Here is a 125,993-nt window from a genome sequence, read left to right on the forward strand (position 1 = left end):
AATAGTTGTATCATTGCGCCTTGGGAATGCGACGGAAGATTAAAATGGAAATAGCCTCCATGAACGCTGGGCTTGTCGATTTCCTTTGACATTTTAGTAGTCGTGAATGCATAGCTAAAATGCGCTCCAGCCAGAAGTGTATTCAGCAAATGAGTAGTTTTTATAGGAGGATTGAAAACAAACAAATGGTAGGAAATAAAACATAATAATAAGAACTTTGCAAAACGAAAATCCGGGTATCGGAACTTGGCTGTTTTGAAAACGCCTTCAAATGCGGCGTGATACCTCACGCATTCCAAAGAGTTCAAATAGTTGTACCATTGCGCCTTAGAAATGTGACGGAAGATTACAATTCAGGACACCGCGCCAAGAACAGCCTATAGGCGTATAGGTCGTTATTACGCCCACCTGCTTTTCGGATTCTACGTACCCTGGACTATGCTGTGGAAGCGATAGAATATAGATAGGTAACTGCTCGAGGTCGAAAAACCTTTTTTTTCCGAGTTAAGTCAGGCCTCTGGATCGATGTGTGCAAGAACGACCTATAAACGGGCCTATATGGTGCTAGTTACCCCTTCCTTTACTCACTATCGATATTCTTTCATTTTGCGTTAATTTATGCGTGATTAAAATGATTCATACTTTATATTGCCACCAAAATGACTGTTGGGCGTAATAATGGCCTATAAACCGCTTTTTTAAATTAAATATATGAGAGTATAAACCCAAAATGTATCGCAAAATCTACCCGGCATCTTTCAATAGAAGGGTTAGGTAACCCAAAAACACCAAAACAGGGTACCTGCATAGAAAAGTCTGCGCAGTACATCAAAAACAAAACTTTAAATGCGTTTCTCTCAAAACGCGGTTTCCAGTTATAGGCTGTTCTTGGTGCGGTGTCCTCAATTTTACATTGGAAAAGCACGCGACGACATTTCGTGGAAACCTTTCTGATTTTTCCCTGTTGTATATGAAGAATATTCTGAGAGGAATTTAAAGGCCGATGTTGATACTCTCCTTAGAAAACCAATAAAAAGGGAAAGGAGGTTTTGACACACCGTAATGGAGATAAGTGGTTTGGGAATTTCACCGTTGAAAATTGGAGCGTTTATCAGGTTTATCATCAGCGACAAAACAATGAATACACAGGAAACTTCTTTTTTAAGAATTCTTTGATATGTCATATCTCTGAAACGATATAAAAGACTTCATCGTTCAGACTTCATTAATAAGGAAAAAACAGATTATTTTCCGTTAAAATGTAGAAATACGGCTCATGCACCCTACTGCTGGACAAAGATCACTTTACTGCACATTTCGTCGCCTACCTGACATAAGGGCGTAACTACAATCTGCGATGAACCCTGGGCTCCATACAATTCAATGCTTTTCCAGGCTCATCTCAATGTGTAGTTACGCCCTTATGTCAGCCAAGCGACGATTTAACCCTCGCGATCTACGGCCCTTATCCCCGTGCATAGTCACATTAGCCTGCAACGTATGCAATCTCACGTACATAAACTAAGCAGTGGTCTCACCCCTACCGAAGCTAGACACTAAACGATGGTCTAATATTTTCAAAAAGGTTAAAATAAACAAAATCGCTAATAAATAAGAGCACGGCGAAAGGTAACGTCAACAGTTAATCAAGATAATTAGGAGCTCTCTCCCCTGACACCGGGATGTGGCTCTCCCCGCAACATTTGAGGTGTCAGCGACAACGCCCCTTTTGTTATAACTCAACTTGGGTCACTCGAGGCGCGCGCCAACAGCTAACGAATTACCCGAAGATGCCGCTTCGCACAAAATGCCAAAACCGTGATAAATGAGCACCAAAATGTGATCCCATGGGTTTCCAGGAATACAGTGTGGCAACACGAACTTCCGAATACTGAAAATAATTCACATCCACTAACTTGTTCGCACCGCTGGCTCTCATTCCTTTTTCTGGCTCGCAGATCGTTCGCCCTCTTTTCTTTGCTAATAGGAGTCCTCTTAGTCTCCTAATCGGTGCAGTCGAACCTTTATAACTCGAGTCTCGATATCTCGAAAATCTTGGTAACTCGACTCGAAGAAAATTCTCGTTCCACTCTACAGACGGGCCAGAAAAATTTTATCTGGATAGCTCAACATTTGTTTCTCTTATTTTTACGTCAGTAACTCAAGATTTTCCCTCGGTAACTCGGAGAAAGCAGAAGCCTTGTTATTTTGGAGAAATTCTCTGATAACCTGAACAAGTAACACTATCGATAATTGAAGTATAGCAGGAAATTACGACTTACAACTAAAAAAACGACTTTTCTCGTTAATAATTACTTGGGGAAAAAAATTCTCGTTGAAAATGTAAAATCCATTCATGAACAATCATCATAAAGATTAAATGTATATTCTTTTTATACATACCAGGGTCCGACCCCGCTATAACGTTGGGTCAAGTATTTGTTTCAAGCCTCACGTATCCAATATGTAGGTAAATGGTTCGATGCCTTACAGTCAGTCCATATTCCATATACAGTGTATCTGAGAGTTAAACTACCAGGCTGCAGGATTGTTTTCTATGCATGAGTTTAGAACTAGAGGAATCTGCTCTGTAATTGACAATCCACAATCTGTTAAATTTTATCTAACAATATTTAAATATCGCTGTTAAATATAAGAATTTTGTTCAATACAAAATTTTTCCAAATGTATCCTAGGACGATGATACGACTCCCTCTTTTTAGGAAAATTCTCGTTTTTCCTGAATTTTGGCGACGATTGTTGACATAGGATTCATGAAAATGTTCATGATTGACAATTTTTGGCGCTGACTACATTTATGGCTTCAAAAATATTGAGTCTCCAAGTAAAAGAGACATTTCAGGGGGTCCGAGGGGCAACCAAAGTTTTTATCTTGGAAGATTCAAGTTCTCGTGAAATTACTCCAGAGTCAAAGATGTCGATATTTTTGAGACAATGAAAAACTTCTGTGCTGAAAATTATATAGGCTATTTCTCGTGAGATTTTGTTCAAAATCGTCGCCAAAATTCAGGAAAAATGATGACTTTTCCGAATTTCCAAAAACGATCGGGGGTTCTTCTGGAAAAAAAAACTTTATGCAAAAAAAAACGTATGAATTTCACCAATAGATTACGCTTCTCCAGTTTGATACTTTATATCTGGAACACTGCGTTTATATTTGTAACACATTCGCGTGGTTGAAATATTTTACAGTAGACATACGATTTACACACTAAGAAAAATGTTCCGATACATAATTCCCGAATGAAAATCCTTTACTCAACCAGATGTCTCTGTGAAAAGACAGAACGTCTACTGAATAAAAAAAAAAAAAAAAAACCGTTTGAGAGAAGGAACTTTTCCGTTGACTCCACGAGAAATTTCGTCCAGGCATTATATTAATTTGAATCTCTCTTAATTTAACAGCAAATTTTTCCCCGTGCTAAGTAAACTTTAATGGAATTGTCATTTGTACAAATTTTGGATACCAGTGTGATCGACTAGTGCGTGAACTTCTAGATCTAGAGCTTTTTAATGCTCCCGGCTCGATGTTTTCGTTTGTTCACTGCAGGGCCATCGATTTCACGTTTATCAACATGGGAAAAGGAAAACTTCCGACAAGAGTTTGCTTATCACCTACATTTAAATAATAATGCGCAGCGAGGTTGCTGTTGCGCAGCAATTAACCGCCTGAACATGAAACATCGTTATCGTGGAACGTTCGGAGGTAATCGCGACTCCCCCAGGTAAAATGGAGTAAGCGTTATCAACAGGATGGCAGGGAAATGTGCCCATCATCAATTTCAGAACTAACATGCAGGGAACGGACGATAAAGCTTCAAAGAAAAGTCGAAATAAATATTCCTCTTTACATTTGTGCTGCATACAACTCTCGTTTTTTAAGTTGTAACAAAAAATTCAGTATTGATAATTAATACAATTCATGTGTGTCTTTTTGTGCAGGTCGTCCACTGTTGCATTCAAATATTGCAATTTCCTCCATGATCAATGTCAAGAAAAAAACCAGCTGAGGAGAGCTGTGTTGTATAATGTACCATTCCGCACCTTCAAGTGCGCCCACTGGAGGATATTCTGATGTTTCAACCTCAGGTGAGTTAATTTTGCCTATCATCCCACCATTAGAAATCATCATTTTCAAGAAATCAGGCTTCAACAATAACTTTATCTTTTCACGAGGTGCAGCATTTTGAGCCTTTCGTGAAAATATACAGATTTTAGGAGACACTTCTTCGGGCCAAAGTAACTTTATGGTTGGATGTTACAACATTTTCCCCCAAAATCGCTTATTTGCGGCTACTCGTGCTTCCCATACGTATACCTTGCTTACACCTTCTCACAGTTCATGACTATGGCTCAGGTCATGTTACATTATTATGTAATACATCGCAATCATTACATACATTACAATGCATATCTCGAGGAATACTTTTTGTTGATATGAAACAGCTCAGCACTAAACTTTCAGGAATTCATTTAGGCTATAAAAAGCCTTTTCACTCCTCACACAATGGCTTCTCATTGCAAAATATACAGCTTTGAGCAGAAAAGGACCAAGCTATATCAGCTTTTGCCAAATTTAATTGGACAATTTAATTTCTTACATGAAAACGCTTGTGCGTTTTTTCGTACTAATTACAATGAATGTTCTGTATAGTACGAAGCCAAATCTTTAAAACTTTCAAAGGATTCCGCATAAACGTTCTCATGTAAAAAATTAAAATGCCCAGTTAAAGACGGTAACTTATGTGGCTTGGTTCCTTTCTACTAAACGCGGTCCAAATGGATTACATTATGCAAAAAAGAACCAACAGCATTCCAATGTTACTAGGGTTGTGCAACTTACATTCTATGCAAAAATTTACTGACATCATGCAAAAAATGAAATTTACGAAGGTAATTTTTGTCCTGAATTTATATGTCGTTGAGAGTAAAGATAAAACTTGTTTAGATGATCAGTTAATATTTGCAAGGTTTAAAAAGTTGCATAGTCTTGGCGATACTGGAGAGCTCTTGGTTCCTTTTTGCAAAATGCAATTCACATTACATTCAAATACATACAGCGAGTATACTTTTTTGGTGATATGAAATTTCAGTTTAGCACTAAACTTCCAGGAATTCATTTTGGCTTTAAAAAACCTTTTTACTCCTCACACAATCAATTTTCATTGCAAAATGGATCGCATTTGATGGATTCGCATATGAATATAACTCCAATTATCTTAAATCATGCAAAAAATCAATTTTACTAGGGCAATCTCCATCTTGAATTCGTAGTTTATTGAGAGCAGAGATACATATTGTTTCAAAGCTCAGTTTGTACTTACAAGGTATAAAAAATGCACAATCTTAGCGACATTGGAATGCTTTTGGTCCCTTTTTGTAAAAGACAAGCCTAACAAAGGGCTTGGAGGACAAGGCGCATAAGTGCAGTTTTTGCTATTCCGAGAAATACGTGTTTGAAGTTTAGAAATCACATTAATCCTGTACAGCACTGGAAAAAAAACACACATTGGATCTAGAGTCCAGACTCTTGAAAACATTGACAAGAAAAAATACTCTTGATTCAATCAGAATTAAGCTTAAATCAAAAGGAAATTCGCTCAAATTAAGAGGCTTGGTTCTTGATTTAAGCAAAAATCCGATTGAATCAAGAGTATTTTTTCTTGTCGATGTTTTTAAGAGTCTGGACTCTAGATCCAATGTGGTTTTTTTTTCCAGTGAGCTGAAAAAAATTTCGAACTCAATTTTTGATGCTTAAAAATTGGAATTTGGGAGGGAATTTTTCACAGGATAAGTATGCATTACGGCCAGTTATACTTGAAATCATTAAAATCTCAATTTTTTCGAAAACTGCTCTTTGGCGCCTTATCCTCCAAGCCCCTCAAATGGACGTATTTATGCGAAAAGGCGCTAAACGCCATTTCCAAACTTCTCAGTAAAGCAAGTTTGACTAAAACAATTGGCGTTTCCGTACTAATGGACCGATTTTGGTTTACTTTAGCTTGTTTGAAAGCTGAAGAGTTCCTCTAATTACGTACGTTGCCAAAATTAGGAAAAAATGCATATTAAGCGAGATATAGGGGATTTTTGCACGTAGGTCCATTTGATTTAATGCGCTAACCCGGATTCCGAATTAAATCAAAAGGCGCTATCTCCACTTGAATCACTTGATTGACGCGCGTGCGGCGAAGCTCGGTGGAAACTTGGTGAAATTTGGTACCGGGAGGTATTTTTGGACGGGAAATTCGAATTTCGGGTCAAATTTTGAAAAATCAGAAATCCAAGATGGCGGACATGGCCTAAAATGCTATCTCGGCCCCTATCCAGCCGATCTTGGTGAAACTTGGTATCAGGGGGTATTTTCGGACGGGAAATTCGAATTTCGGGTCAAATTTTGAAAATTCAGAAATCCAAGATGGCGGACATGGCCTAAAATGCTATCTCGGCCCCTGTCCAGCCGATCTTGGTGAAACTTGGTACCAGGGGGTACTTTCGCATAGGAAATTCGAATTTCGGGTCAAATTTTGAAAATTCAGAAATCCAAGATGGCGGACATGGCCTAAAATGCTATCTCGGCCCCTATCCAGCTGATCTTGGTGAAACTTGGTATCAGGGGGTATTTTCGGACGGAAAACTCGAATTTTGGGTCAAATTTTGAACATTCAGAAATTCAAGATGGCGGACATGGCCTAAAATGCTATCTCGGCCCCTATCCAGCCGATCTTGGTGAAACTTGGAATCAGGGGGTATTTTCGGACGGGAAACTCGAATTTCGGGTCAAATTTTGAAAATTCAGAAATCCAAGATGGCGGACATGGCCTAAAATGCTATCTCGGCTCCTGTCCAGCCGATCTTGGTGAAACTTGGCATCGGGGAGTATTTTCGGACGGGAAACTCGAATTTCGGGTCAAATTTTGAAAATTCAGAAATCCAAGATGGCGGATGTGGCTTAAAATGATATCTATTTCTTAAACAAACGCACTACACGTCTAGAATGGCCGCCAATGAACCTGCGTAAAGCGCACGGGCCGGGTTGTGAAGGCCGGAGGTGGTGGGAGCCCAAATATACCTACCTAACCTCAATCTGCTTTCCCGCTGCATCTTGCCAATGTGGATGAGATGTGGAAATTTCCACGTTTGTAAACTTTAAATATATGGCACTCTACACGGAGAAAAAACTCGTGCGTGGGACCCGAAGTTTGGGTCATATGGATCTCTGAAGTTTTCGGATTGAGCATCTGAACACTTTAGGTCTAGCTGTCGAGGTTCGGATCACACATCTGAAACTTCAGTTCTTACGTCTGAAGTCTTCAGGTGTGAGAACCGAAGTTTTTCGGATGTGAGAACCGAAATTTTCGGATGTGAAAACCGAAGTACTTTAGATGTAAGAACTGAAGTTTCAGATGTGTGATCAAAACCTCAGCAGCTGGACCGAAAGTGTTCAGATGCTCAATCCGAAAACTTCACAGATCCATATGACCTAAACTTCGGGTCCCACGCACGAAGTTTTTTTCTCCGTGTACGTTCACAATACACCGCCTCGTCGAGGTGCGTGGTTTACCTAGCAGCGTCGGATCGTGAATTCCCTTCATGTGCTGATTACCTATGTTAAAATTTTCGTATCTAAATAAAACAGTTTCTGTTGTCATTTTGAGCCCCTAATACCGAACTTCACACAAACGATTCAGGCATTGAGCTATTGTTGTAGGCCACATCCGCCATATCGGAGTTTAAAATTTTAACAATGAGGTTATTCAGTAATTTTTAATTTTTGCATTTTTTTGGAGGATTGAGTACGCACAGTTCGCTGGAATTTTCTCCGATTTTTTGAAACATTATTAACCCACGGAAAACAAGTTCGAAGTTGCGTATTCTGAGCTCCCATTTAAACTCGCGTCTCCGAGGAAGTCAAGATGGGGCCTGACGAACCCCTAGGTGACGTCACGCTTTTGACCACGTAATCCTTCCAGCGCGCTCTTAATACTCATGAATTTCTAAATACTGTTCCGATTCCAATAAAGTACCTAACAGTGATTTTAATGAAAATTAAGTGATTCCGATGGGTTCGTTAATTTGTTCGCTCGTTAAAAGCCCCTTGTCCATGTCAGTGCACACTGACATCGATCGAGCCAGAGGGAACGCACGGTCGATATGTGACCGTCACTCAGGGGACGACATCTGGGATTTTTTGGCGATGCGCGTTTAAATAGGAGATAACATTTTAGGCCACATCCGCCATCTTGAATTTATGAAATTTTAAAATTTGACCCGAAATTCAAGTTTCCCGTCCGAAAATACCCCCTGATACCAAGTTTCACCAAGATCAGCTGGACAGGGGCCGAGATAGCATTTTAGGCCATGTCCGCCATCTTGGATTTCTGAATTTTCAAAATTTGACCCGAAATTCGAGTTTCCCGTCCGAAAATACCCCCTGATACCAAGTTTCACCAAGATCAGCTGGACAGGGGCCGAGATAGCATTTTAGGCCATGTCCGCCATCTTGGATTTCTGAATTTTCAAAATTTGACTCGAAATTCGAATTTCCCGTCCGAAAGTACCCTCTGATACCAAGTTTCACCAAGATCGGCTGGATAGGGGCCGAGATAGCATTTTAGGCCACATCCGCCATCTTGGATTTCTGAATTTTCAAAATTTGACCCGAAATTCGAGTTTCCCGTCCGAAAATACCCCGTGATACCAAGTTTCACCAAGATCGGCTGGATAGGAGCCGAGATAGCATTTTAGGCCATGTCCGCCATCTTGGATTTCTGAATTTTCAAAATTTGACCCGAAATTCGAGTTTCCCGTCCAAAAATACCCCCCGGTACTAAATTTCACCAAGTTTCCACCAAGCTTCGCCGCGCGCGCGTCAATCAAGTGATTCAAGTGGAGATAGCGCCTTTTGATTTAATTCGGAATCCGGGTTAGCGCATTAAATCAAATGGACCTACGTGCAAAAATCCCCTATATCTCGCTTAATATGCATTTTTTCCTAATTTTGGCAACGTACGTAATTAGAGGAACTCTTCAGCTTTCAAACAAGCTAAAGTAAACCAAAATCGGTCCATTAGTACGGAAACGCCAATTGTTTTAGTCAAACTTGCTTTACTGAGAAGTTTGGAAATGGCGTTTAGCGCCTTTTCGCATAAATACGTCCAAATGTAGTTCACCTCTGTAGACGTATCGTGATTGGAGGAACGCTTTCTGTTCAGGGAACCTGCAACACCCAGTCTACGTCCCCTCGTCGCGAGCTTTGCTGAGTCACCACCACCACCACCCGAACGTCGGCGTCGGTCGTCGGCGTCGGCGCGGGCCTGCCCACCGTCGCGACGCCCTCTGCCGGGAACTGGCACTCGACCCCGCCTACCAGCAACAGCGGCGGCGGGGGAGGGGGCGGGGGAGCGGGAGGGGGCAGCGCCGGGGCGATGCACGAGTCCCCGATGTCGAGCATGTACCACCACCACCATAACCACCACCATCACCACCACCAGCCGGCGGCCGCCTCCTTCTACCAGCACAACTCCTGGATGTGGAAGGCCTACGACTCCACGGCCGCCTTCCAGAGCCCGTCGCCCTACGGTAATTGCGCTCATCATAATATTTAATTCCACGCGGCGGGGAAGATAATCATGCTTTGTCGACCTTGGTAACCTTGCTTGGGAGGGACATCAATTGAATCAGTGAGTTCGAAAACACACCAACTCGGGGTTTTTTTCGATTATCACTTTTTTACGGTTTAGTAACAGTTATGGATAGATGCATCTACACCCAAAGGGAAATTTCGAAATTGCAATCGGAAGTGCTCGAAACAGCGACGGGAAAATGGAAAAATCGAAGTATTTCGTCGGAAATACCAATTTTTGGCCATTTCACGGGAAACGGGTGACCATTCGATTTTGCGTTTTTCTTTTTTCGGTTCAGTATACCTTGTACCAACAAGTTATATAAATATTCAAGCGTTATTCAGATCAAAAATATAAATTTTTCAGGGCAAACTATGAAAAATCAGCATCTGCAAGTCGGTGAGAACGGAAACACCAACTCGGAAATTTTTTAACGCTTAATTCTCTGTCATCAAACATGGTGTATCGATTTCAACTTGGTGCTTTACAAAATCTCTAAGTACTTGTCCTTTGACACTATAAAGGTTTTTTTTTAAACTAACTTCTTCGCCCGTTGCGCAGTTTTAGGTGTTTTCTGAACAATTTTTTTTTCAGAGTTGGTGTGTTTTCGAACTCACTGATTCAATTTGATACGTCGAATATTTTCACGTGAAAATATTTTTAAAAAAACCACGGAAATATCAATAATTGAATGGACCGCGTTAAGCAAAAATACGATAGTAAAACAAATTACACAGTGGTAACAAGGCAACAAGGCTAATTTTCACGAATATAACCAAAACGTTTCGGCAGAGAACTCAGCCCTCTTAAGTTGGATAAACCAGTAAAAAATTGTAAAAACCTAAAAACGTAGTACTTGGCTGTCCCTCTCAAAGAGGGAACAATGTAATGTGTTGAAATGAGCATAAAGACATTGTTCTCCCTTTGACAGTTACAGATTAATTTTCTTAGTTCATTTTCTGTATGGCACGAAGCAAATTCCTTAAAATTTTCTAAGAAATCCGCACAAACGTTCTCTTGTAAAAAATTACATCTGTTGAATTTGGCAATAGCTGATGCGGCTTAGTACCTTTCTGCTAAACGCGGTTGAAACGTAAGGTTTAAGAAAAAGATTAATTTAAGTTATAAATGAACTTCCTTTGCAATTGGGAACTACAATATCCAACTCATCTGTAAAAACCTGTATGCTCATAGGGAAACAGAGAATAACACGTTTCTACGTTACTTCTGAGGCAGTTGTGGCTGCGGCTTTGTAGTTTCTGAACTCTAATTGCAAAATGTAGTCCAAATGTGCAACTCCTCTAACTTGGACTTTTCGGTCGGTTAAATATGAGATCGAATGCAGATAGAGAGATAATTTTTTCAAACTAGATGTGAATCACTAGTCGATTAATTCAACGGTACTATGGATGTATTATATTTTCAAAATGTGTGCCTTATATTATAACAACTCATCAAACATATTACTGCTCCACTCATTGAATCATGAGGTTAATTGATGTTCAGTGATATGAGTATGATAATCAACAACAGACTGTATATACATACAGACTGTATACACATATATTGACTGTGAAACTTCCAAATCACGTATCTCGGTTTGTGACGTTATGGACCTTGTTTTTTAAACACCACAAATGAGATACGTGGTTTGGGAATTTCACCGTCGATCTGCTACATATGTTTGCTCGAAAGCCATTTCTTCTATGCCGCTACTCCTGTAGATTTTGTTGTACGGTCACAATGAACGAGTTTAAGTTTTAAATCACGAACGCAAAATCGTGTGAAATCTATATTTCCTAACGTAGACGATTAAAACACAGTGAAGAACGTGTTTCCGTAATACTTCGTGCCGCAAAATCACGCCGAGCCAAGATCACGAACAAACTTCGGCGAATATGTTCGCTTCCTACAAGGAGAAAGCATTTCTTCATTGATAAATGGAACCAGACCAATATGCTAGATTCACTTCGTGCATGTAGAAGTTGCGCATTCCCCTCATCCTCCTTTTGGCCCCTGCATTAATAACAAAACTCATGATTTGAAACTTGCGAGGTTAACATCAGAGTTAAGAACATTTTTTGTAAACAGTTCGAGACATATATCCAAAAGTATCCCGCGAAAGCTGTGTGAAACGAGGTGGAATTGCACCTCGAAAAATTTAGACAGTAAGTTGGAAGTGTAGCCAACGTGAGTTACATTTCAGAAAACTCAGAATCTCATTACGGAGGGAAAAATCTCATCCAAGCACAATTTTCCCTGAGAACATTTCCCTCTGTATTGATATTTTCAGTTTTCTGAAATGCAACGCAAGTTGGCTACACTTCGAACTTACTATCCATACGACTCGCGTGTCTACCGCAATCAGGGGTCGAGAGGGAATTGAAATTAATTTGATCGCCCTCCGAGTTCGCGAACGACCAAGCGTCGCTTTTCGATCGCGATACTCGATCAAGAGGCCAGAGCAGGTAAAAGAATTTGGGATACCGAATCCCGAACTCAGAGGCGAATGGGGCGATTATTGTTCTCGTTCGAAGAACGAGAGGCAGTAGCGCGGGCAAACTGTTCAGTTCCCGAGATGGGATATGATTTCTGGCCGCATTGGCATCCCCTCGTAAGACAGGAGGGAATTAAAACCCGATCTCGATTGCCCTCCTCGAAAGACGCACACGGGGCTTCCGATCGAATTGATCTGGATCGGCTGAGTTTTTGCCCGCAAAGGCTCTGGACTTTACCCCTGGATTCTTTCCTCCACTGCTAGTCCGCACACGCTGGACCGCGACAGCCGATCACTCCTTCCTTTCACTTTGGCATTGTGCTCATGCGTTCTCCCCTTTTACTTTCGTCCTCTACCCTGGCTATTTTTCGCCTGTCATGATTCGTGCGTAAACTGTGGGCTTGTCGCTTTTTGACTTCTGCACGTCTAAACATCTATTCCTCATAGCTGATCGGTACATGTAATGTCCATATTTCTTCTACTTTTGTCAGGGTACTTTAGAGAAGGCTCTCTTCGAATTTTCGGCTCATTTGAAAAATTTCGGCATAAAGAGCAGGAAATTGGCTTATATTTTTTTTTTCTTAACTAAAGCTTTAGTCCTCTTAGATTTATTGAGCTATTTTATTTGAATTGCATTTTGCAAAAAGGAATCAAGAGCATTCCAATATTGCTGGGATTGTGCAACTTACATTCTTTGATATCAAATCACTGAAATCATGCAAGAAATTAAATTTACAAGCGTAATTTTTGGCTTGAATTTAAAGTTTATTGGGAGTAAAGATAGAACTTATTTAGGCGATCAGTTTATATTTGTAAGGTGAAAATAGTTGCGCAATCTTAGAAACATGGAATGCTCGTGGTTCTCTCTTGCAAAATGTAATCCATTTAAAGCAATATGAACAATTGAACACATCCGAAAAATGAATGAAGAGAAAAACGCACCCCTCTCGGAATGCTAAAATTCGCACCTTATGTTATAGCCCATTTTGCCGTGCTACAGACGAATGCCGTAAGAACCATTGAACCATCAGACGTTGCCAAATTTCCTTTGATGACCCGCAGATTATCGTGAAAATTCAACTATATTTTTTTACTGCTTTTTCAGAGAATTTTATGAGCAATTTGATCTAAAGTTTCGAATAATTTTAAGGCGGTATAGTAGGGCCCACGAAGGATGATCCCTGAAAAATCAGGCGAATAAACGCATGGACCATGTAAATGTCAACGCTGCGAGATCGAGCACGCACATCGACGAAACTGGGTAAAAACGCCGTATGAACATTCGCGAGTTGCCAAATTTCCTCCAATTAAATGCCTTATTTTCAAGCAGAATTGGGCATATTTTCTCTTGAAATAATTTAATATTTCTGAAAATTATTTTCAGATGGCTTGTTGTTGACAAGCCTTTATTTTTATGTTTTGTGGATTTGGAGAAGGCATTCGACCGCGTACGGAGAACAGATGTCTTGAGGATACTTAACGAGCGGAATGTTCCCAGGTGTCTCATCGAGATAGTTGCCGACTTGAACTCGAACACCAAGACACGGATAGTCACCAGGGAGGGAACCTCTGATGTAGTCATTGTAAACAGAGGAGTAAGACAAGGGGACTCCCTCAGCTCTTTTCTATTCAATTTGTTAATGAATAAGCTAATCGATGCAGTTAGATTTAAGAGAGGCTATCGGCTAGGCAATTCGAATATTAATATAATCTGTTATGCAGACGATGCTGTTTTAGTAGCAAGCTCCGAGGATGATCTGCAAAGAATGCTCCATTCCTTCAACCTGGCTGCAGAGGTATTCAACATGAAAGTGTCGGCTAAAAAAACAAAAAGTATGGTCATTAGCAAAAATCCAATACGATGTAAGCTAGTCGTGGACGGTACCGTAGTTGAACAAGTAATGCAGTTTAAGTACTTGGGCGCTTTAATAACGAGTGTGAAGGATTTAGGGACCGAGGTGCGGAGTCAGACAATCAAGGCAACTAGAGTAGCCGGATGCCTAAATGAAATGGTTTGGAGGAATAAGTACATGGCTAAAGAGAGCAAAGTTCGAGTTTATAAAACGGTTGTAAGACCTGTGCTGACTTACGCTGCGGAGACCCGAGCGGACACGAAGCGCACTAAACAACAGTTGCGGACCGTAGAAATGAAAGTCCTGAGGAAAATAGCAGGCTTTACGCTCCGAGATAGGCAGACCAACGAGTCAATTCGCGAAGAGTGCCAAATTCAAGATATTGCCAAATGGACCAAGATGCGCCGGAAAATGTGGTCGGAACATGTTGAGAGGATGGAGGGGGAAAGGCTTGCCAAGATTTGTATGGTAGGACGACCTCATAGCCAAAGGCAACCCGGACGACCGCCCAAGAGATGGGCACAGAGCTGCCTTTCATCCCCGGAGAATTAAGTGATCTCTCTCATCGGCATCATATTACTGTTTTAGAGGCTAGACAAACAGGGTCACGGCCCTAGTCAGAAGGCAGAAGAAGAAGAAGAAGAAGATTTTCAGATGATTTAGAGCTGACAGCGAATAAAATTCTCTGAAAAATTGGAGGGAAAGTATTCACTGATTTCCCTGAAAATTCTTTTTTAGTCAACGGAAGTTTGGCATCGGCTAAAGGCTCATACGGCGTTTCCTTAGCAGGGTAGAATAGGTATTATATGCGAACCGCCGCTATTCCACCCCTATCTTCAGGTCAAAATTCTTAAAAGGAAGCCCTTTCGTAAAAGATCAATTTCCTGTAATTTTGCCCCAATCTCTTCGTTCATTACATGGTTGAATTGCTTGTGAAATTCTGAACTAAATGATGTTTAATTGTAATTTACACTTTTTATTTTTTCCTTTTTTCTCCTTTTTATAGCGAAGTTTAATTTTTATTTATCTCATATAGTATCTCGAACTGTAACTTCTTTGCTATTTGACAGATTTTTATAAATGAGGCCTTTTTTTACTCGTGCTTTAACAGAGAGTGAGGAAACTCTACCTAAAAACTTTTTTAGCAATTTTCAAAAAATTTTGGATCATTCTAGTAGGACGGTGATATTGTTAATTACGCGTAAGTAATTAGGGTTCTATTGTGGCTCGGCTCGGCATTGTCGCGCGAGCTCCAGTCTCGGTCCGGACGGGGGGTGTCTCACTGCTGCCAGTGTTTGCAAGAAATACCCGCGGCTCAGGGATCATCCCTCGTGGGCCCTACTATAATGCAAAACTTTTGGAGGAAATTTGGCATCACTCAAATGATTATGCGGCGTTATTCCTCAGCACGGAATCACCAGCGATGCACTTTGATGTGAATGCTGAAAAGTGTAAGCGTGTTTAGGGTGGGACTTAGTTTTTTCAATCGACCAAAAAAAATGTTGCACGGTCCTAAATGGTTCTATGTAAAAAAAAAAACCACGGTAGCCAAAAATATTTTGAAAGATAAGAAAATTTACCCGACGCGCACACAGCCAATAGATCGTGATTTTTCCGATTGTTTGAGCATTTTAACCGTCTATTTTTGATATTTTAGTGAGTGATAGGGACTGGACGCTAGATGTTCAAAAATGTGTACAAACCGAGCACATACCTTGCACATTAAGAGAATTTTTTTTTTTTTTTCTCCTAAGTCACTCTCATTTCTCTTGGCAATGCCCAGTCCCTCCGCTCGATTGCTCTTAAAATCGAAATTTCACCGTTTTTTAACTTATAATGAGCTTTGTGAGCAACCACTAATGGTGGTAAAAATCCGAAAATTTGTGAAAAACAAATCCATACCGCATCAGTATAGCGTCTAGCCCACATACCAACTACAGGCTTCAAAGAGGTTCATCGTTGCATTTCCTGGCCCGCTCATTGGCCAGCGGTTTAAGTCGGGGCAATCGATGAGTCTCTTTGAAGCCTCTAGTTTGTAACGGGGCTGGACGCTTATGGAAGAAGAAATTTCAGAAAACTCCTGCTTCTTGGTTCGGCCACCAACCACCGGTCCGGGGGCGCTTCTTCGAATAGCACCGCCGATCTTCCCACCGCGCCGCGCCGGTCTGCTGGCCCTCGACCGGCTGCGACGCGCGATTGTTCCCATTGAGCTTACTTTTGGGGTTCTCTCCGTCGGCGGAACCCGTGTTAATGACACCCTCTACCTACTAGCCGCTGAAAATTTGCGGACCACTTTTTTTAAAGTTTAACTAATCTTCATTTATTCAACGGATTCAAATTCAGCTCGCAATCCTGATGAGTAATATATATATAATAATAAGTAATTATATCGGTAAGTTACTGATCAATAACGTGGGCCAAACGTGAAAGCGGTCAGACATGTGTTAATGACACCCTCCTTCTACTGGTAGAGGATAATTTGCCGACCAACTTCTTTACCGTTTCTAAAATGTTCTACTATTTCAACGGATTTGGATTCTGCTTGCAATCCTGGTGAAAAATATATATAATTACAAGTAGGTATATCGGTAAGCTAAACAAGAATTGGAGGAATGTGATAGAAAGTATTTTAAAAGCGCTGAAGACATTCGCGAGTTTTGCGATACCATACTTATTCAATATACCTACTCATAATAATTCAAATTTTTCATCAGACTTCGAGACTTCATAAAGAAATAGCCAGATTTCTCTGAGAAGAAGTGACGTTAATTAATTAAAAAATTTGGAAACGTCCTTTACCACAGTCATTAATTGGAGAATTAAGAGGGAAGGAGAGATCACCCCGAAGTTGCTATGTTCAAGGAATCTGTGGTCATTATGAACAGAAAATTAAGTCTCCGTAGTTTTTCCTTCATATTTTTCATAGAGATTTAATGAATTTACTGTCAAGGAGTTTACCTTCTAATGGTTGCGTTTATGGAACCAATCATTAACTCAGAAATCGTGTACTCCCATTGTCCACCGGAATAGTGTCTCTTCACCAAAGGTGGTCTAGTTTATCCAAAATTTCTTAAAAACCTTTATAGCTCCTAAATTTAGAGACTGTACTTAGGGTTTTCGATTAGAAATTCTGGAAAGTGAAATCTAAGCGCTTAATTACTGAAATTGACTTGAGGTATAATGATTGCTGGAGGTATGAAATTTTATGCCCAATTCCCTAAGTGCAAGGTGAAGTAATGCAGAGAAAATTGATTTCTTGCCTAAACCCGGGTTTTTTTCCCCTTTTTTTTTTGGTTGAGATTAGTAACTTTCGCTTAAGTTAGCCCTGCCCTCCCTTTCCCCACTTGCAGGATTGTAGAATAAAAAGGAATGCATGAAATGCAAAAGAATATTAAAAAATACTCAGTTGGAATAGCAGTGAATAAATGAATTAAAGACTAAGAGAAAAATGAGTAGGTAATAAAAAAGGGAAAAAACAATGAAACATATGAAAAACCGGTGGATAAAACGTATTTTGATACACGGCAAGGACGGAAATTTGAAGAAAGTTTTTGACGTATTCGAATTGCAGTTGCATATTTAGTTGCATTCAATTTTAAGAACATGAATATCATATTTCATAGCCTGATGCGTTTAATATTGGTAACGGGGGAAGGGGGTGGAGAATCAAGCAAAACCCAGAAGAGGGGGGGGATAGTGAAGAAAAATTAATGGAAACGTGTGATAACAATATTTCAGAGGGAGAAATTGCCGCGGCTTAAGTGGACAAATTAACTGAAATGATCGGTTACCGAGCGAAACATGTCAAGAAATTCACAAGACGAAAAAATTAACCGTCCGGTGTTTCGTCGTTTTCACCTCATCTCACTAGCGTGTCAACGAACTGTGCTCGGCTGGTAGTGCATTCAGACGACCTGGTGCAGCCCGCAGGAAGCGCAGGAGCCGAGGGATGGCCAAGGAGGATGACTCAACGGTCAACCATGGGTCAACGTGGACCGTATGCAGGATTCGCAGCCCAGCGGACCGCGGCGCGCCCGACCAGGCGACCATCTGAGCGATGAGAGGGAATAAGGAGGGAATAAACTGGCGTTCTTCATTCGCCTCTCAAGATGGGATATGAATACGAGTGTCATTGGCATCGCCTCTCTGAGGGCAATCGAATTAGACGGCTAATCGATCGCGTTCTGGGATGGTATCGCTTTCGCCGCGATATGCCTCAGGTATCGAGAACTAAGACGGGCGCCGGACAAAAAGATTTGGGTTTGCGAACGGAGAGGCATTCGAAACAAAAGGCCTCTCAACTCGCGAGCGAGGAGCCGATGCATAGAAATCCTGGAAATCGCGTTCGCTCTGAGAACCCTCTCACCCCGTGCCTCTACATCAAGACAAACTCTCCATGCAAAGATAGGGAACAAATACATTAACAGGGTTGCCGTGTTTTCAGTTTTGGAGTCCCCAAATAAAGTGGCAGCCCTGTCAATGTATTTGCTCCCTATCTTTGCATGGAGAGTTTGTCCTGATGTAGAGGTGGACCCTCAGGATAGCGTGGGATATCCCCTCCATTTTGGCCTCAACTTGAGAGCTTTTTTGAGTTTGGGAGTTGATTTCAGATAAAACCAGTGGCACCATCGTGTTTCTCGCGAACTTTTACCGAAGAATCAGCAGTCAAATCGCAAATTCCTCACACATGCAACATCTCCATTGGGATTTCGTTAGAATGGAAACTGGTTGGAGGTACTAGGTACACTGAAAAAAAATTCTCGGCGTTTTTACTAAGGTCCGTTGGTACCTTTACCATCTCACTTTTTTACCAATTATTGGTAATTTTACCAAGACAGACTGGTAAGCTTACCTAAAAACCGGTATTTTTACTGTTTTTTTCAGGTAAGAATACCACTTTTATTAGTAATCAATTCCCGGTAACGTAGCCATTTTATCTCGGTAATTCTACCACAGTCGATAAAAAATATTGGCGTTTTTACCAAGGTCCAGTAAAATTACCGAGAAAGTTCAATAATTTTACCGAGATTTCTCGGTAAAATTACCAATTCCATAAATGGTAATTTTACCAAAAAAAAAAAACTGGGATCAAATAGAACCATGAATTCTTGGTAATTTTACCCTTTTCTTAGTAAGTACACCGAGATTTTTTTCTCATTGTAGTTTCAAGTATAACGACGTGTGGGTAAATTTTTCTGGCGGATTGTTGGTGTGGGAAGTTGAGGACGGCAGCAACATTTCAAGCCATTGATCGGGGGCACTTTCGATTCCCGAGTCAACACTGACCGGCTGACCTACAACGTGCAGTGGATTAACCACGTATTGAGCTCAATTTTCTAATTTCACGCGAGATGAAAAAAATCCGTTCCCCTCCTACAGCCTGAATTATATTGCATTCGCTCCCTCTCAGATGCGTGTTGTATCCGACCTTTTGTCACATTTGGCTTGAAAATGAAATTTTGGAAAAAAACTCAATTCATCGCCAGTTTATTACCTGGCTTCAAAAAGCTTCTTTTTTAATTATTCACTGGAAAAAAAACACATTGGATCTAGAGTCCAGACTTTTAAAAACATCGACAAGAAAAAGGACTCTTGATTCGATCAGAATCGAGCTTAAGTCAAGAACCAAGCCTCTTAATCTAAGCGGATTTCGTTTTGATTCAAGCAAAAATCCGATTGAATCAATGAGTATTTTTTCTTGTTAATATTTTCAAGAGTCTGGATTCTAGATCCAATGTGTTTTTTTTTCCAGTGTTTATTCATTTATTTTTTCCCGTGATCGTCCATGGAAAGAGAAGCGCAGCAACCACAAAATGATTATGATTTTTCGAATGAGTTTGTTGAGAAACATAGTTCCGCGAAAAAGCAGCGTTTGAAATACTAATGAATCATTTTCAAAGCCGGAAACTGCCAGATCATAGTGCAACTCTTGTCAGTGGTGATTCTTAAAAGCTGGCAACACTGGTTTTTCCACCATTTGAATCCATTGAAAATATCGATAGTAGGGGAGGCAAGCTGCCGCATCAAGAATCGATTGTTTACATGCATTTTAAACGGAGGAAAAACAGCGTTGCCAGCTTTCAAGAATCGCCACTGCCTCTTTGTGGCTCAAAAATGAAATGAACCGCTCGTAACCTACTTTGTGACACACCAGGGAGGTGATAAAATCTCAAAATCTCATTTTTTAACCAAACTTGACAAAACCATCACACGTACTGAATAAATTTATCCCTGTGGACACTCATACTTTTTTCTATAGACAATCACAGATAGACTAGAGTCCCTTTATACCCAGAGTTAAGACAACTCACTTTTGGTTCGGCTGAAAGTGGCCTAAAAAAAAATCCAATTCTGATTGGTTCTCGCTCATGGAGGCCGAAACGAGTGCACCAAGATGGCGGTACCTCGAATGTGAACAAGAATAATGAAAATATCACCTAATTGTGGTTTATCAAATGTAAATTGTCATTTCCATCGGTCCAAAATGAAAAGAGAATAAGAAATTATTCACAAAACAATCTCATTTTCTTTTTAATTGATCAATTTGTTGATGTTGTTGTTTTTGTGTGACAGACATCGCAGGATTCCTGATCCTTGTCCCTCAATATCGTTCGTTTGGGTGCACTCGTTTCGGCCTCCATGGCCAGCCAAGGCCGGCTGTCAGTCAGCTGATAATCGAGTTGTCTTAACTCTGGGTATAAAGGGACTCTAAGATAGACGGTGTAATTGCAGGAACGCGCAGATCGTTTGTGCTGTTTTGCTGTCTTCGCTTCTATCTTATTCCTTCCGATAAAAACAAACAAACGACTCTGTTCGAAATTCTCACAGAATATTCTTCACTTAGAGAGGAAAAATTAAGACATTATTCAGGAGATGACGTTGAGTTTATCTCCAGTTAAATAATGAAGTATGACAGTCTGCAGCGTTGTAAACGGAGGTGCGCGTTCCTGCAGTAGGATCCTGACACTCCATAGAGAAAAAAAAGGTGGTGTTTGCATTTCGGGCATCTTGGAATTTTTTTGATGACGTAGGTCGGTACAGCGACTTTTATCATCGATTTTCTTGGAAATGATGTGATTTATGGAAAAAAGTCATTCTATAAAAAGTGCTTAAAATTATATCATGAGTTGATTTAAGCAAAAAATGGGACATTATGGTCCGTTTTTCATACTTCGAATTCTGGATTTCGCTCCCCAGGTTGCACCGACCTACGTCACCGGGTAAACAAACCTCAAGATGCAAACACCTCCTTTTTTTCTCTATGCTGACACTTTGCCGTGCTAGGGGAAAACCCCGTATTTATAATTCGAGGATTGCCACAGTTGATCCACTAAAATGTCTGGGAGAATTATGAATATTTTCTCCTAAGATTTTTACATAATTTACATCTGATTGCTAATAAAATTTCTGAAAAATTGGAGGAAAGATATTCAGAGATTTCCCTAAAAATTCGTTTTGCACCAAAATAACTTTGGCAACGTCTGATGGCTCATACGGCTATCTTGCTTAGCACGGCAGTATTGATATACGTAACAGAGACTACTGCGCGTTACTTAGTGACAGATCCAGGGACAACTCTGCCGTGCTAAGGAAGAACGCCGTATGAACATTGGAAAGTCGCCAAATTTTCTCCGATTAAATTGTTATTTTTGAGGAAAATTGTCGATATTTTTCCTTGGAATTTTCATACTTTTTAGATCAAATTACGAGCAAAATTACCCGAGAAATTGGAAGAAAAATATTTACAAATTTCCATTAAAATTGGTGATTTGTCAACGGAAATTTGGCAACGCCTAAAGGCTCATACGGCGTTTTTCCTTGGCACGGCAGAACTGCCCTCGTCTCTATTTCCCAGCAAACGACGAGAATGGTACCTTAGTACTGTTTATCGACGGTGGAACTGCCAGACTACGTATCTCGTTTGCGGTGTTTAAAAATCTCCGCTCCTATTTTATCTTTTGGAAGAAGTTCAAATCAATATCATTATGTGAAGTTTTTACTGATATTTCTTCGCACAGAGAAGATAAATCAAAGGAGTTTTCAAGAATTGACGTGTAGTAGTTCTCCACTTGAAAAATAAAGTGTAACACACTGAAAAAAAATTCTCGGCGTTTTCACCAAGGTCCGTTGGTGCCTTTACCATCTCAATTTTTTTTACCAATTATTGGTAATTTTACAAAGACAGACTGGTAAACTTACCTAAAAACCGGTATTTTTACTGTTCTTTCAGGTGAGAGTACCACTTTTATTGGTAATCAATTTCCGGTAACTTTGCCATTTTATCTTGGTAATTTTACCACAATCGATAAGAAATATTGGCGTTTTTACCAAGGTCCAGTAAAATTACCGAGAAAGTTCAATAATTTTACCGAGATTTCTTGGTAAAATTACCAATTTCATAAATGGTAATTTTACCAAGAAAAAACTGGGATCAAATAGAACCCTGAATCCTTGGTAATTTTACCCTTTTCTTAGTAATTTTTTTTCAGTGCAGGAGGTCTGCAACGTCGCAAACCGAGTTACGCGGTCTGGAAGTTTCACCGTCTTCATGTCTTTAATGTGGAGGAAGCGATTGATTGAACACCAAAACGCTAATTTGCGAATACCCTCTGTCAATAGTAACACCATGCTGGTTTTGCTTTCAGATACAGGTTCTGATCCAGAGTCCGTGGTGATGGAGCAGATAGCCAAAAGGGCGTTCACCACGATTAGTAGGTGGCAACCGAGCCAGAAAGAAGAGCAACGAATGAGGACCAGGTCACTGGTTTCCCTGATCCCGAGCTTCAACATTTTAGCTTCCATCCAGAGGAAAACGCGGCAAGGGGCTCAAGAAAAGTACCGAAGACCCATAGGACTGCCCCTCAGATGGGGCTGACCCCGGAATAGAAGAGCACACCAGAATCGAAAACTCCGCTGAATTACTTTTCTTATTAGTTTTAGCATCTAGTTTTATCTTCGTAAGAAACTCTGTTTAACTGGATTTGGTACCTCAATTGTTAAACGAATTATTGTGCAATATTACTAACTACAACACAGACATCTGGAAGCTACCTGACATCTCGAAAGTCTATAAATCTAGTCCTTAAACATAATATCATCACTCCGACTGATATGATACATTATTACACCTAATTTTCAATCTAAGAAGAAAACATTCATTGTTGACTGTACCATGTATACTTATTAACAGATCATAGGTAGTAATTGAACCTTATTGATTTATCAGCAATGCAGGCTGAATTTCCCCCAAAAAATCGTAGCATGCATTTTACAAATATAGTACCGTATCATCTAACTATGTTCGTAAAAATTTCAACCATTAATTTTTTTCTTTGCGTCCAATTCCAAATTTTTTCATATTCGGCGATATGCTTACGTTGACTGCTCACAGTCAATTTGTCTAAGTTTACACCATCAAGCAGTAAGACCATGTGTACCTTGTCCTTCGTTGTTTCTGAGGAGCAGGTTTTGTCCGAACACTTTTTTTTTAGAAGAAATAGCAAATTTTAGCCAACTTTTTATGCTTTTTTTTTCCTCCTACATTTTACCTCAGAATTCTCTCCTTAACTTGAAAGCTTACGGAGAGTCTGATACAAGGAGGTTTTAGTCAATATAGCCTAATCAATATAAAATCTGCATTGTGAGATAACTTCTTTGAAAAGTTGAAAGAAACGGAATTATACCTAAAAAATGATATATTATAAAAATTTGAAATCCCTCACTCCTTCAAAAATTTTTGAAAATAAAAAAAAATTGACTTGAATCGCTCGTATTTTATTCATACATTCAATACTTGCCTTAAAGTAAATTCCTCAAACTCAGGATAGATAGCGATATACTCCTATTTTTCAAAACCAGTTCATCGTGACTCATAAACCGAAAAACCTATAACTCCTTCATCCTGATGCGCCCTTTCATAATTATTAATTGAGCCGAACAAGCTTGGAAGAAAAGGTAGTAATAGAAGGAACGTTTGAAGGAAAAGAAGAATAAATAACATGCGGATATTTTCAGCTCCTCCCTCAGTTTGGTGTTTTCTTCTTGTCAAAAATAGCATCTTTTCCACGTGAAATGAATGTTTAAAATATTTCAGAGGCTAGAGTAAAGTTATGATTCTTTTTCGCCCATAAACTAACCGTTATCAAAACCCCACGATCGACCCAACCAGATACCTGGGGATTGGTTGAAAGATGAACAAAATTCCAATTTTAGTCACGTAAACGTAGTCCATATGCGTGAAGTGCAGTATTTGCATGGAGATAGAACCCCTCTCACTGCAATAAGAACTACATGAAATCTCATGCACTGCTTGGCTTGAATAAAAACTCAGAGTGTGAGTTTAATACACGGTAAAAATGAAATGATAATCGCGCGGGCACACTCACAAGTATGAAAGTGAAATGGCGATAACGTAGAAAGGCAAAAATGCAACTTACTTTACCATATGTTTGGTATAAAATATCAGTCGTGAAACTAGATACCATCTGTTATTTATAGAGTGGATTAAGGAGGAATGGATCGAGAAGTTACGCAGCTAACTACTTAATCATATCAAGGAGACGCACAGCTACGGAGGCGGAAAAATTCAAAGTGCCTTCATTTTCCTGCGTATGCAACGCTAATTACCATGTTTTGTGTGCAAACGAGCATTTTCATCAACGAAATTAAAGCAAGTTATTTCGTCAGAAAATTAAATACCACTCCTCTACCAAAATCTATTTATTTAATGCGTATTATAATAATGTACTTAGGTATTGGAAGAATCTTAGTTTTCCGGATTAGGCCGTAATATTTGCAAATCTGAGTTTTCGACCGTTCACTCCGTAGCGAAATCGATAGACGGGAAGTTGAAAGGTACTATATGTAGTATATTGGAGCAATGATTCATTGTCAAACCCTTTAGGCAGAGAGGAATATTCTGTCAAATTTACCACTAAAATGACCCAAAAGGACATAGCGCCCTTTAAGCTTTGTTTATATTCAAAGGCATCTCTCAGGCAAGAATAGTTCCTTCACGTATCATGCCTTGCACATCGTGCTGTCAAAAGTGAACCACGAAAGATCGTGAGATCTTTTGTTGTTCCACGCCTGTGCACTACTATTCGTGCCTCGGAGATATCCTTGCAGAATAAACGAAGAATGGAAAGCGATTTGCCATCTTAGATTCTTGTAGTGAAGCCCGCCTCCGCGCTACGGGTTAAAAGGTGAGTACTCGGACGGTCAAAACGCCTTCACTTCAATGCGTATGCAATACGGACATCCATGGAGACCGAATAGTTGCATCCAAGACTAAAAATGAATGTCCGTCGCATTCTCGCATTGGACACTAACCGACCAGCGTTGTATATAGTGCCGATGAAGTAAACTAACACTGATTTTTATCGCGACTTTGTCAATTTTCCGAATAATGCTTTAATTTTTTAAATATATAACAACGTTCCCGTCGTTAAGCGTGGACTACGGCTATTACTTTCTCTGATCTAAGAACAACAAATGCAGCAAAGTCGCTTCACGGTCACTTCTGAAAAAAATTCCAGCGCGTATATTCATCTTTTGTAATAACATGTCCGATAGAGAATTTGCAGGTGTCTGAAATTCGTGATTTCCATCTTCAAAACGATACTACTGGGAAAACTGAGTACGAATAGGATTGCATTTTGCAAAAAAGAACCACAAGTATTGCTATGATGCGAAGATTGTGCAAATTCATCCCTCGCAGTAAAATTACTGAAAACATGAAAAAATATGAAACTTACGTGATAATTTTTGTCTTTAATTTACAGTTTTTAGCGAGTAAAATAGAAACTGTTAATGGATGATCAGGTTTTTCTTCCAAGACAAGAGAAGTTGCACAATCTTAGCAACATTGCAATGCTCGTAATTCCTTTTTGCAAAATGCAATCCAATGTATCCTTGGTTTCTAAATTGAACGATTGTTGGAGAAAATATGACAAAATAACCTGATCTGCTAAATTGCATGTGTTTAAATGGAAAATTCCGGCAGATTACGTCATAACGTCGCTTGGCTGACATAAGGGCGTAACTACACATTGAGATGATCCCGGAAAAGCGTTGAAATGTATGGTAGACAGGGTTCATCGCAGAGTGTAGTTACGCCCTTCTGTCAGGTAGGCGACGATAAGGCGGCACATTTTCTCACTTTTAAATCTACTTTTCTTCAATTTCTCATGTTAGAAAAAAATGATGAAAAATACTGCGAACTCAGCTCATTAAGCACTCTCAAATGGAGAAACAACATTTTTGTGCGCAAAGTCTCCATTCGTCAGGATTAAAAAACGACACACTGGAAAAAAAACACATTGGATCTAGTGCAGACTCTTAAAACATCGACAAGAAAAAGTACTCTTGATTCAATCAGAATCTAGCTTAAATCAAGAACCAAGCCGCTTAATTTAAGCGGATTTCGTTTTGATTCAAGCAAAAATCCGATTGAATCAAGAGTATTTTTTCTTGTCAATGTTTTCAAGAGCCTGTACTCTAGAACCAATGTTTTTTTTCCACTGCAGCGTGACATCGTGGTGTTCGTTCGCTCATCGCATCGCGGCGCCAGCATTTTCCACACGACGTGATGACGGCGACACGGCGTCTGGTCACACCGGGCGCAGTTCGGCCTCCCGTTGCATATCGATGAACTCCCCTACGAGGCGCAACATAAGCGCGAGTGAATCCAAAACCGGGAGCACGGCATCGCCGCGACGGCGATTACCCTGCGCGGACGGAGGGTCGATAAGGGGCTTCAAAGATGAGAAGGGTCCGCGGAGGAAAAAAGAATAAAGACATAGACAGTAGGTCGAATGAGAGAATTTTGCGACCATCTCGATTTCACGGTCAGCCGAGTATAAATCAACGTAGAGGAGTCTCGCGGTTCGCTCGCCAGACGGTCCACCGTGCTGAGGAAAACCGCCGTATGAACCATCAGGCGTTGCCAAATTTCCTTTTTATAAAACACGAATTTCCCGGTAAACTTATGAAAATTTCCCCTCGAATTTTTCAGACGATTTTGTTCACACTATCATCTGGGGTTACTGGAAATTTAAAGGGAAAATGTTTATAACATCCTTCGGAAATAAACATTTTATCGGTGGAAATTTGGCAACTCTCGAGTATTCATACGGCGTTCGCTAGAGGTGGGTCCGGTTATTCATCGATGGACGGCGGTGCGACCCCGGCGAGTGGCAACCGCGGGGCGACATCAAAGACGCGCCTGAATGATTCTCGGCATACCGCACGCAGCGCACCAGCCCCAAGGTTACTCCGCGACCCCATTGAACATAACTTTTAGAGACGTTATTATCCCCGTAGAGTAAATATCGCTCATGCCGTGCTGTGGTGAAGCCTACTCACTCCGAGACACTCTGGACGGAAATCGCCATCCTCTATGAATAGGCTCTTTGGACTCGCTTTCAATGAGAGTATTCGACGTATGACAATTTATATCTGTCGCAGGCAATTAGTCAAACCGTCGCTCCTCTGACGTAAAGGCGTATCTCGATTTCCACGTGAGCCATGTTACAAATGGACTGCATTTTGCAATTTGGAACTATAAATTCTGGCTCTTTTGGAAAAACACTTATGTGCATAGGGAAACTAATGACACATACGTTGTTTTTAAACCGGGCTAGAATTTATTGTCCCAAATTACAAAATGCAGTCCAAATATGAATCAATGCTCTTTGGGGCTTATATTGAAATCGAGATACGCCCTTACGTCGGGGGAGCGACAAAATAAGGTATTTTATCAAACGCCCAGGCAGATACCCAAATTTTGACGGTTTACGAAATTTTGTAAATTTATGGCGAAACGCTCGCGATTTTTTGATATTTTGGGGGGAAATAACTCATCAAATTTACGAATTCATCCCCTTGTTCCTTCTTCTTCAAATGATGCTTATATCTTTGAGTGGTAAAATTTTAAAAATGTCTGTATTGTATGATATGCTGTAAATTTCAAAATAAATATTCGTACAAGGAGCTAAAAATCGTGTAAAAGACTATTTTATGATACACATTTTAACGGAGAGTTCTTAATTACAGGAGAAGTATTGCCTAAAATTATGACTAGAATAAAAATGTCAATCTGAATAAGAGTGTTTGACTATTTGCCTGAGCATTTTACAAAATGCCTCATTATACTATTTGCCTGCATCAACGATCAACTGTAACACTAGTTTGTTGACACTAAGTTTCATAGACTTTGAGAGCACTTTTTATCAAGTTTTCGGTGCATTGACAAGTAGGTGCCAAAAAACCACAGTTTTGTCTCAGTTGCTGACCTCAAAACGTGACCGCTCCAATTTGGGTTGACGTATCCAGGAATTTTTATGCCAAAGTATTCGTAAAACTCTCCTGTGAGCAGCGGTGCCTTTGTTTCAGTTTTTAGTTTTCTGGTGCTAATGTCCTGTTACCCATGAACATTGCCTACTGTACATTTTTTTACATACTAGTCAAAAATGATTTTTCTCTGAATGGAAATTTCACGGTTGAAAGTTCATTCAAAGCCCTGACTTCTTGAAGTTTTCCCTAGATATTCGTTCTAGCTATTCAAGATACAGTAGCGCAGCAGTGCGCCCATTTCAATTAGACTCAAGTTTCACGCCTCGAAACAAAACTAATTCCAGTGACAAAATCAACCTTCCGTGGACGGGTTGTTTTTCATCCGTTTCAAAATACATCAATTGTTGCTCGGATTACAATGACTTCAAGTTTATCGAGAGCACCGCGGCCGTGTTGAGCCGCAACCCACTTCACAAAATCCTCCTCCCCCTCTGTCCGTGCCAACGTAGTTTATTTGAATCCGTCGGATTTGATTGGGATTCGGTAAAATCAATCTAACTTTTTCTAAAACGCAGTCTCCCTCAGTCTCGCGTCCCTCTCTTCTCTCTCCTTCAATTTTTCTTTCAATTCCTACTGTGCCGTGCTAAAGAAGAACGCCATATGAACCCTCAGGCGTTGCCAAATTTCCTTTAATAAAACACGGATTTCCTGGTAAACTTCTGAAGATTTTCCTTCCAGTTTTTCGGATAATTTTTTTCGCAATTTTACCGAAAGTTCCTGAACATATCAGGGAAAAATATCCTTATCTTTACTCAAAAATAAACATTTTATAGAAGGAAATTTGGCAATTCTTGAATTTTCATACAGCGTTCTTCTCTAGCACGGCAGTATTACTGATTGGCAAAGTGGCATGGTAGCTCCTTTCGAGTTGTACTGTCAACTTTTAAGGAGAGGAAAAAGTTTGCATGAAACAGGTGAAGGTGTGGCAGCAATGGTCCCGTAGAGGCATATGCGATTCAATCATTATTTACACAATGGACCACTAGACAAGGTACGAATTTAAGGATTCTGATAAGTGCGTGTTTCTTAACCAGAATTTCACATAGAACACGATTTTTGCATTGAAAATTACCGAAATCATTTCCTACCTACGATATTAAACTTTTTATTTTACATTGGGCACGGGAAATTTGAATTGCCTGATCACACGAAACTCAAAACCCTACGAGAGTCCAATCGCGCACTAAAACGGTTCTGGCAGGCTTCTCAATCTAGCACTGTTCATTTCCCACCCTGTGTTGTTCAAACTATAAACAACTTGCTACGCCTGAGCTAAAGCGTCAATATTGAGGTTGCTAGATTCCAGATTTGTATATCGCAGAGAGTGTCATGGTAATTTTTAGTGTGCGGTTTGACTCACGTAGACCATTGAGTTTTCATGAGCGAGAGGTATGAATTCGGACGTCAAGGAACATTAAATTTATTGGTTAGGAAATAATTTCAGTAATTTTCGTTGCAAAAATCATGTTCTACGTAAAATTTTGGTAAAAAGCAACATGTATCAGAAATGCTTAACTTCGCACCTTGTCCAGTGGTCCATTGGGAAAAATTTGGGACACATTGATTTCATACACCACGCCTAAATACGATTTTTTTTTTCTCTCTCTATATGAAGATAAGAATTTAAACTAATCGTCAAACTACATAGTCATAGGATATTTAAAAAAACGGAGGAACAAGCTGCAGCCATCCAACTTTTTCGCAAAAAATGGAGTGTCATAATCCATGTTACTCGATGAAAACGGAGAGCAACAGTTTCGGGAATTAATTAAGTTGAGCTTGGTTTACATTAAGGTTCGGCATTTCCATTAATAATAAGTTGGCTCCGGAGCTAACTTTAACATGACAGCCCGAGTTATGTGGTCTTTTATTTCCATGTTCTTACGCGAATGAATTGCGCACAGACCCGAGACCCATGTCGGGTACTCGGAAAGGTTGCGGATAAACGTTTTTAATTAGGTGGCGCAAATAATAATTCTGTCCTGAAGACTCACGAAGCGCGACGGGTTGCAGTGTTGGCGGAAGGAAGGGGCGCTAATTCTTCCACTTGAGATAGCAGATCATAAATCACGAGCGAAGGTTGAGGGCGAGACGCAGCGATGACTCGACTTTTTGGGGATGAGAGGGAAGCGGGGGAGGATGTTTCATCTCTTCTCGTGCGTCAAATCTGTACGACTTGAATGAGAGGAAATTTAATCTCTCCCGGGCCTTTTTTAAAGCACACACATTGAAATGGATTAGTTTTAGGAACGTCGATTGATCATCAAAAAAAAATCGATAAAATTAGGGAGTGAGTCAGAGGTATACTCAAATGAATTTTTTTCGCCTCACTAAGGGATATTTCTTCCGCTTTAAGCTCGACGAATCTTGGGGGGGGGGGGGGGGGGGCAGAAACTTCAATGGGGAAAAAGGAAACTGTTAAAAATTCACTTCCCGTTTAGTTGAATGCATATTTTTTTGTTGAAACGGCTCCTGTCTTCCAAGTGCGAATTTGCACTGATTTTAAAACTGATTTCATTACAGTTGAGAAGGATTGGCGAAAAACGTACGGTCAACAATGTGGAAAAGTTGGCTCAGTAAGCGTCTCGTTTGCTCAATTTAATGAGCTTTGGCTTACTTTAAAGCTAAGAGTATGACTGATTTGTGAGTAAAATTGGATTTCTCCTACCTTCAATTGTCGTTGATTAAGTGTTTTTTGACTTAAATTTTTAAGAAAGCAAAATTGACATGAAAAAAGTACATAAATTCCAACGCACATTGTATTTTTGCCTTCAAGTTAAGTTAGTTAAGGAGGTAGGCCAAAAATCACCCTCCGTTAAGAAATTCGTTGTCTAATAGAGAATTAGTGCCCTGCGACGTACACAGTCATTTACAAATCATCCCTATAGAAATACTGGCTTTCAGAGAGGGAGGTCATGTGTAGTAAATAATGTTTCTTTTCTTCAATTTTAGGGGACAATTCTAACTCCGTGCTTCAATTCCAGAGTTTTCCCTGTGTCAAAACACAACATGGGCGGCCTTTTAAGCCCTAATATTCAATGCCCCGATTACTCTAACACAACTTCGAATGACCGAGCCAAACACAGTGTGGCCGCCGTTAAACGCATATTAGCGCCTACAAGACTGCATGAATACTTCTCGCATTGCACCAAACGCGGCGCAGTCGGCAGTCGGTCGGTTGGCCTTAAACGAATATTAGCGCCTACAAGACTGTGGAAACACTTCACGCATTGTGCTCACAGCACGTTATTCGTTTTAATTTTTCGATTTCAAACCCACCACCCGCGCTGCGGTGGACACAATATCCGACCAGTGTACAACGCATGTCTGCGATCCTCGAAGGATCGTAGAGATTTTCCTGATTTTTGCTAACTTTCCCATCATTGAATATCCCTCATTGCACCTCACCCACTGGCCCTCCCGACGAATCAAATATAAAAATTTGCCAGTTTTAGCTGCACATTTCATGTCCCCTTTTGCCCAATGGCTCGTTCTACCGTGCGTCGTTGTCTCGCAAATTTTGATGCTTTCAGTCATGGAGAATCCGTGTGTAAAGCGGGGCATAGGCATATTGCTGCTAGCTGGATTGAAAGCGCATCACACTGAGAAAATGACTCGGCCGCGCTCCCTTCCCTGGCTCGTGCAACGCTAAAGTTGTCGGAAATATTTGACTACGCGTCATTATTCTTGACTCTCTGCCCGGGTTTTACGATAATTCAAGAGAAAAGGTGTATCTTCATTGCAACGGTTCAGAAGCTCGGATAGTGTCACATTTTTCCAGAGTTAAAATAAGTGAATTAAAACGAACGAAAATATCGTGTCGAAAGGGTGCACTCTTTTCTGCCGCCATGACCCGCCCGGGCCACATGCTAGCCAGCTGACAATCGAGATGTCTTAACTTTGGGTTATATAGGGGCTCTATCCCGAGTCATCTAATTCACTTTCCGACGGACTGCTCGGAGAAGGATGGCATAAGATTTTTGGATCCGCAAGGTTGAAACTTACGCGACTCGTTCATGCAGATTTGCTGAGAGGCGAATTTCCGCCCGACCCCGGGGTACAGCACGGCTCGGGGCCGATCTTTGAAACCTCGAGTAAACGAAGTCACGCTCTTGTTGAAACGAGGGTCATTACGCTCGCTACACTCGTCGCTTTTCACGCTGGCTAACCTCAAAGACAGTTACGCTGCGTTGAAAACTACTTCTTGTTTCTGAGCCATTAAGCAGCCCTCCGTCTTAAAAAGGGGTTTTAAGGCTAGAGTATGAACGACCCGAGATGAATCACGCCTCGTTCCATAGCGTAAAATGCGGCGGCTTCCTCAAATTGATGAGTGTACTCTCATGGCTTGTATTTTTTAGCCATTCTGATTACTCTACAGATAAATTTGATAATTGGATTGCATTTTGCCAAAAGGAACCAGAAGAATTGCAGTGATGCTAAGACTGTGCAACTTCATCCCTTGCAATTAATTCCTGAAATCATAGAAAAATATGAAATTTACACGGTAATTTTTGTCTTAAATTTACAGGTTTCAGAGAGTAAATTAGGAACTGTAAATGGATAATCAGGGTTTTCTTCCTTGACAACAGAATTGCACATAATCTTAGCAACATTGCAATGCTCCTGGTTTCTTTTTGCAAAATGCGATCCAATTTTCCTCAATTTTTGAGCTTTAAGGTCTAACTGGTGCAAAAGTGTTCAAATTTTCTTACCCTATACAGTGGTGCCAAAAACGTTACATAGTGACCGTAAAATCCCGGAGGACATCCGTGCTCCATCCACCCAAGCTTGACGCCTTTCAAATGGACCAATGGACGAAGTACCATTTCTTCAATTCTGGTTATTCACAGTTCATCGTCTAAAGCTCATTTTTTCCGTGCGATACTTATTGAATTCACACCCGCTTTTGAGTAAGTTGCGATTTTGTAAACGGCGACTCTCTCAGTTTTGCATGAGAATACGATGAACAAAGCAATACGACTTGAAAACCAAAATCAGAACCGAGCGTTTGGACTCTCTATTTTGAAATAAGACTTAAAAAAAAGCAAATCTTAGAGCAAAAAAACAATGTTCTTCGGGCATATTTTAAAATTATGGCTCGATTGAAGACTCCAAAATTCTTAACATTTTTTAAACTTATCATTACGAAAGGTCACTCAGACAGGACATATAAAAGCGCCCTCAACCCACTGAGTAATCTTAATGTGAAATTCTGATACCACAAATCGTGCGCCACGGCAGTCATTTTGCATAGCCGGCTAATTGAAGGCAAATCATTGGCCCCGGCAACAGAGTATGAATTTCAGCAATGTGATTCGTATTTTTTAGAGAGCAAAACCTCCAAGGCTGCCCCACCTGGTATCCAACGAGCCCAACCCCAGGGGCTGCCCCCCGTGCATCCAAGAAGCCCAACCCCCGGGGGCTGCGGCTGCCCCACTTGGCATCCAAGAAGCCTAACCACCCGGGGGCTGCCCCACCAGCTATCCAAGGAGCCCATCCTCCCGCGGGCTTTCCCATCTGGCATCGGAGAGACCCAACCCCCCCGGGGGCTGAGATATAATTGCGAAGATAATCGCTGAGATGTTGGTGATCCTAGCGATTTTATCGTCAAAAAAGCGCAACTTAATTTCAAAATATGGCGATTTTTCCTTGAATAAATGCTGCTTTGGTCGCAGATTCTGTCACATTTAATGAAATTCTAATGAATTCTCTCTTTCTGTGTTAATGTACTCCGATAAAGCTTTATTTAAGTGTAGGAAGCTCTGGCGTGGAATGAAAAAACAGTACCTTAAAATGGCAGAGGCGGTGTTATTGTTCGCGGGCGTTATCTCGTAAGTGACAAATAGAGGAGTGATTTTTCACCAACTGCTAATTCAAAGATTCACTGCAAACAAATTGCTCCTGGGCGGCAAGAATAGGATCTAACAAAAATCTCAAGTTATTGAAAACAAAAAGGGAAACTGCTGGGTAATTGAAGCGAAGAGTATAAAAAAGCTGTGACAAAGGGTGGTGACAACAATGAATTGTTGATAAGTGGCATGTCATGGCCTCTTTACGATGAATTACTTCACCGGGGTTGGATTTCAGTGGCGTGGCGTGCTTCGCGATATATCGATTGATCTGCCATTTCAACCTAGGGGAAATGATCGATCCACAGGGTATTCGCAACGAACACCTTAATAATCGATTCTTTACCATAGCTTCAAGGGTGAAAATATCGAAAATCGATTATTCACGCCTCGCCACTGTTGGATTTCGATCCGATTTGCCGAAGGCGTAAGAACAAAAGAATCCTTTGCGGCCACGACTTGATTTCCTACTGCCACTGACCAAGCATTAATTACACCCCGCAGCAATGTTGCCACCTGCATAAATTGTCGCTCCTCCGACGTAAGGGCGTATCTCGATTTCCGCATGAGCCTCAGAAAGCTTAGAGTTATGCGGAGAGCAAGGGTCAAGTGGAAATGCAGATTCGCCCATCTGTCAGAGGAGCGACGGAATGTGTGTACGATAAAAGGACGGAAAGAATCCACTAATCGATTCACCCCCTGGAAGTTATCTACGCTTGCCCCCAAACAGTTCACTAGGAAAACACTGATGGTGAGTGGATTCTCACGATTGCTGGTTAAAGCCTTGTCGGAGCAAGAGCGTGCTCATGCCGCTAAAATCATGTGACTTTCTCCATATTTTGCACAAACCTATATTTTTCACGATTTTGATCCATATTTTCTCGGGGAAAAAGAGTGATAAATGAAGAATATATATACAGAAGAAATAATCCACCATCCACCGATGTAATGCCAGAGGGCGGTGCCGGTGTTTTAGCAACAGGCTGACAACAAGTCCCTGAACAGATCATCCAATGATTTTAGACACTAATTGTATGAGCCTTTACTGGCCTAACTGTATCTATTTAATTTATACATACAAATGTTCGTCTGTGTTAAAATTGTACAAATAAATCAGACTTGTTAATAAAAAAAGGAAGAAGTAAAAGGAAAAACAAGCAGTGAACTCCAACACAATGTGTTGATAAGGCGCGTCATTAACTCGCACATATCAACCCCTTTAGTTTTCATTTACAGAGATTTCAAAATAGGCAAACAGCATAAAAAGAGAATTCACGATCCAACACTGCGAGGTCAAAGACGCACCTTGACGAGACCGTGTATTATATTGTGAAAGTAGAAAGCTATTCGATCGAATTTAAGTTTTTTGATCTGCCTCAAGCAAAATCTTATCAGATTCTTGAAGAAAAGTGCTACGGAATAATTTAAGCGAAGAAAGGAAAAATTCTGTCGAACTCCTAGAAGATAAAGTCGATTTAAAGGTATTTTGGGGCTAAAATACCCAAATCACCGGTAGTAAAACGCCGTTATATTATTGAAAAGAAATTGACTCGATATAAATGCAATTGCATTAAATACGTCTTGATTTTGTTATTTTAAACGTCTTTCCATGCAAAGAAGTTCAACCATGTCGTTGCTTTATTCATTCATGAATTGAAAGTAAGCAATCTACATCCCGAAAATCTACTGATTTGCCGTAAAAAATTGCAGAAACTTGATATACCAGGTCGATGCACCCACTCGTTGAATTTACCAACCAATTTTGTGAGTGCAAATGTGTAAGAATCAATATGCTATAGTCATTTTGGGTGCATTTATTTTTCATGAAACAATAATAATTTCAATCCCGAAAAACCATCAATTTTCCGTATAAAATCGAAAAAATCAAAATATGTCAACTCCCCGACGTGAAAATTAGATTCTACGTATGTAAAATGTAAATACTTATGTATCGATATGCTGAACAGAACTATGTGTGGACAGTCAGAAGCCCGCGGCAACATTAATTCAACAGAAAAACTGTAAAAATTAGATAGGATTTTAGCCGCTTTGCCCGCCTCTCCTCGCTACTTACAACAAACCGTTCTTATACTCATCTCAAAATTTTTCTCAGAGCTTTGGGTTATTATCAGCTTCCATTTAAACTCCGGTTCGATGGCCGAATCGGCTGCCAAAAAAGCAAGCCACTGTTGAGGGGTTCTATGAGAAATTCGTGATATTATCGGCTCTCAGGAAATCACCCCATGGCTAAAATTGGTGGTATAAATGTTTAAGTGCTTAAAATAATCGTATTCAAGAAACTAAGGAATTAAACTATGGAGTCAATTTCTTTTTAATAATATAACGAATTTACTACCGGTGATTTAGCTATTATAGCCCCAGAATACTTTTAAAGCGCCTTTGCGTTCCAGAATCTCGACGGAATTTTTTTTTTTTTTTTTTTTTGCTTAAACGATTCAAGAAACATTGTAGTTAAAAATATAAAGATTTTTCGATTTGGACGTATGAAAAATGTTTAACTCGTTCAGGCACACCGTGTATTGTATGGAGTACTGCTGTTATTCGACCGTTGTCTTCAGGTCAAAATTCTTACAAAGAAGCCCCTTGCAAGAGGCAAATTTTTTGTAATTTCTCCCAGTTTTTTCAGCGTTAGGTATATAAATGAATTGTTTGTCAAATTTTGAGGTCAATTATATTTAATTGTAATTTATACTTTCTTTTTTTCCCCTTCATTTTATTTTTCGTATCGAGGAGTCGAGGTTTTGTTGATTTCTTCGGATTTCGATTACTGTAACTTCTCTTCTATTCGGCCGATTTTTATGAATGAGGTCTCTTTTTATTTGTGTTTTAACGGAGAGTAAGGAAAAAATTGCTAAATACATGCGAAACAATTTTTTTTGAAAATTGGATGAATCCTAGCGTGACGGTGAAATGGTTAATGAAGCGTGAGTAATTGGGGTACGGGTATCGGCCGCGTTGGGACCCAAGGCCCATTGTTCTTCGTGACGCCGACGCAGTGATCAGGAGCGTGGGGACGAGAGGGCTTAGTGGACTCCTGTATGAGCCACGTTTAGCAAATGGTCTAATGAGTCTCGAGGCTCATCACAGATTGCACTTACCACTATCCTGGTGGCCCCGGCTATCAGAGCAAGGAGTACCAACTTTTGAAAAGGATAACAGTGTTGTGGAGATATGTCAAAGCAACGTTGTGAACAAAACGGAGTGAGTGAAATTCTCATTCAAGGAGTGCCGAACTGGTCAGCCATCCTCGAATCAGTTCGCTTGCTTCCGCTTATATATGCATATTTTAAATCAGCGCGCCCCATTCTAAGGTTTTTTTAAAAAAAACCAAGAAACGTAGACTCTTGGTATTCATTACACATAAACTAGCGAGCCCCAGAATGAGAAACAAATTTTAATCATTATTATTGACGGATTAGTAAACTTTTTACACGCTTTGGAAAATCTCAGAAGTTCGCGGTAGTCACTTTTCGGTAAGGAACTAGGGGACTCGGTTATTGTATCGAGGGGGGGGGGGGGGGTCGAAACGATCGCAAAGGCGGTATACTACGTATACGCGCCAAAAAATACAGAAGAAATACAGAATACAGCAAGCCTTGCTCTCACGGAAACGATTGATACTTAAAAGGAGCATAAGAACGCTCCCCTCTCAGAAAGATTACAAAAAGAAAAAAAAAAATTACCTTTTATGTTTTTAATAGTATTTCAATAATTTGATGTTTTTAATAGGAGGCTACAAAATTTTTTGCTTCCGATCGATTGTACCGACTATTCACGATATTTAGAAACAGTATCTCGATGTTTCAAATTTGACTCTTCGATTAAAACTGCGAACCTAAAAGAAGAATCGTTGAATTTTTCCATGAAAATGGTGATTCGATTGTCGTGTGTGAATGGCAAAATCCAGTGTATTTTTACATGATCTCAGAGTGCACGTCAAGAGTTTTACTTTACATATTAAAAGTTTAGAAAGAGGAAAGTATACAAATTTTAATCCTTATGACAAAGAAAAAACAGGGAATTCACCACGTCAGAGATACCTACAACAGACCACCATCCCTCTCTGTTATTTTACCCCCACGTGATACCCCAGGGACCATATTATTACTCTAAATACAGCCTACATTTAATGATTCAACCATGTATCAGTTCAATCTGGTGGGCTCTTCACGCTGAGTGGTAGTTGTATACCAAATGGCTGCGTAAACATTTTGTCTCACCGCGCATGCTTGAATTTCTTCTTGGCATCTTTTCATGACTATGGATTAAAGGGAAATCGTGAGAAGTATCTCAATAGCACGTGGACCCCGTTAATATTTGTTCCAAAGATGTAGTCACATTTAAGTCCCTTTAAGACCAATAGGTTGCTCTATGTGTAACTGTACGCTTGGTTCTGACGCGCAATGCATGAAGTATCCTGCGGTCTTGTAAGGCGCTATGCGTTCAGCGGTCTCTACGGTCTTATTCATCGGTCTCATTCTTACGGCAATTCATCTTATTTGTTAAAGAGAATAATATGAAGTCATGAGAGTAATGCGTAATGCGTAATGCGTAATGCGTAATGCGTAATGCGTAATGCGTAATGCGTAACGCGTAACGCATAACGCATAACGCTGTGGGGTTGGACTACAAGGCGATCAGGGCGATACGGTGCAGCGACCTTATGGACGGCGCTAACAGAAATCATGACTCGAGTTTGAAAGCACTTAGAAACGTGAAAAGTATACATCACAACCAATGTATGGACTATCAACTGCTTAGGTAAAAAATTCTAATTTAGCACTTGCGACGGGGGAAGGAGGGGGGATTTTGCAGCCAAGCTCTTTAACGCACTCTCTGTTCATGCAACCGAGCTCTTTATGTTGTTCGGTTTATGCAATTATTTTTACAGTTCGGTTTGATTTGAACGTTCGATTAAGTGAACCAAAGTACGGTGAGATGAAACGCGGAAAGTGCGGTTATGCATACATCAAATATATTACCGATATCGCTGGTGAAACTACGGAAATGCGTACCTCAAATACCAGCGTAGCATACTTAATGTCACTTAATTTTCTACACGAAAAACCACTAAACGTTATTTTTGTGAACTTTGTGATTTTGTTTCTCTATGTAAAGAATATTTTGTGAAAATTCCAAGCCATGGTGTTGACTCGGTCTCCTTTTAAGAAATAAATTCGAAGCAGAAATTTTGAAACAGCGCAACCGGGATAAGCAATTTTTCCAGTTTCACCGTCGTATGAAGTCCTGCACGAAGGTTCGCGTGATCGAACTTTTTTTTCTCAGTTGGGAAGCTGTTTGAAGTATTAAACTGTCATTTTCGGCAGCCTGATTGTTGAAATTTTGTGCTTGTCGGGTGGAAATGGATGACATACGTTAAATAGCGAAGCGTGATTGGTCGGCTATGTCTTATCGCTGCTTTGTCATGACTTGTCGGACGACAAACTAAAGGCACCTTTTGAGTATCCGACAGTATGTCGTCCGTTCCACCCGAAAGAGCACGACAAAGCAACGACAAGACATAGCCGACCAATCACGCTTCGTCATTTGACCTATGTCATCCATTTCTACCCGACAAACACAAAATTTCAACAATCAGGCTGCAGGGCACTTATTCACGACACAGACGTTCGAATCATAAAGAAAAAAAAGGAGGTGTTCGCATCTTGAGGTTTTTTTACCCTATGACGTAGGTCGGTACAACCTGGCCAGCGGAATCCGGAATTCGAAGTAAGAAATACGGAGCATAATGTCCCATTGTTATGCTTAAATCAACTCATGATATAATTTCAAGCACTTTTTATGGAATGACTTTTTTCCATAAATTACACCATTTCCAAGAAAATCGATGATAAACGTCGCTGTACCGACCTACGTCATCAAAAAAATTCCAAGATGCCCGAAATGCAAACTCCTCCTTTTTTTTCTCTATGCAATCAGGCTGCAGGGCATTTTTATTCATGATATAGACGTTCGAACGAGCGGCGAACTTACAAGATATCCAGTTTGCAGATGAATGAACTGTTGCACTTCCGATCGATATCAGTTTGTAGAGAGACAAAATGGGATCGGGATTCAAAACCCGTCGCAGACGCATCCAAAAATTCGAGGGTACGAAAATAGCCGCGGTATCATCCCACGATTTCCGGGACGCCGCCACGAGACAATAGGATGTGTCCCGCGCAACTTTTCGCTAATATCGCGGCAGCTTTATAGAAGACGTGACGTACGCTGCTGCATCATTATCAGCGCTCCGAAAGGAGTTGGCGGTCCCGCTGCGTCCAACCCCTCCCTTCCCCCCCACCTTTCACCATATTCTTGTTTCCGGTGTTTGACCGGTCTTAAAGTGTCGATAAGAAAAGCACCGAGGATGTGCTCCGCGCGACCGCGTTTCCGCTCCTTTCATTTCCCGCCCGCGTTAAGCCGCGGCTTCACAGGCAGCGCGCGACGCGAGATAAGCTGCGCAGTTTAAGGTGCATCTACACTGAAAGTAAACAACTGAAGTAATACACAACCACCGAGATATTGAACAAATTTCTGTGATAGTACCGGTTTTGCTGTAGATTTAAGGTAAAAAAAGGATTCGGTACGCTTGAGGACACGATTTGGCTGCTTCGCATACTGAAAAAAAATATTGGAAATTTTACCAGAAGTACACGGAGAAAAAATTGCGGGGGACCCGAAGTTTAGGTCGTATGGATCTCTGAAGTTTTCGGATTCAGCATCTGAACACTTTAGGTCCAGCTGCTGAGGTTTGGATCACACATCTGAAACTTCAGTTCTACATCTGAAGTACTTCGGTTTTCGCATCCGAACAACTTCGGTTCTCACATCAGATGAAAGAATTGGAGTTTCAGATGTGTGATCCGAACCTCGACAGCTAGACCTAAAGTGTTCAGATGCTCAATCCGAAAACTTCAGAGATCCATATGACCTGAACTTCGGGTCCCATGCACGAGGTTTTTTTTTCTCCGTGAATGGTAAATTATATGATGAGTACTTGATTTTTGACAAAATGATACTGTAGGGTGAAGATGACCGGACACTATGCGGTATTTATCATACTTTTGGTGGTTGCGATTAGAGATGCGGTATTTTCTACCATAGAGTCTTTTAGACATTGCCATACTCATCACTGTCCCTCAAATCATACTTTTTTCCGGTGCATCCCACGGGATCTATTTTGTAAACCTGAAAATAAAGCTAAAAGTATGCGAACGAGAAAATTTGTATTAGATTAATCTAAAGAACGATTAATTTTCGCGTCTGCATTCTTCCAGCTTTAATCAAGAGAAGCTTTAATCACAAACGATATTTTTTCGGAAGAAACAGCTAAAATGTGCTCTCTGAGCGTATAGTGGGTTCCTTCTTTGCCAAAACTTTTTAAAAAAAATTAGTATTACGACAATTTTTTTTACAGATTTTTGTAGTTTATACTTGCACTACAGAAAAGATAAGCTGAAAAAGCGATTCGCGTCGCCGTCTAAAATCATTGCATGGAATGAGCGCGCGTATCTGCCAGTGGCGTGGAGTGAATGATCGATTATCGATATTTCCCCATTTGAATCCGCGGTAATGAATCGATTATTAAGGTGTTCGCTGCGAACACCCTGTTAATCGATCCTTTTCCATAGGTTTAAATGACAGATCAATCTATATATCGTAAAGCACGCCACGCCACTGATATCTGCCGCGCGGCTAATTTCTCGTCGCTCGCACCCCGTGGAACCGGGGCTTCCACTTCGGAATGCGTTGAGGGCGAAGCAAGCGTGTTTAAAATCGCTTAGCGGCGGTGCTTGGTGAGATTCGCCGTTTTCTGCGATCCAGTTTGCGTTGGTTTTTTGTGACAGCTTGTCAGCGCGAACTCTCATCTCGCGAAATGTTGTCTCCTTGCTCCTTAGTATCGAAAGAGCGAAGACAAAATATTTTACAAATTCCGCATTGACAGCCATTTAATATTGTTAAGGAAGGACGCCTTACGAGAGATTGCATGTTGCCAAGGAGTCTCCTTTAAAGCCACCCATTTTTTGAGAATCGAAATGTGGGTTAATGGAGCTTCATAATAGGAACAGAATATAGATGGTTACTGCCGAAAAATTCTTACCTTAATTGCATCAATGGTCCTGTTGCAAACTTTTGCTAGAGCAAAAATAAGAACTGCTCCTTATAGAAAATGTCTCAAAAATCACGATGAGCGCATCGGCAAAGTCTAAAATGCACTCCTAATATTTGTGTTTCCGCTGGCTATACCGTGTACTGGTTTTATTTTAGCTGAAAAGTCAATGACGTTCCTGGTAAAAATTGGCGATAGAGCTGCGTTTCAAAAGACCATAGGAGTTCTTATAGCCGACTAAAAAAGGCTATTGAAAATCATATAGCTGGCTGTAGAAAGCTGAGCAAATCATACAGCCGGGCTATACGAAGCTGTAAAAAAGTATACATTCGGGCTATAGTTCCTATTGCCGGGCTTTACACTTTATCGCCATTGGCTATAAAAGGCTATAATAAATTGTGTAGAAATTCGTGTGCTTTAGAAATCAGTATGTTTGATACGGAACTACCTTAATATTTACCAAACACACATTATATTTTCCTTTAAAACGTTTTTTTTTTCTTCCATCAATTAAAATGAGAATAGTCCATGCAGAGTGTGCAAACATTTCAAAATCAAGAGTTGAAAAACGCTGACTCCGCCAGATTAAATATTAGAGCCTAACACAAAGCGGAGCGGCGACGTACTGGCGCCTACAAACCTAACAGGGATACTTCACGCATTGCGCAATGCGTAAAGTATCCCTGTTAGGTTTGTAGGCGCCAATGCGCGTTTCGCGCTCTGTGCCCGCCCGCCGCGCCGCAGCGTGCCAATAAGGCGTCTGAAATTCTGAATCAACTATTTCAAACCAGAGGTATTGCACAGTATCGTAAGAAATTGAAGGCGCTCCAACATATTAAGAATAACAGGCATCCTTCAAAAGTACGGAGCTTTCCTCGCAAAATAAATCAAGATACTACGGCACAAAAAGAGAGGGATAGTCCAAAAACTAACTAAGTCCTAGTATCCGTATTTAGTAAGCAGTATTTAGTAGCATAAACTTTATCGTATGTCTGTTGCTTAGTCGCCAACGGCTAAAAAAGACTATAAGAAATTGTACAGCCGGCTACAGAAGCTATTGGAAATCTTACAGCTGGCTTTAGGTCTACAGTATTTTGGAACACACATTCTACTGTCAATTTTTACCAGGGTTAGTCCATCATTTTTATTCTAAACCATCCTATTCACCCAATAGGATCGCTTCATTTTCTCTTTGCCCTCCTCGTCGATCACTTTGTCTAAACAGATCGATGGCCCCACACTCAAAATAGTCATGTGTATCTTTTGATCGGGTTACATATATTTTAAAGGTGACTCTTAAGAGTTATGCTTCCGATTCCTGGACAAAACGGCTGCATTTCTTGAAGAAGTCCACGTAGATCTTTAAGATGAAGAGAGTAGGATACTTGTATGAAAGAGCAGGATTCCTTAGTCGTATTTTTATTAAAATATTGGGAATAAGGTTTAGTGTGCGCTTCAAAAATCTGATTTAAAAAATCAGAGAGTGCAAGGAAGCTAAAAGGATTGAAAATTGCAAAAATATCCAATTTGCAGGTCTAAAAAAACGGTAGTAGTTATGTTGCTTTTCCTCTTATTTTTCACCTAAGAATTAAAGCAAGGGTACTTGAATGCGTCTGCTCGATTCCCTCTTGAAACTATTTTCCTCTAATGTGAGCAATGGAAGTGGTAAAGGAAAATCAAAACCGTTCCCTGTAAAGCGCAAATCTTAAGCGCTAGCAATTAAAACATGCTGAAATCGCCTTCAAAATGTTTTGATACCAAACTCGTACACCGAGGTTAAAATAGTTGCAATTTAGTACGAGACTCCCTCAACTGCTACTTTTTCTCCAGCCCTGACTGAAGCTTTGCCTTGAAGGTTCCTCCTTTCAAAATCTTCGCTATCTGATCAGACGAGCATATACTTTCAGATAATTTTTCTCTCCAGTGTGCTTGAACGAGGAATGATTTAAGAAATGCGAAACCACGTATCTACATTGCGGTGTTTCCAAATTTCCGTGCTCATTTCATCTCTACCACGAGAAACAATCTAAATTTACGACATTAAATTTTGAACCAAATATTCTGCTATCCAATACGAAAAATTATAGAGAATTTAAGTTTTGTGTTGACCAGCTTCTCGAAAAAGAAATAAAGATTCTGAGGAAGTCTGCAAAGTCGCAAATGGAGAATTGTTGTCTCTCATTTTGCTCATCGATATGTACGTATAAAATTGAAGGCATTTTGACTTTCTTCTCTCAACTTATATTCGTAACGATAAACAATTGGACGTGCTTGCTACGGCGCCTTGATACAACTATACAACCTCGACGGATGTCCGTGTTGCGGTCAAAAAATTGAAGGCGTTTTGACTTCCTACGCACCAACCGAAACTGGGTCGATCCACAAACGCGTTGGTCGGCGGAGAAAGGGACTTGATGCAACTATTTAAACTTGTTTGAATAATAATCTATACTAATAAAGCAGACTTCACGTTGATTGACTCACTCACTGACTCACGTATCAGCGGATCTCGTGAACGGGAGGCCGTGTGACCCTGAGATTCCGCACTGGGATCCCTCTCTACCCCGAGGCGCCGGATAAGGGAGGATTTCGCGATCCGCCCGCCGGTTCGCGGGATATCGCGGTCCGCGCGGGTCGATTTTCCCGTAAGGACAACGGGTGCGAGAGAGAGTGCGAGCGAGATGGAGCGATTTCCGCGTCCCGCGCTGGAAGACAGCTGATAAATTTTACGTGTCTTCTTCTGGTGCGCGCAACGGGTGCGAGGAAGATGGAAGGAGGTTGGCGTCCAACGAGTGCGAGGAAGATGGAACGAGTTCGGCCGCAGGCACTTGGATGCCTGTAGTGCAAAAGTTTAAAAGTTTAAAATTTTATTCGAGTGCTGAATTCCTGCTTGCAAAAGCGAAGCATTTGCTTTACTCAACTTTGCTTTATTTTAATAGTTCTGTGAAAAATGTGCTCTGCAGAACCTTTTAAAGTTTACCTTTTAAAGTTTAAAATTTTATTCGATTGCTTAATTCCCTACAAAAGTTAAGCATTTTCTTTACTTAACCCTTTTTTGTTTTTTTGCAAAAATTTTGTGAAGAATGTTCTCTGCGGAACCTTTTCAGTGCTGAAGGCTGAACTTAAAAAAGTGCCTTAATTGAAAAATGTCCTAACTTGATGAAGTTCCTTCCTTTCAGTCATCTTGTGACCTCGTTTGTTTCTTCAATTGCAAAAGTTTACGTGTGAAAGTGAAAAATGTACTGCTTTTTTTGTCCCGTATTTGGTTTCAAGTAAACTCCTCAAGGTTTGTATTTTTTTGAAATTTTTTGTATTTTCTTTGTATGTTTCTTTTAATTGGCCTTTGAACTTTCCCGAAACATTTTCATTCTTGAATGCATCAATCTATACAAATTTTTTATAAAATTGCCTTCGCGTATACCTGCACGAAACTTGCAATGCATCACATTCCACTTTTTGTTTATCCATCAGGCGTTTTATTTTTCCAACATGTTTTTTATAACCTTCAAAGCTATACCCGTAACGCAAACCAATGCTATGCAATGCTATGCTGCAATGACGTTTTCCTGTCCTAATATTGTTTTTTATTTTTATTGGACTTACAGAGACGGTCCTAACAGATATTATAATTTAATTTAAATAATCAATCCATTAGGTGTTTTTCTCTCCTAATTTTTTTTTGTTTTTATGGTTACACATTCAATTTTAAGTCAGTCTCATTCTTTTCTATACGTGAAAATGAATGATATTATTTGTTTGTTTTTTTCGCTTATTCTAGGTGAAATGGCTGAATCTTATGATCTCGTTTTCAATGTAGATGGGATTGCAAGTCATTTCTCGGCAATTCCAATGCCTAAAGATGGTAGTTGCTTATTTCGGTCACTTTCTTCCATTCTTACTGGATCGCACATCCATCATCATCGATTTCGTCAAGCTGTTATTGAACACGTTGGGCTTAACTGGACTACATTCTGTGCTTTGACTGCAGCTCCAGATGGTAATAATTATGCCTCAAAGGATGCTTATTTATTATCAATGTCTTTGAATGAAACTTTTGGTAGCTACTGTGAGTTACTTGCAGCATCTCAAATTTTTTTTTTGAAATTTTATGTTTTCTATCAAGACGGTTCAATGAATAAGATAGGTGATGAAAATTATGAGCAGGTAGGTTATCTCCTTTTTTCTGGAGATTTATACTCTGGTCATTTTGATGTTCTTGAACCTAATTCATCGGAAAAAAATTTAAGTCAATCTTTAAATTTATCTACTATAAAGAAGAAAAGAAGATGTAGAGTTCGAAATGAAATTCGTGTGAATCAATTGAACTTAGCTAAAAAAAGTTATGTTCAACGCAAGCCTGAGGTCAATCGAAGATCTGTAAGAAATTATACGTTAAAGAATCCTGAGGTTCATCAAAAGTCTGTAAAAAAATATTCTTCAAAAAATCCTGAGGTTAATCAAAAATCTGTCAAAAAATATGCAAAAAAAAATCCCCAAATGAATCGAAAGGCTGTTAAGAATTATTATCGAGAACACCCTGAAATTCATTTGTCTTCTGCTTTGAAGTATCAAAAGAAAAATCCAGAGAAACATTTGGAATCCATGAAAAAATATGCGATCAACAATCCTGAGAAAATTTCAACATCCCATGTGATTAGTAACGAAAAGAAGAGGAATGAGAAGAATGAAAACTCTGATCCAAAATATCTCTCTGGATTTTCTTACGACCCTTCATTTAATTACTCTGCAGATGAAGTAGTATCTATTGGAAAAATGAAACATATTTGTAATTGGTGTAAGGCTCTGAAATGGAAAGATGAAAATCCTGGAATGTGTTGCCTAAATGGTAAAGTATCTTTACCATTACCTAAAGAATTACCAGAACCCCTTTTATCTTTAGTAACTGGAACTCATCGTGACTCTGAACATTTTCTTTCGTCATTAGGAAAATATAATGCATGCTTTCAAATGACATCTTTCGGAGCAAATGAAGTTACATTTGAAAATTTTAGGCCAACGTTTAAAGTACAAGGTCAAGTTTATCATTTAATTGGTAGTTTGTATCCTGCGTCATATGCAAAACCAAGTTTCCTGCAAATTTATTTTGTCGGAGACGAAGTTAAGGAATCTGATTTAAGGAAAGATGTTTGTTCTGGATTGAAAGATGACTTATTACTTGAATTACAGAAAATGTTACATTTGCATAATATTTACATCACCGAATTTAAAGCTGTGATTGATTCTTTTTCTGAAAATTCTGATTTTAAAGTAGTCATTAGAGCAGATAGAAAACCTGCAGGAGGTCACAAAGGTCTTTACAATGAACCAACAGTAGGAGAGGTAGCAGCTGTGATTGTAGGGGAATCTTTCGAACCTAGAGATATAGTTCTTCACAAGCGTAGTGATAAAATTACAAGAATTAGTGAAATTAATAAAGGATACGATTCTTTGCAGTATCCTCTTATGTTTTGTTTCGGTGAAGATGGATACTCTATCAACATTCCTATGATAAATCCAACAACTAACAGTATTCTTAAAAAAACAGTATCTTGCAAGTCTTTTTACGCGTACAAGTTAATGGTACGTGTAATCATTCTAAGATCGGAATCAACCATTGATCACAATGACGAAGTGGAGACAACAGGACCACCGGATGAGTTTATTAAAATAAGGCAAATCATTGATAAGGAACTAGATGTCTCTGTAGGTAAGAAAATTTTACATACTGTAGGTAACTAATTTCCTGAATTTGGTTTTTAATAATTATTAGTTATACAATGGATATCGCGAAAAACGACATTGGTTATAAAAAAAAGGTCATACAGGGTTGCCAGTCAAATTATTTTTTTCCATTCCCTGACTTTTCCCTGACTTTCTAATATTTTTTGCCTGACTTTTAAGTATGGATCTGACGCAGTCTGTTAAAGTGAAAACGAAAACGCGAGCCCGAGACCGCCCGCGCCTAATTCCACGAAAAATCAGAAAAATCCCTGACCAACACTGAAATTCCCTGACTTTCCCTAACTTTTCCCTGACTGATTATTTTTCCCTGACTTTTCCCGGTTTTCCCGGTTTTCCATGTCGCTGGCAACCCTGGTCATAGCGACGCAATCTCTTCGGTCCCAACCGAATCTCCATTAAATCAATGTATTTAGGTATCTATGTATTTATGTATTTGGAATTGATTGGCAGTGTAATTGCGTTAGAAGTAGGTTAGAAGGGTGCCTTCACTTTTGGGCCGTACGACGTACACGAGGTGATCTGTCCATACTCTCGCTATATAGGTGCTCTAAGTTATAACCCCTATTGGCTATAACAACCAAGACCGGTACTTGCACTGTCGTTATGAGCGATATCCACTGTAATAGGATTATTTTTAATAATTACATTATTATAGTTTCGTTTTTTTATCTCGAACCGTTCAAAAGTTAGAAGAGGAGATGCCACCCCCTACTACTCAAACGATTTAATGCTTTTCCTAAAACTGTACCTCACTTCTCAACTACAAAACTTAGGTTCAATACACGTTACTGCTTCGATGAAGCCATCCTTCATCGCTAAACCTCATGAAACCTGAACTTTCACGTTTAATAAAATCGGCCATAATAATATGTATCAAACTATAAACAAATGCCGAGATGCAAAATGATTATACTAAAATTATTAATTAAGTAGCAAACAGTTAATTTCAGTACTCATTCATGGAATGACAATTTTTCTGTTTCAGATATCTTGGGAAAATTCACTAGCTCTCCTAAAATCACGAAAATCAAAATTAAGGATGGGTCTGAGAAACGTAAATTTTTTGGGGAGTTCACAGACGAAGAATCAACTGTAAGTTCTTATACATTTTATAAAATGTTTTTAACTTTCAAAAATTATTCTCCTTTGAGTGAGTGAGTCAATCAACGTATTGTTAAGAACATGTTAACTATTAATTGTTACGTGTATAAATAAAGCATTACAAACATAGCTGCATATACAATAGTCACGATTACTAAACGATACTAAAATAATCTATTTAACTTGTTTTCGCAACTGTTTCAGATATACATCAATGCCTGGGGCGATAATATTCCGCAAGAGGACCTTTCTTCAAAGAAAATCAAGTTTTTTAACTTGGTATTAAAAGAATATAAAAGCACGAAACATCTCGAGTATAATTCAAGATCTTTCTATGAATTTGTAAACGAATAATTCCCCTCGCAATAAAATCCTTATATGTATTAAAATCTGTATTACTTCTGTACCATAGTTTACCGAAACACATGAGTCATACTTGCAAAATGTTTGATTAAAAAAAATTAAAGAAAGAAAAAGGAGAAAAAAAAACATTAAATCTTATATGAGGAAACCTATGGTAACATTCCATAATTCTCGTGAAATTGAAAGTGAATTCTTGCAATTCGACAATTATAACAAGCAGAAATGAAGCGAACAACTATTTGAACTCCGGAGTGGGTATGTAGTATCATACAAAATTAAAGGAAAATCATAAGTTTTCACCCATCCCAGGTAACATATGTTTATAAAGGGTATGCGCACATTTAAGTAGCCTTAATTGAGTCAGAAATTTGCGTGTATACCCAGAATTGATGAGAATAACGCGCAAGTATAATAATCTTAAAAATTCGATATGACACATATTTGCATGATATCATGGTGATTATCGTGTAATTTCTAGAGGACAAATCCGACATGCCTGGGAATTGAACGAAACCGCTGGTTAAATCCCATAATTTTAGCAGCTGAAACATACCAGCTAAAACTTAAATTGAACTGACAAAAGTAGCACATCTTTATAAAATAAGCAACTTTTTATTAGGAATTTTTTGATTCTTATAATTATTATCATATGAGTTTACTGCAGAACAGACCAAAATAATAGCTTTAATCAGCATAAGTACTACGTAACTCTGCATTGCTATCAAACAAGTACATATTGCCAATTTTGAAATAGTAAATAATAATTCAGAAACACAATTAGTAATCGATCACTAATCACAGTGATTGCTGATGGTAGGGGTTTTCTTGTGCGTAGCACGGGTTTCCTGCTAGTCTATACTAATAAAGCAGACTTCACGTTGATTGACTCACTCACTGACTGACTCACGTATCAGCGGATCTCGTGAACGGGAGGCCGTGTGACCCTGAGATTCCGCACTGGGATCCCTCTCTACCCCGAGGCGCCGGATAAGGGAGGATTTCGCGATCCGCCCGCCGGTTCGCGGGATATCGCGGTCCGCGTGGGTCGATTTTCCCGTAAGGACAACGGGTGCGAGAGAGAGTGCGAGCGAGATAGAGCGATTTCCGCGTCTCGCGCTGGAAGACAGCTGATAAATTTTACGTACGTTCTTCTGGTACGCGCAACGGGTGCGAAGAAGATGGAAGGAGTTCGGCGTCCAACGAGTGCGAGGAGGATGGAACGAGTTCGGCGTCGCGCTGTTGGAAACGCCGCGCCATGATTTTTGCGAGCTCCGACTCGTGCATCCGTTGCCGGGCTACTCTGATGTGAAAATCTGGAAAATCTGTCTATGCATCGGAATAGAATAAAGAGACTGGTGTAGTCTCTTCATTCTACGGCATTGGTTCGCGATTTTCGCGATTGGTTCGCGCATTGGCTCGAGTGCCCTTCCGTTTTTTTTTTTTTTTGCAAGATTAGTGAAAAATGTGCTCCGCGGAACCGTTCGTTTCGTTTTGTTTTGTTTTGTTTTTTTTTTGAAAAATTTACCTGCTCAAGTTCGAAAGTAAAAAAATTGTTGTGATTTAGTCTTCACGTCGCCTGGGGTTACTTTTTGTTACTTTTAACTTGTTTTGAAATGATTAAGGCAAATTCTCGGGAAATTTTGAGAGAAGCTGTTGCTTGGCTTCAAAAATAAAATAAATAAATAAAAATGGAACATAAAGACGGTGTGCAACGCTTCAATCGGAGGAGAAGCGGGGGTTTCGCGCGCATTTCATCAATATTTGACTCCGATCGTGGAACCGAAACACATGAGTCTTACTTGCAAAATTTTAAATCATCGCTAATGCTCTTTCTTTTTTTTCTTTTTTTTTTTTAAATTTCAAAACATTAAATCTTATATAGGGAAACCGATGGTTACATCCTGTCGCGGCCCCAGCCAGAGAGAGAAACTCGGAGGACCAGGCCAATCTACCGAAGGGATTGTGGGCGCTCTCAGAGTCGCGATGACGTCATAAGACAGTCGGTGCGGGTTTCATCAGCGAGCGCCCGGGAGAAAAGAGAGAGAGCAAAAAGGGAGTACCTGGCGTACTCAAACGTGCAAGAGAGAGAAAAGAGCATCCACATTTGGCGTGCTCAACAAGAGAGAGAAAGAAAAGAGAGCATCCACATTTGGCGTGCTCGAAAAGAGAGAGAAAGGAAAGGGAGCATCCACATTTGGCGTGCTCAAAAAGAGAGAGAAAGAAAAGGGAGCATCCACATTTGGCGTGCTCAAAAGGAGAGAGAAAGAAAAGGGAGCATCCACATTTGGCGTGCTCAAAAAGAGAGAGAACGAGAGGAGAGCATCCACATTTGGCGTGCTCTAGAGTGAGAGAGAGAGCAAGAGGAGAGCATCCAAATTTGGCGTGCTCTAGTGAGTCAGAGAGAGAGAGAGATGAACATCCACAATTGGCGTGTTCGAGGGAGAGAGAGTGAGAGAGATGAGCATCCAATCAGGCGTGCTCGAGGGGGAGAGAGAGAGAGAGATGAGCATCCAATCAGGCGTGCTCGAGAGAGAGAGAGAGTGTAGCAAAACTGCAGGGAGACAGTAAGTACTAGCGTGAAGTCTATGAGACAGAGCGTGGCAGAGTGCCGTGTAGTCCAAGGGACTGAGAGTGGCAGAGTGGCGATGACCAACTGATGTGGCCGAGTATATATAAGAGTGGTTGCATAACCGCTGAGATGATGGAAAATTCCGTTACATAACGCACTTATGTAACGAAGGTGGCCGACACGTGGAGGCGCACGTGCCGCGAATCGATGGAAAGTTCCGTTGCATAACCGCTTATGCAACTTTCGTGGACCGCACGTGGCCCAACACGTGCCGCATGCGCCGTCCTTGACGCGGTGCGAGAAAAAATCATACAAGAAAAAATGCTATGAAAACGATACGAAAAATCAGGGTTTTTCACACCCAAAAGAACTAACTGCTAGTTCACAGAACGAAAAAGGGGCCTCGCCCCGACATACCCCCCACCTAAATGAGCGCAAGTGCATTTACAAGAATAACCCACGGCTCCCTACCTGGCTACCCAAGCTGAGAGGCCGTATCCCCCCATTGAAAAAATGCCTTGCTTAAATTAAGTAACTGAGTTCGTTGGAGTGAGCATAAGGTACAAAAATTTCAACATACACAATACAGAAATATTCAGATAATTAGTAGTGCGTTTGTGACCTGTCAACCTGGGTCCGACAATGAGAAAATAAAGCGCCTGTGTAAATTACATTCAAAAAATAAATACCTGCAATTGGGTGCCTACCCCCCACCGTGAGGGGAGACATCCTTTAAGTAATGAGAAAGAAAAAATTCTGTCAGGCTGACGAGGTTTAACATATGTATAGACGTAAGAACATGATTGCAGAAAAATGAAGACTGAACTATAAAAGCTGGCGTAACAAGGAAGAGAAAATTTAAGTGAAATTTAAGTTAGACTGCATCCATATCTGGCGTGCAAGCCTAAGAATAACAATTTTAAGGAGAAAATTTCGAGCTGAAATAGAGAGAGAGAGAAAACAAGAGAGGTCTCTTGCATCCACATTTGGGGTGCAAGAGAGGAAGAGACAGAGAAGTTAGAAAATTTTAGAGAGCTAGAAAAAGAGGAGACTCTTCTTGCATCCACATCTGGCATGCAAGAGAGAGAGAGAGAGAAAGACAGAATAAGAAATCAAAAAAGAAGAGAAATCTCTTGCATCCACATTTAGCGTGCAAGAGAGAGAGAGAGAGTTAAAGAAGACGAGAAATACATTTTTAGAACCACGAAGAGTAAAGTTAAAAACGACGACGACGACGAGCATAAGAGATCAGAGCGAGCGCTCTGGGTGTCACCTGAAGCAGTCAGAATGACACTGAAGTTGGGACGCTGATCGTGAAATTAGTCTGCCGGTTGCTTGAAGAGCTTAATTACTGGTCTGCGCATGTCCTTATTTCTGATTCTGATTGTGGCCACGCGCGGAACGTTATCGGCTCCTGGTGGCGCGCGGTCACACGGGCAAGAGCCCAGCTAAGCGGCGGCAAGTTATCCTCTTTGACAATAACAATGTCCCCAACTTTGAGGGAATCAGTTTCCGCGGTCCATTTTTGACGAGCTTGCAGAGTTGTCAGATACTCCGCAGACCAGCGCTCCCAAAAATGTTGCGACATTTTTTGGATTGCTTGCCATTGAGAGAGGCGGTTACTTGGAGTGAGCGTCCAGTTGTATTCTGGAAGACTTAATAAAGGCGCCCCAATCATAAAATGTGCAGGGGTTAGAGCGGAGAGCTCTTCCGTATCGGCTGAAATGGGGCACAAAGGCCGAGAATTTAAAATTGCTTCTATTTTGCAGAGAAGAGTGAGGAATTGATCCATTGTCAACTTTTCGTTACCAATCACGCGGTGCAAATGGAACTTAACAGCTTTTATGGCCGCTTCGCTGAGACCGTTGAAATGAGGTCCTGAGGGCGGACTGTGACGCCATGTAATTTGGCGCTCAGCTAATTGAGATTTAATTTTGGCCCATTCGTCTCCTTCCTCCAAAATTTTATAGAGTTCATTTAGCTGTCTTTCCGCGCCGACGTAATTTGTACCATTATCGGAGTACATTTCTTGGCATAAACCGCGCCTGGAGGTGAAACGGTCGAGAGCGGCAATGAAACTTTCTGCCGTTAAATCCGTGACGTGTTCAATATGAATGGCCTTTGAGGTCATACATATAAAAACGCATATGTAAGTTTTAAAGGAACGTGCATTCCGTCTTTTACTCTCTTTTATTTCAAAAGGCCCACCTAGATCAGAGCTGACTTTCAAAAAACACCGCCCTGGACAAAGTCTAGATTCGGGCAAATTGCCCATGATAGGCGTTAAATTATGAGGTTTATTTTTGAAACATCTAACACATTTATGTAACTCTGATCGAATGATGTTCCGCGCTGAAATAATCCAAAAATGATGAGATATGATACTTTGTAACAGTTTCGGACCGGCATGCAAGTGCATTAAATGAAAATGTCTTATGATTAATTCGGTGAAATGGCCCTTAGAAGGTAATATAACCGGATGTTTTGTATCGTAATCTAAGGTAGAGTGAGACAATCTACCCCCCACCCTGAGAATACCTTGGGGGTCAAGAAAAGGATTCAGTGAAGCAAAGTATTTTACTGACTTTTGTTCCTTTATTAGTTCAATTTCCGTTGAGAAAGCATGATTTTGAACTTCTTTTAAAATTTTAAAAAGCGATTGTTTCAGTTCTTCAGCAGTTAAAGGTCCAGTGAGTTTTGGTTTTCCTCTAGCGTTAACTGTAAATCTGATGACCCAGGCTATAGTTCTCTGTAATCTCGTGAGAGATGAAATCTTGCAAATTACGTCATGCAAATCTGGTAGTTTAGCTGAGTTTACGAAAATTTTTACGTCTGGTTTTAATTCCGGGACGTCTGCAATGCGTATTTTCGAAATATCAGAAATAGGCCATTCTCGTTCTGGTAGCGTGAGCCACGAGGGCCCTTTCCACCATTTAGTATTATTTACTAAATGTTGTGGTAGCATGCCTCTAGAAGGTATGTCAGCACTATTGTCCTCAGTTGCCACATGGAACCATGAATCCGCAGGAATATTTTCCGTGATATTTACGACCCGATTTGCAACAAATGTTTTTAATTTGAAAGGAGGAGTCGTAATCCATGAAAGCACTGTTGTCGAGTCAGTCAGTGCAATAATTTTCTCGATTTTATATTTTGTGGATTTCACGGCGCTCACGACTGTGGGCAGAATTTTTGCAAGTAAATCAGCTCCACTTAGTTCCATTCGTGGGATGCTTTGTGGCTTCATGGGTCCAACTTTGGATTTAGCCACTACCAAATTGCAATCAAAGCCTGTTTTCAAAGGAATTCGCACGTAAACTGCGGCAGCATATGCTCGTTGAGAAGCATCGGAAAACCCTATCGACATAACTGTTTTCTCATCAGGATTGAAAATAAGTCTTGGAATTTTTAAGTCCGTTAAAAGGTGAAATTGGCTAGAAATACACCGCCAAGAGTCCGCTATATCATCAGGAACTTTATCGTCCCAACCCACGCCTAAGGTCCATAAAACTTGAATAATTAATTTTCCCAGTAAAACACAAGGGGTTACCCAGCCAAGTGGGTCAAAAATACGTGCGATATCGGACAAAATCGTTCTTTTCGTAGTTTTGAAGTTAAATTCGACTTTATTGTATGAAAAGGTATCCGTCATGGGTGTCCATTTTAGACCCAAAACTCCTAGTGAGTTTTCAGCATATTTATCAAAACTGACCGATTCAGAGGGCAATGCGATGTCGGCCTCAGGTAATCCTGCTAGTGCTTCTGGGTGGCTACTTGCCCATTGCCTGGGGTGAAAATGACCTCGGCTCAGTAATTGATATAATTCGTCCCTCAATTCGATGACTTCAGGGATTGAGTCTGCACCTGAGAGAGAATCATCAACATACGTGTCCTCATCAACGACACGGCATGCAGCTTCTGAAAAATCTTTATTTTCATCAAGGACTAATTGTTTGAGAGTTCTGTTTGCCAAAAATGGAGCTGAACCTGTACCGTAAGTGACAGTTAGCAATTCGTAGTCCATTACAGGGCCGTCGTCAGTAGGTTGCCATAAAATGTGTTGAAATTGCCTATCTTCAGGTCGTATGAGAATCTGCCGGAACATTTTGCATAAATCCGTTTTAAAGGCAACTCTGTGAGAGCGAAATTTGATGACTAAATCTATAATGCTAGCTTGTAATTTCGGTCCGGTATAAAGCACTTGATTTAAGCTAAGTCCTGTTGTTGTGGGCATAGATGCGTCAAAAACTACTCTTAATTTTGTAGTCAAACTTGTTTCCTTGATAACCGAATGATGAGGAATATAATATTTTGCTCGACCGTGAACATCAGCAGGTCTCATGTGTTGCAGATTTTCATATTCCTCCATGAAGTCCTTATATTTTTTGTGAACTTCCGGCAATTTTTTCAGTCTTGTTTGCACTGAGTTTAGGCGTTTTTTGGCTAAATTATACGAGCCCGTCAAGACTGGATTCGGTACCTTGAGTAAAAGAGGAACTACATATTGACCTGAACTTTCACGATAGTGCAGTTCTTTGTATAATGCTTCGCATTTTTCGTCTTCTGGACTGATAGGAGATGTGTGGCAAGGTTCTTCAGTTTCCCAAAATTTAGTTAAAACTTCTTTTAAAGAATTTTCACCATTTTCTGTCATGATAAACGTAGTCTGCTTTTTGGGCTTTTTTTCCGTGGGAACTTTTCCCATGAGCACCCAGCCATAAATACTTTGAAGAGCGTGACCTAAATCCTTAGTTATTTTCTTTTGACTTGATATAATTCGTACGAAAACTTCCGAGCCCAAAAGCATGTCAATTTTGGTATTCGTGTCATCAAAACTTGGATCTGCTAAGTCCAGCTTGCTCCAAAATTTTCTTACTTTGTCTGAAATCTTGACGCATGGCAGATTTTCCGTGATAACTGGGATCACGATAGTTCTTACCATTAATTTTGGTTCATCAGTTTGCCTAGGTTTCACTAAGCAATCTATAGCTCCTAGTGAGTTAACTTGACTGTCAGCCAAGCCTGAAATGCAGGTATTATCGGGAAGAAGTGGCAACCCGAGGCGTTTGGCGCAATCAGCGGAGACAAAAGATGACATAGCACCGGAATCAAGAATCACGCGCATGTGCTGGTATTTCCCATTGATATCTTTCACCGCGATGAGAGCAGTGCCAAGTAGAGCGGTATAATCTTGATGATCCGTTGACGTTGCTTGTAGATTAGTTAGCATGCTGCTTGATTTTTGATCGTCGAAATTTTCTTCAGAAGTAGATCCGTGTTGAGTAAATGCAGAATTGGATGAGCTGGTTTTATTTGAGTGAAGAAGCGTATGATGAGTTTTTTGGTTGCATTCCTTGCAGGCGAATTTACTCCTACATTCATCCTCATGCGCTCCCAAGCAGCGCCGGCAACGTTTCAGCGACTTGACGCGCTCAATTCGGGCGTGAACAGGAAAACGTTTAAATTCTTCGCAGGCATAGATTGAATGAGATCCTTCGCAAACTGGGCAGTCACGATTTTTCGAATTTGAGTTGAGGTAAACTTTAGTTTTCGGCGGCTGGGTCTTCGGTTTTTCATCCTTGTTAGAAGTTTGTGTCAGCTCTGCAATTTTTGCTTGCTTGCGCAAAAAGTCCATAAATTCCTTAAAAGTAGGGACATCCGCGCCCTTAACTTCGTTTTCAAAAAGTCTCCTTACATGAAATGGTAATTTTTTCAAGCCGATGTTGAGCAATATGAAATCATCGAGCTTTTCGAACTTCAAGTTTTTCAAAGCTTCAACTGAATCGTTCAATGAATGGATTAAATTATTCAGGGACGTTGTATTAGCAGTTTGCATAGGAGGATAAGTCAGCATCGTGTCCAAAAGATCAGATCCTAAAGCCCTAATGTCTTGATAATGATCGACCAAATTTTTCCAAACTATAGCATAATTTGCTTCAGTTATTGGAACGTTCTTAACGTAACTTTCAGCGTGACCCTTAAGAACTGAACTTAAGTACGTGAGTTTTTGCAATCCGCTTAGAGATTTCTTATCATGAATTAATGACTTAAAATTTTCATAAAAAACCTGCCATTGTTTTCGCGTGCCATCGAAAGTTTTAAGATCGATTTTCGGAAGTCGGACTTCTGAACTGGCCCTAAGTGATTCAGCCGTTTCTGATGACTTTACTGCCTTTTTGCACCTTTGAACGGCTTGTGCAACAATATAATAAAGATCCTCATACGCTTTACATTTTTGCTTATAAGAATCTGAACATAACTTTTCATCGGCTTCAGTTTTGGCGTCTTGCATAGAAAATTCCCAAAACTTCTGAGCATAATTTTCGAAGTCTGCAAAATGTTCGTCAATTTTTGCTGTGCGAACCAAAAAGTCCTCAGCATTAGTGGATTTTAAATCCTTAATTTCGTCGTGAAAACGCTGAATTCTACTGAAAAGTTTTTCAAGTTGAAGCTGAGTAGCTTTCAGAGACGACATCGTGATCAAAATGAGCAAATATAAAATTACCCAAAAAAGAGAGAGAAGTGAGACTTAAAAACTAGTCGCTAAGTACGTATTAGTTATTTAAGAGCCTAATATTGATATTTCGGATCTGATAACTAAAAAGAAAATCCGGCTCGGAGGACCATGTCGCGGCCCCAGCCAGAGAGAGAAACTCGGAGGACCAGGCCAATCTACCGAAGGGATTGTGGGCGCTCTCAGAGTCGCGATGACGTCATAAGACAGTCGGTGCGGGTTTCATCAGCGAGCGCCCGGGAGAAAAGAGAGAGAGCAAAAAGGGAGTACCTGGCGTACTCAAACGTGCAAGAGAGAGAAAAGAGCATCCACATTTGGCGTGCTCAACAAGAGAGAGAAAGAAAAGAGAGCATCCACATTTGGCGTGCTCGAAAAGAGAGAGAAAGGAAAGGGAGCATCCACATTTGGCGTGCTCAAAAAGAGAGAGAAAGAAAAGGGAGCATCCACATTTGGCGTGCTCAAAAGGAGAGAGAAAGAAAAGGGAGCATCCACATTTGGCGTGCTCAAAAAGAGAGAGAACGAGAGGAGAGCATCCACATTTGGCGTGCTCTAGAGTGAGAGAGAGAGCAAGAGGAGAGCATCCAAATTTGGCGTGCTCTAGTGAGTCAGAGAGAGAGAGAGATGAACATCCACAATTGGCGTGTTCGAGGGAGAGAGAGTGAGAGAGATGAGCATCCAATCAGGCGTGCTCGAGGGGGAGAGAGAGAGAGAGATGAGCATCCAATCAGGCGTGCTCGAGAGAGAGAGAGAGTGTAGCAAAACTGCAGGGAGACAGTAAGTACTAGCGTGAAGTCTATGAGACAGAGCGTGGCAGAGTGCCGTGTAGTCCAAGGGACTGAGAGTGGCAGAGTGGCGATGACCAACTGATGTGGCCGAGTATATATAAGAGTGGTTGCATAACCGCTGAGATGATGGAAAATTCCGTTACATAACGCACTTATGTAACGAAGGTGGCCGACACGTGGAGGCGCACGTGCCGCGAATCGATGGAAAGTTCCGTTGCATAACCGCTTATGCAACTTTCGTGGACCGCACGTGGCCCAACACGTGCCGCATGCGCCGTCCTTGACGCGGTGCGAGAAAAAATCATACAAGAAAAAATGCTATGAAAACGATACGAAAAATCAGGGTTTTTCACACCCAAAAGAACTAACTGCTAGTTCACAGAACGAAAAAGGGGCCTCGCCCCGACACATCCCATAGTTCTCGTGAAATTTAGATTGGATTCTTCCAATTCGTCACTTTTAACAAGCAGAATTGAAGCGAGCAACTATTTGAACTCCAGAGTGGGTATGTGGTATCATACAAAATTGAAGGAAAATCATACGTTTTCGCCCATCTCAAGTACCAGATGTTTATGAGTTTTATGCGCACATTTACGTAGTCTTAATTGAGTCAGAAATTCGCGTGTATGTCACGATATTGATGTGAATAACGCGCAATTGTAATGATCTTAAAAATTCGCCAGGAACACGACGTATTTGCCGTGATACCGTGGTGATTATCGTGTAATTTCTAATTTGTTTTACAAAATCCCTGGAGAAATCAAGTTTTCTCCGCTATGTAGATGACAAACCCGCCATCGCTGTGGATTAAACGAAACCGCTGGCTAAGTTCCGTAATTTTCGCGGCTGAAACTCACCAGCTAACTTCAATTGAACATTGAACTGACAAAAGTAACAAATCTTCATGAAAATAACCAACTTTTGATTGGGTATTTTTTATTATTATAAATATCATGTGAGCTTATTGCAGAACGGACCAAAATAGCAGCATACTACTAATCTCTACTTTTTAATCAAACCAGCGCGTCTCGCCAATTTTGAAATAGTAGATAATAATTCAGAAACACAATTAGTAACTGATCACTAATCACAGTGATTGCTGATGGTGGGGTTTTCCTGTGCGTAGCACGGGTTTCCTGCTAGTATAGAATAAATAGTGGTCTGTTTTGCCATTTATTCTCCTTTCTGAAATCTGAACTTGGGGGAGTTCATTTTGAATCAGTGGAAGAGGTCAAACAAGCCGTCAAAATTTTCATCCCCAGCCAGTTGAAAGACCTCTACACGCGTGGTATCCGAACGCTGTTCTCTTAGTCTCACAATCAGTATCAAACCTGCTTGGATCGAGCTGGTTATGTAAAGAGGTGAGGTAAGCCCTTTATTCTACAAAAACTTCTTTGATTTTTCGTCAGTGATGAACGACTAAAGCGTTGGCAGAGAAGCTCTTCTCTTGTCGCGGACTTCAAATTTCCGCGGATTTGGCGGGAGCGTTATGCACCTCGGCGCGTTCAAACGGTTCGCGTTTGGCCGCACATGGTCCGATTTTGTTGCGGTTTGTTTTGTTGAACTCAGTATATCCTAAGGAAGATTTTAAGCCCAAGTTTTTGAAAATTGGTCCATTTTTATTGATTTTAGAGAGGGGGGATACTTACGTATTGAACGCCCCTCGTAGTTGCATCAAGTTCCTTTCTCCGCCGACCAACGCGTTTGTGGATCGACCCAGTTTCAGTTGGTGCTTAGGAAGTCAAAACGCCTTCAATTTTTTGACCGCAACACGGACATCCGTCGAGGTTGTATAGTTGTATCAAGGCGCCGTAGCAAGCGCGTCCCATTGTTTATCGTTACAGACGAATATAAGTTGAGAGAAGAAAGTCAAAATGCCTTCAATTTTATACGTACATATCGATGAGCAAAATGAGAGACAACAATTCTCCATTTGCGACGTTGCAGACTTCCTTAGAAACTTTATTTCTTTTTCGAGAAGCTGGTCAACATAAAACTTAAATTCTCTATGGTTTTTCGTTTTGGATAGCAGAATATTTGGTTCAAACTTTAACGTCGTAAATTTGGATTGTTTCTCGTGGTAGATATGAAATGAGAACGGAAATTTGGAAACACCGCAAGGTAGATACGTGGTTTTTCACTTCAGGCGGTGCGATACGGACATCCATCAAGTTTAAATAGTTGCATCAAGTCCCTTTCTCCGCCGACCAACGCGTTTGTGGATCGACCCAGTTTCAGTTGGTGCGTAGGAAGTCAAAACGCTTCCAATTTTTTGACCGCAACACGGACATCCGTCGAGGTTGTATAGTTGTACCAAGGCGCCGTAGCAAGCGCGTCCCATTCTTAATCGTTACAGTCGAATATAAGTTGAGAGAAGAAAGTCAAAATACCTTCAATTTTATACATACATATCGATGAGCAAAATGAGAGACGACGTTTCTCCATTTACGACGGTTATCCTACATGAACTAAGTCAGTTCAATCTTTGAGAGCAAAGTACAGTGAGTATTATTTGGACGTATTTCTATGAAACGGAACTAAGTGCCATAGGGGGAGGAAGGTAGAGGGGGCCTTGAATTGGCGGAGTAAACGGGCGTTCTGCTCGTTCCGTCCTATACTCGCAGTGCTCTTCCATGGCGCTTAGTTCCGTTTGACAGAACGCGCTATCCGGGATTCTAAATTCCTCAAAAGGAACTCAAATTGGCGCTTAGTTCCGTTTGACAGAAATACGTTCATTTTGAAGACATTGAGGTCATTTCTTTGAGGGACGGAATGCCATGGGAGCGGGGAGGCGATCGCCTCCTAATCTGCCGCGTGGACCCCTAAGGGGCTCCCGAGGTGATTTTTATTCGAGTCATCATTTTTCCCCGTAATGTTGTAATTTTCCAAATTTTTTCAGTTACTCTAAGGCCTCAAAATCCTTGAAAATTTGTATCTAAGAGACTCAAAAGCTCACCTAAAGCTTACAATACAGAATATACAGGGACATCTAGTGCGCTCCTGGGGCCCCAGAAGTGATGAAGAGGCCTTAGAAGAATCCTGAGAATGGGTTATCTCTTGAATTTTATTCGATAAATGCTTCAAATTGCGTTTAAAAAGTGGGAAATTTTCAAAATTTTCCGGGAGGGGAGCCCCGAACGAAAGGAAGGGCCCCAAAAATCTGGGTAGGTTCCTAACTTTTCGACTGCCAGTTCGCCCGTGATTTCTTTTAAAATTGCTGATCAAATGTGGCAATTAAAATTTGAAAATGTAAAAAAAATCTCTGCTGACCTGATCAAACGAGAGACCGTGTGAATTTGTTTCCAATTTTCCTATTTTTTCCTTCTTCATTGAAGTATTTTCTATAAGCTTTGCGATATATACTATCGCGTATGCGTATGTAGTCGCTTACATTTGCCGCAGGGGAATAACAAACTGTCATTCAGATTCAGATTTAGGATCGATCATTTCGAGAAATGGTTTGAAATTTCTCGGGGATGAAAAATATTAACTCAACGTCACTCAGGCAAGACGTCTTGGTAGCTTAAGTGCATTTTTTTCCCTCCTTTATTCTCTTCTTAAGGGTCAATGTTGATTAAATGCCAGGACTCTGCGCCAAATCTGCAGCACGGGGAAAACAAACCGCTTGGATCTTGAGTCCAGACTCTTAAAAACATCGACAAGAAAAAATATATGTACTCTTGATTCAATCGGATTTTTGCTCAGACCAAGAACCAAGCCTCTTAATTTAAGCGGATATCCTTTTGATTCAAGTAAAAATCCGATTGAATCAAGAGTATTTTTTCTTGTCAGTCTGGACTCTAGATCCAAGCGACTTTTTTTTCCAGTGAGGTATTTCTATTCCTGACTAATTTCAGCAAATTACTGAAAAGAGCAAAAGCATAGAACTGGGGGCGGAAGCTAATCTGAATTAAATTATAAGCCTGTAAAATAGAACGTAGGCAACTTGCAAACCAGGCGAGGTGTGGCCTTAACACGACCCCTGCATCGCGAATGTCCGACGCTGGCGAGGGCTCGTCATAATTCGAACGCATTTCATCTGCGAAATTAACTTTTCATATTTATCTTTTTAATGTGCGAATCGTTATGACAAGAGGTAACTTCGGCACGTCGTTTTTTGAGGGAGGCCGCGGTCCAGGGACGAAGTCTGTGGGGGGAGGGGGGCGGCACGTCCCTTCTCGGCGCGTGGGAAGATGTGTGTAGTAACCTGGTGTATGCCAGAATAAATTGAATTTTACCTTCCCTTGTCCGACTTTTTTCCGTTGGCTGTTTAAATTTTTAAAACAAAGAGTCCGCGAGGCTCTGGGCGGAAAATAGGGATAAGAGGGACTTTTTCCTGTAAGAGGTGATCAGATTACATGATCGTACACGGAAGAGTAGGATTAACAACCGGAAAGTCAAAATTTAGCCATTTGTATAGAAATCTTTCCCGGACGGTATATACGCATTTTTTAAGTTAGACAATTGATAAGATGTATTATAAACGTTCGACGGGTCCTCTAATTTTAGGGAGCGGTCGGTCTGACCTAGAAATATTTCATTGAAGGAGGTTCAATAAAGGCGCACAACAGTCTCAACTAATTCGCCTGACGTTCGGCAACTAAATATTGTCATCATGTAAAGATTAATGAAACCCGATCACCCAGATTCAATACTGATTCATTTTATGACGCTAGATATGAAATAGTTAAAGATGGCGCTTAAAGAACAACGAATGGCAAGGTCGCAATGCCGACTGAAAATGAAAACTTTTGAAAAGGGACGTGTTGGTGAAAGTTGGAATAAAACACGTGCTTATCTTGGTTTGCGACTTTGTGGATTTCTTGCCGCATGTTAAATTTTTTTAAAGGAAAACCAGATAGGTAATTTAAACATTAAGAATCAGTGGCTTTTTCTGGCTGAATTTTTAGAGAGAGCAAAATTGTCACACAGGGGATTTCTCTAACTCAAATCACACCATTATCATACCTTCAATTTTTGAGGTAGGCTAAAAAACATCCTCCGCACAGCAAAAATTATTTGCTCATGGGCACGTGCCTGAAGATGGCTACAAATTTTAATTTGTAGTGAATTAAGTATGCCAAAATCCAAACTGACAATCCGGACTGTGTCCTTTTTAATTATTTGCAAGTCTTTTCGATTCACTTTTTGCTTTTTCAAGAAATGCGTGTTTGAAGTTACAAAATTAGATGGAGCCTTGTGATAGAAAGAAAGTTCACATTCACTTTTTGATGCTTAAAAATTGGATTTTAATGGTGGATTTTCCTTAGAATATAAACAGAGAAAAAAACCGTCACAAGTTAACGTTTTAAATTTTAAATAATACGGAAGTCTACGCCAAATGAGGGCGACTTTTAAAATGCGACAGACGATCCGCATCCATGATTTTTGTATTTTTTCCAATGTCAATATGAAGACCGGAGAAGACGGCTGATATGCTCTGTCGCACTCAGATTAAAGTGCGTACCTACTTTTGGACTCATTTTTTTTGCATCTGTGACTGATGACAAGCACAGAGAAGAATCTCATGTGCGCAGTCGGCCGCGCCGCTCCGTCCGCAGCATGTCCGCAGCGCGCATAGTATAGCTAACGACTTTCATGATTAGGTACGCATCTTCTAGTGTTGAGTGTTCACTAATTACTTCATAAAACAGCGTGTAATTTTAAAAGTCGGAAAAAAATATTAATTTAACATGAAGTTGTCTATTAAACAGCAGGCATCGAACCTGGAGCCGCATGCACCGCAGGAAAGCATCCTTTCCGCTCAGGTATCGGAACACATTACCGGGTGTAGTGAAATTAGCAATGTATGAGTTTCTCTGCCTCCAGCTCGTAACGCACACTGGCGCCTACAAACCTACAGGGATACTTCAAGCATTACGCAATGCGTGAAGTATATTTGAAGGCGTTGGTGCGCGTTTCGCGCTGGCAGCACACCGCGGCGCTCCCGGTGGCGGGTGGTGAACGATTTCCAACGGGGAGAGCTCCCTGGCGGAAAAAATCGTACACCGTATAATCTTTTTCTTTTAATTTTATGCAGTTAAAATTAAATAAAATTGGTATAATTACACACCATGTGCGCTGCGGACGGGGGACGGAGCAGGGCGGCTCATGAAATTCTCTCCAAAATTCTTCCCTGCGCTATGCTCTGTCGGTGACTGGGGCAGTTTATGGAGATTTGAAATTCCCGCTGTTTTCCCTTTCCGTCGTAGGTCTGGTCCTTTTTGATTGGCCACTGGCTGACGCTGAAGTTAGTAAACACAAAAACACATGTGAATGTGAATTTGTTTTTGTGACTGAACCGCGTGATCACTTTTGGGCTTTTACAATTGTTTTTCATTATTTCGAATAATTTTGTTTCACAATGGGTGTTGAGAAAATATCCAGGTAATTCTTTGCGTTTCTTTTTTCATCATTTCAATGTTATGCCTAGCTAATCTTCCAATAGATAATACAATATCAGGATCAGATAACCTCACTTTCCTGATATCTACCAGGAACTAAATTTTCTCCTAAAAAAATATATTTTCCCTCTTCCTCGTTTATCTTTGGATGTTCAATTGGTTCTGGAGGTTAATCGCAATATTTGAACGTATGGTCATGTATGTTTAAAGCAATTGATGAACAGTCCAATGAACGCCGCATTAGAACTGTCATTTGTTTCTTTGCTGAACGCCAGTAACGCTTTGCGCCTACCAAGTCTTGATGTTACAAGTATATTTATTACTATTGTAAAAGTATATTACAACGGAATGCTAAGCCTCTCATTTTCTTTTTTCATCCTCTTCAGTATCTTACTGGCCTTTTATGTTGAGTGCTTATCATTACCATGAAGTAGTAGTTTTAATGCAGTGGCGTGCGGAGGATTCAGTGACAGGGCAAGCTTTAGCATTCCCCATCAGGAGGGGGGGGGTGGTTAATGCGTTCCCTCTTTCAGGGAGCCTCTCAAGTAAATTGTTTATATTTAGATCATCGTGACCCTCCATTTACTCTATTTTTCTGATGAAATCTGATGGAACGTCTTGAAAAACTGTGGTTTTATTTCATTCTCTCCTACATATGATATCGTTCACTCAACTCATATTTTTATTATTATATTTTTAAGTATTGTAATTTCAAATATTTTTGAGTATTGGAGGACGGCTCTATGCTTCCAACTCCTGATTTTGCCACTTATTTGAGGTATTTCTAGTCTCAATTCTACAGCGCCTAGAATTTTTTGAGTTGTTTTAAGTTTCCCATGAAAACATCTTTCTGCGATTAAAACATGAATAAGAATTATTCGTCACCAATTGGATCCAAGTGAGCGACATTTTATTGAAATGGAGGCACTTGCTCCGGAGGGAGCAATGGCAACTGCGAAGGAAAGAGAAAACAAGACAGCGCATCGGAGGCAGAATCAGCGCGCTGCAGTGAAAGGCCAAGAGAAGTGAGCTGCGATTTCGCAGCATAGCGCTAAGACTCGGAATGCGCCGCTTTCCTTGCCCGCCTTGACTCCTCCGCCGAGCAGTGACTATCTACTCAGCCCATCGCAAGCGATTCCCCAGAGCATGATTGGCCCGTGATCAGGCCGCGCTGTGCCACCTCCATCCCCTCTGCCACTTTCCTACTTTTGTGGCTATAGACGTACTTCTGTCTCTCTCTTTCTTTGTTTTTAATGCAATTTACTTACTTAACATCTTTTATCAATAATATTTGCTAAAATTGAAAACATGTAATAGGTGTAATTTTCTTCTTTCTTCTGAAATCTTTGGCAAAGCAGTGCTTGCCCTGCTTATTCGGACCGCACGCCACTGGCATTGTGATATCTTCTATTTTAACTTATGATTGTTCCAATTTACAGACTTGGTGATTGTGAAGTTTGTGGAGCAGCTTCAGCTAAATATACGTGCCCGAAATGTGAAGTGAAAACCTGTTGTCTGGATTGTGTCAATATTCACAAGAAAGAGTTGGATTGTGATGGCAAACGAAACAAAGTCAAGTTTTTGCAGATGAAAAAATTTTCAAATTTAGATCTTCAAAGTGGTAAGAAATTAAGACAGTCTCTAAATACCTATTGGTCTAGGTCACTCTGGGAAACTTCTTTCATCCAAACTGAGTATAAGAATTTATGTAGTAAAGAATAAAATCGCTAAAAATTTAAAAACTCCAACTTTCCTCACTTAACTATTTGTCCGGACGGCATTTCGGAGGGTCCGCTGCCCTTCCTTTTCAGCGGTGATAGTGCGGCTACTGCAGGCATTGTTTTGTTTGAGGATGTATTTACCAATTTGGACCGAGTTGTTAAGCATAGTTCAGAGCGGTAGATGACACTTTTTGTGGTGTGCGAAAAGATCAAATAGACCAAGCATTGACAATTCTCAACTCACAAAATTTAAAAATAAGCTTAACTAATAGTCAAGTCATCTATTGTTTTTTTTTTCTATTTGTAGATTACATCTTATTGGAAGAAACCACCAGAGCTGTTGAAAAATTCGCCAAACACAAATTAGTCAAGAATCCTTTGAGATTTCAAAGTTTTCAACCTTATTACGCTAACTACAATCCTGTAAGTCATTCCAAATGTTTCAAATGCCCTTTTCCTTCTTCTCATATTAAAATTGGAAACAAAGGTTTATGCCCTAACGAATTTGTGTCATGTACGAAATCTAATACAGAATCCCTCCATTGAACTGTAGTATTTACTTATTTTCATTGTATTTTGTAACAAGAATTTGAACTGTTCAGCCTTTTTCGCATAATTTAACACTTGAAAATTCTAGAATCATGAAACCAAGCTTCTGTATTTAATCCAGATGTGCATGTTCCAAATAATTTTTAGTGACTTGTCAAATCGTGAATTGAGAACCATGGAGAGTAGGGTCATTTATAGAAACCAGAAGTTTCCATAGTCATACTTTAAAGGTATTTACTTATCTTTTAAAAGGGTCCCAAAAGAGATCTCTGTAAATTTCAGCCTCATAGATTAAGTGCAGACATACCAGACATTGCCGTTTTACCATGAAAAATTACATTAGTTTATGTGGGGGACAAGGATGTTCCTCTTTAAATGCATTTTTTGCGCATTTAATGTGGTCAAAAAGGTAAAGCGTTAGATTTATACTTATATAAAAAAATTGGTCTCCTCAAGATATATGTGTAACCAGAAAAGTCACTTTTTAGACCCAGAAGACTGTGAGACATGGCACCGATAGTTTTTGTGGCACTGCTTGCAGTGGAAATTTCCATCCATTTTTTAGGGTATTCTATAAGGACAATTAGGCATGAAGAAATTTTATGTGGAATATTAATATCTAATCTTCCAGTTTTTTTGAATAACCCTAGCATAGTAAGTTGGAATTTTTTTAGTCAAGGTGCCTTATAAATCATCATAAAGCGGAAAATCTCAATACAGTTTGTGTAACCCTAATATAGCTTAGAAAATACTTTAAACAACTTGAAAGTATTTCCAATTCAAAATTACCCTCAACAGGTATCTCAGTGCCTCAGGAACATAAATTTTCTGGTGATTTCTGGTCTACCCATTCGCAATTCACATTACCGTTTCCTTTCATTTCTGCTTTTATTGAGTCCTGATTTAATTTTGACTGTTTCATCTTTACTTGTTACAGAAACAGAAGAGACAGAGAAACGCTGCTTGGCGCCGAGGAATCCAATTGAAATTTTTGCCCACTCATTTCACCAAACGCAAAAACAATTCCTTATACCATGATCAAAAAAAAGATGTCATTTTCTTTTGCATAGAGTGGATTTTTCCCCAGGCTGAAAATTTAGTACATTTTACCAGGAGGTACTTTTATATTACTGTTATAATATCTAGAGTTTCCCAAACTTTCACTTTTGATGCTTATTCTCAAATATTAAAATGAATATTGATGGTGAAGCTTAGAGACCACGCATCTTGTTTACGGTATTTAAAAATCTTTGCTCCCATTTTACTTTTTTGAAGGAGAGCAAATCAATATCATTTCCTGAAGTCTTCACAGAGTTTTCTTCACACAGAAAAGAAAAATCATGGAAGTTTTCAAGACTTGACGTTGAGTAGTTTTCCATTTAAATGATAATGTATGACAGAAAGTCTGCAATATTGCTAACCGAAATTCGTGGTCTAGTAGTTTCATGTCATTATTCCACACCTTAATCGACAGAAATATTATTGAATGCCTCTACTGAAAGGGTGGGGAGGGGGGGAACGAGCTTTAAAAAGAATTAAATCCTTTTTGGCTCTCGTTTATAATACCCTCAAAACAACTTCTGATTTCGTATGAAACCTAATTTTTTTCATCGCGTCCATGAAATAACATTCTCTATCATTGAAGCTTTTGTGATTCGTATTAGAGTTGCCAGTGTATTAAATGATAACACAAGATATGTAAAGTAGATACATTTTGTAATGTATACGATGTTCAAACCACGAAAGAATGCAATGTTCAGAAGAGGAAAAAAATAAGGAAGGGCATTGTCTTGCAAGTAACGCTGTATTAATGTAAACATTTAACCTGTTCCTAGAAGGAATGGAAAAACTATGTTGAAAAAAGAATTCAGTCGATAATGGGAACTGGATAGAAAAAGTGATTTATGTATGGTTAACCTATCTTATAAGCCGACTGAATATCAAAGCTAAAAGTATGACTTGATTTTTGTAACCATGAACTATATTTTGGTATGAACTGATGAGTTTCTCACATACTTCATTATCCTTGAAATAAATTGACAATTCTGCCGTAGTAGTTAAGCTTCATTTCAACTTAAGAGAATTTCATTTTATTTTTTCTTCTCTTTCATGTACAGGAATGCAGATAGTGACAAATTAGCAACGTTAGCAAATCGATTTATGGATGAAGCAAGTTGCCCAGATGAACTTAAAGAAAAACTTCAGTTTTATCAATCAGCTGGTTTAAATGGAGTGTCGTTTTTATTGAAAGCTGAAAATGTGCCTGGAGAAAAGTAAGTCTTACTTATAGTATTTTATTTGTAAAATTAGGTGGTTATCTAGTAAAAGTTGATTACCCACTACTCTTTGGGAGTTTGAATCTGTTGCCTGCCTCGATGTTTTGGGTATGTATTTTCCTGGCGCCAGGGCGTCCCCCTCCTTCCAAAATAACAATAGATCAGTTGTGTATTCTTCTGCTGTTTCATTTTTTGTGATCTCATCGCACACTGCGATGATTGATTCGCAGTAATGTTATGTCTGTACCTATTTTTTTTGTTAAGTAACCATTCACTAAAGGACATTATGTAATCATTTGTAGTGATACATCTTATGTAGGTATTCTTCTAAAATTTCCGTTCTCTCCTTTTGCAGATTTTTTGAACTTGATCATCAAGAGACCTTGCGTTCAAATTTAACGAGGAAAGTTGTCATAGAATACCCCACGATTCATGTGGTATTAAAAGATCACAAATACGCCTATGAGACCATTGAACCAGGTAATCTTGATTTTTTACTACATGTATTAGCATGGATAAAGTGGTTTTAAGCATCTACATAAGTTTAGTTTCAGCACATTGCTAATTTTCTTTCTGGCTAAAACATATTACATGCAGAGCATCAAGTTGTCGAACCTATTGTATTGCTTATTGTGTGATCAAAGCAAAGCGTAATTGTGCGGACTATAAAAAGATGATCCTTAGTGAGGAAACAATATCTTAAGCTGGGTGAGCACCAGAGCTTTTTTGACGAACGAACTGAATGAGCCGAGCGCTGCAGTGAGCAGTTTGAGCACGTACTCAACATGTTCAGTCATGCAAACTCGAGGAACAGAACGAGCTGATCTTTTTTCGCGAGAACGCCGAGAGCGCAAAGATGATCGTCTTCCGCACCAGATTGGATGAAGATATTTTTGTCAAGTACTACAAACTTGTGTATAAGTTTCCTGTTGCTAGGAATCTCAGTGTGACTGCTAGTCGGTTGGATGCCAGGATTGTTTCATGGATTTTGGTCACCTGCTTTGTAATTATCAGCCCAGTTAAATTGACAGTTTCTCAACATCAACTGAACTCATGCGTACAAAATTTTGAAAGTGGAAGAAGTCCATATCCCTCATTTGCAAATTATTGTCACGCTCTCTATATAACTTTCTCATCCAAAAGTGCGGGAGAGACTTTTTCTTCTCTTTTAACAAATTGAATACAATTAACAAAGTACCGGTTGCCACTTGATGGCTCCCCATCTTAACTAAGAAGTCAACTAAGTGCACTCAAGGTGGTAAAAATCAGCGGTTTGTGGCTGGAAAATGCAAGAACAATCAGAATAACATCAAAAGCTTTCGATGCTGTTTGGCTCGCTTGTGCGGGAGAAACGCTCGAGCCGTTCGAAGAAGATCTGTCTGCACTTGCCGCACAACTCGAGCAGTCTCTCATGGCTGCTCATTCAGTTTGTCCATCAATAACGCTTTAGTGTGCACCCAGCTTTAGGAAGTGTCAAGGATGCCAAAATTCTCTAACTGTTGAAAAGGAATCCCGGTAGCTCCAAATTATTCCAGCCCAATCATGTGAATTTATTTTTCAACATTTTCAGAAAAGATTCAAAAGTTTTTTTCCCAACTAAAATTTTGAATCAGAATGTGTAGTAATCTCAAACCTTTTATCTCAAATTAAGAAAACTAGCCTAAAAAAGTTATCCTGTTAGTAGTGATGACAATTCTTAGATTTAACTTCCACCGAGATTGATTCTTTTTCCTCTGAATCTAAATCAGAATCGATTCCAAATTTCCTCAATATCTCTTTTCAATCAGCGAACTAGCCATACAAATTTTTGGAAAAGAGAGGGTCTTTCTTAGTAAACGCACTTATGGCAATACTAATGTTCTTTTCATTCATGAGAAATCCGATCTCTTCCGTTTTTCTCGCAAAATTAAAGATCAAAACAAGATTAAATCGAGGGTATCAAATCGATTTGTGGCAATTTGGGCATACTTGATTGCCTAATTCTGAAATTGGTGGTGAAAGTCAGATCTGTTGAATGTATCTTTCAAAAGATCGATTCCTCTGATTAAATCTTAGCATTGAATTGATTCTCCTTAGCCGATTCAGATTGATTCTTATTGTTAGTCCAAAAATAGTCATTACCTATGAGTCCAAATTTACTTCTTGTCTATTTAAGTCAAGGTTCTCTTTTTTTCCGTCTAGATGATTACTTTGAAAGCCTCCAAAAGAAGCACGGAGATGACTCATCTGTTACTGAGACTAATATGGAAGATGAAAACCTCACAGCTGAATTCCAAGTGAAATCAGAACCATCTCAAGAAGATTTTGGAGACAATGAAACCTCAGACAATCCTAGCTCTAGTAGACAAGCCGATGCCAATTCAAGGTACTTGTTTTTGTGCGGTGAAATTGATTCTGATGGTGACTGTGACAACGAAGAATTAGAAATGGAAAACGGCTGTGATAATTATCAAGACTCCAGGTGACAACATAGCAGTTTGGATTCAGTTGCACAATTTTATCCCTGTAAAAACAGTTGTTAACTCAAGTTGTTAAGTCTTTAAAGATTGTATGTATATATATATGTTTTTTTATGTGACGTGAATATTTTAAGACATATTATTTTTGATTTGAATAAAAACATAATTAAGAAAACTGAGATGTAAAATATGTTCCCCCCTCCCTTTTTTTTTTTTTTTTTTTTTTTTTTTTTTTTTTTTTTTTTTTTTTAAATAAACCAACCAATGTTTGCACATAAAATTTTTAGAGAACTATTTTGATAGAGAGAGTAAAATCATTATAAGTGTTGAAAACTGAGTATGCAGTTTGGATTGGTTTTCATTTAAATGAGAATAACATGCAATAGTTTTTTTTTTTTTTTTTTTTTTTTTTTTAAATTGCATTAATGTGCTCTATCAGAAAGAATACATCATCAGTTGATTTTTCCATTTACATTGCATAGAGAGACAGAGAATACTTAGTTAGGTACACCATGGTATTTTGCCGCCTGTAAGTGACTTGTGGGACCAATCTTTTTCTTTTGAGGGAGAGAAAATATTTTTATTTTTCATTTTTCAAAAATAGATTATTTATTTTGTAGGATAAAAAAACATTCACAGACGATCAATTAATCTACTGTACAAAAATAATGTAAAAATCTGATATTGTAACAACAAGCAAACTTATTTTAAAATAATTAAATCTAATCAAGTCTTTATGCTCCGTTCGTTTCCACACAAATAAAACATTTTATTGAATTCTAATAACAACATGTTCGTTTCAATTGAGAAAGAATGGTAATCACTTGTAAATATAAAAGTCAACAATTGCTTCCATGTGGTCCAAGTTGCAAGACATTTGATAATTGGTGTCAAGCCAAAACCAAGGTTACATAAATGTTATTGGAGCTACCATCACCGACTAAAAACCACAATGCATACAAATCACAAAATAATAGCTCGTTGGATTAATCTGTGAGTTGTACTTTGCTTGATCGACTGATTACGCAAAAGCTACTTACAATCTGGCAGATTGTTCCATCCGTAAGGAAAAGACAAACTCCAAAAATTATCATGGATTTACAGCCTTGATGCCTGATACTTTGTGGAAAATGTTAAAATATTAGTTGCAATATTCTGTTGCCAGGAGCAGTTAATGGCTCAGTGGCCATTCTATGCGATGACTGTGAAACTGCAGAAAAGCGTATCTTGGTTTAGGATATTGCAGACTTCCTGCCATATTTCATTTTCTCGATGAGGAAATACTGAAAATCATTTCGTGGAGACTTCTATGATTTTTCTTCTCCTTCAATAAAATAAAATAAGACCGGAGATTTTGAAACGAGGCAAACAAGATACGCATTCCTGCAGTTTGACTGTCCATATGTAATCTTAAAAGTTATTATAGGCTTGTACAGAAAATTTTCAGAATTTAGACTGAGTCATTTTCCTTCAGAAGGGAGAAAATAGTAGTTTACAAGAAAATACTTCAGTAAAACTTAAATAAAGACGCTTAAACCTGGGAGAATGCTTTTAATGCTTAATCCATTGTAAATTTTATTTAAATAATAGATTTAATAAGACGTCAGAGAAAATATTCTTCATTTTGTATTTGAAAATATTCAAAATACTTCAATGCGTCTCTTTAAAAATTATTTCACACCTTCAAATGTCCTTTAGTGTATTATTCTCAACTGATTTACGACACACTTATAATTCCAAAAAGGATGGCAAGAAAAAAATCTGAGCCATCGTAAGACAGAGGCACAAACCTTAAAGCCTTATTGAAGCACACTCATGCGTAAAAATCATTGTGTGTGAGACTAAATTTTTTTTTACATCAGTCAAATGAGATTCCACTAGCATAATAAAATCTTTGATGGCACCATTGAGTTCAAAATATCCTTTAAAATGATTTTGAATGTATTAATTTGCGAAGGACATTGTTGTAAAATGGAAGCAAAGAATTTCAGGGAACATGACTTTTTGTAAGTCCTAATTCATAAATATTCCTTAGGATACCTACTGTAAAATATGGGTAAAGTAAAAGGCAATGAAATATTCGAGTAAAATTTCTTGTGAGTTTCCTCAAACTTATAAAACATCATGAGTTTCTGTGAGGTTTCATGAAATGCATAGGGTAGAACTGAAAAACAATGATTTTAGGGGGTTGAAAAGAAAGGGATGAACAAGGGAATGATAAGGGGAAAAAATTTGTACTAGTCGGTTTACCCTTATGAACATTTGTAAAATTCGATAAAAGAAATTGATGAAAAAATGAGAATACACTGGTGAGCAGAAAATCGGTAAAGTTTACATGCCGTTGTAGGCAGGGCCACCACCACCTTCAGGTACAACCCAGTTGATGTTTTGAGATGGATCTTTGATATCACAGGTTTTGCAGTGGATGCAGTTTTGTGCGTTGATTTGCAATCTCTGGCCGTCGCCCTCTTCAAGTGGGACATACTCATATACACCTGGTTTAAAAAATAGAAAAATTATTCAGGAGGAATTAAAAACTTCCGTTATAAGAATAATCATGTTTTCTTTCAAATTTAAAGTATTAATAAAATAAAAAGTCTGCATGGGCAAATTATAGCGTTTTTCAGAAGCAATTCCTGCAGATGAAAACACAATAAACATTGTACTCAAGTTAACTGGACCAGTGATACATATTGTCCTTTTTGGAGCAAATGATCAATCTGAATTCGTTGGATTTTATCCTAAAAATTTACATGGTTATATAAATAATTATTTAAAAAATGAAATGAAATCAATAATTACGTACCTGCAGGACAAAATCGGCCTTCTGGTCCATCATAAATTCCTAAATTATTCTTAACAGGTACAGTGTCATCTCTTAAGGTAAGATGGGGAGGTTGATCACCCTCATGATTCGTTCCTGTCAGTGCTACAGAGGAGAGAAGATCAAAACTTATGACACCATCAGGCTTCGGGTATTCTATCGGCTGACATTCCTTTGCTGGTTTCAATCTTGCGTGGTCAGGCTCTGTTAAAAGCAAATCAGCTGGATTAACATTTAAGCAAGTAGTCGTAGGGCTAGCAAAGACATGATCAGACTAATATACGACAGCTGAGAAAACATATTACGCTCCTTAAATTTTTATTTTTTGAAAGATTTTTTTTATTCAATATTTTTGTCCGAGTATGTGCAACCAACTTCTGAATTGAACATTTATTTACCAAGTTTTCTTGACTTTTTTTCTAATAAATGAAAATCATCCCAACAAAACTGTAACACAGTTATTTCAGAATAAGAAAAAAAAAAAGAACTGAGCTGTGTTTCTAAACTTGAGTCATTTTCGGCTTGGAGATAAAAGGATACTTCTAGAGATAAAAGGGTGGTCTGAAGCAACAGGCTTCTGACATAAAACAAAAAACAGCAGCTTAGAATTTATTATTCCCTAATAAATCTTGTGCCAGATAGAGCTTTAAAGAAAAGAGAATGAACTGTATGCTTTCCAGACTGCTTCACCCAAGAATAGAGGACAAGGATAATGCTGAATCCAGATCAATTGAGCTTACAGAGACTGGTTTAAATGGTTGTATCAAGTGATGGCCAAATTCAAGAGATTATTAAACACTTTTTTGTTTTCTTATTTATTACATAATTACTTGATACTGATTTTGCTTAAAACATTTTCAACTTGCTTAACAAGATATTAACTTACCTCCATGACTTAGAGTCCATGGCTCTTTGCCTTTCAACATAACACTGATGCCACTATGAACGATTCCACCATACAGACCGAGAGGTGTATGGAATGATGGCCTACAATTTCGTACACTCTTCAGGTCTGACCATATCCAGCTATTCTTAATACTTTCTTCATATGTTTTTGGTTCTATACCTGTAAAAACAAATAAAGTTTCAATTTAAGACAGTTTAATGGAAAACAGAAGAGCTCAGACAATATTCTGTGATCAAAAATAATTTTATTGCTATGTTGCTTTTTTTTATTCTTTTTTTTTTAAAAAAAAAAAAAAAAAAAAAAAAAAAAAAAAAAATCTGGCAGAATACACCTGCAAATGTCTTGCTTTACAGCTTGTGACAATAAAATGAATGAAAATACTCACTTCCTTTCTGCATTGGAAAAAAAAAAAAAAACATGAATAATTTTGGCATAAAATACATTTTTCAGGTGGAGAATGATCTGAAAAATATTATGATGTATTCATATAGAAACATGATTATTTTATTTAATATTTACAAATGCTTCATTCGTGGTATTATAAATAAGTAAATTAGATGAAGATTTTCTAATCACAATGAATAAAGAAAATAGGTATGTGTACATAAAAGTCAAGATGTTGCTCAGTGAATTATTTAAAATCCACTAAGATGATGTATATTAAAGTTTTAAATGGGACTTCGGTGATCTGTCCCAAGTTCTTGATGTGCTTAAACTGGCTTGCGATACATTGCATCAATTGGTCAAAGTCTTGGCAGATCTTAACTTCTTAGGCAAGTAAAGGACAATAATCCCTGCGCATGAGTCTAAAGAATCATTTCCACCCAAAAAAATTTTCAAAATTCAGAGAAAGGAAAGCAAGATTTGTCGGGGGGAAAAAATTGCATTCGATGCAGAGGTCCACCTCTGTATCGAATTTGACATTTTTCTCATGGACAAATCCTGTTTTCACTTCTAGGAATTTTTGAAGTTTTTTAGTTGAGAATGATTCTCTAGACTCATGCGAAGGGGCTTTTGTCCTTCTTTAGGCTAAAGAGTCAACATCTGCCAGGATTTTTTACTTAATCTATGCTATTAATTGCGTGCCAATTTGACCATGTCAAAAACCCAGGACAAATCACAATAACTTCAGAATACAACTCATAGACAAGGAATCCAACTTTACAAACCTTCTGTTTCAGAGGCTAAATTTTCATCTGTAACAGCATTGAAGACACTCTCAGCAGCTAGCATCCCTGATTTCATTGCATAGTGTGTTCCTTTAATTTTTGGTACATTCAAGAAACCAGCAGTACAACCAATCAGGCATCCACCAGGGAAAGTTAATTTTGGTATCGACTGGTAACCACCTTCATTTAGGGCTCGAGCCCCATATGCTATCCTGCGTACATCAAAGAGGCCGAACTTAAATTCACTTCTTTCAATAAAATGTATGACTAAATCAAATGGGTTGGAGACGTTTGAGAAATAATCAAAATACCGAATGCAATGACACTACTTCCAATTTAATACTTTTAGTGGGGAATGATGTAACAAATTCAATTTGGTTGAAAAAAAAAAGGAGAAAAAAGTCATCCAATCTTTGTATTGGAGGATCTTTTGAGTTTCATAGAGATAGCGTCAACAGTAAAAATAAACAAAAGAGCAAGCTGCACAGGAGTGATGTAAAATTTCTTTTACAAATGAATTTTATTTTTTAAGAGGAAGGAAAAAACCAACATTAATTCTTGCACATTTTTTGGGAGTCTTTGTCACCTTGTGCAGAATATTGTTCAAAATTTCAAGATAAAATGAGAGGAATTTTGCCATTGGATCCAATATTTTTCAGTGAAGTAAATCGGAAATTTGACTTTGAGACAAAAACGGTGGATTATAGACAATAGTTGGCGTTTGAAGATTTTCTATACCTCTGCCTTCTTGCTGACTTTTCTCAAATTTTGGATTGAATTGAAACCATGATGGAAAAAGAAAAATGGTAAATAATGATATGAAATAAATATTTCATAAGAAAAAACGGCAGCTGCACCGATTGAACAAATAATTAATGGAGGATTTCATGGATAATTTTACCAGCGATTTGTCAACAATGACGCCAGAATTTTATTTTTTTGGGAAAAAAGAAGTAATAAGCTGGGCTTACCTTTTACCACCTTCTAAAAGAGACTTTACAGATGGGTGATGTTTAAATCTTTGGAATTCTCTGAATGGACTAAGATAAGGATTGGAATAATCAAGACCAACAACGTAACCTACAGCAATGAGAGGACTTGATTCATTCAGATGATACAGAAAAGAGCCTCCATAAGTTTTGAAGTCCTGAAATGAAAAAGTTAGCATTTAAAATCCACGCATAAACAAAAGGTACAAAAAGAATTAGGAAAAAAGAAAAGAAAAAAAGAGGAGGAGAAAGTGATGATGAGAATTGATATGGTTTATGAAAATTAATTAATTTTCCAGAGTAATTCATAGATATTACAAAAAATTACCCTGGACAGAGTTTCTTTGAATGAAAATTAGGATGGTAAATTTTAGAAGCAAGAGATACTCTGTGCCCTACCAACCAGATTAAAACTCAAATTTTCGTGAGTGCTTCCTCACTCAGAGGATGCTTCCGGGTGAAATGATGGAATGAATTCCAATGCAGATAGATTCCAACACAGCAAAAAGAAAATGAAAAAAGGATAAAATAATGCTTCCAAAAATCTATTTGCTTAAGTTGTAAGGGCAGAATGAGAATATCCAGGCAGACTCATTGAATATTAATGCAAAAGCTTCCAACAGCTTGTCATGCCAACTTAACAAAGTCGAACTCATACAGACTCAGTGGACCTTGAAAGCTCAAGAGTTAGGTGGAGGAAACCATTGTTGACTACATTAAGGGAATTAATGAACTTATTTTCGACAACTAATACGGTGGGAATGTTCCTATTTCCATAGGACAGTCCAAGTGATAATTTTGTGTGAACTCGTGAGACATTAAGGACAGGATTTCAGTTTATTATTTTGGTGCTTTTTGGAGGATAACAAGGAGATCAAATAGAGAAGAGATCACTTTGTTTCAGGAGCCAGTTGAGAGAGACTTAGAAAATCGAACTTCATTTTCTTCAAGCTTTCGTTGCTTGCAGTTTACATTAAAATGACCTTGAGAAACCAATCAAAATTATTCCACTATGTGACAAAATTTTTCGGGCTAAATCCTTTTGCCTTTGAAAAGGGTGTAAAAATATCCAAATGGAACTACATTTACACAATATTCTTGGTTGTGTGCTCAACAATAGACTTTTGCATCGCGTTTCAGGAGATGCTCTTGGATGATAAAGTCGAGAAAGCTTTTTTCCTGATATCATTGATGCTTAAAGCGGTTGACTACGTTTTCATCATAACAAGTTTGCTAAAGCCGTTAATTTTTCAAACCACAAAACAACAGATTCAGATGGGTGTTGAAAAAGTGAACTATATGCTTGACAGTAAATTTCAAGATCAGAAGGAGTCTGCTGATAACAGGATAAAAGTAGAGCAGAAACAAATTATTCTCATGATTTCTACTGGAATTCTTTATCATGTGTTATTCCTGTGGGCAAAAAAGGAAGGTTATTTGTTTAAAACAACAACGACACTGTTGCTTCAGTTCAGTTACTACGTAGTGCTAATCCTTGCATTCCAAGTGAAGAAAGATCTACATGTGATTCACAGGCAATTTGAGAGAGTTAATAATGAAATTGAGAAGCTGGCGGAGATGATTGACATGTTAGAAAAAGATGCTCAGACAACACATTTACATCGTTCCAACAGTCAAAAGGCTAGAATTCAGAGAGAAATTAATACTACATCTCATGAGGATCTTGACTTTTCTAATGAACTTATTCCAGGTACAGAAAGTCCTCATAAACAGGGTGTGGCTCTACGAGAAAAAGTGCTTTATTTGAACCGAGTACATTTTGAGATTTGCAACACTTTCAAAAAAATTAGTCTCTATTACAGTTGTGAAGCACTGATATCTATGGCGCGGATAACAGCCTATTCAGTGGTTCCTCTCTATTTTATCATCATAGCTTTCCTGGTACCTAAATCTCAGAGGAAATCGAAAATTGGAACTTTGATCTTCTACGCCAATTTTCTTTGGGCCAACTACTACTCTGTCGGCAGTTTCATATTTTCATCCACGAAGACTGCGTGTGAGGTGAAATGATTTTGTCATATAATTCAGAGAGTTTGCAGGATTTTACGCATGAATTAATTTCACAAAATTTTACTACTTTGGGGATTTGGTGCAAATGCAACTTGTTTTGCTCAGCACAAAGTGATGATACGAATTTTTAAGAAAGAGGCTAAATAGATGCTAATCTTTATTCAACGGAGGAAACTCTAAATAATTCACTGAAGAATGAGTACGCTTATTTGCGCCACTGCCTAGAGAAATGTAACAGCTACCTTCTGCTGCTTTGTAATGGTAACTTAAGATGAAAACGTTTGATTTCCGATGTCATAAAATAAGAAATCTTGGATGCTCAATCTTTAACCATTGAAAGTACTAACTATGAGTTCCTATTAAATTTATATCACCTTGAGATTCAATCGTAATTGTTGAAATATTTGGTGTTCAAATGTAAAACGGGTATGAATGGTAATGAGATAAAAGAAGGGAGAAGCACCGTGTCATTCACAATGGTAATTAGCTACAGAATTCATTGTAATTTCTTATATTTGCAGGGTAATAATATCTCTACAATTATTCATGACTTGTTGGATGCTAAAATGCCACCTTTGGTTGCTGACGAGGTAAGTTCTCATTTCTCCAAGAAAAAAAAAAAGAAATTCTAAATTGGCAATTAGTGATTACAAATATACCTGAGTTGATTTTGATGATTAGCATCAGGAGAAATTTCATCATTCAATTTTTATTTGGATTCAATTTGTGTGATAATAACTTTAACGTGAATACCAGCATCTAATGCTTCATTGCTGAGCTTCATCCTACTTTTTGTGATTGAATATGCTAGTGTAAGTGGATGGGAAAAGTCTCATGGTTCAAATATACCCTCTCGCTCAGTCTCTGATAAGTGTTTTGTCAATCTACCTGTATTTGTCCATACATTTTTATGAAGCACCTGACAGATACATAACTTAAAACTCACCCATTTCACTTATTTATAGCTGGAAATGTTTTCTCTACAACTAATTCAAAGGAAGATGAAGTTTTCAATCTTGCAGTTATTCAGCATGACACCATCTTTACTTTTAAGTGTGAGTATAACATTTCCACAAAGAATGAAAAACTTCTAAACTCAAAAAATGTTATTGAAAAGAAAGAGGATTGAAATATAATGAGTGTTATGCATGCTATATTAGATCTGACATACACTACATTCGTTTTCTAATTTATGGATTTCATGTGCAGTTTTGTTAACCATTATCTCTTTTCGACCTAACTCTGCTTAGTCTAGCAGGTTTTGTAGTTTTTTGAAGATTTTTACAGATTATCTGAGGATTACGTTCAGACGTTTGTCTTATGCACAACAAGAGAAAGACCCAAAAAAACAGGCATTATGGATAAATTTTAAATTTACAAATATGTTCATCCAACCTTTAGATATGTACTCGAGTATTAGATGCTTCAATACCCGTTGATTAAACATGCACAATTTTCTTTTACAGATTTCTGAGCAAGTTGCAACATACGTACTGATTTTACTTCAATTCCAGCAAAGTAAAAACACTACAGGGAGTGCATTGGCTTGAGAATTTTTCCAGTTGATTACAATTTTAAATGCAAACATACGACTTCTTTGAAGCAAAAAAAAAAATTAAAAATCAGAGAGGCAGAAGATTGCAAAACTATGAGAAATTGGCTGAAGAGCAATGGTTTTATGAGTAACTACTTCGGTAAATTCTTGGAGCGTTTTCTTATATCCTTGAGGATATATTTTTCTGGTTCCTGCATACAAGTCATACACATGACGTAAATAGGTTATTCAGCCAGAGGTGCGATACGTTCTTCACGAAAGAAATAAGCATCAAACCTAGCCTTCAACTATAAACCACAAAGACAAGAAAATAAAGTATTGAGCACAAAATGCCAAAACTTAGGGCGCTTTTTTGGTTTATCAAGGTGTCTACTAGTACAGACCCTGTCATTAAAAGTCCTTGCTTCTTCAGTGCATTTTCCTTACTTTTCTGAAAATTCCTTTTTTTGGCAAGTCTCGAAAATCCTTGATTACCTTACCCTTACTCTTTCCTTACTTCATACGCATTTTCAATCATATTCGGATTGGGAGATTGAAATAATAGAATGATGAAGGAATAAACCAAAAAACACGAGGAATCAAACCGGGAACTTGATAAATGAATTATGTTAGGAAATTTCATACCTTCAAGGCTACTTTATAAAATTCGACATAAAAATCCCGAATTCCCGTACCAACCTTCCGCAATTTGCTTATTCAGTGTATCCGCTCTTTTTCTGTACAGTAGACACCCTGTTTATTTACTCAAGCAAGCATTCATACTCAAGTATTGCTTTTGTTATTTAAAAAAAAAACTATTCTGATGAACACACTCTATCAATGCTAAATTCTCTTTAGAACACGTACCAAGGGCCATCCAATTGTGTGCTCGACAGTTCCAGGCTTGTGCAAGTCAGGATTGATTTCCCAAACTTCCTTCAGGCCAATACCGTAGGACTGAGGTTCGCACTCCTTCCTCAGATCAAACTTACTGAAAAGCTGTTTTGTGAGATGTCCGTGACAGCCCTCCGCAAAAATAGTCACTTTTGCATGGAGCTCCATCCCTCTTTCAAATGCATCCTGGGTAAAAAAAGAAATGAAATGCGTCAAACTGGATGAAGCAGTTCAGTGAGAAAAGAGATAGACAAGTTGGAAACCAAATAGCATGTGGGTTATTTTGATGATGGTTGGGAAAAATCTGCTTGAAAATGATCTGTGCTTTAAAGTCTGATAGATAGTAATGTGCAGATAACAGTAGGGACAGGGAAACACAGATACAAAACAACAGGGATACAACACAGGAACTACCTCCTGACTACTAAGGATGGGGTACTTGAAGTATATAAAAAAAAAAAAAAGGTTGAGTATTCTTGGATGAAAAATGACAATACTTCCTCTACCTGCAAGGGGAGCGAGAAAGTAAAAAAAAATATTTGAGTAGGAACAAAATAGAAATACCTTTGGTGAACCATCTTTAGCAATGCCAACATCATTGGTTGCAATTCCTTTGACAGAGCCATCTGGGTGGTAAAGAACTTCTGCTGCAGCGTATCCTGGGTAGATTTCTACACCCAGAGCCTCAGCTTGCTCTCCAAGCCACCTTACAACGTGTCCAAGTCGAACAACATAATTTCCATGATTATCCATTGGCATACCTGCAGGTGAACAAATAAACATAAACTTCTAATTATCTAGGATAACTGCAAGCTTTTTTAATTACTTTTTTTCAACAATTTCATAAGGAGCATTTGAAAGTTTAGAAAAATATAGTTGAAATAGAAGAGGCGAATAATTTACCTTTCATAATTGGTATTGTGAAACGACCAGTTTCTGTTAGATAGGCAAATTTATCGGTGGTAACAGGAGTTTTTAAAGGTGCATCTTTCTCTTTCCAATCTGGTATTAGCTCATTTAGAGAGATCGGATCGATTACAGCACCAGATAAAATGTGTCCACCTTTAAACAGAAGGACAGAATAGATTAGACAATATTTACAAATGACACTGCTTATATTTTGGGGTAGAAATGTATTCATGGTTTTTTCCATTCCTGGTTAATTCCTTACTTTCACAAAAAAATTCCCTGGTGAAAGCCCCTGATTTTCATGAAAAAATTTCTTGGTAAAAACCCATTATTTGCATGGAATAATTTCCTGGTGAAACCCCATAATTTTCAATAATTCTCCAGGAAAACATAAGATTTTTATCCAAAATTTGCAAAAAAAAAAAAAACAAAAAACCCTTTTTTATCTACCTACCTGTTGCTTAATTATTTGAAACCGAGGCAAAACTGGAATCACTGATTTTAAGGATACCCTTTTAGGATCCTCCCCACTTCCCCCCTGGGGGATCCCCTTTCCCCCTTAGGGGTACCCCCTTTTTTGGATTTAATCTCAGAGCGGAGAGAGGTAATTTCCAGTTTTCAGCACCAATTCCCTGATTTTGTCAGGTACTTTTCATTCTCTGATGAATATTGGTATTTCCTGGTTATTCCAAGTCCTGGACACTATGAACTTATTTGTACACCCAAAAAAAAAAACGTTTTAAAAAGGAATAAAGAGAGAAACGGACTTATCAGCTTAAATTTGGAGTGGGAATAATATGTAGCGGATTGAAAGATAACTTTTCAACTTTGAAAATATAACACAGCATAACTAATTAGGTCGGAGTGAAGTTCAAAGAGTTCCAAAAGACTATACATACCAACTTCAGCAGCCTTTTCAACTAGACATACTCTGAGTTCTTTCCCACTGGCCTCGGCAAGTTGGCGAAGTTTGATAGCGGCTGATAAACCAGCTGGTCCACCTCCGACTATGACAACATCAGCAACATCCTCAAATCTCTCCATGTTGACATCTGGAAACAAAGACATAATAATTTAGTTTTTGGAAGAAACATGAAAATCTCGCACTTCGGATATGAAACATTTCTAGCTTTAAAAAAGCAGATCCTCTTGATGCCACACTTTGCGATACAAAAATACTGACTGCCAAGTTTCAAATTTCGTTTCAATGGAGAATTTGCATGCACATTTTTTACTGCTTCATCTGAAAGTGCTTAAAGAGCTGATTTCACAGTATTTTTTATGATTTTTTTCTGATATGGGAAATAGTATAAAAATAGATTTAAAAGATAGAAAATGCACCACCTAATGACGTCATCTGGTCATCTTCCCATTTACACACATGTATTTCGGCAGATTAGATGATTTTGTCATACCTTCTCCAATATTTGTTCAATTCATGAACCAAAGGTTTCCTTGGTTCATGAGAGAACCAAGTTCACTCAGTAGTTTCCACTTAAAGACGAAATTCATCAAATTTCAGACACCTGCAAATTCTCTATATATACTTCAAGTAAAAAATCGACCAATTTTCAGGGAATACCTTCAATACACAAACAAAAATTTAGAAAAAACCACTGTTCGACAATTGAAAGTAATGACGATCTCTAGAAAAATAAAAAGCTGTGAGATCAGCTTCTGTTTAATAGAAGACACAAAGTTAATAACATTAGCACTTGAGGTATCACTGTTATTATTTAAGGTCATTTTTGCAATGAAACATCCAAGAAAAAAATAAAAATAAAGTATAATTTGGCAAGACATTGGATCAAAATATTTGAATTATCTTGTGTTTACAAATACCAAATGTAAGAAGTTAATTATGAAGAAATAAATATTGGCAGAAAGTTTCCTCTTCAATACTAAGAATTTTTGCTTGCTGAAATTGAGAAATAAGTGGATCAGGCTTTTTCAGTTTGAAAAAGTTACTGCAAAATTTTAATTGTGGAAAAAAAAATCTCCCCAGCTGTTTTGCAAGCAATTAGAAACCATATTGAGGCCATGAGACGATTGGGTGTTTACTTTTGACATGCCACCATCAGGCTTGTTATGAGATTCAATGGGTCTCAATTATGTAACAAAATTAGGAGCTGATTATCTAAATACCACAGTGGACTTGAAACCCTCTCTCCGATGAATCATACATAGAAATTTGTACAAGTAGTGAATATTTTTATTGTTTTTAATTATATTGTAGATAAGTACAATGGACTTTGACCCTACCTTTCCATCTAGGGTCATTTTCTCTTGGCAAAATGGTGTAGTGAGTAGTAATCTTTGGAAATTCTGAGTAACATCTTCTTCCGATCGAGTAAAGTCTGGATACTGAAAATCAAAAGTTTGATTAAATTAGTACTAGAGCTTATGATACCTACAATTGTTTAGAGACAAAAAACCGATGAATCAGTTTTTTTGTGGGTGGGCCACAGAGAAACATGAGAATCAGTATCCGAGAGAGGCTATTTTAAAGAGGATGTAACCCATGGCAAGGCGATTATAAAGGTATAATTCACCAATTGAAGAAATGAATTACGAATCAAAAGAAACATATGGTAGTTCAATGCCAGTGAGGCTACATTTGTTAAAAAGCTAATTGAGGTATGATATTCAAAATAGTTCATATTGATGTTAGCATGATGCACATCCTGTTGCTTTTCCTTCCTCTTTTATTGTTTGAGTACCTAACACAATAAAAGAGCTGATGCTACATGTTGCACTCCTAAAGGATAAATTTTCCTCAATTACTTACTAAAACTTGAAGTGTGTTGTATTTTTCTTGACAAACAATATTTGCCCAGAAACGTTGGTTGGAAAGGATTGAGTGAGGACCTTAATTTGCATTGATTCATGTTAAAGCTGAATACGTTAATCTGGAGTTTTCTATCTGGATAGCACTTTGACCTAGGGTTTGAGGAAGGGTCCACACAAAAAGTGGTCCAACATAAACAGGAAGTATAAGTACCCTCTCTTTGTCCAACAAGCATTTATATTATTAGTAGATTTACTTCGAAATCAGTTTGAAAAATGCGCCTTATGAGTGATGGTGAAAAATCGGATTCAATCAAAGATGGGAGGAAGAGAGTTTAACGAGAAGCAATCAGGTCCATACATTTTTTCTGCCCAAATATTTAGGAGGATCAGACTTAGTCTTGCAGAGAAAAGAATAGGAGAGGGAGAGAGGCTAAAGGGATGTGCATTCTTCAGTAAAACAGAGAAATAACATACCAAATTTTGATGAGACAATCATTGCTGGGCTGTAAAAACAACTTTCGGTTCACAAATGAGAGAAGCTCCTGAATGCTTAAAATTAAAGACAAGTAGGCCTTCAAACGGTAGATGCTGATATGGATTTTATGCAATCAAAATTGGAGTGTGATTTTAAAATAGGAGTTTTGCAATGAGACCTTCAAACTGCACTCAGTTGCTGCAATGTGAACTTTAATCTGGTGGTAATGATGAGAGGAAGCAAACAGTGACAACTGCTTCACATTTCTCGGTATAAGACACGGCTAAATAAATGAAACAAAACGATTCAATGCAAATTAGAGTTTACGGATATTATTACTCACAATAATTAGGTGAAAGTAAGGTGGTTCCCATTTTAAAATTGACTAAACTTCTCTACGTACAATGGAAATTCCTCGAACTTCTTCGTTGACGTAACCTCCAAAACATGTCAACAATAGATAAAACGTCATTGAAGTTTTGAAAATTGCTGTTAGACTACGCTGGTGTCGCTGTGTTACAGTTTGAAAAATTCCCAATAGATTGCGCGCATATGTTAATATCAAATCCAAACTTGCATTTTTTCCCGCCAGAGCTCCTGGTCGTCGGAACCGCGGGTAATTTGACTGAGCGGGGAGTTGTTAAAAAGTTGAACGCTCTGCTCCGCGGCGCCAGTCTTCAAGCTACACTTGACGTGCGAGTCGTGGATCCTCCATAAGTAAACTGACGCATCTGAATTTCAGAAAATTGTCTTGTATTTTTTTACAGTTGAAATTCGAAAGTGTCGCGTGTGCCTTGACCTCTCACGATTCTGGATTACAATAGTGTTATCGTGCTAAAGTGACAGCTTGTGTCTTTACGATCCAAAGAACTGAACCAACATTGCTGTTCGTTTCCTGTGACTCAACCCGCTAACCATTCAATTTTCAAAACTTTACACAGCTATAAATTGAGAATGTCGACTGATATTAAAATGCCGACAGAAGTAGCGCCCGTTTCCAAACTGAGCTACATGAGCCCTCCTTCGCCGGTGACCGTGGCCGAATCGTACTACAGTTCGGGCGAAACGATGAGCGGTTACATGTACTTGATCGGACCCGACAAAATCCAACAAGGAGTACAAGTTATCGTGTACAGGACATCCCTAGAGCACTTCGCAGTTGTGTACCCGCAAAAGAAAGTGTGTCGGCCGTTGGGCGTGCTCAACCTGAGGAACACCTGTGTCGAAAGGTTGTCCAGCAACGAATTCGGGTTCGTAGTGCGAGAGCGGGGCTTCGACAAGTCCATAAGTTTGACTTTCATCGTGGAATCCCCGGCGGAATTCGATTCTTGGATCTCAGCTTTCACGTCCAGGAGCTCGCCGTCCCTGCATCATTCGTCCCTGCCCATCGTGGAGGAGGAGGAAGTGTAGTCGGCGAAACCGGAGGCGAATTTTCGTCCGTCGAGGTGAATGAACTGTGGCATTGATAGTGCGAAGGAACCGTGAGGTTTCCTATCAACGTTCTCTCTAATTGACCAAACAGCCGTCTGTTTTAGTTCCTATTTTTTTGAGTAATTTCTTCTGCCTTGTCCAGAGGTTACTTAAATGAAGTTGTAATTTGGTCATGGTGTATCCTACCGAAACTGTTTTCGTGTCGCGCATTCGGTGGTTTTAGAAATTCACGATTTGTCTACCTCGTGAAAGCTCGATATCGTCTGATCCAGTGAAAGAAAGTGGAGAAAAGACTGAACTCATCTAATCTATCGACTTGCGTGCTTGTCCCGGAAATAGGTCCCCTCGAGGGAATTTCAGAAGCCGAGTGGTAATTCATTCTTTGGCATTTCATTGTGCTAATCTTATTGTTAAGTTTTTAAGTGTATGAAGCACTTTTAAACCGTTTCATCATTTTGGAAAAAACGTTCGATCATTTTGATCTTTACCTACTTTCATTTTTTTCAGGATGGTTGTAAATCTGATCCTTGATTTGTATTTAGCATTGTCTGTCCATGTACGAGTGAGATTCATATGATGGTCTTGCATTCTATTGATAATGAATTGGAAGTATGGCAGTCGCAGACCAACAGAATAATATTACTCCATTGGTCCATGATCTGGTATCACACCTCACCCCTATAATTTCTCTAAATAGTATAATACATACTCAAGTACCTAGAGGTTTGCGCACACTCTCATATTCCCCCATATCAAACCTGTGAGTGGTTTTTGACGTGAGCCATGTCCAATTTTTTTTAAAAAAATATATATATTTCAAATGTTTAAGTCCTTTTAGAAAAGTGGTGCAAAATTTTAGATTTTTGATTTGCTGTCTATGCGCCAAGCTCTTTCATATTATTGTTCATTGTTTTTTTCTCAAGAACAGGTATTCCTAATTTAAAATTTTTGTAGATCTCAATTGAAATTTATTTAACTTTTCAAAAAGTATTTCATTGCACTCTCTTCATACCAATCTCGCACAAAGAATTAATGTGTAATTTCCTCTCTCATGTTTGTTCTTCTTTTTCAAATTGTTTCTTTAACCGCGAAGAAAATCCGCAGGCTAATAAAACGTATCAATCAAAGGTCTCCCCTTCTGTAAAGCATCACACCCTTTCTTTATCTTTCTGAGAGAGATTGCCCAAAAGCTCAAGCACCTACTCTCACTCTGTTGTTGTACCTGACGTCGTAAGAGAAGCGATTTTGTGAAAGTATCAAGAAAAATAGCATGTGACCCACTCAGCGGTCGTTTGAATTCTCGAGATTAGTTTTTATTTAATGAAGAATTTGTTTTCTTATGGACACAATGAAAGATATTGTTTGTTTCGAAAAGTTTGTGATTCTGACATAATGATTTTATTAAAATTTATATTGTTTATGTATATTTACTGACTTCTTTGTGCTACACCCTTGTAGATACCAAGTACCAAATTTTTTGCCCGTATGTAAAAGAGATTAGAGCTTATAAACTGTTCTGATTTTTCGTAAATTGAGATGAATGCCGCAGTTATCGCAGGAAAACCAGTTGCGAGGCGTGAATGATCGATTATCGTTATTTCCGTATTTGAAGCTGTGGTAAAGAATCGATTATTAAGATATTCGTTGCGAACACTTTGTTTATCGATTCTTTTCCATAGGTGTAAATGGCAGATCAATCGATACATCGCAAAGCACGCCACGCCACTGAGAAAAACATTTTTAAATTCTACTGCACATCCCACACTTAAGTACACAGTTTTTCGTAATTAAAGTTAAAATAGAATTCTAAATTTTTTATTCAGTATTTGAACGAAAAAAAATAAAAAAATACAGAAACTGACAGAAAATATATTGTGCTCGACAGTTTGACAAGATCAATTTTTGAAAAGTGGCAACCTTGAGATGAGCTTTTACACGTGATTTATTTTCTCCCCCTCTGCACTGAATTCTGCGAGGTCCATTGCCAGAATATCTAAATGTATCGAAAAAAATTGATTTTGAGCAAACTTTTTTAGTTTTGTGTATACTTTTCTGCAGGAAAAGCTAATCAAAATAAAGAGATGATGTGTCGAAAGCATCCTCCAAATTATCTCAGTTTTTAGAGTGATACGATAAATAACTCAATACACTCAGACATTTTCTCGTGGTGCAGGTTTCCTATAATTTAAAAAAATTATAGGGAATAAACGTTATAATTGAGAATTTTATCTTAACTCCTTTGCCGCATACATTTTTACTCGCTGCTGATAAAATTAATTTTGCTTGTATAGGATCTCATTTTTCGCATAATGCACGGAGAGACGAAAACGAAGTAAGACATACATGGTGATTTAAAAGTCCTGCACCACTCCTGTAAACCCTATAGGATTCTTGCGCCTTTCAGGGCGGTCCTTTATAAGTTTGGGAGATCCCAAAAGTCGTTTTTTTTTACCCAAAAGCACTCGCAGAATCTCAAGTCTCTAACTGAATTTGTTCAAAAGTTAGAGGTAATGATGCTGGTGGAGCGGGACTTTTGGATCACCTTGTATTTAAGACTCAGATCTTTGCATGCGAAAAAATGTGCAATTTTTGCACTTCTTTCGAAAAATCTGAGAAGGAGAAGAAGAAGAAAATTCCAACATGTAGCACTTCGAATTTTAAGTTTGTGTCTGATTAAATCAGCATTCAAGTCAATCCTATAACCAGACCCCATTTCAACACCTAAAATACAACATGTTAACTTTTTCGGTGCTTATTTTAAAAAGGCCAGAAGAGGACATCTTATCTTACATTTGAGGAACAACTATGTATGCGGGCGCTTAAAATACATAAATGCACCATTTTTGCACGATTAAACATAAAAAAGGAGCAGCTTATGAAAAGCATAAGCGTACATGAAATTAATTTTGAGATTTTCAATTTTTTCAATTAAGGGCCTTGGAGGACAAGGCGCATTAGTGCAGTTTTTCCTATTTCAAGAAATACGCGTTCAGCGTCTCAAAATTAAATTGATCCTTGTGGCGGAAAGAAAGTTCAAGGTAACTTTTAGATGATCCATTATTGGAATTTAGAATTTAATTTTTCCCAGAACATGTACCGCGGATAGTTTTAGTTGGAATCATCAATACCTCAATTTTTTTCAACAACTGCACTTGTGTGCCTTGTCATCCAAGCCCCTCAATTATAGCTGCTTATTTGTTTTCCTATGACGATAGGGGAAAACTGAAATGGAAAAGATATTAGGGTGAAAGGAGGTTTGGACTAAATAATTTCAAATACTGCTATAAAAATATGATGAAATCAAACGCCGAATTTTCGTGTAGGTATTATTAAAAATGCCGCCTTTGAGAAAACACAGAGGATTATTTATCATTCTTCCAGTTTGTTCTGATGGATATCCAAGCTCTAAACCCTCCGCCGCATCCTAAAGCGATTCTATGGGAGAAGTTGGACAAAATTTGGAAACTTTTAAAGCTCATTCCACCATTACAAAACTTGAAAGTCATAGAAATGGTTAGATTGATTTTCTCGTAAGATTTACTTCAGAGAGCACCACTCAAACGTTAAAATTTCACGAACTAAACATCGAAATGGACGTATTAATGCTAAAAGGAACTATGTTGCACACAACCCCCATGCACATAGTTCCTTTTAGTAAAAAAAGTCCAAATTTGCATTTTCAGTCAAAAAATTGGACGTATTTCTGCCAAACGGAATTAAGTGCATTATAACGCGAGCCCCGTTATGCATAGATTCTTATGGGTCTCAGGGCTCATGGTAGAAATACGTCCAATAATTCATGTCCGACCTCTCCCATTGACTAGATCCACTGTGCGCCGGGAAAAATGCCGAAAAATCGAATCGTCTCGGGATAACAACTTTCATTACTTAGTTTCTGCCAAAAACTTGATTAAAATACAATAATTCCAAATATTTTCGCACTTATGTAGCGAAATCCCTCCGACTCGATCCTTGGAAGAGGCCACCATTTCAGTTCTGGGGGAACCCCTTCCCTTTCTCCATACCTTCGCCTATGGTGCTTAGTATTGCCGTGATAGTGAAGAGAGCAGTAAGTGACAAATTTTCGAAATCGAGTGTCCTTCAACATTCGTCTAACCCCTTTTATAAATAAAATCACTGAAATAGTTAAAACAGCAAAATTTATCATAATTGTATAAAAACGAGATACTTGAGAAAGCCGTAAGTGCGTAAAAAATGACGTAGTTTCAGGCAAGACAGCAGTAAGTGATAATATTCCCCACGAGAGCCATAGCTAAATCAGTACTTTCAAGGAAAGGACCGCCTTCTTCTGCCAATTTCTAACCTGAAAATGTGTTGTTGTGTGTCGAAAACTCAATCACGATAGCATGCAGAAGATAGCACTTACGGCTGTCTTGCCTAACGGTGGCCTAGCACGACAATGAAAAATACCCTTTTTATGTAATTGAAATCAAATCAGTCGGTTTTTAATAATCCAAACGATTTCTACCCAAGTAGCATTTTTCAATGTAAAAGTTGCGACAAGTTGAAACAATGTTGGTATTAGTTGCAACAAACTTTCAACTTTCGGTCAACTTTTGGGCGATAAGTGCCGATTTTCGGCGATCTGATCGGAAGACAAAGTTGCAACCTGGCGAGATTGCAAAATTGCTGAACTGAAGTTGTTTAAAATCTAAAGATAGGCAATCAGCAATACTTTGAAGTTGAAACATGGTTCAACTTAATTGCAACTAGTTCCGACAATGATAGCTCCTTCGGGGGAGAGAGTAGGCAATCTGCACATCAATCTATTAGTTGCAAGAATCAAATGATTTTATTGCAAGTTGTTTCAACCTCTGCTACTTGGGTAGGAGTCTTTCGGACGACCAGTAGATTTGACAAAGAACGGAGGCTTCTTTCGATAAAATTTTCCGGGCAGAAGCTTCTGAGCCCGTTTTCTCCGAACTTCATTTCTGCACTTACTGCTCTCTTCGCTATCATGCGGAGTACCTCAATGGGACTAATTATTCGCAAAAAAAAAAAGAATAGAATTAGTAAATACACAGGACTAATTAAGCCGAATCAACCTGAGGTGGGGGAAAAAGCAACGAACTCACAGACGGACTCTGCCGACCTTGACATTGCACTCTGCGAATTAATTACCAGCCCGGGCCCGGGCCGCGGGTCGTGTAGTCGGGCACCAGAGAATTTTCCAGCACCGAACAGCCGTCGTTCAGGAACGAGCAACAAGCAAATAATAATCAGTATGACTGATTGTACCGACGACGCCGCGTCGTCTTTGAAAACTCATTGCTCGAATATTCCAGGAACGGCTGTTGACGACTTAGCAATTAACTGGGTCATTAGATAAGATCCTCGTATGTTGACGCGAGAGGACACACTGCGGGAATTTGATCCCTGTGAAAAAAAGGCGTAGTTTCCGGAGAATTTCGCTTGAGGGGCGTTGAAGTTTACTTTAATTTTATTCATATTAACTTCTTTACAGTTCTGTATCCTTGGGTGGCTTTTAAAAGCTTAAATATTTCAGTGCAAAATGCAATAGTGACACAAATCTTGGGCGAAGTCCACTACCTCATAATGACACCGTACAAGTCGTAAGACTCACAAAATTAAAAAAAAAAATAAAAAAAAAAAAAAAAAAAACCGAGGTAACTTGTTAAAAAGACCGGTAAGAAAATACCGCGTAGTATTTTTTAAGAAGAAAAAAACGTAGAGTCAGAGCCAGATAAGTTTGGCGAATGTTTAAAAAGCGTGAAAGAATATTGGCTTTCCATAATTTGACATTGAATGGAAAGCAGAAAAATACAACATTCTAAGTGGCGGATCTTCTGCCCCACCGCAAAAGTGCGATAACGCAATCAGAGCAGGGGACGCTAAAAAAATCCAGTTCACTCACTCATTTGCTTCCATCTCTCTCTTCACAAATTTTTCAGTTCATGTCTTAAACTCTGATTATATTCACTATTTTTTTACCTTATTTTTTACGTATGAACAAATTTTGGACTCGTTAAAAAATTAACGGTATTTTTATTTTGACTTCCTCGTTATACAAGCTGTGCTCCTGGAGTAACCCAAACCTCGAAGCCAAAAGGGGATGTCACGGCCAGAAAGTTTGGATGAGGAGATTTTTCCCAAATCCCTACGGCCACCCCCAATATTATTACTAGGAGGCTCCGTCCTCTGGCCGCTACGCGGGCAATTGGCACTGGGGGCTTCCCCACTTACGAACTTTGAATTCTCCTACCTCATCCCACCCCATCGACCACCTTACTCCCTTTCCTTACCCCGTCCATGGACCGTCCTAAAAATGATTTTATTAGAATAGAGAGGATTTTTCTTTTATTTTGTTCAATCAGAGAATGGTTTGGCATTGAAACTGAAATTGAGGTCCAGATGAAATTTGAGCAGCGCTGAGCAATCAATGAAACAACGGAGAAAGTAATGTTACAGAAATTGAGACGTAATTTATCTGCGACCATTAAATTGATAATTTAGGGGAGCAGTGTGCTCTCTGTGTGAGTGATGACTAACAAAAAACCATATACCTACCACTTAAGTGATTATGCCGGATGGGCGAAACAATTTTATCTCTGAAACTGAACACACACAGAACAAGGTCGCTGCTAATGAATCGTTGTAATTTCAAGTGGTGATGGCAATGTTTTCAGACCGTCGAAAAGCTCAGTTTGCACTTACAATTAGAAAAGGTAAACGAAGAATTTAAATACATTCTACAGTGTCGGGTAAATGGCAACCCTGCGAGGCTAAATCTCATTCAACTCCTGCTCATGCCTCACGCCACCTGTTGAAAATGACGGTGAAAGTTAGCTTTTTTTCATTATAACTTTTTCACCAATTAAAGCTTCACCGAGTGCGACTGCCCCCACTGCCCCGCTTTAAATTCTTGACGACGATCAGCAGACCATGAGGTACATCCTGGCGCCCTTTGCCAAAACAACGTATCCTCGAGGAGTTCTCACCGATATCACGCGGTTTTCAGTGAGCGGGCGGTAGCCTGCGCCTTGAAGCGTTCAGTGGGCAAAAACTGGACGAGAGGAGAGTGGTTCTATGAGACATGAGACCTCATTACAAACCTGATTCAATTCATTCATCCATTTATTCATTCACCAATTCGGGTTCATAAAAAATTGAGTCTGGAGTGATATGTGTTTTGACTTGCTGGTTCAATTCTCAATTAATGGTCCGCATACGTTATACCTATACTTACTGCCGTGCTAAGGTAAAACGCCTTATGAACATTCGAGAGTTGCCAAATTCCCTCCGACAAAATGCTCATTTTTGAGGAGAGTTGTGAATATTTACTCTCGAGATTTTCAGATAGTTTAGACCTGGTTGAGAAAAAGATTCTCTGAAAAATTGAAGGGAGAATCTTTACAAATTCTCCTGCAAAATAGTATCATATCCAAGGAAATTTGGCAACGTCGCACGGTTCATACGGCGTTCTTCCTTAGCACGGCAGTATACGACAAGAAGGGGTAATACTTAATTTCGTCGTTCGAGATTCGTGGTAAGAATCGCAGGTGAACGACACTTTGGAGGGTACTCAAGAGCGCTTTTCAAAAGTGGAAACCTTAGAAAAATGAGGAATGCATGGTCAAATGCCATGGCGCAAAAGGAAAGTGTTGAGACTCACTCTGGTAGCGTGAATGCCCGAATAAAGGAGAACTTTAAAAGAAACTTATACTTGATTTTTGTCAACACCTTAACTCGAATTTTATACGAGGAACTATATTGCCGTGCTCAGGAAAAACGCCGTATGAACTTTCAGGCGTTGCCAAATTTGCTTTGAAAAAATGCGAATTTTCTGGTAAATTTATGAATATTTACCTCCCCATTTTTCAGTTAATTTAGTACGCAATTTTTCCTAAAGATTCTGAAAATTCAAAGGAAAAATATTCATAACTTTCCTAAAAAATGAAAATTTTATCGAAGGAAATTTGGCAACTCTCAAATGTTCATACGGCGTTCTTCCTTAGCACGGCAGTATATGAGCCGAGTTCTTTTAAATACTCGTGCCTATTTTTTCATAATACATTGTTTCATGAACCTGGTCTACTAGTGCTCCAATTTGATAACTCTGAGGCAATTAATAACGTAAGACCTTTTTTTCTACAAGCTTTATTGGGTCGTGCCCCACCGGATTCTGAATTGATCATAGGTTGATGTATACTTCTGACTGAATTTTTTTCACTCTTCCGTGAAAACAAATATGTTGGGATGCCATGTCAATACATTTTCCTGAAGAGTCTGAGAAAGCTGCATTTGAAGTTTATGGACCCCACTCTACATTTCGGGAACAGATAAACCATAATATGATTTTCACAAACATGCACTAAGCTTGGCACCCCCCCCCCCCCCCCCCTGGGGCTAATATGGCCAAGAGGGCTTCAGGGCCACAAAAATTTGATTCCATGCGGTCGATTCCCTTTTGGAGCCCGTAGTCTCCGTCTTCATCCGACCTAAAATAACCAAGAAAAAAGCCTTGCACAGGTGATCTGAAACACTCTGTATATTCTTGTTTTATCAGTGGAGATTAATTTTTTTCTACAGTACAGAGAGCAGAGTGGGAAATATAAATTTGACGAAAGAGGGCTGAATTTAGATAATGTATTTAATCTTTTCTGCTTGTTTATCATCAGATCAATTTTTCTGTTTCCCTTCTCTGACAATAGATTCTTAGGCTACAAGGCTTTAAGGCAAATCTATTCCACCCTGTTATCAATCTTTGAAGGATACATATAAATCTGCAATACCTGAGGCATATAATCAACCATTTTTAAAGCATGTTCATCAAAGGAAAATTAAACCTTGGCCGGCCCCGAATAGATATTGCTTAATAGACTGGACTCTGAGTTTGACCGAAACCTTCCATAGTCTTATTTCTAGGCCAGAATTTTTATTATACCTCTCAGCTGTGAAAACCCTCTTTAAGGTAGAGTACAAATAAATTGGTGACATGCTAACATTGAAGGATTTTTGGAGTCGGTAGACCACAACTACAACATGACAAGTGAATCTCTGGTGATGAACAAGCAATGCTTAAACTGATAAACGAACCAAACTGGTAGGTTTAAAGGTTCCTGGAATTTGAGAGCCTCAATAATTTCGCACAGCACAAAGCTAGTGAGACTGTAAAGAGGGAAAAATACAGTATTAGTGAGGACTAAGGACTTACAGATACTTTTTGAAAGCACACCTTCAGGCATCGCCTTCTACACATGGAGATTGAACGAGGGCGGGTTGAATATTCTTGGGAGCAATGTGTTTAAGATAGGCGAATAAAAACTACTTCGTATTAACAAGAAACCAAGAGCCTACAGCAACTTTAAAAATTCTAAGGACTTATTCACAACACCCACGAAAAGATGAAAAACCACATTTGTTTGCAACTTGTTATCAAAACAACACGAATGTAAACAAATCGAAACAACCAATAGACCGTATTCGATAATGGTTCGATGTATCGTTTGGTTCAAAACAATAGAACATAACCTCTAACCAAACTATTAGGTTTTAAGTTGGAAAAGCTGAAAATGAAAAAATTTCTAACAATTTCACTTTTCATTGGCAATTGGTACTCAAAAGAATAAAACATCTGTTACAAAAGACCCGTTCCCTCCGATTTATAAATTGACTTTTGAGGCTATGTTTATGTTTTGAACCAATCGATATCGATACAATCTCACCTGTTTGATGTATCGAATACGATCTATCCCGTTGGTTCCCGCCAATTTCGGTAGCGCGCTCGGCTAGAAATACAAATTGACGCGCCAAATTTCAAATAAGCGGAGAGTACACTTGTTGTGCGCACTTTGCGATCGCCACCGTACCAGGCCTTTTTCTTGGTTGTTTTAAGCCGCACGAAGTCAAGGACCACAGGGTTGGATGGATTGACCTCCAAGGAATCCGAATTTCATGGTCCTGACCCCCCCCCCCCCCCGACACCATTGTGGGGTCCGCAAATCACACTTTAGTCGCATAATTGACGTATATTTTTCGAAAAAAGGTGAGATCCTATGTAGTTGACATCAAGTAACTCGAATTTTATGGTTTCAGAGCTCTCTTGACCTTTTTTTGGAAGTCGGAGGGGGGGGTGAGGGGTTGGCTGCACGTGAAATATGAGTTTTCGAGGGTTTTGAGAGGGAGGGGGTGGAGATGCGGGCTTTTTGGAGGATTAATCGGTATATTTCTTATTCTAACACGAATTCAGGGACAGTCTTTTCACGATTTTTCATTTGGACGATAAAATTTCAAAATCTTGATGGAAACTCCGAATTTTAGGTGCAAGCCCCCCCCCCCCCCCAAATTCCAAAGAGAGGTCAGGGGAGCTCCGAGACCATGAAATTCAGTTTTCTTGGGGTCGATCACATCGAGTTCATCATTTACCGTTTGATCAATGTCAATTTTGCGGCCGATGAGAGTTTGTGGAAGAGCCACCGGTCACAATGACAGGGGTTAGTCTTTCAAATTTTATCATTCATTTCATTTGAAGTCATCAAATTTTAGGATTGATTAAACGTCAGTATTTTTTTTTTTGTATGAGTGAATAAATTTCGCAGGAAAATTTCATGCGTTAGGGTTTTTTATACGCATTACCATGTTGCACACCATGACTCAAGGATCTCAAAGTGCTCGCAAGTTCAAATGCGCACAAACTCACGTTTATATTCTGACTCAACATTTGACGCTGAAGTGCAGATACTCGTGCCCGTAGATAATTTTATAATTTTTGAAAAGTAAAAGAAGAAAAAAAGAAAAGAAAAAATGTCCTTCACTTCTTGTTAATGCAACTTTGTTCGTTTTGACGTTGTTTTCCTCAAGAGGGCTTTTGCGTCAGCAACTCAACGACCCTCGCTCAGGTGCGTGATCTCTAATTGTGTTTCTATAAAGCCTGAAATAACTTGAAAAATTAACTCGATTACTCATGGCATAATGAACATATTGGTTGAGAAGAAGGAGAAGATGAAGAGAACAAAATTAGTTCGATGTCGCAAAAGTTCTGATTTTGTTAGTCCTTTGATGGAAAGTATAGATTCATTGAAATTTTGAAAAGGTATGTTTCTTACAGTTTGACGAATTTCTTATAGCAAACAAATTCATATTTTCTATGGTTTCCTTTTTTCAAAAATCATGTTTTGCCACGTCAGGTGCGGTCTTTTCCTATTTTAATACCGCTTGAATATTTTAATACCGCTATAATAGAGTCTGTTTCTATAATACTATGTGTCTACAAATTTTTACTCTTACATTGATTTTTTGGAAAATACCATCGATATTTTGTACAGAATTTTCAGTGAATTTTTCCGAAGTGGGGAAGAAAATGGATAGAAAATTTGTTGCACGATGCTTATCAGTGATCCTTCTAGGAATCAAAGTGTAAGAAGAAATCAGTAACCATACGAAATCTTGGATGAATGATATTGCAGTCCCACCATCTTCAAGACTGCAAAGGGCTCATTCAGCAGTAAGTCACAGAGAGATATGGAGATGATATTGAAATTGAGACATCCCCAAAAAACATGGCGATGCCGCAAAGAAATTGTGAGACATTTTCCACTTTCACGAAACCCTCTCAAATTTCTCCCCAAGGTTCCAAACTTCGAAATGTTAATTCAAAAATCCTCTTTCAATCACAGTACCCATCATGCTCATCTTGTTCTCTTAAAGGACAGTTCTGTTCTGGCGTTGACATTGAGGAGGCCTGATCGCGTGCCTTGAATTTTTTAGATACGCATTACACACGGTCTTGGAGCAAGAATAGTTGTATTCAGTTTTTACTTCTATTGGTTAGTGCGCGTTGGCATTTATGGAAGCTAGAGCGCCTTCAAACTCCTGCGCATGCAACAAGGACATCCTTAGAGCACGAATAGTTGTATCCAGTTTTTACTTGTAATAGTTGATGCGCGTTGGCGGTTATGGAAGCTACAGCGCCTTCAAACTTCTGTGCATGCAACAAGGACATCCGCAGAGCACGAATAGTTGTATCCGCGCGCCTTGCGTAATTTGGACAATGACTAGGATAGTAACTTACTCACAGGAAAGGAAGGCAATATGATCTTTCACTAATTTACATGTTGATGCGTGGGCAAATTCTAGACTTTCTCCGAATAATTATAAATGTTTTTACCGCCAGAAGCAAAAGTTAGAAGATATTTTAACTGGAATTACGAATCTTTGTTCGCACGGAAAACAGGAACTAGATCAATCTTAATTTAATTATACCTAATATCACATTTCAGACGATGACACAGTTTTTTATCCCGAATAATCTATTGTATAGATGATACAAAAATGCGCTCAGAAAATTGCAAAACGTTTTTCAAGTGTAACTGCACACGCTGCTGAGGGTCATCTAATTTCAAAACGGAAAAATCTTTATCACCTTAAACAAATAAGCCATGAAGGAGGCTAAAAATTGAGATGCCGTAGAGTTCATTTCCTTGTCCAAAGGGTCAGGCTGCACCCTAAACACGTTCAATATTTCCAAACTGGACCTATAAAAGAGAAATCAGCGTTTATGCGTTGAATATGCTACAATCAGTCGATTCAAAGTTCCTACTCGGGAAAAAAAACCAAATTCATGGATCGTGTCCCATAGTGGTTTGATGTATTCTGTAGTTCAAAATAATATGACATAAACTCAAACAAAAATTTTTGGACCGAATTTAGAAAAGCTGAAAAATAGGGAATTCCGAACATTTTCATTTTTCATTGCCATGTGGTATTCATAAGAATCAAAAAGCATCACGAAACTATTGAAGCTATGTTTGAGACATGTTGAACCAATCGATATCGATACTATCTCAGCGATTGCGCGTTTGTTCGATGTATTGAACACGAACCATTGTGGGTCAAATCGGCCATTGTTAACACGTCCGGAAATAACTAGAGTTTCGTTAGGCTAGGTTAGTTTTAGCCAAGGCGTGCATGTTAACAACTTAGGCATACATTTTTAAAATGAGAAAGTAGGCGGGAGGGAGGAGAAAGAGACATATCTCTCGTTGAAAAAGTAAGTTCATTGGTGTTAGAGTCATCAGAAGTGAAAGAGAGACAGTGAACAAATCAAAGAGAATGAAAACTGCAACCGGTTGGGGGCATCGTTGGCTTTTTTTGGATTTTCGCGGGTCGTGGTGACGCACAGTGGATCGAGTCAGTTAGAGAAGTCGGACATGCAACTTTAGACTAAAACTGCAAATTTTGATGTTTATTACGTCACATTTTAAATTTTGAGGGGAGCCTCTTGGAGAAAATTCCACGAGGAAACCAATGGAATCACTTTTATATAACTCAAAGTTTTGTATAAACAGAGTTACAAGCGTTTAAAGTTTCAAAATTTTGTTCGACCTCTTCTATTGACTCGATCCACTGTGTGATGCGGCGATATGCTGTCATAGTTGATAGAGCCCACAACGACGAGGCAACATCTCCTGTTATTAAAATCTATCAACGCATGGGTGACGATTCTAGAAAACGGAGGATCCATTCATCGGGGCGAATCAGAGCTAAACTTAGCGGAGATGAACTCGTTTCCACTCAACAGACCCCATTCAGATCCGTTCCGCGTAAAATAAATATTTACCCGGCAGATCCGATCGCAGGTGCTCCCTGCGCATGGAGTTAATCCGGATTCGAGTGTTTGCTTTTTACTTATTTTAAAACACGGCGCCCTCCGTGCACAGGCCCCCGCCCCTGGCTTATCTAGGCGGACCATGCTTGGATTCATTTCAATGATGCCAATCTAACAAATTGTCATAATCAGTGCTCCGCCCCCATTCCATGCCCCTCAAAAGTTCCGGGATTGGAACTTTTTTGTTCCAACTACTCTCTCTCCATGACCGTCAACAATTTTGGGATTCTTTTAAGATTTTTTCGAAAGTTCCGGAAAATGCAAAAAAATCCGGAACATTTTGGAAATTCAAAAGTTCCGGGAAAATTTCAGGAAAATCTCAGAAGTTCCGAAATTCGGTACTAGTTCCAGAAAATGGGAGAACAGGTCATAATCCGGCTGAATATTGATCTTTTTTTCCAATGGCGGAGCCAACGATCTAAAACTCTCCCCTAAACTACGACACAGGCCATGGGTGGATCCAGGGGGAGTGAGGGTGAGGCGTAGGCTCCCTCCAGTTCGTTCGAAAAATATGAGTAAGAATAAGGGATGAAAGAAAAAAAAGGAGTGATGAAGCAAAGAGAACGCGAGGCGCATGCTCTGGAATTCGCCTTCGAAAATCGCAATTTGACCCAGGCCAAAAGGACACAACTCAGCACTGAAGAAGTAAGAGATCTGATTGCCTTGAGACGCGGGAGAAAGTGTTAGGGGTTATCCCCTAAAATTGTGATACCTCAATTCGTTGGATGATGTGAACATGTCCCATCAATCGTGGTGGTACCACAACAGTTTGATTAGTGGCCTATCTTATTGGGGCGCGCGTGGTACTAACACAATTATTTGAGGAATAACCAAAATTAAATAGAAATGCCCATATCATCCAACAACCCTTTGCTCCTTCTTTTCCGTGAACCACGACCCTGTCTAGAAACTAATCTATGAAGTGTCTGGTTTAAAATTCGCCTTAAAGCCGCGACATACACTGGAAAAAAACACATTGGATCTAGAGTCCAGACTCCAGACTCTTAAAAACATGGACAAGAAAAAATACTCTTGATTCAATCAGATTTAAGCTTAAATCAAAAACCTAGCCCCTTAATTTGAGCGGATTTCCTTTTGATTTAAGCTTAAATCTGATTGAATCAAGAGTATTTTTTCTTGTCAATGTTTTCAAGAGTCTGGACTCTGGATCCGATGTGTTTTTTCCCAGTGTAGCCCGGTAATACTCCATTGAGCAGGATTAATAGAAAATTAAAATTCGCTTTCATTTGACGTCTGAACCAGCAAACCGCCATCAAAGGATCAAGAAGAATTTTCACCTGTTGAGGAATTTGTATCTTTATTCGCACAGTTGCGCAACTCTGAGCTGCATCATGATCAATAGGATCATTGATCAAGCCCCGATCACGTGTCCCTTTGTATATGCCGCGGCATCAAACCGACAAGTTCGTGGTAACGCACTCATCAAATACAACGTTGCGGTTTTACGAGGAATTCGCCGATTTCTGTCTCCCTGCGAAGTGATGCTCTGCGGTGGTGCATGACGGCCTCACAAAAATTGAAATTGACAACGTTATCTGAGCATTAAGTAGGGTCTCGAATGATTTACCCACGACCCACAGTGGGTCGAGTCAATGGGAGTGGTCGGACGAAATTTGGAAACTTTGAAAGCTTATATTTTTGGAAATACGAAACACAAAAGTTTAAGTGTGATTTCATTGGCTTTTTCGTGAAATTTCCTTTCAGAAATACCCCTTGAAATGGAATTTGTGACAAAATCAACATCAGAATTTGAAATTTTAGTAAAAAATTCCATGTTCGATCTCTCAGATTGACTCGATCCACTGTGCGACCGCTGTCGATTACCGCATCGGCGATTACATATTCGATGGGAGCGTCTCAAGTCACGTGAGCCGGGACTCCTATAATACTTTTCGACCCGCTCAAGTCACTGGATTACGTTCGAAAATCACATGTGTTTCCTGCTAATCACAAGAGGCGCTGATACTGGTAATTTCGATGATGTCCTGACAAATGTGACGGAGGAAAAGAAAATAAAAGAAAAGAAAAATAGGCAGGAGGGTGTACTTAGCGTGGCCGCTGCAAAAAATTCGATAGTTTATTATAATTAGAAAAAAGTGTATTTTTTTCGGAAAATACACTAAAAAAAGATAGAGAAAATTTTTCTTACGAGGCTCGCAGACAAGCGGTTTGGGACCGCTGGTTTATGATATTGGAGATTCCATTACCGATTAGTCCAGCTAAATTAGGCCTTTTGGAGCTCTGAGTAACCAAAAAATGGCGAGCGTTGCTTACAGATGATTCAGTATTATAGAGAATAAGGTTTTATTTGGCCGAATTACCGTGAACTTAGCTCAAATTACAAAGTGATGCGTATCATTCATTTCTAAAGTTAATTTTGTGCATTACATTTGAAAAAACGTTTCGAAGCAGACCTTTACTCTAGGTTATAGCAACGGCAGGTAGCACCGGGCTTTGCATAATTTTAATTTACTATAGATAGGGGTCCAAAGTATCCTAAATCATTCAGTCACCATTCAGGTCCAAAAGACTATAAGTTTCAGTAAGTATAGTTCAGGACTATAAGTATTCAAAGGTTTTTTTTTTTTTACTCAAAATGTTCATGCACTTATAGGTTTTTACTGTATTTATTTCAGGAACGAAAACCATAAATTTATTGAGCCTCGGCAGATGAATTGTTGGAGTAAATACAATTTACGTTGGTCTTCTTATTGTTCCTGAATATAGACTAAACCCAATATTTTACAGTTTCTATTTTCAGGAATAAAAGTTTGTTTGTGTAAATGCTGGTCGGAAACAGTAGACAGTAAAATGAAAATTGGTGATTTTTGCAGTTCTGATGTCGAAATTACCAAGAAATTCCAGAATTATGATGATGGAGGAGGAATACAATACAAAATAAAACCTAAAGTATCTGTTGTTCTTGAGACCTTGACTGTTTGCCTAAGAAATTGACACAATGCTAATTGCACGTTCTGTAATATAAAACATTTTTCAAATATTGATTGCACGGCGTTTTCATAGGCTAAACAATAAGATTGGCAACATGGCAATGTCGCTGATGCATCCGACGAATTCTCATTTCTACGGGGACTGTTTACTGCCCAGAACAACATAAAAAGTTTCCAAGCAAGGCTAGCTTGAAGTTTCCCGGAAAGCTTCTTATGGGTACGAAACGCTAAATTGTGAAACTCTCAGAGAGCTTTTTTTAATGGCTCGAATGGCTCGAATTTTCTGAAAACTTTGGAATTTCCGTGAAATGCAGTCACTTCGTCGATCTTGGAATAAGCTGTGGACGGAGAACGATTTATCAAGGTTTTCGATCAAGAGTGAAATGCTGGCCAATGGAAATTCTGGCAAGTTGGCAACTAGTATGTATTTCTTCCATGTAAATCCATTATAATTATCGATTCTACGTGAGGAAGTCTGTCTCGTTTCGCAGAATCATTGTTTTTGCATACCTCTAAAATTTAAATTGAGGGAACACTTGATTTTTAACCGGCCACGGAATCGTTTTCAAAATTTTCGTCTTGTGGGCTATTTTTTGTGAAACATCATAGATGTAGAGAACAGGCTGTATTAAAAGACTTGTGAATACACAATTTTTGTCATTCATTTCAGCTGATAATTTCTGGATCAGTGGCGCTCTCGAATTAAAAGATTCAAGGTGGCTAAGTCGGCGTAAAACGTTAGGGAATATATCGATGACCAAAGTGCGAAACTACAAATCTCCAATTGCGGTGTTTTAAAACTTTCGCTCCTATTTTATTTTTGCCAAGAGAAACGTGCTAACTTCATAATTTGAAAATACAGAATGTTCTAATGACAGGGATTAAACATCTGGGAAGTTTTCATGAAATTACGGTAAGTAGTTCTCTAAAGAGGATATCAAGTATGAGTATGAGTAATAAAAAAGTCTGCAACGTCGCAAACGGAGATAGGTACGTGGTTCTGCACTTTGGCCATCGATACGGAGGTTGGGAAATATCATAATTATACCTTTACGCCTTCAATTTCCGAGGTTAGGCTAGAAAACGTCCGGGAATGGGTTATGATCAAAGATTACAAAAACGTCCGATTTGGTTAATCTTTATTCCCGTTTGTGACATCCATCAGCACGTTGTCTCAACTCTCTCTAAAAAGGGACTCTAGCTGGAACTAATTAAAGGGACTCTAGCTGGAACTAATCAACCTCGAAACGACTGTTGTACACGAGTCCGCTGTTTTGTCCATTCCGATCGACAGTAAGACGTACCGCGGACATCCGGTGGGGGTTGGACCGCGGGGCGGTCGGAGGCCTCGAGTATTGACACAACTCTACCAGTGGCGTGGCGTGATGCGATATATCGATTTTTATGCCATTTAAACCTATGGAAAAGGATCGATGAACAGGGTGTTCGCAGCGAGCAGCTTAATAATCGATTCTTTACCGTAGGTTTAAATGGCATAACAATCGATACATCGCAATTCACGCCACGCCACTGAACTCTACTGCCGTGCTAAGGAAAAACGCCGTATGAACATTCGAGAGTTGCCAAGTTTCTTTTGATAAAATGTTTATTTTTGAGGAAAATTATTAATATTTTTCCTTGATATTTTCAGGAACTTTAGACCAAAATACGAACAGAATTCTCTGAAAAATTGGAAGAAAAATATTCACAAATTTACCAGGAAATTCGAGTTTTATCAAAGGATATTTGGCAACGCCTGAAGGCTCATACGGCGTTCTTCCTTAGCACGGCAGTCTACCCACGAGATAGGTGACTCTGGTCGCGTGCAGCCGAGGGCGGGTGCAACTCGGATAGTTCACACAGCCCGTCGATGTGATTATGCGCGTGATTACAGGACAGGCAGCCGACCAAGTTGAAAACGGCCCGGATTAAATGCCGCACTTCCGCATCGATCTCTGTACTTGCAGACTGCACGCGAAAACCGCCAAGCCGGGCCGCGTTCACGTTGAAAACAGGAGGGAGCCCCGGCTGTTTTTCCTCGGAAGTTGGCGGCTCCGCCATCGATCCCCTCCCCTCCGCCCACGCTCCTGGACACAACCGGAACTGCTGCCCAACGCCGTAGTTCACGACCATCCACGATTTCAATTACCTTTAATTACAGCTTGCACCGAGGCATCCGTTGCCAGATTTCATGAAACACTGGAAAAAAACACATTGGATCTAGAGTCCAGACTCTTAAAAACATCGACAAGAAAAAATACTCTTGATCCAATCAGATTTAAGCTTAAATCAAGAACCAAACCTCTGAATTTGAGCGGATTTCCTTTTGATTTAAGCTTAAATCTGATTGAATCAATAGTCCTTTTTCTTGTCAATGTTTTCAAGAGTCTGGACTCTAGATCCAATGTGTTTTTTTTCCAGTGTATGGTTTGGTGGACTCGTTGCTCCACCCTTTTTTGAAGAAAGTGCTTTATTCCAGAATGATAAATCTTGAATTCGCCGCCAAGATTTTTTTACATATTTATAAGTGGGAAAGCTTTTGATTTTGTAGAGTGTACAGCCAGCCCTGTTTTCTATACTTTTCAATGGGTTTTGTGCCAAATCTTAGGATACGAGTAGTGTTATTTTTTCGTTTTTATAAAGTATAAAATCGACCAGGTTATTGTAGAAAGAAATAAGTCATAATTTAGAAGTGCTGCCTCTTGGTAGAATGTTTTAAAATTTTTACAATTGAACAAGCTGAATTTCTCTAGGAACATGAGAGGAATGCTTAGGTCACGCAAAAAATTAGCTCACATTAAGCAGCAAATTTGCTCCACCTTTGTAAAATTCTTAGTTCAAATATACCCGAAACATGTTCTGCGGCGAATTTTATTTAAAGTTCCGAACCTCTTTGGGAAGTTCTGTCCCGGTTTGTCTCATCAATCACCAACACCAGTGGACACCGTTGTTACCAGATTCGACCAATCAGATCCGTTGGTTTTCGATAGGGCGAACCTTTTTTAGAACCATCTCGCGAGGTGGTACCAAAATCATGCACCAACGTTGCAATTCATTCGTCACCGAATCGGAAGTTCCGAACTCAAATAGAGTGGCAGCTCAGAGGTTCGGGTACAAGAGTAGTACCGAACCTCTAAATAAAATTCGTTTCTGGTCTATCTTGATTAGGGTTCAAGCTCCACCTCCACGCGCTACCACTGGTCCTGCGAGTGTCTTGCATGTTTGTAACTTGATCCTTCGTAAGACAAGTTCTGCTGTACTGTAGTCCAATATTAATGGTCTGTTAATCGCCCAGTTTGGCAACGATGTAGAGTTCACCTATCTACTGCTTTACTTCCTGGCGTTGATCGGTCTTCTCGCGATCCAGTGGAGTAAATGGGTGCGATTTGCCCATCCTGGAATACCTCTGCTGAATATGCGTATGGGAAAAAATTCCGAAGAAAAGTTCGCATATACCTCTGTAATTTTAATAAGGAATTCCCCTGGGCACGTTCCCACGTGCAGGGAATTTCAGAATGATTTGCTCGCTTCCTTTAAAGGTGGGTGCCCAGGTGCAGTAGCTGCATCTTACAAGTAACTAGTTTTACTGCAACTAACGGTATTTAAAAAGGTGAATGGAATGAAAACAGTGAGTTAGTTAGTTTAAGATGCACTGGAAAAAAAACACATTGGATCTAGAGTCCAGACTCTTAAAAACATCGACAAGAAAAAATACTTTTGATTCAATCGAATTTTTGCTTGAATCAAGAACCAAACCTCTTAATTTGAGCGGATTTCATTTTGATCGAAGCAAAAATCTGATCGAATCAAGAGTATTTTTTCTTGTCAATTTTTTCAAGAGTCTGGACTCTAGATCCAATGTGTTTTTTTTTTTCCAGTGTGGTCAGCATTAAGGATTACAAACATCCATCGTGAAACTAGCAAGACAGTAGGTATCTCGATTGGAGACAGTTCGTTTAAGTTATCCTGGCTTCATTTTGTGCCTCTGTTTTAAAAAAGCCAACCGTCTTTAATCAGTGAAATTTTGTGCACTTTTTCCTGAGTTCAGCGCTATTTTTAAGTATGATATCGACCAATGAATAAAATGTTGTTCGTCGGTAATGGTTTTTTTTACGTCAGTTAGGTGTAGCTATAAGGAGCGAAACATTGTTTTGGAAAATTTTCTCTGGATCTAACCCTAAGAATTTCTCGCGGGAATTTTCTAGAGCCTCAGCCGACTTATTAGACGTCAGACTAACTGACAGATAGTTAGTTAGTCAGTTAATTAGTTAGTTAACGTCTATGGATTTATTTGTGTCCGTGCACGAAAATTCTAAATAGAGAAATGACAATTTTAGCTAGGAGTAGTAACTAAATTGTACCAGTTGAATCATGTCATTCTTTCTAAAAAAAAGTATTAGTGGACTAACGTCACTATAACTTGGTGCCGTACTCATTTCGACCAGTTCGCCTTCAATAACCTAAGCAGGCAATGTGAGTGATACGAAAGAAGTAATAGTTGCATTCTGTTGTGTGACACGACCATTTGCACATAACACAGCTTTAATGGACTACTATCTTTCTACTTACTATATTTTGCTCTCATTAGGTACGACCAGGCAGGGTGTAGCTTCAGATCAGTGATAGTTGCCTGCGGCAATGTGGACTTGTTCAATTGTGGTAAGAATAACGCCACCGGCTGAACATTACTTTATGTTCAGTGCTTCGTATTTATTCTTACCAATTCCTTTACCTGAATATGTAAGATTTCCTTATGAATCAATTAAGAAAATAATGCTTGTTAAAAGAAGAAAAGATGCTTATATAAAAGGAGAAGTCACTTAAATCAAGCAGAAACCCGCTTTCATGCAGGTATTTTATTTTTGATTCAAAATAAAATCTTCTTGATGACTTACTCAAGAATTTTTATGCGTAAATCGAGTCACTTTTTTCTTCGATAAATTAAAAAAAAATATGCTAAACGTTGATAAATACGAATGCTAGGACTTGGTACGTATTTGGACTACCCCTTTCTTTTTGTGCCATAGTAACTTAATTTATTTTGTAAGGAAGAAGTTGTACTTTTAAAGGACGCCTGTCATTCTTAATATGTTGGAGCGCCTTCAATTTCGTATGATACTGTGCAACACCTTTGTTGTGAAATAGTTGCTTGAGGCGCCGTGGCACGCTGCGGCGCGGCGCGGCGGACGGGCGGCCAGAGCGCATTGGCGCCTTCAAACCTGAGGGGATACTTCAAGTATTGCGCAATGCGTGAAGTATCCCCTTAGGTTTTTAGGCGCGAATGCGCGTTTTGCGCTGGCAGCACGCCCCGCCGCGCCGCTCCGCTCCATATTAGGCTCTAATATTTAAAATCGCGGAGTCAGCGTTTCTCAACTCATGATTTTGAAATGTTTGTACACTCTGCATGAATTATTTTCATTTAAATTGATGAGACAAAAATGGGTATTGAAGAAAAACATAATGTGTGTTTTGTAAATATCAAGGTGGTTCTGTGTCAAATTTTCATTCAGGTGGATGGTAGATAGAACATTCCAAGATATAGCATCTGTGAAGAGAAGATGTGCAAAAAATTTTGCGACATTCCGGAGTTTATTTGTGGTAAATCGATGGACAATGGCATAGCTGTCAACGAATATTTTCTCGAATGGTGACGCATAGATTTGATTTATCCGACAAAAACGCTGCAACAAGAAACAATAATGTTAAACCTCCATCTGAGTTGATACACGAAATAGCTGTATACTAAGTCATTAAACGACCATGATTTTTGAGCGAGGGGCAAAAAACACATTTTCCCATCACTTTCTTTGAGTTCTTTCCGGAGGAAGTGCACCCCATTTTAAGATCAACAAACTTGACCTAGGATCTGGGTACAGCTCAATTGCGCGCTTGCAGTTACGTAAGGAACATAATCCAGGGAGGCACTCTGTTGGCGCTCTAACGTTACGAAAGAGTTCCGGGGTGTAAAATCGATCTTTACATAACTCTTCCCTGCCTCCCCCGACCCAATCCCGCTGTGAAAAAAAAACCTCGGAGACGGGGATGAATAAATAAGGATCACGAACCGACAAAAAACAACTCGGGAGTCCCACTCTCGTGACTGAGTTGACAGGATTAGTTACATCCTTCTCAAAAACAGATCGGCGCTGCAGAAAGGGATCTCCTTGTTACGAAGAAGGGTCTAACGTAATAGGTCAAATTCCAATTCCAAGTGCAATGAAACAAGATCCCCTCCAAAACGAGGGAGGCCTCCGAGGCTTAAGGGATGGACATTGCATAACATTGTTTTTAAAAGATTGAAAGAGGTGCGTTGTCGCAGATCGGAGACGGTTTGGTTGCATAAAGCGTAATGATACGATGCACCAAGTCATTAATTATTATTAATTAGTTATTTCGAAACAAAATCAGGTTTCTGAAAAGAATCGTAAGAGGTGACAAGCGTTCTACAACTGCGCATTATAACAGCTGCAAATTTGTTGGCAACAGTGGCGAATCCATGGTGCAGGGATATTGCCCCGTGCCCCCCCCCCCCCCAGCCGAAAAAGGGAAAAGAGAGAGGAGGAAAACAGTGGGGTGGGAGAAAAAAAGAGCGAGAAAAAAAATGCCCCTAAAAATTTTCTGGAATGGTTAAAAGACAGAACTAGATACCAACCACAGTTTATCAAACCACAGGTTACATCAACACCGCAGAAATACATATCTAGTCCGTACACTAACATATAATTACGCTGAAAGAGGTATTATTTGTCACTTTTCAAATTTCAATTAATGCACAGAGTGTACGCTAAAATTGCTAAAAATTCAATCTGGGAGGACCTATTTTTTAATTTTCCGGGCGAGGCCCCTCTACCCCTTTCCTCAAGGGGGTGTCTCCCCAGACAAGTCTCGGCAAATTTCTCCCCCCCCCCCTCCTCCGGCTCTCAATGCCTGTCTTCATTTTTCACACGTTAATTTCTGAATTTTTGTTAAACCAAGTACATTAGCCATCGGGCGAATTGGTTTTTGGTTCTTGATTTTAAAGTATAACTGTTACCAAACGTCTTTTAGAAGATACGGAGAACTTTTAACAAAGTACAGTATTATCACGTTTTCAGAAAACTTGTCTTATTAGTTACGACCTCTGACAACTAAATGGTCAAGTTTGGACTCTGGGACATACGTCACTCGTGAAGTTGCGACTGCTCCTCAATACCTCGGTCCTTAGGAAAAATGCCGTACAAACATTAAAATGTTGCCAAATTTTCCCCGATAAATAATTGATTTTAAAAGAATGCTGTGCATATTTCTCCTTGAAAGTTAGAAATGTTTAAGATAAAATTCCGGATAATTTTTTTTTTTTGAAAAATTGGAAGAAAAATATGCACAGCTTTCCCAATAAATTTGCATTTTATCGAAGGGAATTTGGCACCATATGAGGGTTTTTACAGCATTTTCCGAAGCACAGCAGAATGGTTGAACGGATTTAAATTTAAAGGATAGTGTATCCTAGAGTCCCTTCATACTGAGAGTCAAGACAACACCCCCTCATGGCGTCACAAACGGGAATAAAGATTACACAAATTGAAAGTTTTTCGTAATCTTTGATCGGCCCATTCTCAATTTCCTTTCTCCGTTCCCCCTCTCATTCCGTTTGTTCCTTGTCGAACCCGTAATTCCTCGGTCCATTCCAGATTATTATCTTTGCAATTGGTGAAATGTAATCTTTATTCCCGTTTGTGACACTGTGGTGGCCTAAAATACGGTAACCTATCAGAAATGGATTCACATTGTCTTGACTCTCAGTATAAAGGGACTCTAGTGTATCCATCCTGACAAGAGCCCCGGAGATCCATGAGAATACATGCACGACGGGGCTCATGGCACACTAGGCATAGTTCCTTTTGATGTAAATGAGTCCAGTTGGCACGGAGACAGTGATTCCGAACTTTGAATATGGGTCAAATTATTCGTGCACGCTATTGTTTTCACCCCTCCTCCCGACAACAGTTCAACATAACTCGAAGCCGGCCGGCCGGCGTTTGGTGAGGAGGTGCCCCCAAGTCGGGGGGGGGGGGGGGTGCTGGTGGAGGAATATGATAACTGGTGCAGAGAGCGCAGATTAGTGCTAATGAAATGGGTCAAAGTGAGCGTGGACGGCACGCGTGGCGCGGTGGCGCACAGTAGATCCAGTCAATCAGAGTGGTCGGATATGAAATTTTTTACTAAAACTAAAAATTTGTATGTTTAGTTCGCTACATTTTAAATTTTAAGGGGTGCTTCTAGCAGAAAATTTCACGAGGAAACTAGTTGAACCACATTTAAAAACTCAAAGTTTTGTAAAAATGGAGTTATGAGCTTTTAAAGTTCTTCAATTTTGTCCGACCTCTCTGATTGACTTGATCCACTGTGCGGCGGCGCAAAGCAGGTCGAGTCAATTAGAGAGGTTGGGCATTCAATTTTTGACTAAAACTGCAAATTTTAATGTTCTATTCGTCATATTTTAATTTTTTAGGGGTGCTCCAAGCAGAGCATTTCACGAGGAGACCAATGGACCCACTAATACAGAACCTCAAAATTTTGTGTAAACGGAGTTATAAGCTTTTAAAGTTTCCAAATTTGGTCCGAACTCTCGTATTGACTCGGTTCACCGTGCGGCGGCGCGCGCGATAGTGCGAGAGCAACGATTGTTTTTTGTCGTGGCGAGTGTGATTTTACTCTGCACTGTAAGATTAACAGAGCAACGCATAACGCATAATGCTTCAGGTGCGAAGTGTTGGGGGGTTGGGGGGTGGACCGGATGCCATTTGAGCATCTCCGATTTTTGCGAGAAACACGATGGTGTGACTCGTTTTCTTTGAAATCAACTCCAAAGTTTTTTAAGAAAAAAGCTCTCACAGTTGAGGCCTTAATGTAAGAGATATGTAGATATCCTTCGATATTCGGAGAGTCCACCTCTTTATTAAGTCAAACTTTCCATGCAAAGATAGGAAGCATATACATTCAGCCAACGGATCCAGCAAATTGGTAACATTGCTTCTCCATTTAAACCTATGGAAATGTATCGATTCATGAAGGGGCGAGGTGCTCCGATGAGAATCGATTATTCAACATACGTTAAAACGGAAACCCTGTGTTGCCAAATTGCTGGATCCACCCCTGACATTAGCAGAGTTGCTGTGCTTTCAGTTGGGGTCCTCAAACGAAGCGGCAACCCTGTTAATGTATTTGCTCCCTACTTTTGCATACAGTTTGACCAGACATAGATGTGGACTTTTACGATAGCGTGGGATTTACCCTCCATTTTGGCCTCAATTTTACGAGCTTTTTCTAGCATTTAAGTTCGTTTCAGAGAAGACCAGTTGAGAGATCGTATTTCTCGCTAAATTTTACGCGAGAAAAAGTACTTACATCGCAAATCTTCCGCACATGCAAGAGATCCATTGGATGGAATCAAATTGCATATAATCAAGAGTCTAATGGCCATTAAGTTGATTCGATGGACTCTATATTTTGTGTCACAACGACATGCGATATATCGCATCGATTAGATCCATTTTTCAGCTACTCGTAATTTACCTCAAATTTTGAGATCGCAATTCTGTTGTCAGGAGACTAAAAAATTTATTTACAAATTTCGACAAACAAATTCAACGTAATAAAGGCGTGGTTTTTTTAGAGGAAAAATATCGCATTCGATACTGATATCAAAACTGCACTCGAATGCGATATTTTCTCTCTAAAAAAAACACGCCTTTATTACGTTGAATTTCTTTGTTAAAATTGGTAAGTGAGTGCTTTAGTCTCCTGACAACAGAATTGCGATCTCAAAATTGGAGAAAAGTGACGAGTAGCTGAAAAAACGGAACCAATTGATGCGATATATCGCATGTCGTTCTGACACAAAATATGGCGTCCATCGAATCACCTTAAGTCAAACGCATACTGAACGTTAAACAAACGGTTCAGCTGTTGCACGTTGTTTAAACTTTAAAAAGAACTACATAAGACGGGAAACGAGGCGCGCACAGTGGCGCGTACGCGCAATGCGTGAAGTATCCATGGAGTCTTGTAGGCACCAACAGCGCGCGCGTATACTACGCGCAATGCGTGAAGTATTCATGCAGTCTTGCAGGCGCTGATGAGCGTTTGACGTTGACTGCAGTGTTTAACGCGATTATTCAAACTTGAATCACCTTGTCCGCGCATGTGTGTAGACGGATGGTTTCACGATAACCGGAATAGTTTTGTGGCTACGGCCACAAAACTACAGGCATCATATTTTTCGGTCATATTTTTAGTAGAAATGATAATCACTCGAATTGTTTCGCATTAATCTTCGAAAGTTTACGTATTACAACGCTTTCTAATGATTAAACGCTCTACCTCTCAATTAATATCATGTAAATTCCGAAAATGTGCTGTCTGTTACGCGGTAAAAAGTCAGCGTAACATACAGCACATTTTCAGCCATTTATATATTAAAATTGAAAAGTCGAGGGATAAAACTTTGAAAAGCGTTATAACACATAACTCTATATAGATTAATGCAAAAAAAATCGAGTGATTATCATTACTACTACTAAAAATATGACCGAAAGATGTGTTGTTGTTTCGGCGACAAAACTATTCCAGTTATCGTGAATCCACCCAGATACATCTACTCTATTCCACGAGTCACGCTCACAACTTGGCAATCTCACGCACCAGACTAGATTTTGCATTTTGAGCGGCGGCGTTGATCTCCATGCGTCGCGACGCGACCATCGCGTGGCGTCGCGTGTCGGCGTGGCGTCGGGACGCGTCGTCGGCGTCACGGTTGCCCATCCGACGTCCGACGTGACAGCCATGGCCGCCTCCCGTCCACGTTTTTAAGAGCTTACGGACGGACGCGCGGGAAGCCAGCCGCGTTGCTGGTGCGGTGTGTGCCAGAAAGTGTGTTTCTGTGCAATAAACAAGTTGAACATATGTTCGGACCTAGTTCTCGGGTTCCGCAGAACTTTCGCCCCTTTCCAGAGCCGGCGGCGACGACGCGACGCTCAGAAAAGTCGAAGTTCAAGTAGCCGGGGCCAGGCCGGGCGGCTTCGCGCGTCCGTTATGTTCTCCGAATCTGGCCCAGATCCCAGATCTCGGACAGTGGCGCGGCGTGAATGATCGATTATCGATATTTCGCCATTTGAAGCTTTGGTAAAGAATCGATTATTAAGGTGTTCGCTGCGAACACCCTGTTTATCGATCCTTCTCCATGGGTTTAAATGGCATATCAATCGATATATCGCAATTCACGCCATGCCAGATCTCGGATCCCATCCTTAGTGAATCAGCCGGTTATGCCACTGCTTTCTCGCTCTCTACGGTTCCTTTCGATTTCCGCGACGCATTTTGTCTGGTGCTCCGTCATGGCTTCCTCATCAAATTTACAATTTCCCCTAAATTTACATTTTTACTTTTTTGCTCCCCTTTCGGACGGAGGAAGTATTGGTTAATATGGGTGGTTTCACGATGACTGGAATAGTTTTGTCGCCGTGGCAGACAACACATTTTTCGGTCATATTTTTTAGTAGAAATGATAATCGCTCGAATTTTTTCGCCTTGATCTTCAAAGGGTTACGTATTATAACGCTTTCTAATTATTGATTGCCCTACCTCTCATATTGTGTAAATTCCGAAAATGTGCTGTCTGTTACGTGGTAAAAGTCAGCGTAACAGACAGCACATTTTCGGCCATTTATATATTAAAATTGAAAAGTCGAGCTATAAATCTTTGAAAAGCGTTATAAGACGTAACCCTGTGTAGATTACTGCAAAAAAATTTGAGTGATTATCATTTCGACTAAAAACGAGACCGAAAAATGTGTGGTCTATGTAACGGTGACAGAGCTATTCCAGTTATCGTGAAACCGCCCATATTCATTTATTTTGTTAATACAATACAATGATTTGCAAAATCGGAGAGACTGTATTCACATTGCTTCCCTCCGTTCACAACATAAATTCTTTTACAACTTTTCTTTACAGTATAATACTACTAATTGTAGGCCGTTCATGGAGGAAGTATTGTCATCAAAAAATAAAAACAAAAACAAGTTGAAATATCATTTCTAGGCGTTTTAGGGGACCTGGAGTTAAAAATGCCTTGTTATTACAAGGCGCCCAGCTGTTTTCTATGTAAGGCGAGTTGTAAGTTCCCCGATGAAGATAAGCACCGTTTACCGTTAAGATGAAAGAACTTGCTCACCAAAATATTAACTATCAATTTTGAGAAAACTTCACTGCCGCTGAAAAAATAAACTATTGAAAAACGATTATTGTCCTCCGTGCTTCGGTATCAGGAGCACGAAATGGACGTACTTCTGCCAAACGGAACTATGTGCATTGAGACATGAGCCATGAGACCCATGAGGATATATGCATGACAGGGCTCATGTCATAATGCACATAGTTCCGTTCGGCAGAAATCCGCCCAAATAAAGGTATCATGGATTGATCTATTCTACAGGGTGTCTCACGAAAAACGAGCCACCTTGAATATCTGCCGAACGCGTCGGAATTTCGAAAAACGGTAAAAGACGTGTTCATTTATATCGAGGGGGACACCTTTTGGCGTATTTGACATTTTCCCAAACCGCGGGAGGGGCGCGGGGCGGGGGGTGCCCCACCCGTAAGTCGAACTTTTCAAATGGCACCCCTACTTTTTTATTTCAGAAATCAATTCTACGCAAAAAAACAAGCCACCCTGTCCAAACCGAATGTAATTCGGACAATTTTTCAGTGATTGACAGAGGTTGAAACATTTTTTTCATGCTCTTTTCAAAAATTTCCCACGCCCAATGGAATTGCTGTATCAAACCAAACTCTCCGCCAAAAAAATTCTTAAACATTGCACTTTCGATAAAAAATAAAAAAAATCTGCTGCACTCGAAATCTGGAGCACGCGGAGCCCTTCTTTGTGACATTAAAATTCGTTTTACCGAACATTTCCGAGGGGCGCTCATCGGGAGGGAGGAGTAAGTCTTAGACAAGAATTATTATTATTTTTTCTGAAGCATAAGAAACCGTATCCATGAAGAAGCAGTTGAGTAGAAAAACAACGCACGGCGGAAAAATAGCGTCCTCAGAAGTATCAAGGTCCGGCTCAAGTCGTTGACCACCCCCCCCCCCCCAAAAAAAAAGCTAATCCATTTGTTTTTCTACTTTACTGCTCCTTCATGGACACGGTTTCTTATGCTTCAGAAAAAATAATAATAATTCTTGTCTAAGACTTACTCCTCCCTCCCGATGAGCGCCCCTCGGAAATGTTCGGTAAAACGAATTTTAATGTCGCAAAGAAGGGCTCCGCGTGCTCCAGATTTCGAGTGCAGCAGATTTTTTTGATTTTTTTATCGAAAGTGCAATGTTTAAGAATTTTTTTGGCGGAGAGTTTGGTTTGATACAGCAATTCCATTGGGCGTGGGAAATTTTTGAAAAGAGCATGAAAAAAATGTTTCAACCTCTGTCAATCACTGAAAAATTGTCCGAATTACATTCGGGCTGGACAGGGTGGCTTGTTTTTTTTGCGTAGAATTGATTTCTGAAATAAAAAAGTAGGGGTGCCATTTGAAAAGTTCGACTTACGGGTGGGGCACCCCCCGCCCCGCGCCCCTCCCGCGGTTTGGGAAAATGTCAAATACGCCAAAAGGTGTCCCCCTCGATATAAATGAACACGTCTTTTACCGTTTTTCGAAATTCCGACGCGTTCGGCAGATATTCAAGGTGGCTCGTTTTTCGTGAGACACCCTGTAGATAAGTTAGGCCCCTTTTCGCCATCTTGTTGTTGAGCTGGTGTGTCATTTGAACGCATTATTGACACTTGTGTACTAGAATTCTAGGCAGGTTAAAATTGACTGCATTTTGTAATTTGAAACTATAAATTTTGCCTCTTCTGGAAAAACACTTATGTGCATAGGGAAACTAATGGCACATACGTTGTTTTTAAACCAGGCTAGAATCTATAGGTCCAAATTGCAAAATTTAGTCCAAATCAAAAAGCGCTCTCCGTGGCTGAGCGCTTAAAAACCATATTTGAAAAAATATTTGTCCCTCAATACGGCGTCCCTGATTCGTGTGTACAGTCATAACTCAAAAATCCATTAGTTCAATTCCATTTACCATTAGCACGGAGCACCATGTCCATTGCCCTTTCATGCACGTAAAGTGATTTTGCGTTACGCCAATATTTTTTTACTTTTGCTTCTAAAAACCAGACCATAGATTCTTCATCACGATCACAATTTCTCCGAAAAGCGTGACAGCACGTGGCGTACAATTTGCAAAAAAAGGGAAGAAAAAATCATGACGTAATCAGGAAAAATGTGTTCAAAGTTTGGGGAAAAAATGAGATGGCTATAATACCGATGCTAAGAGGGTTACCTTTGCATAATGCTGCGCAAAGAACCCAATTTTTTTTAGAAAATTGAAAATTGAATTTGCAGCACGTCAAAGTTTGATGACAAAAAAGAGAGAATTCGAGGAAATTTTTGTAAGAACTGGCGTAAATGCCAGCCGTAGGCACTATTAACTTCAGACGCATATCGATGGTGAACTTTTCATTTGTGGCATTTTAAAATCTCCTCTCTCATATTACGTTTTTAGAGGAGTTTGAATCAGCATAGTTCTTATCGTTCCACGAAATTTTTCTCTTGAAGAAAAAATTCTCTTGATTCAATCGGATTTTTGCTTAAATCAAGAACCAAGCCTCTTAATTTGAGCGGATTTCCTTTTGATTTAAGCAAAAATCTGATTGAATTAAGAGTATTTTTTCTTGTCAATGTTTTCAAGAGTCTGGACTCTAGATCCAATGCGTTTTTTTTTTCCAGTGCGTCCCTAACCGAGATACGTGATCTGGAAATTTCACCGTCGGTATGCCATCATTACTACTGCAAGGCATGGCTTGAGACTTTGTCATAATTCTTTCTTGAGAGAATTAGATCAATTTAGCATCGAAAGCTGAAATCGATATTTTTGACCCCGAACCAGTTATTGGTCAACCGCTGTACTCAAGACCGGACCGGATTAAGGGTGGTGCATGTTTTTAAGAGTCTGGACTCTAGATCCAATGTGTTTTTTTTTTTCTAGTGCGACCAACGAAGTTTTTAATGTATTGGTAGGTACTGTCTATCCGGAGCTCGCCTTCAATTTGATGGCATAAACAACATACCTACCGGGGCGCGCGAATGGTTGTCCATTCGAAAAATACATGTTAATTTCGCTCTATAAACTTTGATAGAGGCAAAAGACCATAGGTTTATCTTTATTGACTGATATAATTCATCTGAATTTCGCCTTCAATTTTGCTGCACAGGCAACAAACATACCGAAAAACGCGAAAAGTTATATTTTTCAAAAAACACACACAACTGAATAGTCCATGACCTTTGACTGAACCGATTAACTACTTCATAAGCCTAATGGCAGCTATCATAGTGGATACTGTACCTTACTTACCTTTTCTCTAGCATCATGCGCCTTTCTCGAGGTTCCATTCAAAATTAATATGTAATATTTAATCACTCAAACTAGCAAATTCTCATTCGAAATTTGGCGCTGCGTGATTAGCAAATTTGTAAAGTTGAGTTGGTAGTTTTTACTTTATTTTTGTTTGTCATCTTGGGAAGATTTCTTTTCATGAATTTTATGGCTTCATCGAAGGGAGGAAGCACAATATTAAGCTATCGAGTAGGTACTGAGTCCCCTTTTCCCCGCGAATGTAAAAAAATTAGTCATCATTTTCAATTTTACGATTTTACTGGGAAACTTAAATTTTTTATACATCCGGAAAGATACACTAAAAAATAAGTCAACGTTTGTTTTCAGTGCTCAGAATTAAAAGGAAAAAATTAATTAATGAGTAAAAAAGAGCATTGACGTGGGCCACAGAGGAAACAGCCATGCAGATCAAATTCTCCAAATTCTAGTTACGGCAACCATGACGTTATGTGAAGCATAAGCTCCTCCTGCTGAATATTTTTTGTCGTCGTAGACTGAGAATCTCATCCGGATTTTAGAATTTTTTACTACTTCAAATTGTTTAAGTTCCTTGAATCCTCACCTCAAAAATGAGTGCAGGCATCATTTAATTTACGTCGAATTTGTTTCGTGTTTTTTTTTGTTTTTTGATTTCCTATCTACGCCTAAAAAGTTTCAGATTCGTTGTTTTTACCATACGCTGTATTCTACGCAACAAAATTGTACAATGTACCTACATAATGAAATTATACTGAACATGCAAGCCGCAAATCGAGTCTGCTTGAAATTTTTCTTCTCACGTCCACATCGTGCATTGTGCGCAATTTAGGTACCAAACACGTGAAAAATGACGTCATCCATTTTTTATTTCACCACGTGTATTCTATCTTTCTTTTTCCTCATGAAGCCTGTTGGCTTTTTCGCTCAATATGATTGTAGGGAAATGTGTATTTTAAGGTAACTCAAAGGTTTTGAACAAAATGTTCGTATTTCAAATTAAATCTTACATTTTCAAGAAAGAAATAAATACACTTTTAATGCTCCTAACTAAACTTTTGAAAGTAAAGCCTCTGATTACAAAAAAATAATATTTACCTACTGTAGTTTTGGACAATGAAAACTGGAATTTTCTCCTCTTGTATACTACTATTACAAGTCTGAACTTCGCCACAAAAAATTCGTAATGATGGAGTGAAAAATGGAAAAGCTTAAATATTGATATTTAAAACAAAATCGCTTCTTTGAATTACAAAATCAAGATTTTAAATAAACTATTAAAATTATGATAATAGAAATTCCAAATACATCCATTATTTTAAGATAGCTCAAAGATTTTTTAACAAAATCCTCGGTTGAAAATTCGAAAACGAGAAGTCGAAATCGTTTTGTTACACCGGCTAATAAAACGACTTCCCCCGTAATTACCTCATTCTTCATTTTCTGGTATTAACAATACTTGAATTTTGAAAATGCACGTAAAAAATGCTCGTTTGAAAGGATCACATCGCTTGGTTATATTTTTTGACTAAGGTGCACCGATACAAATTCGTTGGTTCGGGTTCGCTGTTCATTCGATAGGTAATTTTAAATGAATATTCGTTCAAATGTACCTTCAGGAGAGTAATGCCATCTCCGCACCCTTTTAACACAGAAAAACTGTGCTGCACTGGAAAAAAACACATTGTATCTAGAGTCCAGACTCTTGAAAACATTGACAAGAAAAAATACCCTTGATTTAATCGGATTTTTGCTTGAATTAAAACGAAATCCGCTTAAATTAAGAGGCTTGGCTCTTGATTTAAGCTAGATTCTGATTGAATCAGAGTACTTTTTCTTTTCGATGTTTGTAAGAGTCTGGACTCTAGATCCAATATGTTTTTTTCCAGTGTGCTTTCAGATCGGTTTGCTGTCAAACTACAAATCAATACTGATTGCTGATGCACTTAATTCCGTTCTTAGTGGATGATATTTTTTACTTTTTTTATTTTATTTTTTTTTACTTTTTGACCAAAACTGCGTGCATCTCGACCAAAGTACCGTCGACGCCTTCACGGCCGGGCTGGCAATAAATCTAGCTCCGAAGCAGAAACAGAATCTCTGGTTGTCAATCGATATTTCCTCTCAGTAGGGTTCATCGATTATTTACGTTGGCTGAAGGTGCGTATCCAGGTGCGAGGTGTCAGCCTCTTCAAAATGACTCAATCCCTCACGTTCGATTCACTTGGCCTCGTATTTTTCATTTTTCTCGCCCGATGAGTCAAAAGCTGAACACCGCGTCTGAAGTACCGAGACCGAGGTCTAAACACTCATGTTTATTATTTATTCGTTGGCGAGACGCTTTGTTTTTTGTTTTCTGTCATCGTTATTTGTCTGCGAGGGGTCAATAGCACGGGAGCCGCACGTCTCGCACAACAATAATGGAAAGTACCGAGCCCCTTAAACGCCTGATTGAGCGGCGCGAGGGTCAAAATTGACCCAATATCGATTAGAGACTCCAGGTTCTCTTAAACTGAATCTTTAGCAAGAGTAAGCAAATATAGATTCCGATTACAGATTCGAGATTCCGAACAAATTTTGCTACTCTCCTGGTTTCATTTTAGACGGATCGGGTTTGATAGAAAGGAACCAACCACTAAGTTAAAATGAAAAAAGAGGTTTGAGTTTTATTTCTCTGTAAGGCTCAATGTAGGAAATAAAATTTGACCCCTCTTAACACAGACTAATTTTTTTTCTCGGCTTTGAGTTTTTGGCAGTGGACTATATATACGGCTTATAGAACTCATGAAAATCGGTCCAGTAGAACGCTGGAACTAATTGTAAGCGTTACCAGTTACGCAAAATTAGGAGGTCTCGGAGCTTATAGTATGGAAACCGGTGTCGATTCGATCGACATGAATCGATCAAAAAACAAGAACGTGAATCAATCGACGTGAATTAATCGTCACCGATCCGATCGAGAAACCTGTGAATCGATGGAAAAACCCGTGAATCGATGGATAAACCCGTGAGTCGATCGACAAATCTGTGAATCGATCGACAAACGCATTAATCGATCGACAAATGCGTAAATCGATCAACAAAAGCCGTGAGTCGACAGACAAACCTGTGAATCGATCGATAAAATCCTGAATCGATCGACAAAATCCGTGAATCGATCGACAAACCCGTAAGTCGATCGACAAGCCCGTGAATCGATCGAATTTTGTCGATCGATTCACGTTTTCATTTTTCAATCGACTCATGTCGATCAAATCCATACCCTCCTAGAATTCGTTCCAATTCTTAGTAGGATCGTTCAGCTTTGTATAGTCTGAAAAATTTTACGATAAGTTCGAAGGAATTTTTTAGACGTAGTGAAATCTTCAGTGAAGCAACATCATCTGCGTTACACCATTGCAATTATCATTTAATTGTCTCAGGGGAGTCCATGTTTTAATTGTTCGGGTCAGGAATTGACTCATCCTGGATCATTCAGGCTAGTTCAATTGTTTTGTTTACTCTTCTATTGCCGTTCATTGGTAAGGTGCAGTGCAAGCACACAGGTAGAGATGTTGTGCAATCTTTTCCTTTTCAGCCAGAATTTGCCCAGATTAACATTTCGGGAGAGACCTCGTTGTTGTAATGATTAGTCAAGAAAATGTTCTCCTTCTAAAAGGAAATCGATAAGAAAAATTTCCAAAATAAATGGGTACCCCAGATCCCAAGTAGAATTTTTCATCGTAAAAATAGCCTTATTTTGAAACGATTTTGGCGATGAAACACGCCTAGGGCCTTCAATATCTGAGCGATTATCCTCGATCTTATCGCAGTGTTATCTCTATAAAATCAAAATTATACATCAACGATTTTTTTGTTCGATAATATTGCAATAAGTCGCCTTCGACTAAATCGCGATTTTTATTGCAAATTCACGCGATGAAATCGCAATTTTTTATTCGATAATATTGCAATAAATCGACGCCGAGTAAAATTGCGATACGTTCTCCGAACAAATCGCAACTTACCACGATCACTGCTTCTTGGGATTAAGGATGACTCACCAAAAAAATCAAAAGGAGGTGTCGAGATTTTCAACTCTGCGCTGATTATATTTATTAGACAAGATCATAAAGACGAGGTATGCATTAAGACACGAACTTCAATTTTCGTGAAGCGTGAAGATCATGCGGAAAATTTTGAAAGGAAAGAATACATTACTATTTTCATTTGACGTATAGTGTTTTTTGGCACAAGTTCAACGTCCTCGCTTGTGGAATATCCCATATTCTGTGGTATTTTTATTCAAAACTCATTACGGCAAGGAAGATAATATTTCAGCAATGAAAATTCGAATTCACGAAATGCCGCGATTTCTCATGTCTATTTTATGATTAATTAACACGACTAAGAACTTCTGCTTGCATCTTCAGCGAGCATCGCCCTCTTTTACGACCGGCAATGCCTGGTTAGATTCTTGAAACAACGGCACTTGCGGTTAATACTGAACGGTGTTTTCAGTCCTACTCATGAACGTAAAAACCTGCATTTACCTATTATCGATAGCATTAATTTAGTCAGAGTTGCCAAATACATCCGAGTTCATAATTTCATAATTCCGATCTACAGATATCTATTACCAGAAAGCGAGACCGATTTGACTCCAAAAATGTGCGTCCGTAAATGAAAATTAAGATTTTAGCATGAGATTGACTACATAGAGTAAGATGGTTTCAATATTCCCTATCCTCTCTACATAAAATTTTTTTATTTATTTATTTATTCTTTTGCTTTTTGCACATTTGGCTTCACAAAACGTCATTTTCTAATAAAGGTACTGATAGGTATAACATATTACATAAAAATCGTCTTAAATTCATTCATTGACTGATAAAGATGATTCAAATGATAAAGAGTTTCGCATAACGAAAAACGGTCTAACGCTGGGCATGTCCGGTGCCCTTCAAAACACCAAGCGCCCCCCCCCCCCCCCCCCATCATTCTGCAGCTTCTCAATATCCGTTACTCTTTCTTATGAAGAGGTATTTCTCCACCCTAAATTTCCTCTCTGGTTTTTCCGCTCTTTGCCGACCATTACCAGTTGCAAATAAAGAGAAGAAAATTAGTCGGACTTTGTGTAGTTTTTTAA

General features: G+C 39.2%; 5 protein-coding genes across 8 annotated transcripts; 3 read left to right on the forward strand and 2 right to left on the reverse strand.

Moving 5' to 3' along the window:
* Positions 1-3,847: 3,847 nt before the first annotated feature.
* Positions 3,848-9,490, forward strand: LOC140225902 (uncharacterized). Its single transcript, XM_072305906.1, has 2 exons — positions 3,848-4,110; positions 9,234-9,490. Exons 1-2 carry the CDS (start codon positions 4,050-4,052, stop codon positions 9,488-9,490), a joined length of 318 nt encoding a protein of 105 aa, XP_072162007.1. The 5' UTR covers positions 3,848-4,049.
* A 35,282-nt stretch (positions 9,491-44,772) lies between these two features.
* On the forward strand, positions 44,773-51,434 carry LOC140225901 (uncharacterized). Of its 2 annotated transcripts, XM_072305904.1 has the most exons (4): positions 44,773-45,618; positions 46,111-48,039; positions 49,060-49,166; positions 49,380-51,434. In XM_072305904.1, exons 2-4 carry the CDS (start codon positions 46,116-46,118, stop codon positions 49,527-49,529), a joined length of 2,181 nt encoding a protein of 726 aa, XP_072162005.1. In that variant the 5' UTR covers positions 44,773-45,618; positions 46,111-46,115; the 3' UTR covers positions 49,530-51,434. The 2 variants fall into 2 exon arrangements, with proteins under 2 accessions (XP_072162005.1, XP_072162004.1); XM_072305903.1 differs by lacking the exon at positions 44,773-45,618 and having other exon boundaries at positions 45,625-48,039.
* A 2,021-nt stretch (positions 51,435-53,455) lies between these two features.
* On the reverse strand, positions 53,456-57,961 carry LOC140225900 (uncharacterized). Its single transcript, XM_072305902.1, has 2 exons — positions 55,820-57,961; positions 53,456-54,226 (listed from the first exon to the last, which is right to left on the reverse strand). Exons 1-2 carry the CDS (start codon positions 57,959-57,961, stop codon positions 53,456-53,458), a joined length of 2,913 nt encoding a protein of 970 aa, XP_072162003.1.
* Positions 57,962-65,633: 7,672 nt separating this feature from the next.
* On the forward strand, positions 65,634-72,990 carry LOC109032285 (box C/D snoRNA protein 1). Its single transcript, XM_019044344.2, has 7 exons — positions 65,634-65,793; positions 67,250-67,431; positions 67,839-67,954; positions 69,018-69,196; positions 70,198-70,353; positions 70,712-70,836; positions 72,538-72,990. Exons 1-7 carry the CDS (start codon positions 65,771-65,773, stop codon positions 72,819-72,821), a joined length of 1,065 nt encoding a protein of 354 aa, XP_018899889.2. The 5' UTR covers positions 65,634-65,770; the 3' UTR covers positions 72,822-72,990.
* Positions 72,991-73,394: 404 nt separating this feature from the next.
* On the reverse strand, positions 73,395-98,010 carry LOC140225903 (electron transfer flavoprotein-ubiquinone oxidoreductase, mitochondrial-like). 3 transcript variants are annotated; one of them, XM_072305908.1, is made up of 11 exons: positions 97,965-98,010; positions 86,335-86,436; positions 84,972-85,124; positions 84,067-84,225; positions 83,728-83,924; positions 83,137-83,349; positions 78,687-78,862; positions 77,716-77,927; positions 76,526-76,705; positions 75,622-75,843; positions 73,395-75,310 (listed from the first exon to the last, which is right to left on the reverse strand). In XM_072305908.1, exons 1-11 carry the CDS (start codon positions 97,993-97,995, stop codon positions 75,147-75,149), a joined length of 1,809 nt encoding a protein of 602 aa, XP_072162009.1. In that variant the 5' UTR covers positions 97,996-98,010; the 3' UTR covers positions 73,395-75,146. The 3 variants fall into 3 exon arrangements, with proteins under 3 accessions (XP_072162009.1, XP_072162008.1, XP_072162011.1); XM_072305907.1 differs by lacking the exon at positions 97,965-98,010 and adding an exon at positions 87,681-87,837; XM_072305910.1 differs by lacking the exon at positions 97,965-98,010 and adding an exon at positions 87,337-87,767.
* Positions 98,011-125,993: the final 27,983 nt, after the last annotated feature.

This window comes from Bemisia tabaci, unplaced genomic scaffold (genome assembly GCF_918797505.1).
Source record: "Bemisia tabaci unplaced genomic scaffold, PGI_BMITA_v3".
Classification (NCBI taxonomy): Eukaryota; Metazoa; Arthropoda; class Insecta; order Hemiptera; family Aleyrodidae; genus Bemisia; species Bemisia tabaci.

Excerpts from the sequence above, each read along its gene's own strand:
- LOC109032285 (XM_019044344.2), top strand. The coding sequence starts at position 65,771 with ATGGGTGTTGAGAAAATATCCAG. Across the intron at positions 65,794-67,249 it reads GGTGTTGAGAAAATATCCAG|ACTTGGTGATTGTGAAGTTT; the intron begins GTAATTCTTTGC and ends TCCAATTTACAG. Across the intron at positions 69,197-70,197 it reads TTAGTACATTTTACCAGGAG|GAATGCAGATAGTGACAAAT; the intron begins GTACTTTTATAT and ends TTTCATGTACAG.
- LOC140225901 (XM_072305903.1), top strand. The coding sequence starts at position 46,020 with ATGGTTACACATTCAATTTTAAGTCAGTCTCATTCTTTTCTATACGTG. Across the intron at positions 48,040-49,059 it reads GGAACTAGATGTCTCTGTAG|ATATCTTGGGAAAATTCACT; the intron begins GTAAGAAAATTT and ends TTTCTGTTTCAG. Across the intron at positions 49,167-49,379 it reads TCACAGACGAAGAATCAACT|ATATACATCAATGCCTGGGG; the intron begins GTAAGTTCTTAT and ends CAACTGTTTCAG.
- LOC140225903 (XM_072305908.1), bottom strand. The coding sequence starts at position 97,995 with ATGCCTGAAGGTGTGCTTTCAAAAAGTATCT. Across the intron at positions 83,350-83,727 it reads CTAAAGATGGTTCACCAAAG|GATGCATTTGAAAGAGGGAT; the intron begins GTATTTCTATTT and ends TTTTTTACCCAG. Across the intron at positions 77,928-78,686 it reads CTTTTAGAAGGTGGTAAAAG|GATAGCATATGGGGCTCGAG; the intron begins GTAAGCCCAGCT and ends TGATGTACGCAG.
- LOC140225900 (XM_072305902.1), bottom strand. The coding sequence starts at position 57,961 with ATGCTGACTTATCCTCCTATGCAAACTGCTAATACAACGTCCCTGAAT. Across the intron at positions 54,227-55,819 it reads TCGCATTGCCCTCTGAATCG|GCCATTCATATTGAACACGT; the intron begins GTCAGTTTTGAT and ends ATGACCTCAAAG.
- LOC140225902 (XM_072305906.1), top strand. The coding sequence starts at position 4,050 with ATGTACCATTCCGCACCTTCAAGTGCGCCCACTGGAGGATATTCTGAT. Across the intron at positions 4,111-9,233 it reads TTCTGATGTTTCAACCTCAG|GGAACCTGCAACACCCAGTC; the intron begins GTGAGTTAATTT and ends CTTTCTGTTCAG.